Here is a 144179-nt window from a genome sequence, read left to right on the forward strand (position 1 = left end):
CTTATTCAATGTTTTCCTGTGTATGATGAAAAAAAAACTAAGCTTTTTCCCATCATCTCCTATATATCATATGAGCATGTAAATGTATTCATTGAAAATTATTTGAGTGTGTGATATGAGCTAATATGGGCTCATTTGAAATGCATGATCACGCAAGTCAAATGAGCCCTTACTTCTGTATGTTCTTAGTCCATTACTCTCCCTTTCTGCTGGACCCTTCTCTCTGCTGAAACCTCAGCATCTCATCCCCTAATCCTCACTCTCAGCTGATGGCATTGTTTCCTACATCACTTAAAAATTAGAATCAGTCAAAAGAAACTGCCACAGACTTTCACGACTGCATCTACCCAGGTAAGCAAATTCCATGTTCCGCTTTTATGCTTATCACCAGAGAAGAGTTACCCATGCTCCTATCCCAAACCAGTCTCCCAACTTGTACATTTGACCCCATCTCCTCTGACCTACTCCAAAACATTGCTACTGAAATCCTCTTCTACTCAAAGCATCATTTCTGTACTGTCTACCGGATAATTCTGGAGAGCATGCAACCATGATGTTATGTCTTCCATCATAAAATTAAAACTTTCTCGTTACCCTACTTCCCTGCCAAATGGTGACCCATTGCCCTGCTCCTCTTTGCAGCAAAACTCTTCAAAATGGTTGTCTTTACTGCCTCTGGTTTCTTGCCTCCAGTTTTCTCTTAGAGCCATTACAAGCAGGTATTTGCTCTCACCATTTCAATGAAACTACTTTAGTCAAGATCACTACTGACCTCCAGTTAGCTAAATCCAAAGGTTATTTTTCAGAACAATTCTAATTTACTTGTCAACAGTATTGGATACAATGAGTAAGTCTATCTTCCTGGATATATTTTCTTCATTTGACTTCCAATACCCTACATCCTCTTGTGCTTCCTTTTAGTTACAGTTTAGTTTAGCTTCATTTCCTTTTTGTCTCTCCTTATTAGTCTTCTGTGTGGGAGCATGCTCCTCTCCGCCACTTCCAGTGCTGGAGTTTCCCAGGGCTCACCACTTGCTCCCCTTTCCCATCAAGCTTAACTCCTTTAATGATCTCGTCTACTCTCAAGGCTTTAAATATCATCTGAACACTGATGAGGATTCCCAGTTTTATAACTCCAACCCAGAATACCTCCCAGATTCCAGAGATGAGTAACAAATTACCAACTTAATATCCCCCTTGAATTGCTAATAAATATCCCAAACTCAGTATCTCCAAAAGTACACAGGGATCAGGGAAAATATTAGAGTTCTTTTCCACTAGACCTGTTTTATCCACATCCTTTCCCCTCCTAGTTGATGTCAAACCCATCGTTCAGTTGTTAAGAGCAAAAAACTTGAAGCTAACCCAAATTTCTCTCTCTCTCTATGTGTGTGTGTGTGTGTGTGTGTGTGTGTGTATACACACACATTTTTAAAGAGAATTACTTAGGAATTTGTTTTAATCCTTGCCCTTCAAATTACTGAAAAAATGTAAACCCTTGCTAATTAAATGTTTTCCTGTGTATGAAAAAAATTAAACTATTTTGTATGTTCATTTACATAACCATATAAACACATAAAAGTCTATACATTTATTAACTGAAAAATGTGAGTGCCTGATATGAGAGCTGATATGGGCTCATTTGAAATACATGAAATACACGATATTTACATAACTGGAATATAAATATATGTATGCTTGTGTGTGTGTGTGTGTGTGTGTGTGTGTATATATATATATATATGTATATTCCAGTCCATCAGGAAGTTCTGTTGGCTCCACCTTCAGAATATTTCCCAAATCCAATCACCAACCACTTATCACTCTCCACCAGAAAATACTCTGGTCCAACTTACTGCTCTCATCCTTGGCCTGGATTATATAATTGCCTTCTAAACAGCTTCCTCCTTTCTATGCTTACTCTGCCCCTTATAGTCTATTCTCAACACAGCAATGGGAATGGTTAGATCATTCTTCGGTTCAAAACTCTGCAGGGGCTTCTAATCTCAGAGTAAAAGCCCAAGCCTTTAAAAGAAACCTAAAAGGCCCTGTGTGATCTGACCTCCCATCCTCATCTCTCTGATTTTAACTCTTATTATATCCTCCTATGCTTATAACATTCAATCAACACTGGCCTCCTTTCTGTCTCCTGGACACTCCAGGCACACTTCATCCCTGGGATCTTTGATCAGCCAACTCCTTCTTCCCAAAATGTGCCTTTGTGCCCTGTATCCATTTCCCTAGTTCCCTTACCTCTCTCAAATCCTGCTCAGATGTCTCCATCTCTGCTGGGTCTACCTTGAACACCCTATGTGAGATGTTGCAAGCTGTCCTGTCCCTGGAAACACACCAGATCTTTCCTGCTCTGCACCACTTGTATCTTATGCACTTATCACCTTTGAACATTTTATATAATTTACTTACGTATTTTGCTTATCATTTATGCTTTGTCTCCCTTCACTAGGCAATTAGCCATAAGACTATCAAGAAGTTTAGTTCACTGACAGTATAGACTTAGATCCAGGCAAGAGAAGTTCTTTCCGTGATGTCCTCACCATAAAGAACCTTGCCTTCTCTAGTTGTGAATCAGCAACACCCAAAGCCCTCATTCTAGACCACAGTCTAGGTACCTAAGGACCCTGGAACTTCCTGCCTGAACAGCCTTTGAAGGCCTTTTCTCTAGATCCATTCATCTGAAGTCAGACTCACCACCAATGGGAGCAATGCCTGGGCTCCAAGGATAACCAAGGCAAGGCTCCTTGCAGGGTATATGAATGTCACTGGAATGTGCCAGTTGATTGTTCACAGACATGTGCTTGAGGTGACCACAGAGCAGGACAGAGCCAGGGGCAGGAATAAATAGCAGGACATGAAGGAGGTAGAGGATAAGGACCAACTCTTTTCATTCCATCATAACTCAGTAGGGATCTCTAAGGTATCTCAAAAAAATCTCTAAGGGATCCCAAAAAGCTCATCCCTCCAGGTGTTTTTAAAAAGTATATTTATTATTGGAGGAGAATAAAACATATTTTCTTTGTTAGTTTGTTAGTTTTATGTGTAACTTTTAAATTTAGGCAGATGATATGTGAGTATTATGGACTAAATCATGTAGTCCCCAAAAGTGATATGTTGAAGTCCTAACCCCAGGTACCTCAGACTGTGAACTTATTTGGGAAAAAGAAGAAAAGGTTACTAAAGATGTAATTAGTTAAGATGAGGTCATATGGAGTAAGGTGGTCCCCTAATTCACCAGTCACATATAAGTATATGACTGATATACTTATGAAAGGGAGAAATGTGGTCACAGATCTGCACAGAAGGAAAATGTCATATAAACATGAAGGTGGAGATTAGAGTGATGCATCTACAAGTCAAGGAATGCTAAAGACTACCAGAAAACCACCGCGAACTGGGAAAGAGACATGGCAGAGATTCTCCCTCACAGCTCTCAAAAGGAGCCAACCATTGATCTTGGACTTACAGCCTCCAAAGCTGTGGGGGGAAAATATTGTTGTTTAAGCCACTTGGTGCATGATGCTTTGTGACAGCAGTCCTAGCTAACTAATATGTTAAGTCATCATCTGTTGTGTTGTCCCAGCCCCACAAAGACTTGGCACAATGTTTTTTAAAATGTGTGAATTATCACCTAGACAAATGATTAAATGGCACACCAGTAGAAGAAAAGCAAGGTCCCAGTCTTCACTCACATTCAACAATGTTGCAAAGTTCCTTTAGGCTTTATATATTTATATTTTATTTGTTCCCTACTAGAAACCTCATGAGGTAGGAAAGAAAGAATTGCTATGTCTCTAGAGAGTAATAACATTCAATTGTCTCATAGCAACATATCTTTCTACTCAAGTGAAATCTTACATTGAATATATATATATATATATATGTATGTATGTATGTTCAGAATGTACATATTCTGTCTCACACAGCGAGAGAGAGAAAGAAAGAGACTGATTTTAGGCTAAGTGAGGATGAGGGAGCTGGAAGCTTTGGACACACAGTCACCCCCTCAAACCCCTACCTATCATTCTCATCCTTAAAGTCTCCTGGAAACTTCTGCAAAAACTAAGACATCTCAAAAAGCACAGGTTAGAAAAAAATGAGGTTCTAGATCATTGCCTGGCTACTAATATCATACAACAAAGTGGTTGTAGTAGCAGAAACCCACTCCCAGCATTGGCAGCATGGTTTGAGTCAGGAGTTCATTCTCAGAGGAAATGGATTATTGAGAAGCCATCATTAGTCACATCCTACCCAAGTCAAAAGTGAAGATTTGATAGTACGCAGGAAAAATTCCAGCCACAAAAGCAATTTTTCAGCAACTTGAACTCTCACGATGTAACACAAATATTACAAATTTGTGTGTATATTATTTCCTAGCACAAAATCTTGAATACTCTCAATGCAATGGGCTTCTTGGCCAAGTCTCACCTGCTGGACCTGATATTTGAACAGTGACTGAATTCATAATGTGTCGCAAGCTCTAGTAAGGTTGTAGCTTAAAATTCTTAACTCCAGACACAGGTATGCCTGACTGCTACCTAAACTTCACCAAATTATGTTCCTTTGTATGTGCGCATGCTATTTTGAAGTGGCTTTAGGGTGACAGAGCACTGGAGGAGACAAAACTAAATGAGTTCAAGTGGTGTGTTTATATACTTCAGTCACCTCAACCACATGGCGTTAAGTAGACTCTGAGTTTAATAATTAAAGAAAAGACACTCATTATTAGAGTTCAGAGACTCAAACTACAGCTGCAATTACAGGAGGGAAGTGGATTTTATTAACATTTAAAGCAAAATATAGGAACTCTTTATATAAAGAGAAAATGCCCTCTTCCTAGGCTGAGGTTCAGAAATAAGTAACTGAGATTATTGCACGCCCCAAAATTGATAAAGCAATTTAAAAGACTATGCCTGTCAGCCTTCTGGCTCCATGATTCCGATTTACCCCAAGAATCAAGAAATAACTTGAATAGCTTAAAACAGAGCCTCATTTTCTGATAGTTTCTTACTATCAGAGCAATGGTAGTGGAAGAAGGAAACTAAAATAGAACGTGTCAAACTGAGTAGTCATGAGAAAGATACTGCCTTAAAAGAAATATTGGGATCTCAAAACACAGACTGGGCAGGTATGAAGGGGAAATGAAATGCTAAGAGCTGGAAAAGAGAACTATAAAGTTTAAAAGGTAATATACTCAGGTCCAACTTCTCTTGAAGAAGGTAATAGAAAAGAGCAATGCATTTTAGTTGTTGCCATTTCCAAAATAAAGACTAGTCCTTAAAAAAAATCCATCAGATAAAGAAAAGGAAAAGTCTTGGAGAGCAGATATAATGATGTCCTGGAAAGACTTAGAATGACACTTGTTTTTTAAAATTCTTCTTAATGTATCAGCGTTTTTGTAAGAACAACCAAATCACCTTTTCCTTCAAAACTGGGATAGATCTTTCAAGTGGTTAAGAAAATTTGGTGAGACTTCAGCCCGAAATCCCAGAAAGATCGGTATAAAGGATGAAAAGTCATCTGTGTCCACTGCAAAGGAACAAAATTATTGCCACAGGGTTCCCTGAGGAAAAATATTTGGAAAACTTGTATAACTGTTATTCTAGGTAAAAGTATAGCAAAGAGAGGACTTATTAAAGGGAAATCAGACAAGATGATTCCGGTTGCATACTTGGTCTGGATCAGCTCTTGATCTGATAAGATTATCTTTTACATGGGACTTTCCTTCTCAGAAGGATCAAGCTAATCAAGACTTGTTTGAACAATCAGTAAGTAGCAAACATCGAACTCACTGACTTCATGTCTCTTAATGTGGGACATTCTCAAGATAAAATTTTGAGAGTGGAAAGTTGGAAAAACAAATGTTTTGATCAGAGAGTGAAGGGAAAGGAAAAAGAAAAAAGACACTTAGTTCTGGGAAACAATGTTATCCCTATGTGAAATCAAGAAGTAAACAGACCTATATAAGAAGCTGAATAAAAAGTTATAAACCCAGCCCAACCAGTCTTAAAAGTAGACAGAAACAATAAAAGAAAAAAAAACCCCAGAGACTTTTGATATTTCTTGTTGTGAAAAAGACCATAACAGGAAAATACTGTTAAAGACTTGTGAAATTTAAAAACTAAGAAGAGAAAGTGTTTTAGAGATCACAGGGTGAAAATATTAATCACCATTAGACTCTAATGTATCAGAAACATCAACTGCAGCTTCAGGTAAAGAACCTGCTTCCAATGGTCCTCCAGTTGAAGGAAAAAAATATTCCCAAAGATACAGCAGCCAACTGAAAGAGTTCCCAATGACCAAAGCTAGGACCAGTTGGGTAAGTAACGTTAAAATATAACCTAAAGTATAAAATAGTTATCCATGAATCCACCCTGCTATAAATGAATAAACAAATAAATAGGGAGAAAGAAACAAAATCTATGCAGAATTCCAAATTATTTATAGAGATGTTGCACCTGATAAAAGGTAGAACATAGCTACCCATTCCTTACATATGAGCTATGCATAGTGACTTCATCCTGAAGAATATAGTATGGAAAAGAGGATTGAGGGATTAACTCTATAGTGGAGAAACCTGACAAATTCTGCCTCAAGCAAGTAGTGAAGGTCAATATCAACAGTAAAAGTCATGTTGACAGTATGTACCCTTGACAAGATGTAATAAAAGTGGCACTTTACCTCTGAGGTTTTCCTCCCAAAATCTCATAGCCCCAACCTTATCATGAAAAAAAAAAAAAAATCAAAATTGACAAATCCCAATTGACAACATTCTACCAAATACTTGACTAGTACTCCTGAAAACCGTCAACATCATCAAAAGCAAAGAATGCGTGAGAAACTGTCATAGCCAAGAGGAGTTTCAGGGGACATGACTACTCTATGTAATGTGGTACCCTGGATGGGATCCTGAAACAGAAAAACTAAGTAAATTTGAATTAGGTAAAAAGTAAGTAAATTTTAATTAAAATGAACTTTAGCTAATAACAATATATCAATATTGGTTCATCAGCTGTGACAAATTCTAATATAAGTTGTTAATACTAGTAAAGGAGAGTGACATCAGCAAAAATGGTGAAGTCGGGAAGTTTAAAGTTCTATTCTTCCACAAAAACAGCAAATGTGCTGGGCACAGTGGCTCACACCTGTAATCCCAGCACATTGCGAAGTTGAGGAGGAAGCATCATTTGAGCTCAGGAGTTTGAGACCAGCCTGGACAATGTAGCAAGACCCTGTCTGTACCAAAAAATCATTTTCAAAAAAATTAGTCAGGTGGCCACGTGCGGTGGGTCACGCCTGTAATCCCAGCACTTTGGGAGGCTGAGGCAAGTGGATCACGAGGTCAGGAGTTCAAGACCAGCCAGGCCAAGATAGTGAAACCCTGTCTTCACTAAAAATACAAAAATTAGCCGGGCATGGTGACAGGCACCTGTAATCCCAGCTACTTGGAAGGCTGAGGCAGAGAAGTGCTTGAACCCAGGAGACGGAGGTTGCAGTGAGACAAGATCACACCACTGCACTCCAGCCTGGGCGACACAGCGAGACTCTGTCCTGAAAAAAATAAAATAACCAGGCATGGTTACAGGCACCTGGTGTCCCAGCTACTTTGGAGGCTCAGGTGGAAGTATTGCTTGAGGCAGGAGTTCAAGGTATCAGTGAGCTATGATCATGCCACTACACTCCAGCCTGGGTAACAAAGCAAGACCCTGTCTCAAACAACAGCAACAACAACAAAAAAAACCACACAATTATACAGGCAAAAATGGTCAGAATCAACTTCATTGGAACAATTGAAACCAATCAAATTTTGCAACAACAAAATGAATGCTTAATCAAGAAAAGAGAGTTGAATTTCAGTAAGAAGTTGTGGTGTTAAATTTACTCTGGCCCCATCCCCTGCTCCCAGCTCAACTTTTTAAGGAAGCCCTAATGACAACAGCACATTTTTTGTACAGGGTCCTAATATGACAGAAAGTAAAATAGATCTCATTCTGACCACAAAGAATTGTGGTTGTTTTGACTTGGCTAGTGATCCCAAAAAAACAAGCCCAAAGGGTTTGTCTTTATTTTACCTAAGTCAAGTCTCTATCAGTGCTGAGGTGACTACCCAGGGAGAATTTGAAATATTTATAGGCAAATGTATTTGCCACTGCTACTGGGGGCAAGGAATAATAGTTGGTACAAACAATATACTAACTGAAAAACCTGGGGCAAAAGACTGGGAAATGAGATGTTTTGGGGAATAAGGGCTCTGAAAAGTTTCCACAAACACCTATGATGTAGGTGACCATATATGTGCCCAGGGATGGGATCATACTCAGAAAATACCTGAGAAGATCCAGAGCTCTTATCTCTGGCAGACCTTCAGGCTCTGTGAAAGCACAAATGAAGACTACAGCAGAGTAGTAAGCTTACAAGCTGAGTGTTGAAGGCATGCCTCAACATCCTCACAGAGCCCATATGCAAAGGATGAAAGATTTCTAATTTTTTGTTGTTGTTGGCGCCAGTAGTTTAAAGAAATCTCTGTAAAATCATTAGCTGACCACCACTAAGCTAACAGAAAAGAGAATCCAGACACAACAATGAATACATACTTTAAAAAATTAGTTCCGAGAAAGCACCAAACAAACAACTACTATAATAAGCAGCAACAACAAACTCCCAAGGAAGAAAGTGAATCTGATTTCTAAAGTTGCCACACTATAATATTCAAAATGTTCAGTCTTCAACAAAAAATGTTGAAGTGTGCAAATAATAAGAAAGTATAGCCCATACACAGAAAAAAAATGAAATAGAAATTATCCCTAAGGAAGCTCATCTATTGGACTTACTAGATAGACTTTAAATTCACTATTTAAATATGCTCAAAGCACTTAAGGAAACCACATACAAAGAACTAAAGAGAACCATTAGAATAATATCACTTCAAATAGAAAACATCAGTAAGGAGACAGATATTATGAAATAACCAAAAAAAAAAAATCCTGGATTTAAAAATTATAACAACTGAATTGAAAAATTCACAAAAGAAGTTCAGCAGTACACTTAAGCAGACAGGGGGAAGAATTAGCAAACTTGAAAGTAAGTTCATTGAGATTTCCTGATCTGAGGAACAAAAAGAGTAAAGAAAAATCAACAGATCCTAAAAGACCTATGAAATACCACCAAGTATATTAACATTTGCATATTAGGAATCCCAGAAGATAAGAGAGATAAAAAGATAAAAGGACAGAAAGAATATTTAAAGAAATAATGGTCCAAAACATCAATTCATTTGCTGAATTACATCCATGAGGCTCAACAAATTCTGAGTAGGATAAACACAATAAGATTCACAGTGAGACATGCTATAATCAAACTGTCAAAAGCAAAAGACAAAGAATCATGAAAGCAGCAGGAGAGAAGGAAGTCATTATGCACAAGAAATCCTCAATAAGATTAATGGCTGATTTCTTACCACAAACCATAGAGGCCAGACATATGATATATTCAAAAAGCTAAAAGAAAATACCGTCAACCAAGAAATCTATATCTAATAAAAACAGTTTTTGAAAAACAAAGGAGAAATTAAGACTCTCCCAGATAAACAAAAACTGAGAGAGTTAATTAATTGCTAGTTGACTTACTCTATGAGAAATGCTAAAGGGAGTCCTTTGGACTGAAATAAAGGAACTCAAGGCTAACTCAAATTTACATGGAGAAATAAAGAACACCAACTGAGGTAAATAAATGTAAAAAACAAATGTTGGAGAGAATTCTGGGAACGTGGCACAGTAAACAGCACCAAAAATGTATTTCCCCACCCAGAGAACAATTACACTGACATAATCTGTCTGATGTAAATATTTTGGAACCTTGAAGTTTATTGAAGTCTTGCTTGCACCTTCCAGGAGAGGGCCTGGATAGTAAATGTTAGTACATTTAGGTCAATTTCAGCTCTTAGCTCAGCAGTGGCTATCCATCCCCATTCTCCAGCCCAATGGCAAGCAGCTGTGCATGTTTCTGGATCAGCTTGCACACAGATTGCCGAAACCAGCAGGAGCCATAAGGATACTATCCATTAAATGTCAGGGATCTGTGTTCTGATATCTGATTGATGCTCTGATCACAAAGGCAGAGACACAGACAAAGGTGGGAAGTTTTGTTACAACTCCTCCCTTGTTGCAAGCCCTTCCCTCTCCAGCTGAAGTGAGATCTAGGGAGTTTAAAGGGCCAGCGCCTCAGCACCTTTTGTTTTTCTCCTTTTCCCCTTTTGAGAGCCAGACATTAAAGACTAGGACATTAAATTAAAAGCAACCACATATACAGAGGAAATTTGAAAGTAACTGTGCATGCCTAGAGAAAGGTATACACTCAGAAAGGACCAGAAAAGACCTTAGGTTTGTACCTCAGGCTGGTCCTTGGCACAGAGAAGCCTATATCAATCAAAACAGAACAGATACAGCAAGTTCTGGGAAAGGAGAAGAATCTGATTTCCAGAGACATGATATTATTAGATTCATATGTACAGTTTTCAACAACAACAACAAAAAACCACAAGGCATCCAACAAACAGGAAAGTATGGCTTATTCAAAGGAAAAAAATAAAGCAACAGAAACTGTCCTTCAGAAAGACCTAATGAAATATTTACTAGGCAAAGAGTTTAAAACAATTGATAGTCAAAGAAGTAAAGGAAGATGTAAAGAAAATCAAGAAAACAAAGTATAAACAAAATTAAAAGATCAATAAAGATATAGAAAACCTAAATGAAGCCAAAATGAAATTCTGGAGCTGAAAAGTACAACTGAAGACAAAAATTCACTAGAAGAATTGAAGGGTATATATATGAGCAGTCAGAAGAATTGGTGAACTTGAAGACAGAACAATGGAAATTACTGAGTCTGGGGAATAGCAATAAAGATTTAAGAAAAGTGAGCAGAGCCTAGCAAACCTGTAGGATATTAGAAAGCAGACCAACATATCCATTGTAAGAGTTCTACAAGAAGAGAAAGAGGCAAAGGGATTACTTGAAGAAATAGTACCCCAAATGTTTCCAAATGTGATGAGATGCAAGGATATAAACATCCAAGAAGTTTAATGAACTCCAAATGAGATAACTGAAAAAGACCCACACCAAGACACATTATAATCCTACTGCCAAAACTAAAAAAAATAAAAGAGAGAGAGAGAGAATCTTGAAAGCAGCAAGAGAGAAGTGACACATCACATAAAAAGGACCTTTCATAGGATTATATATTAAAAGTGCTAAAAGAAAAACAACTGTCAACCATGAATCCTATATTTAGCAAAACTGTCCTTCATATATGAGGGATAAACAAGAATATGAAACAATGTTCAACATTATTAATCAGAAAAATTCAAACCAAAACCATGATGAGAGACCATCTCACACCAGTCAGAATGCCTATTATTAAGAAGTCAAAAAACAACAGATGCTGGTGAGGCTGTGGAGAAAAGGGAATGCTTATACACTGCTGGTGGGAATGAAATTAGGTCAGCCATTGTGGAAAGCAGTTTGGTGATTTCTCAAAAAACTTAAAACAGAACTACCATTGACCCAGCAATCCCATTATTGCATATACAACCAAAAGAATATAAATTGTTTTACCATCGCAGAAATATTCACAATAGCAAAGAAAATAGGAATCAACCTAGGTGCCCGTCAACAGTAGTACTGGATTTTTTTTAAATGAAGTACACATACACCATGAAATACTACACATCCATTAAAAAAGAACAAGATCATATCATTTGCAGAAACATGAATGGCGCTGGGGGCCATTATCCCATTATACTAAGTGAACTAATGCAGAAATAGAAAACCAATACTGCGTGTTCTCCCGTATAAATAGGAGCTAAATCTTGAGTATACATGGACACAAAAAAGAGAACAATGGACACTGGGACTACTTGAAGATGGAAAGTGCAAGGAGGGTGAAGACTGAAAAACTACCCATTGGAGTTAAGTAGTTATGCTATGCTACCTAGATAGCATAGACACTATGCTCATCACCTGGCTGATGAAATAATCTGTACATCAAACCCCTGCAACATGCAACTTACCTATATAGCAAACCTGAATGTGTACCTCTAAACCTGAAATAAAGGTTTTTAAGGACAATTTTTAAAAAACACAAAATTGAGGGAGAAATTAAGAAATTAATAAATGAGGCAGAAATAAATTTTGTTTATCCCAGATAAACAAAAGCTGAGGAAATGTATGATCCTAGATCTACCCTGCAGGGAATACTAAAGGTAACCTCACACTTTGAGATGCATTACACAGTTTAAAAAAAAAAAAAAAGGGCTTTGTGAAGAAGTAAAGGTCCACAGTAAAGGTAAATACATGGACAATGATAAAAATTTGTATTACTGTAACTTTGGTCTGTAGCCATACATTTTGTTTTCCATATAATTTAAGATATTAATGCATTAAAAGTAATTATTAGTTTATATATTTGAACCCACAATGTGGAAAGATGTAATTTTGGAACATCAATAACTGAAAAATGAGGTCTGGGCTGTAAAGGAGCAGAATTTCATATGTTATTGGAGTTAAGCTGTTATAAAATCAAGTTAGAGAGTTATAACTTTAGCATGGTAAATGTAATTCCCATGGTAACCAAACAGAAAATGCATATAGAATAAAATCCAAAGGAAATGAGAAAATACTTAAAATATTTAACTACAAAAAATCAACTAAACACAAAAAGACAGTAATGCAAAGATAAAAATGAGGACTATAAAAGCTATAAGGAATGTAGAAAACAAATAGAAAACTGACAGAAGTGCCTCCATATCAGAAATTACTTTAAATATAAGGGGATCAAACTCTCTCCAGTCAAAAGACATAGAATGAAAACTACCTCAGCATAATAAAAGCCGTATGTGAAAAACCCACAATGAATGTTATACTCAATGTTGAAAGACTGAAAGCTTTTCTTGTAAGATCAGGAACAAGGCAAGGGTAAACAAGTTCATCACTTTTATTTAGTACTGGATATTCTATCCAGAGCAGTTAGGCAAGAAAAGGAAATAAAATACATCCAAATTTGAAAAGAAGAGGCAATATTATCTTTGTTCACAGATAGTACGATCTTGTTTTTTGAAAACCTTAATGAGTCCAAAAAAACTGTTAGAATTAATTAATTTAGCAATTTTTCCTAAACAACACAGTAAATAACTATTTACATAACATTTACGTTGCATCAAGTATAAGTAGTGTAAAGATGATTTAAACTGCATAGGAGGATACTGCATAGGTTATATGCAAATACTATGCTATTTTATATCGGAGATTTGAATTTCTGTGAATTTTTATATCCATGGGAGGTCCTGGAAACAATCCCACATTGATACCAAAGGATGACTATGTAAAAATTAACTTAAAATATATCCAGTACCTAAGCATAACAGCAAAAACTGTAAAACTCTTAGAAAAAAAAACGTAAGACAAAAGCTTCATGATGTTGGATTTGGCAATGATTTCTTAGACATGACACCAAAGACACAAACAACAAAAGAAAAAAGAAAGAAATTGAACTTCATGAAAATTGAAAAATGTTGTACATCTGAAAACACTATCAACGGAGCAAAAAGGCAATATACAAAATGGAAGAAAATATTTGTAAATCATATATCTTATAAGAAATTAATATCCAGAATACATAAAGAATTCCTAAAACACAACCACCAATAGCCAAACAACCTGGTTTAAGTAATGGGGTAAGGACTTGAATAGACATTTCTCCAAAGAAGATATACAAATGGCTAGTAAGCACATAAAAACATGCTCAACATCACTAATCACTGAAAATGCAAATCAAAACTACAATGATATAGCACTCACACTCATTAGGATGGCTACTATCAAAAACCAAACCAACCAAACAAACAAAAAAACACCAGAAAATAACAAGCGTTGGTCAGGATGTGGAAGAATTGGAGCCCTTGTGTACTGTTGGTAGGAACATAAAATGGTACAGCCACTGTGGAACACAGTTTGGTGGTTCCTCAAAAAATTAAACATAGAATTACTATATAATCCTACAATTCCACTTCTGAATATATACCGAAAAAAAGTGAAAGCAGGCTTCTGAAAATATATTGGTACATCCATGTTTATAGCAGCATTATTCTCAATAGCTTACAGAGCAACCCAAACATCCACTGATACATAAATGGGTAAGGAAACTGTAGTTTATATATACTGTGGAATATTGTTCAGCATTGAAAGGGAAGGAAATTCTGACATATGCTACAACTTGGATGAACTTTGAGGGCATTACGCTAAGTGAAATAAGAAAATCACAAAAAGACAAAGTATGATTCTATTTATATGATATACTTAAAGTGTTCAAAATCATGGACACAATGAGTAGAATAGTGGTTGCCAGGGACTGGTGGAAGGGGTAATTGAGGAGTTACCATTTAAAGGGTATATAGAGTTTCAGTTTTGCAAGATGGAAAGAGTTCTGGAGATGGATATTAGTAATAGTTGTAGAATGTGAATGTATTTAATACCACTGAACTGCAACTCTAAAAATGGCTACAATAGCATATTTTATATTATTTGTATTTCACCACAAGAAAAACAAATCGAGGAAAAGTCATTGGTAATGTATTTTAGGTTTGTAATTTCTCTATTTTGCGTGTATTATTTAAAAGATAATTATATGAAACAATAATTATTGCCGGGTGCAGTGGCTCACGCCTGTAATTCCAGCACTTTGGGAGGCCAAGGCAGGCGGATCACCTGAGGTCGGGAGTTCGAGAGCAGCCTGACCAACATAGTGAAACCTGGTGTCTACTGAAAATACAAAAATTAGCCTGGCGGGCCAGACACAGTGGCTCATACCTGTAATCCCAGCACTTTGGGAGGCCGAGGCGGGTGGCTCACCTGAGGTCAGGAGATCGAGACCATCCTGGCCAACATGGTGAAACCCCTTCCCTAGTAAAACACAAAAAATTAGCCCGGCATAGTGGCGCGCACCTGTAATCCCAGCTACTCCGGAGGCTGAGGCAGAGGAATGGCTTGAATCTGGGAGGCAGAGGTTGGAGTGAGCCGAGATCGCACCATTGCACTCCAGCCTGGGCGACAGAGTTTTCATCTCAAAAAAAAAAAAAGAAAGAAAGAAACTAGCCAGGCGTGGGGGTGCACGCCGGTAATCCCAGTCCCAGCTACTTGGAAGGTTGAGGCAGGAGAATCACTTGAACCCGGGAGGCGGAGGTTGCAGTAATCCAAGATGGCGCCATTGCACTCCAGCCTGGGCAACAAGAGTGAAACTCCATCTTGAAAAACACACACACACACACACACACAATTATAAGTATGTGTTGATAAGCATACAGGGTATAAAGATGTCATTTATGACAATAACAGCATAAAAAAGAGGTATGGAGCTATATGTGACCAAAGTCTTTGTATACTTTTAAATGTTAATTTAAACTAGATTATTATAAATTAAGATGTTAATGGTAATCTGCAGGTAAACCATTAAGAAAATAACTAAAAAGTGTATACAAAAACAAATGAAAGAGAAATCAAAAGTTACACTAGAAAATATCTACCACAAAAGAAAAAAATTATAGAGAAATTGATAATTAAAAGATATTGCCTATAGAAAACAAAGAGAAAATTGGCAAAAATCTTTTTATATCTTTAATTTCATTAAATATAAGTGGATTAAACTCTTCAATTAAAGGGAGTATTTGGCAAAATGCATTAAGAAACATGATCCAATTATATACTGTCTACAAGACACAAATATGTTGAAAATAGAAAAAGACATTTATGCAAATGTCTCAAAAAGAGCTGGGTTGGCTATACTAATTTTTAAAATGAACTTTAAGGTGATTGTTACAAGAGACAAAGAAGGACATTATATAATATAAAAGTATCAATCTATTAAGAAGATATAACAATTATAAATATATAAATGGAAAAACCCCAAAATATGTGAAGCAAAAACTGACAGAATTGAAGAAAGAAATAGATAGTTCAGCAACATTTGGAGATTTTAATATCCAACTTTCAATAGGAAATAGTACTAGACAAAAGACAAACAGAGAAATAGAATACTTGAACAACACTATAAACCAACTAAAACTACAGACATATATAGAACATATCACTCAACAACAGCAGAATACAAGTTCTTCACAAGTAGACATGAAACACTCTCCAGGATAGACCACATATTAGGTCACAGATAATAGTCTAAACTGGTTATATGGTATACGGAAACTTCATTTATTATTTTTGCAATTGTCCTATAAACCTAAAACTGTTAAGTAAAAGGTTATTTTTAAACAAATTCTCTAGGAGACAGGTTTCAGGGTCTTAACCACAATTCCTTAGCAAAAAGCAGAGAAAGTAGTAATCATGGCCTAGAACTAAAAATACCCTTTCTCAATAATGGTGTAGGCTCTATCATCAGACAGAGTGCATCCTCAATGCATCATAGTGGTGGGGAGCTGCCAGAAACACTAAGCTTAAGTGGAGAATGAAAATAAAAGCATTTCACTACATTGAAAGGGGTCCCAAATAAGGTGTCATGATGAAAGTTGCCACCATTATAAACTTGTAAGCTTTGCATGAAGGCAGGAATAGTTCAAATACATAAGTGAATGTATTGCTTCTTAGAGCTATGACAGCGTATGACCACCACTTAGAAATATGTGTAATATCTTAATTAAACCCTTGGTGGGAGAAACCTCCTACCAAGAAGTTAACAGTCATCAGCTTTTAACTGTTATAATCTAATGGGCACCTGGTGGGGCTAAAATCAAGATTACCTGTATGTATCTGCTCTTACTCAGGTCTCCGGAGTCAATATTATAGTCTTTGACAACACTAAGTACTATGTTTTGAGAATATAATTTTACTAAAATAACTGCTCTATAAGCTGGAGTTTGGCTTGTTTTTAAAACATATTGAAGACTTTTTTTCTTCTACTTTTACTTGAGTTCCTTTCTTAGTGATCCTTCTTGTCACCAATTTTCTGTAGTAGGAAAGGGGAAAGGAATTAGCATTTATTGAAGACCTAATTTCTATAAGACATTGTGCTAGTGCTTTACCCACAGCATTTGATTTAATTATCATAGAAGTCTATGAAATAAGCAATAGTATTTCTATTTTTAAAAGAAAATGAAACTCTATAAAGAAATGTCCTTGAGCCTGGCAGTCAAACCCAGTTCTGGTTTGACTTCAAACTCTGTGTCATTTCCACCACACCGTTCTGCCTTTTTAAGAGGAGAGATTCTGCCTGTTTCTAGCAGATTCTCTTCCCAATGAACAAAACAAGGTGAGGAGCGAGATGGAGAGCAGGGGAAAACTTTGAATCCTGAGGAGGAGCAACAACAACAACAAAAAAAGGCAAAAGATTTTCACCTAAGGTCTACCTTTAGGACACTACCTAATATAATCAGATTTCTGATATAGTCAAAGTTCGTCTCCACTTAGCATAATTATACTAAAAGAGTCTCCGTCTCTTTCTCAGCCCCAACTTGTATTATCTTAACCTCTCTGTCTCATAGGGACTAGCAGGTAGTGAAATTTAAAAAGAAAAAAAGTCCAGTCATACTTTCAATAACATCCTCTACAGAATATCACAGTAAGCCCATTATTTCTTAGGAAGAAACACACATCAAATTTTCATTCAATATTTACATGAACCTTCCCTGCTGATAATAATTCTTTGGAAAGTTAGAGAAACTAAGAACATATCTTTGCCACTTTACCAATTTACTAATTCCCTTTTGAGATGACTAAGAGAAAATGTGTAAAAGGAAAACCTTGCTCATCCATCAGAAACCAAGTGGAAACCAAACCTACACACATGGAGCACCAAGACGAGATAAGGACTGCGGGGTCACTAACCTGCCTGCCGTCTACTACAACTGAAGTGCCAGGACTGCAACCCTAGTGCCCTTTGCCTTCTTCAAGGAGATCGTGCCTGCTGGACCATCATCTTGTGGCACACTGAAGATAGGACCAACACCCTGGGGAAGCCCACAGATCATAGCACAACTCATCTCCCTAGAGCAAAGTGGTGTTCACGTCAGGCCAGCTTACCTCCAGCCCATAAAGGAAAAGACCATTTATCACTCTCTGGGTAGAAGTGCTCACAGCCCAAAGTTACATTTATTGCTTGGGAATGCTGCCTGCTGATACTGACCTCAGGCCTGCCCAGCTCTGACACATATCTACTCATTCATCAGAATACACGAGTGCAGAAGGAGCTCACACCAGACAAAAATTCTGATTGATTTTTTTAGACTTTCAATTGTAAATGTCAGCAGAGAAGAATAAATTATTAGATGTGTAAAAAAAATTCGTGAATAAGAGATTGAGAGAAGCTCCAGATGTGTCATTAATTTCCCCAGCTGAGCGAAAGCTAATGCAGAAAATAGTAATAATAATAATAGCTAATATTTATGTGACACTCTTGTCTCTGTTCTGCATTTTCATGGTACTGTTCCAAATTCTTTATAAACAACAGTTAATTTAATCCTTGTAAAAATGATTATTTTCTTGATTCCTCTGACAGGAAACGAAGGCACACCCACAAAAGAAGTTGAGTAATTTTTTCCAAGGTCCCACAGCTGGTAGATAGCAAAAGACATGAAGTCAGGCAATCAAGTGTCAGAATTCACTCTCTTAACCACTGCACTATATTCTCTTTCCATTGTATGTGTGGTCACTTGTATTTTTACTATGTAGCAGGCACTGCAGTAAACATTATTTCATTTAACCTTTCTAACAAATTGGTGTGTGGTGAGGATAATTATACTCACTTTAAAAAACCTAATTCATATTATCAGTGAGATTCTAAAAGATACTGTCTTAACGTGAACTGCTATAACAAAAATACCATAGACTGTGTGGCTTAAACACAGAAATTTATGGCCGGGCGCGGTGGCTCAAGCCTGTAATCCCAGCACTTTGGGAGGCCGAGACGGGCGGATCACGAGGTCAGGAGATCGAGACCATCCTGGCGAACACAGTGAAACCCCGTCTCTACTAAGAAATACAAAAAATAGCCGGGCGAGATGGCGGGCGCCTGTAGTCCCAGCTACTCGGGAGGCTGAGGCCGGAGAATGGCATGAACCCGGGAGGCGGAGCTTGCAGTGAGCTGAGATCCGGCCACTGCACTCCAGCCTGGGCTACAGAGCGAGACTCCGTCTCAAAAAAAAAAAAACACACAGAAATTTATTTCTCATGGTTCTAGAGGCTGGAAAGTCCAAGCCAGCAGATTCAGAGGGCCCCTATTCCTGGCTTGCAGACAGTTGCCTTCGCAGCTGTATCCTCACACGGCAGAGAGAGGAGGCAGTGGTGGCTCTGCTGCCTCTTCCTTTTTCTTTTCTTTTTTTTTTTTTTTTTTTGAGATGGATTCTCTCTCTGTTGCCCAGGCTGCTGGAGTCCAGTAGCGTAATCTCGGCTCACTGCAACCTCTGCCTCCCAGGGTTCAAGTGATTCTCCTGCCTCAGCCTCCTGAGTAGATGAGAGTACAGGCATGTGCCACCACGCCCGACTAATTTTTGTATTTTTTGTTGGTTTGTTTAGCAGAGACAGGATTTCACCATGTTGCTCAGGCTGGTCTCAAACTCCTGACTTCATGATCTGCCCACCTGGGCCTCCCAAAGTGCTGGGATTACAGATGTGAGCCAATGCACCCGGCCCTCTTTCTCTTCTTATAAGGGCATTAATTCTATCATGGTGGCTCAGTCCTTATGTCTTAATTTAAACCTAATTACCTCCCAAAGATCCTACCTCCTAGTATCATCCTATTGGTGGTTACGGCTTCAAAATATGAATTTGGAAATGTTTGCAGAGGACACAAACATTCAGTTCACAACAGATATCAGGTCATTAGATAGAAGAAGTATGCTGCTTTGAAACAAGATCAATATAAAAATGAAGTACTTTAGGAAATCACTTTTTTCAGAAAAGCTGTTTTATCAGATCACTACATTTCTCCACAACTGCAGAAATTATACACATAGGGGCGCGCACACACACACACACACAATATCAGAAAGCACACTGCCAAAAATCACATTATTGATTTAGATATTTCAATTGTCTGTGCCACAGAGAACTAGAACATAGATATTGTCTAATTCAGCAACCTGCTTTTTAAAGGGGAGCAAACAAACCATGAGAGTTGAAGGGCCTACCCAAGACAGCTTCAACTACCCAAGGTGTATTGGGTAACTTCAACACAGTTCTTAACCTCTTAAATCTTATTGTCTTCATCTGCAAAATCTCCAGGGATTGTTATGAGGGTTAAATTTGTTGCTGCATATGAAGCAGTTAGGATAAATGCTTGGAATATGGTAAGTGGGTAATACATGTCTCTATTACTATTATCATTATTGTTATTGCTATTATCAATCTCATGATAAGTGGCAGACACAGCTCTTCAGTGTTCTTTTTACATTATCATCCTGAACTATTTTAGATGCACTTTTCTCACCAATTCCGGAATAACCAATGTTTATATTGTCATGAAACATTCTTTCAAATGAGCTCCTTTACTTGATCAAATCAGTTAGGAAGCTTTCAATTGGGAAAATTATTTAAGAAAACACAGTTTGGGCCGGGCACGGTGGCTCACATCTGTAATCCCAGCAATTTGGGAGGCTGAGGCGGGCAGATCACGAGGTCAGGAGTTAGAGACCAGCCTGGCCAACATGATGAAAACCCATCTCTACTAAAATAACAAAAATTAGCCCGGTGTGATGGCATGCACCTGTAATCCCAGCTACTTGGGAGGCTGAGGCAGGAGAATTGCTTGAGCTCGGGAGGCGGAGGTGACAGTGAGCTGAGATTGGGCCATTGCACTCCAGCCTGGGCAATAGGATGAGACTCCATCTAAAAAACAGAAAAAGAAAAAGGAGCATCTACTTCCACTTATTATGAGGATCAAACTAAATAGCATATGTAAAAACATTTCATAAACTGCTATGCACCATAAAAGAAGATACTGGGATTTTTCTTTTTTTAATTGGACTGAATCCACAATAGAGTGAGGACAGTTGGGAAGAAATAGACACATGTCGGAAAAAGAACATGAGAGCCTGGCCCCTTTGTGTAATAAGGGACTGCATGTGACTGCATCAGCATAATGCAGAAAACCTGAACCTAAGAAGATCACACATGAGGCCAGCACTCCAGAGCTACAGCATTCACTATGGAGGTGCCACCCATGTGTGGCTACTCAATTAAAAATGAAACAAAACTACAAATTTGATTTCTCTGGTGTACTAGGCACATCACAAGTGGTGAGGAGGCACATGTGGCTAGTGGCTACCCTACTGGATATAAAAACATATCATTATTGTAGACAATTTATGGAAACGAAAGGCTCCAGAAAAATGATGAGGAAAAGGGAGATTTGAATTTTTTCCAAAATGCAAAAATACTGTCTTAGTTCATCCAAGCCACTATAACAAAAATGCCATCATCCATGAAGTGGCTACAAACAATAGAAATTGATTTCTCACAGTTCTGGAGCCTGAGAGGTTTAAGATCAAGGTGCCCGCAAATTCAGTGTCTGGTGAAGGTTCATCTCCCATATATAGCACCTTTTCAGGCCATCTTGACTTGGTGGAGTGGGCATATAAGTGCCCTAGGGCTCTTTTATAAGGACACAAATCCCATTCATGAGGGCTTCACCCTCATGACATAGTCAGCCACCAAAGTCCCCACCTACTAATACCATTACTTTGAGCATTAGGTTTCAGCATATGAATTTTGTGGGGACACATTCAGATCATAGCAAAGACAAACAGATTTAAAGAGGTTATTTTATTTTGCAGTGGATCATGATTTATGGCTTTATAGTTTCTGACATTTCTCAGTTTTGCAGAATTAGCTTATATTACTTCAGAAAAGTGTTCTGTTTTTACTGTTTTTAATGAGAAAATACAACTGTCTTATTCGAACTTCATTCTCAGCACCTCTATTACTCAGTCACCATTGCTCATCTAAAAGAAACCTTTCCTGAATTAAGAAAAGGGAAAAGCTTTTAATTGATTGTTTACTTTTACGCATTATGTTATGTGCTCATTTAATGTGTGATCTCTGATTATATAAGTTTCAAGATAGAGTCTGGAATTAAAGTCAAATGACTGGAAAAAAATGGTATAAATCTAGATTAAAACAGCTATATAAAAATAAATTCGTGTTATTTAATATACTCTTAACATTCCATATGCTGAAGGCTGATTTCTGCTCCCATTACTCATCACATTTGAATGAATATGAGAAAATCAGAACATGTAGTTTCATTCTTTGACCTTTTCTTTACTGACATTGAGTTTCTTATTGACCAGAACCCAGAAGGGTAGCAAGTCACATTGAGGAACATGACCACCCCAAGGTGACCTCACTGGGAGGAAAATTGAGGAATAGATGTCTTGAACTCTTCCCTCCCTTCAACCTCCTGGTGGGCTTCTCCCCATGGCCTAACGTAACAGGATCAAGAGGGCTTAAAAACGCTTCGTGTAGTCCATTCAGGTCTACTACTCAGGCAGGGGGCAAGGTGAGCAGGATGGAGGGTAGATCTGGAGGAGCTAAGAGAAAATGTCTGGCTCAGGTTAGAACAACCAAGAACAGCTTTCAGGAAGAAGTGAGATGTGAAGGCTAAATTGTGCACAGATTGGTACATGACACAAAAGATGGCACAAATTAAAATACAGAAATGTTTGCCAAAGTGGTACATAGAAGAGAATTAAAAAGCAGACTAATTTAGCTGACGCAGAAAAGTTCTAAAAATTAGTTCCAAAAGGTATGAAGAAGACAGGCTTAAGGAATAGGGGAATTTAGTCATGTTTTTAATGGTTAAATTGATTCATATACTGCCCCTCATAAAGGGTACAGGAAAGGATCCTTTTAAAAACAAATTTTAAAAATCTGTTCTTAGGCTATCCCCACTGTAATTCCTACAATATAATTTCAAATTTCACATTTGAAATAGTATATAAGTTATTGAAATGAAAATGTGATATATATGTCCCCACTGAGAAAATACTAGAATAGGAAAATTTGTTGTTATATGAAAATATCATAAACAGAGACATTTCACCAAGATATACTTTTTACATCCATTATGGAATTCTAAAACTATGAGGATTTGATGGCAAGGAAAAAGCCAAAAATGAACAAATGAACAAGACTAGAGAAGCCTTGTGATATCCACAATCCTTTCTCTCCCCACAAAGAAAAGATTGCCTATTCTACTAGTTATCTATTGTTATGTAACAATTTACTCCAAAACTTTGCAGCTTAAAAGAATACATATTAATTATCTCATAGTTTCTATATGTCAGAAATCCAGGCACAGCTGCTGGGCCCTCTGATTCACTGTCTTTCACAAGGCCGCAAGGGTCTGCAGTCTTATTTGAAGCCTCGTCAGGGGAAGGATCCACGGCCACACTCTTCAGTAGCTATTGGAAGCAGTTAGCTCCTCGGAAACTGTTGGACTCAGGGCCTCGGTTCCTCACTGGGTGTTCCACAGAAGCTGCCCTGAGCTCTTTGCCATGTGGCCCTCTTTAACATGGCAGCTAGGTACATCATAGTGTGCAAGCCAAGAAAACAATAGCCTACTAGCAAGATGGAAGTCACAATCAGAAGTGACATCATCTCAGTGTTGCTGTATTCTATTGTATAAAAGCAGGTTATTTAAAGGCAGTGGATTACACAAAGTTGTGAGTATCAGGAAGTGAAGATCACTGGTAGATATCTTAGAGACTGTCTACCACAGCTATGAAGAATAAAATCAAAAGACAAAGACTATTAGAGGGAAAAGCATATAGAAACACATGGATTCAAATACTTTCGGAACTACATTTTAAATGCTTTTCAATTTATTGCACCTTTTAACTATAAGCCACATATATTAAATTCAAACAATAGCTTAATATAATAATGACATTTAGAGAAGCTAAAGGATTTCTCTCATTTCCTGAACTTATTCTCTAAAGTAACACCTTCATGCTACCCTCTGGTAACTATGTAAAATTGTGTTTGTTTGTTTCGCATCTCTGCAATAGAATGTGAGATTTATGAGAGTAGGAAGCGTGTTGGTTTTGTTTACCACTTAATCCTCAGCTACTATGCCTGGCATATTATATTTTCTCACTCTATGAATTTTTTGGACAAATAAATAAATTGAGCATATACATGAATTTCCTCCTAAGCCTAGAATTTTAATTATCTCCAATCAATATTTAATCTAACATTTTCAGTCTGTCAACCATTATTCTTGATAGAGTAAACCTTCTACATTTTCTTGCTCTCATGCACTGTAGTAGATGAAACATGGTCACAAATTTTTTGCAACTACTCCCATCAAGAGGCAAAGCATAACGTTCCACAGCTTGAAGCTAGGCTGGTCTTTTGTTTGCTCTAACACGAAAGAATGAAAGTAATGTTGTATGACTTCTGTAATGAGCTGACAGTGGTATTGTATAACTTCCATGTTCAGGCCTCAACACACATTGCAGCCTCTGCTCTTGCCTGCTTGGAATGCTTCCACCAGCCTGTGAAGAACCCTGGATGAAAGGTAACCTGGAGACAGAGAGAAGACTAGCTGACCCAGCTATGTTAGCATTCAACTGAGGCTCCAGTCATGTAAGTGAAGCCATCTTGGAATATCCAGCCCCAGCCAACTCTCTAGATCAGCACTTTCCAACGGAATTGTCTGTAATGAGGGCAAAGGTCTATAACTACCCTATTCAATATGATAGCTACTAGCCACAGATGGCTATTGAGCACCGGAAATGTGACGAATAATGTGGCTAGAGAATGAAATTTTTAATTGTATTTAATTTTAATTTTTTTAAATATAAATAGTCAAATTGGACAGAGCTGGTCTAGATGGCTACAGTCACATGAGTAAACTCTCCTCCTCCCCCTCCCACCTGGTAAAACTAGCAAATCAGCTTAGTCCAGCCAAATTGTAGTCTCGTAAACAAATCAATGGCTGTTTCAAGCCACTGTGTTTTGGGGAAAGTTTTATGACCATTATAGAAGTCTAGGTACATTGAAACTATACCAACAGATCTTCGCATGGATGCAGATAAAAGAGAATATTGATACACTGCTGGTGGGAATGTAAATTAGTACAACCCCTATGGAAAAAAGTATGGGTATTTCTCACAGAACTAAAAGCAGAACCACCATTCAACTCTGCAATTCCACCACTAGCTATCCACCCAAAGGAAAAGAAATCATTATATCAAAAACATACTAGCCTCTGTATGTTTGTCACTGTACTATTCACAATAGCAAAGTCATAGAACCAAGCTAAGTGTTCATCAATGGTTGACTGGATAATGAAAATGTGATATATACACGTGGAATACTACCTAACCATGAAAAAGAATAAAATTATGTCTTTTGCAACAACATGGATGGAGCTAGAGGCCATTGTTCTAAGTGAAATAACTCAGAAGAATCAAATACCACATGTTCTTACTTATAAGAGGGAGCTAAACAACAAGTACAAAAGAACAGATAGGGAAATAATAGACACTAGGGACTCAAAAAGGGAAGGGTGGCAGGGAGGTGAGGTTTGAAATTCTACTTTTCGGGTACAATGTTAACTATTAGAATGACAGGCACATTAGAAACCCAGACCTCACCATTATATATCCATGTAACAAACCTGCACGTATACCTTCTGAATCTATAAAAAAAAAAAAAACTTTTTGAAAGAAAGGAAAAAAGTTGGCCGGACGCGGTGGCTCAAGCCTGTAATCCCAGCACTTTGGGAGGCCAAGACAGGTGGATCAGGAGGTCAGGAGATCGAGACCATCCTGGCTAACATGGTGAAACGCCGTCTCTACTAAAAAAAAAAAATACAAAAAACTAGCCAGGCGAGTTGGCGGGCACCTGTAGTCCCAGCTACTCGGGAGGCTGAGGCAGGAGAATGGCGTAAACCCGGGAGGCGGAGCTTGCAGTGAGCCGAGATCGCGGAGCTTGCAGTGAGCCGAGATCGCGCCACTGCCCTCCAGCCTGGGCGACAGAGCGAGACTCCGTCTCAAAAAAAAAAGAAAGGAAAAAAGTTACACCATCAACACGAGTCAATAGACCTGTGTCTTTCTCATTCTTCCTGCTTTGCCTGGGTATCCTTAGAAGCTGCCATCTTGGGACCATGAGGCAAAAGACAGCTAGAAAATGGACCCAAAACTGAATACATGGAACTGAAAAAACAAGAGAAAGAAACCAGGTCCTAATCATGTTGTTTGACCTTTGGGTTAAGCCTCTTTTGAAGCCAGATTTACTTGTTCTCTTTAGCAATACGAGCTAATAATGTCTATATTTGCTTAAACCACCAAGCCAGGTTCACTGTGCTTTGTAACTGAAAGAATCCAATATAATGCATGTTCCACAGTCAGCTTTTTTGCAGATGTCCCTTTAGCAACCTGAGCATCGATCTCAATATATCAACCCCTTGCTTCTTCAGTGAAAATGTCTGCATTTGCCTTGGTAGTATCCCGTTGAGTGCTCTCAACCACCTGAGGACCCTGTTTTCTCCTATTATTACTTATATATATGGTAGTTATGTTCATTTTATAGTTCGGTGTCTAAGAAGAGAGTGTATTTCTTACTCTCTGACTCTGATGTCGACTACAAAGAATAATCACGTTAGTAAGATTAAAGTAGAAAAACAAGCAGGACTATAGTACAAATGTAATAAATTATTACTAACTTGCCTGCCCTCTAACTATTCCTGATGTCTTACCTTTCTCTCTTCAGCAAAGTCCTAAAAGGTAACAGATGTTAGAGAAACTAGAAGGTCAGAAGGGAAAGATTATGCTAGGAAGAGGTCTAAAATGGAAACACACATGTAAGATTGATCACAGCCATGTAAAATAATAATAACAGGAAGATCTACGCATTAATCATTTGTATAAAACTTCAGATTCCCAAAGATTGTAAAAGCAAAACTGTTTTTCTTATTCCCCCAAACATCTGGTTCAAAACACTTTGTTGCTTATTGAACAGATATTTGTCATAAGTCATCATGAACAACATAAAGATGAATGAGAGTGATTCTTTCCCAAAAGGAAAATAAAAGGTACCAGGGAGGAAAGCTCTGTCTCTCCAGAAAGTTCGATGTAGAAAAGGGGAGTCTGTATCAGGGCTTTGGCTGAACACAAGATACTGTCATATTCCAACAGTAGATCCTGGTCAGGCTGCTTGCTACAACATGATGAACAAACATGTGAGCACTTTAAATCCAGAGAGCAAAATCTAAACCAGCATATGAATTGAGGAAAGATGGTGAGCAAGACAGTTTCTAGAAAGCTAAGCCAGGCACACAACATAGGCTGAATCAGCACTGTGCAATCAAACCGGCAATGAATAGAGGCAAGGCTAGTTGTTTTCAATCCTGACCACTGATTAGAACAGTGGTTCTCAAATTTGAGCATGCATCTGAATCACACAGAGGGCTGGTTAGAAGGCAGACTGCTTGGCCACACCTTCTGAGTTTCCAATTCAGGAGGTCTGGGGTGGAGCCTGTGAATTTTCATCTCTTAAAATGTCCCCTGATGCTGTTGTCACTGGCCTGAGGATCTAATGCAGTGCTTTAAGAGCACTGGTTTAGAATAGCCTAAAGAATTTTCAAAAATCACAATGCTCAAGCAGAATGCCACACCAATTTTGTCAGAGTCTCTTAAAAAGGAGCAAAGACATCAGTATTTTTAAAATGTTCTATATGATTCCAGTGTTCAGATAAGGTTAACAACAACCGGTCTACATTTAAAACAAAAATAATTATTTGTGTTTTCTAAACATGTAGATAGATCTAAAAAAAAAAACAAAGCATAAATCTATCCCTTCATTTTGGTTTTAAAATTGTACTTTAATAATTTGTCATAAAACGTGATATTTATGTGTGAGCATAAAACATGTGATATTTATGTGTGAGCATGTGTATCCATATGCATGTGTTCTTGTGTATGTGGTATGTGTATGTGTGCACAAATGTATTTCAGTCAAGAAAGTATGTCAATTTGCATAAAGAATATGAGAAATATAACTCTCATTGGTTAAATAAATGACATTGTGGATATGTGGATTTGCTATAAATGTTATGCAAACAACTCCATACAAGTTTCTAGCCAGCTCAGCTGTCCACAGAGTCTAGAGCAGTACTGCACACCTCACATTCATTCAATTCTGTGCCCCCACTTAAGGAGGCTTCTATCACCTGATCCAATTAGAGGTCTGGCTAATACTGCTGTTAGAACACATATCATCACATCTGAGTCAAATAAACTTTTTATGCATCATTGAAACAAGTTACTGGTCAGAATGCTCAATAGAAAGCCAGAATTATGATTTTTTCTTTTCAGGATTTGAATTTCTTCAACTTTTTTGAGATACAGTTGAAGTTCACAAAGCTTCACATGTTTGAAGTATATAATTTGATTCGTTTTGACATAGACATACCCCTATTCAACCATCATGATAATGGAGTAAACATTTCCATTAGTGCCAAAAATTTCTTGTGGCTCCTTTTAATCCATCCCACTTCCCATCCCTAACCTCATTCACTGATTTTCTTTCTGTTACTACAGAAATTTATTTTGCGTTTTTTGTTCTTTTAAATAAATGGAACCACATAGTACATACTACTTTTTGTCTACATTCTTTCGTTCATTTTAATAATTTTGATTCATTGGTATTAATGCATGTATCAATAGTCTATTCCTTTATTACATTAAATAATATTGGATATAACATCATTTGTTATCTATTCACCTGTTCATGAACATTTGGGTTGTTTCCAGTTTGGGGTTATTATAAATAAACCCTCTATAGACAGTCATGGAAAGCCTTAGTGTGTACATGTGATTTCATTTCCCTTGAGTAAATATCTAGGACCAAAAAGGCTGACTTATATGGCAGGGATGTGTTTGACTTTGTAAGAAATGGTCAAACTGTTTTCACAGTGATTGTCCCACTTTACATTCCCACTAGCAGTGTATGAGTTCAGTTCTCCACATCCACCCCAACATTTGGAATGATCATTTATGTTTTATTTTAGCAATACTAATGATAACTCATTATAGTGTTAAGTTGCCTTGCTCTGATGATGAATGGAATTGAGTCTCTTTTCATATGCTTATTGATCATTCACGTATTTCCTTTTGGCAAGTGCCTGTTCAAATATTTTGCCCATTTTTCTTATTAAGTTGTGAGTATTCTTCATATAGTCTGGATATAAGTCCTTTGATATGTATAGCTTACCTTATCATTTTCATTATGGTGTATTTCAAAAGGCAGAAGTTCTTTTTAAAAAAATTTTGATGAAATCAACTCTATCATTTATTTTATGCCTCATGCATTTAATGTTACAAGAAACCTTTGCTGATCCCAAGACTACAAAGATATTCTATCTGCTTTCTTCTAGAAGTTTCATAATTTTAGCTCTTTCATTTAGGTTTATGACCCATTTTTAGTTAATTTCTGTGTATTGTGCATTAAGTGACACCATTCATTTTTTCCAGATGGCTCTAGATTAATAACCCTGGTTCTGTCATTTACTGTAAACCATAGGCAATGTTTATAATACCCGTAAACATTGCCTCAATGTTTCTGGGCCTCTTTCATTAACAATACAATGTAAGATTGCTGAAATGATTAAGATTAATTTTTATTAGTATTAGGTACACATTAGGCCCTGGATAACATTGCAGATATTGTGATTAACACATTAGAAAAGAGACTGCCCTGTGAGAAGAATGGAAAAGATGACTGAAAGTGTGAAAGTTAAATTATGTACACATGGAAAGTAGAAAGAGGGCTCTTTTTCCTGAAAACAGGTACATTATTAAGGGGTTTAACACCAACTCCCAGGTGTGCTGAGCTGTTGTGTAAGCATAGAAGATACATAGAAGAAAATTGATCTCTTCATTGGTTCAAATCCACTTCAATTCAGCCCTTCAGTGTTTGGAATAAGAGTTTCCAGTGGCTGGTAAAATTCATAGCTTAACTATGAATCCTGTAGAATGCTCAAATTTTATGGCCTAAGATTTTAGAATGCATCATAGGAACCCTTTGTTGGTATACATATTTATAGTGTGTTATTACTTTGAAAGTAATGTAATTAAACAGATGTTTTTGCAGTACTGAGAATAAAGGGATCTTAAGAACTCTTGAAAAATGAAATCCAGTCCATATATTCCCCCAGTAAAATGTCCACTGTTCAATCCCATAAGCATTTCACTCAAAAGGGATTCCATTCTCTCTGCACTAACCAACAGAACAAGCTTCTTCCTAGTGTGGCTCCCAAATCTCCTGAGATTTGCACAAAGGTTTTGACTGGAACTCCTAGAGTCTCTGTATAAGGGACATGTTTTACAGCCCTCAAGACACTCCCTTATATCCAACATTTAAAATGAAGACCTTCTTTTTACAGCTAGGGCAACTTTACTCTTTAGCAACCAGCCTGTCATTTACCTCCAGTGACCATCATTTCCCAGACAAAAGTCCAGATAAGTCTGGGTGAAGAGACTGTACGCATGTTCTATTTGAGACCCTAACCAACCATGACCAGAAAAAAAATAAACCTTCAAAACTAACGACATAATTAAACTTTTCTGTAACACATAAAAATACAAGATAATGGAAGAAGTCAGAATTTGTCCAGCCAAAGACCACCAGGAACACACAGTTGCCTCTATTGCTCACTACAAAAGGAGACACAACATGGGAAGCCATGGGGCATCTTAGTAAGAGGGTATTAGAAAGGACTCACTATTGGATTTGGGCTTGTATTAAATGATTTGGGGGAGATTTCAAAAAAGTAGAGCTCTCCTCTGTATTTGGATGTTGTCAAGAACAGGGGTCAATTCTCTGATTGGAGTAAATCTTATCTGTAAGATGAGAGGAGTAAATCAAGGTGAAAGCGACACTTGGTACTAAATTAATAGTCATTTAGGTCAGCCAGAATAGGGGACTGTGTAGCATTGTTGTGTTTGGACGATATTCATGTTTTTGTTGTGCATTCAGTCATGATTCCGGAATGTTCTTGTCTTTGACTTGTTCCGTCACGGTACAGAGTGGCTGTGTCTGGGTTGATGCTCTGTGAAACTGTTTATGTTCAACAAGGAAACACCACAGTTTAGCTGTGAGCTCCATGGCAGCTCCTAGCAACACTAAAGTCTGGCTGATAGTACAAAGTTGGTTCCTAACTGTCATTATCAGATGTAAAGAAGCGAATATAACCTAATCTAGCAGAACACAGATGGCTTCCCTGAGGAACTGACATTTAAACTAAGACTTTAAAGTTTAAGAAGTCTTCTGTTGCCACAGTCTCAAGAGTTCATTTAGCCTTTTCCTATGTTTTCTTCCGTTTACCAACACAATTTTTTCTTGTAAATGAATTGTACCTAAAAAGCATGAGTCAAATCTGGCTTCTCACAACATTCCCAGCCTATTCTAAATGTGAGAACATTCCCTGACTCTGGAGTTTTACGTGAACAAAATCTGTTAATAGTTCTTGTGAGAAACTTCTAATGAAAATTCTAGTTCAATACATAAGGGGCATTAAATGTTAAATGATGCAAATTTTAAAATGGAACCAAAAATGTCTCAAGACATCACAAGATTCTTGAACAAGAAATAAAATAATTTAATATTTATATCAAAGTCCATATTCCTAATATAGAGTGGAATATTTCAAAATGAACAATTTGGTCTTCAAAATTAGAGAGATAAGTTTGGTACCTAAAGAAAAGGAGAAAAAATAAAATATATCCTTTTTCTCTCTTGTTTCAAAGCTTGATGGTATAAATGAGAAACAGAAGTTTATTCCACTGCAGAATTAATGAACTCTCTTGTAAAAATCAATTGATTAAAGCCTTTAAATTTCATGGAATTCCAGATCTTCAGAAGGTCTTAGGAGATTAGGGAAGGGTAAAGCTTTGGGTCAATGGGCTGAAACTCCCTCCTGCTGTCATGCTGAACAGCTGATTATTTAAATAAGATCCATCCATTATCTGGCAAAACAGAAGCATCTTTCTAAGAATTGGCTGTGCATCCCTACTGGGAAGGGTGTGCACTGATCTTAAATCCAGAGAGCCCTTGAGGTGGAAACTGGAAGATTGTGCACGTAGTAACCACACAATTTCTTACTACCTATGACTTGGGAATTTGAATTTAAACATTTAGTGCTGAGAGTAAACCATGATAATAGTAAAAACATGCTAGATGGTTTATATTTTCTCATCATAAAGATATAATGTGTTAATATACATCCCAAACAGTCATTTTGTTATTTTAGTTATTAGTTAGCATTCAATTGCAGAAGTACCTATTAAAGGTCCCCGCCTTTGTCAAGCTTTGTGTTGGTTGCTATCACATCACTACCATGCAACAATGTGGTAGAATTAGTATTAATATCCATGGTTCCATACTCTTCTACGTGACATTTAATAAAGCAAAGTTCTGCTGTTGGTAAGAAGTCCGGCAGATGAGATAGGACAGGAATCTCATCTTTGACCAAGAAATTAACTTGAAAGTATAGATTCAGTATAGATTACTACAGATTCAGAAATATTTCAAATCAATTTAAGATTCAAGCATGTAAGTCCACACAGTAGATCTCTTTTATAGATATGGAGTCTGAATACAGTTTGCATGCAAATCAATTTTAAACACACTCATAAAAATGGCTGTCTAATTACAGGGTACCAACTCCAGTGCACAGCATCTAAGAACTAGCGTAAGAATGCAGGGGCTAATTACTCTCCAGGATATGAAAAGGCTCAGAGGGCCTGGCAATCTAATTCCTTCCCAGGAAAATATGCAGTAGTGAGTGTCTAGAAGCTAAAACACTCTTAGATTTCACATTTCTTTTATACTGCTAAATATTTGCCAATTTATCTTTTATAATTAGATCTATTTCAAAAGCTTATAAGTTCTAGTAATTAAAAATGATACAAGCCAGTTGAAAAAAACTCAGCAGCAGAAGGGCAGGAGACCGTGCTGGGTCAGGACCCTCTGAAGTTTCTATTTTCTTTCTTCCACTGATTTATCTTTGTGTATTTTTAAGTGAATGGGCTCAATATTTCTAGTTTTATGAGTAATTATTTATGTTTAAAAAAGAAAACATATAGACATTCATTTTGGCTGTTTTATTGCGATGCATAGCTAATGATATGTCATTTATCATTAGCTGTTATCTGACGTACCAAACATAAACAAACAGTGAAGCAGGCTCAAGGCTCTCACCCATTCGGGAAAACAGAGGAACACGACGATAACCTGCAAAAAGAATTATATCTAATTAGACCAATAACCAATTAATCAGTGGTGGCCCCAACAGCCTCGCTGAGACACAAGAGCTCTTTACTAAGCATACATTAAAAACCATGACTATAGAGTTATATTCCCATCTGGTATATTAATCTTCCACAAAAATTAAATATTTGCATTTTCTATTCTGACTTCCTAACTGCCCAACACTGAGCACACAACTCATACTTCTCCTTCCACAAAGTGCCGCATGATCCAAAATTAGCCACCACCCTTCTGCTTCAGGAAGACCCTGTTTCCTAGGCACATCTCAGATGCTGTTAGAAAAGTAAGCATATTGAGACGAGGTAATTGGGAGCACAGTGTAAATCACCCTGGAAAGGTGACTCTGCAACATAAAGGCAGTCAGCCCTGAAAAGGGGTCAGGAAAGGATAGTCTCAGGCTCCCAATCTCTTCTCATCAGGCAGGAAGAATGAGTCACTGCTTCTCCCTTCTGGTTGCCACCCATCATCATTTCTTTATGGTAGTCATGACTACCCTTCACTGAAACAGAAGAACTATGATGCATGTAAAGAAATGCTTATACATGCCAAGTTTGTCTAATTAGCCTTCCTGTCAGTCCCACACCCCCACCCCACCTTCCACATGAGAATACATTTTTATAATTCCACAGAGAAAAAATATGTGTCAATAAATAAAATTTCCTTTACATCCTACTTTATGATAGAGCTATTTGGTGTGTCCAAATGTGTCTTTGATATACACAAGTTATATTTAAATGCTGGTACAATCATCTAACTTTTAGGGACATTACCTTTGTTCATGCATAGAAGTGGCAAAGTATATTGCCCAAGAAATTCATTTCCTGCTATTAAACCTTGACTTTCAACAACAAAACGTATCAATGCCAATTCTGGGACATGAATAATAAATGTAAATGTTTCATTCCATCTTGGACTAAAAGCTGAAATATAAAAAAAAGAATATACAAAGAATAATAGATACCATATCTAGGAAAAAATAGATAACACTTGTTCTCCAAACTTTTTCTTTTGAATCCTTTAACAATAATAATATCTTGTGTTTAGAGCACATAGGTTTTTAACACACTCAGTGTGAGAGGAATAATAACCAGACAATATTGAGTGTTCACTATTGCTGGGCAATGTTCTAAGAATGGATCAACTCAATTAATCCTGATAACCACCCTATCCTGATGGGATGGGAAAACTGAGCCACAAAGATATTACCTTATTTCCTAAAAGTTTCACATATGTGGTCATTAAGTGGCAGATCAGGAATTCAAAAACGGGGAGTCTGACTTCAGAGCAAAAGTTTTTAATCATTATGCAATATGACTGATGTACTTAGGCAATTCTTTAGCAAATAAATTGAGAAATGAAGAAAATTAAGTAACATCATTTTTCTATACTAACTCCTTGATATGGTTAAGCTTTGTGCCCTCACCCAAATCTCACCTTGAATTCTAATCCCCAGGTGTTTAGGAAGACACCTAGTGGAAAGTGATTGGATTTATAGGGGGTGGTTTCTCCCATGCTGTTCTCATGATAGAGAGTGAGTACTCATGAGATCTGATGGTTTCATAAGGCAGTATTCCCCACTCTTGCTAGCAATCTCCTGCTGCCACATGAAAAGATCCAAATTTATTTCCCCTTCACCTTCTGCCATGATTGTAAGTTTCCTGAGGCCTCCTCAGCCATAGGGAACCGTGAGTCAATTAAATCTCTTTCCTTTGTAAGTTATCCAGTCTCAGGTAGTATCTTTAGAGCAATGTCAAAATGGACTAATACAGTCAGTCTTATTATGGGAAGAGTTCCATACATAGTTGTTAGACTGAAAGCTAGATAATGAACTAAAGCCAGCTCTTGATCCTTCTTCAGACTAAGTGCTCCTTTCAAAGTCCAAAGTTGGTGAATTTCAATCTCTAGGAAAATAAATCATCCCAAACAACCAATTTCTTGCCAAGCAAGAAATCCACCTTGTGTCACAGTATGACCCAAATCATCCAAAAAGTAAAGCGTAATTTAACAGAATCAAGAAATTCACATTCAAATTAAATATAAATTCTACTTAATAAAGACTCAAAGGTTTGGAGAAGAATTATGTGTATTATTTTTCATTTACAAAGGCAGTGCTACACTTGCTGTGACAATAGCTTTTGTTCTTTGACTTACATTTCCAGAAGCATTGATGAATTTCTAATTATACTATATCTATGTTTTCTGTGGTCACAAGAGCACATTTACCACATAGCAACCCAGGGTGCAGCCTATGCCCACAGAAATAGTAAACTAATTGGCTCACGATGGAATAATGGTCACATTACCTTGACCTAAGAAAAGAAATAATTTCTCTTCTTAGGGGTACAGAGGCAGGTTTAGAGTCAATTCTTTATAGACACTGCAAAACATCTCGCAGAAGTGTTTATACTGATTTTTTCTTCCTCCAATCCTACTTCATTACACATGTGCCTCTGCCTCCCTTCCATCCTCCTCCTGTATCTATCTCTGTCACACACACACACACACACACACAAATATGGAATAATTATAAGAGAAAGCCCTCACTTTTAGTTGGCAACATAAAAAAACAGGAAACCAGGATACCAAATTTGATAGTGATGAAAATAGTTCTCCCAGACATGACCAAAACTGAAGAATTACTTCCACGTTTTATCCAAATGTTATCCTTTTCCTCCCAGACTCTCATGTCTAGCTAAATCGTCTTAAAATTCTTCTTGTCCAGCCATCTGGACGTTGACTTCTGCACAGCATTTCTCACTTACACCCCCCATTCCTTTCCTACTGCCATAGCCTCCTTTGCACCTTGACTTTTATATCCTCTAACCACTGAAATTTTATCCTGACTCTACTTTGTATTTCTCATTGCCCTCTCATATACTTCTTCTCAGATCTGTGGGAAAAAACCTAACACTCAACTCTGTCATAGCCCTATTTAAAAGTCTGAATTTTATCCATTTTCTAGAAAAAAGAAAGTTCCTGACACCTTAGCAAGGCTTTTGAGATTTTCCATGACCATTCCTAAATAACTTTCTCATTTTTTCTCTCACTAATCTTTCTTAAGCACCCTATATTCCACCTATTGTGAGTTTCTTGGCTTTTCTCTAGCATGTTTAAATTGTGTTTTCTTCATATTTTAGGACTCCTGTGTTCTGTCTGGTATGTTTAAATTGTATTTTCTTCATATTTTAGGACTTATATTATGGCTTCTGCCTTAAATGTCCTTTTCCCCAAATTCTAAAAAATTCTACTCATTCTCCAAGAACCATCTCCAAAAGTGCCCCCTTCCAGTACAAATCTTTGTACTCTCCTTGAAGTACTAATTACTCTAAATCATAATTATTTTACTTACAGCTCATCTTTCACACTGAACTATAAACTATCTATAGAATAGTTAATTGGTCCTTATATAAGAATTCGTTTAATAAACAGATTTTAAGTCTTTTACTACTTAGCACAAGGCTTTTAGCATAGCAGAGGCTTAGTAATGTTTGATGAACCAAATTGAATTTCTCCAAGGATATTCCCATAAAATCCAAGGATGTAATACAAATTCTAGAATCATAGTATTATAAGGGGTGCATTGAATAAATTAAGTTTCTAAGCATTTTGTGATGAAGATTCAAGTAGAGGATGGAGGGAACAAGAGATAGATTATTATAAGCTACATGACATCAGCAGTTACTATCTCTGGACACAGCCATAGCAATGTGCCTTCAACTCTAAAGGGTGTCAAATGAGGCAGGAAGTCATCATCAATATCCCTTCCCATTGATAACATAGGATAAGGCAATAAAATCTTCCCAAATCTTTTTCCATGACTTTCACTCTAGAAGCCACACTGAAAGTATTCAGGGGAGTGCCAAGGAGGCAGACTATGGGCATTGTTAGAAATTATTATCCAAGAAGAAAAAGAAAAAGAAAACTGTGCCTGCTCCTCTGTCAGTACCATTTGGCCGGAAGCATATTTCTAGACTCTGGAATGAAGTCCACTTTGCTTTGAGAATATCCCTTGAAGAAGATTCCAGACTCAAGAATCAGTTCCAATGTCTCCTTCAAGGTGACCCTGACCAGGGGTCAATCCTAGGAACCCATTCTTTTCTAATTTCCTTAGTCATTTCAACCTCAGAGAAGAAATGGCAATGCCAGTACTATACTGTGTAAGATGTCATAGCATGCCAGAATGACGAAAATCTTACCAAAGTTCTTTCCTTTCATTCTTCACTTCCCTTGTGGCAAAAATGACTGAATTATCCAAATATTCTATCAGTAGGTTTCTATGGCATCCTTAGCCTGATTCAGAAGCCATAGACTTTTAATCTAAAATAATTCAAATAATTCATTATAAAAATATATAATATGCTGTGTCAAAAATCACAAATTTTTGATTTAACACCAAGGCTAGAAGCTAAGTAGATCTGAGGCTGTCAAAATGCCTTCTTAATTCAGTAACATGAGGAAAAACAAAAACGAGGTAAATTTTTTTAAGCAATAATTTTGCAGGTCAGATACATTTCTGTATTCATAATTTGAAAATACAGCTAAACAACCTAATCATTATAAAAGTGCTCTTGCTGCATATAACATTTTGCTAATTTTGGACATAATGGAAAACCCTTGTCTTATGAATAATAGATATGTATCAAAACTCTATCAACATATAATTTGTAAGCTTTCCAACAAGAAGGCTAATGGAAGTTCAATACGGTATATTAGAAGCTCACCATTTTTTTTAATTACACGAGTCTGCTGCTTCATTTGATCATTTGGAACACCAAAAACTTCTATAATTACTAATGTATCACCTTTGTTAGATGATGAATGAGTAAGAGGCAACTGGATACCACTGATGAGCTGCACAAATATATATGAATATAAGAATTTAGCAAGATATTAAGTTGCATCACCATTTATTTCAAAATTTAATTATGTATTACAAAAAGTTGAAGGACTCTAAGTCAGTTCCCACAAAGATTGAAAGTGGAATATAATGAATATAATACAAATTTTAAAATGTAAGTCTTTTATCCTCAGTTATCAGTAAACACCAAGAATATGTACAAAATTATAGTGAAATCCACGATGTCCACAATTTTCAATTTATTAACATATTTTTGTTTTAAAATCATTTGTTATGATCACATTTTAAGGAATTCAGGTTGAGTTACTCTGATAACATGTACTATTTTTGAATTCATATATATATATATGCTGGAAAAATTAAAAGCTATATAAATATTACTTTTTAAAAAATGTACCATTTAACTTCCCATGATAGCATTTTCTGAGTTTGACAAAATCAATTATTTCATACGTATATTAGGGACTGGGTATCAAAAAAATCTTAATAAAGTAATTAATAATAATTGTATTTAAACTTTTATTGCCAAGCTAATTGTTGAAGCAAAAATTTGTTATAATTTAAGGAACAAAATGAGCACACAAGAAAACTATATTTGAAATGTACTAACTTAGGCTAAGAGATAGAAGATAAAAGCCTAAAAATGCAGTTATAAAAATTGAGGCATAATTCCAATTTCTGAAGGTTACATTAAGAGAAACAAATATATAATTAAGTTTGATTATAAAGGAATAAAGGGAAAAAAAGAGGGAAGGTAGGATGGAGAGAAGGAGGAGAAGAGAAAAGAAAGGAAAAGAAAAATGACTAATGTGTAATTTTCCTTTATAAAGGAATAAAGGAAGGAAAAGAGGGAAGGAAGGAGGGAGAGAAGGAGGAGAAGAGAAAAGAAAGGAAAAGAAAAACCACTAATGTGTAACTTTTCCTAATTCCACAGACTATGGCATTAGCTAGAAGCCAGTATGTCTGTGCAACTGTTTAGCAATCAGTATGGAATGGGCATCAGCATAATTAGACACCAAAGTAATTAGAAAGAACAATGACCATAAACATATAGTACACTGGTCCCAATACCACTACAGATCTGCTAAATATCATTCTGCAGGTAATAGACGCTTCCCAAAATGGAGTAGGTTCAGCTCGGTGTACCTCATTCCAGAAAGAAAAAAAAATTATCTAATTTTGAAAAACATCATTGAATATGAGAACTGAATGAGAATTTAGGGCAAGCTTGTCCAACCTGCGGGCCTCATGTGGCCCATGGTGGCTTTGAATGTGGCCCAACACAAATTCATAAACTTTCTTAAAACATAGTTTTTTTTTTTTTGCATTTTTTAAAGCTCATCAGCTATCATTAGTGTTAGTGTATTTTATGTGTGGCCCAAGATAACTCCTCTTCCTCCAACGTGGCCCAGGGAAGCCAAAAGATTGGACACCCCTGGTTTAGGGAGTATTGATCAAATAATTTATAAACAAATTTACAGATTTGTTTGTAGAGGAGCCAGTGTGGAGGAAGGAATGTCAAACAAAAAGCCCTCAATGGTCAACTCTGTTGTTATCCATTGGCCTTACCCATAAGATTTTGGATTTAGAAAGCAGTCCTGTAGTTTTTATAAACTTGAAAATAACTGCCCTAAACCAAAACTCTCAGATTGCAGATGACAAAGAGTAAAGCAGAAACGTTAAATGCCTTCATCAACATTTGGAAGCTTATAATAAAACTTAAGGAAGCTTATAATAAAACTAGGCCCTCTGATCCCCAAATCATGCCCTCTACTATCTGAGCAAATCATAATCACAAAACTCCCCAGAGTGATAGAGGTAACAGAGAAAGACCCACATGGCCATGGCAGCAGCTTCCTGGAGAATCATTAACTCTCCATGCCACTTACACCTCAACAAGAGACTCCTCAGAATACAAACATGGCATTTGTGAGCATTTGTGCACACTAGCTGCCTTCCGCCTTCACTTTCTCAATAAAAGAGCACCTATGTTCTCTTTACTATTCTTAACAGGAAAAATAATATATTTGTTCAACGAACCTAGATATATTGAAAATAAACTTTGTATCGCCGGGCACGGTGGCTCAAACCTGTAATCCCAGCACTTTGGGAGGCTGAGACAGGCGGATCATGTCTCAGGTCAGGAGATCGAGACCATCCTGGCTAACCCAGTGAAACCCCGTCTCTACTAAAAAATACAAAAAATTAGCCGGCATGGTGGCAGGCACCTGTAGTCCCAGCTACACGGGAGGCTGAGGCAGGAGAATGGCATGAACCCGGGAGGCGGAGGTTGCAGTGAGCTGAGATCCGGCCACTGCACTCCAGCCTGGGCGACAGAGCGAGACTCTGTCTCAAAAAAATAAATAAATAAAATAAAAAAATAAAAAATAAACTTTGTATCAGGCACAAATAAGAATGGAACAAAACACATCTCTTTTTGGTTTTGGTGGTTGTTGTTGTTGTTTTGAGATGAACTTTGGCTCTTGCTACCCAAACTGTAGTGCAATGGTGTGACCTTGGCTCACTGCAACCTCTGCTTCCTGGGCTCAAGCAATTCTTTTGCCTCAGCCTCCTGAGTAGCTGGGATTACAGTTGTACGCCGCCACACCTGGCTAACTTTTTGTATTTTTAGTAGAAACGGGGTTTCACCATGTTACCCAGGCTGCTCTTGAACTCCTAACTCAGGTGATCCACCCACCTCAGCCTCCCAAAGTGCTGAGATTACAGACGTGAGCCACCACGCCAGGCCCACATCTCTAATCCTTAAGGAATCCTCAGACAAATGGAGAAGACAAGTAACAAGTAAATAAACAATTACAAAACCTTGTGATAAATGCCATAATGTACGCATGAAGAGGGTGTTACGGAAAACAGCAAAGCTACAAAAAGAAGCACAGCTAACCTAGCCTAGGAAAATGCTTTCAAAAAGACATGATTCCTAAGTCTTGAAAAGTGAGTGAAAATGCAATAGGCAGGTAAGGCTAAAAGAATGTTCTAGTTACAGGAAGAGCATACGCAATTCGTGGAGGTGAGTCATGGTTCGAGAAGGATCCTAATTCCATATGGTTGTAGAACAGGGTGAAAGGCTAGAAGTGGTGAGAGATAGGACTATGCAAGTAGGCCAAGGCCTAACCAAGAAAGTAGTCAAGAGACACAAATAAATATTATGCATGCATGATAACATTAGCACTGTAGCAAAATCTCTCTGGTCAACTTGTGGAGAATAGATATGGAGGACTGAGACCGGCTACCTGAAACCATCAGGAAGCCAAAGAAATAGACCTGATGACAGGTAGTAAATTCCTGATACAGGTCAGCACCAAAGTAGGTCAGATCAAGAGAATGGAGAGGGAAAACATTTAGGAATAGAATCAGCAGAATTTAAAATTGGTCTGGATGTGGGACATGAAGGAGATGTGGAAGATGAGAATGACTCCCTATTTTCTTGTCTGAGCAGAGGGGAAGAATGGGGCCATTTGTTGACATTTAAATAAGAGTAGAAGTAGTTTGATTAGGAAGGGATATTCAAGCTTTTAATATTTTAAGTTTGACAGAATGGTGATTAAGGAGGTAAGGATGCTCAGTGAGCTAACATATGCCTTTAGATTCCCAAAATGAGGTCCAATTAAAGACTTGAGCATTGTTGGTGGTGAAACTGTGAATGTTTATGTAACAGAACCCAAGGAGAGTAGTTTGAGACAAGGTTTAAGGAAAGACTTTAATTAACATAAATGTCTTTAGGGAAAGCAGAAAAAGAGGAAGCCACATATAAAAATGGCAATCACTTGGAAGGTAGGGGGTAAAAGGAGAGTCCAGTCCCAGAGCACAGAAAAGCGATGTGTGTACAAATGGAAGGGATCTTCAAAGTGGCTGATTTGCCATTTCTTTTTACCAGATCACTACAAAAAGGATGCCAACATTATAATAGCATTGTAAAGTGAAGTCAGGGGTTAATACTTTGCCAGACCTTGAAGGAGTATTAACAATCCAGTGTTGTAGGCAATTGCTGCGTATCCACTAAATGCTTCCACATCAGAGTCACAAACTCCTTAACAGACAATGCAAAAGTCAGCTACATACTTCACAGGCACTGTTTCCTGCAATGGTCAGGATCTTTCTAGTCCTGTTCATCTTTGCTATACTTTCCACATTAATTTCTGGAAAAAGCTCTCAATCCTCCCATTCTCAGCTGAGATAAAGTGGCTAGGGCCTGAAGTAAATGTGGAGCATAGTTTCCAAATCCTGTGGTATTACGATGGTGGAAAAAGGAGCTGAGCTAGGAAGAAGAGTCGCAGGAGAAGCACATTCTGGAGGCCCCAGCATTTCCTGCACTCTAACAGCCAGGTAATGGGGAGCAGGGGAGCGCCCAGCAGCTGGCAGAGCTTCACTAAGTAATGACGTGCTGGCCAGGGACAGAAACACAAGTACTTACAAAATTCCTGTAGGATCTGAGATGATTTATACAGTTCTGGGAGTAACTAGTTAAATGGAAAGAGGGACCAATGAAACCGTACCCACTCTATTGATTTGCAAACAACAAGTACAGTTATAGCCTAAAACAGAATTGCTCATAAGTAAGTGGAGAGAAAAAGCAACTAGAGGTTTTTCAAAAGATTTGGTGACATTTTAAAAAGAAAATAAACATAGCACTTAGGTTGGAGAGGAATAAGAAAGACGTTTTGAAAAGTCTTTACTAATGGAAACAAATCTTAGACAACGGCTTTTATGCTCCGTAAGGTTTTACAGGATGTAATAAAATAAAAGATAAAATAATAAGACAAGAGTCTGGAGGAAGGGTGCTAGGTGGGATACAGACAGAAATAAAAAGGAAGCAATATGAAGTCAACCACAATGGGGCAGGAGGACTGATAATGCAGGATAAAAAAAATCATTTCTACATTAAAATCAGTAAAGAACAAAATCAAATGCAGACTTTGAATCATCAACATAAAGAAAAAATGTTAAAAGCTCTCCCAACATGCAGAGGAAAAGGGAGTATGTTAAAGTTGACACAAATTAATAGACACAGAAGACAGATACTGGAGAAAGACATATGGGTAATTTTTCTTTTTAAGTAATCAAATGATATTAACAGGCATATGGGGTGGGGGGGGAAATCCTGACCTACAAAAGCCTAATCGTGGAGACTGAGGAAAAGACAAGGGCTCCTAAAATTTCCAGGTAAAATTCATCAAAGGCAAGAAAAAGTAACATGCCCACAAGGTAATTAGTGGGCTGAACTGAGACCTGTATCTCGCAATATTAAATGCCTAAATACAACGAAATCATCTAAGTAGAACTTGGAGAGGGGAAGGTTTTAGCCTCAATATGTCTATTCACAGGCAGATAATCATTCATGTAAAATTGCAACAGGAAGACATTTTTCAGATATAGACGGATACTGAAATACTACCCACATATAGTACCTAAAAAGATTAACAGAAATATAAAAGAAATTAAAGCAAATCAGTGGAATTCAAAATACTAACGTACACTATCTAGTTTATATGATAACCAAAAAATATAGAAGAAAAGTTGTTAATCTTACCCTTACTGTAAGTGTAACTGGCATACTCTCTTTTATGTCACTTGGGTTAAAGTATGATTCACTCTCTCTTAAGAAATGTGGTTTCAAAACATATCCAGAACCACCATTATCCAAAAATTTCCCATTTTGCAGATCCATAGGCAGACCAGGGGTCTGGAAATTTAAAGCCACTATAAGAAAGAAGTTTTGACATTGTCAGGTAATAGAGAATACAAATAAAGGAACACAAACCATTTACTGAAATCTAATCATGGATTCTATATCCCTAAATGTTCTATGAGCAAGCATCATTAGCCTAATAATTCATGATTTTTAAAACTCTTTCTCCTGCCATGTCTATATTAAGGTATATTGATAAGTTCCAAAGTTTAATCTGTAAGTAAATTACTACACAGCTTTGAGTAAAGAAATCAAAATGGTATCCAGTATAGATTATAGAATAACAATGTTCATGTCAGGTAACACTTAAGAAATATCAGAATAAAGAGTATCAGTGCATTAAATGCAAGAGGTAAAGACACCAACTATGTCACACATTTTCAAGTCCATGAGATGCTGTTGTCACTTGAGGAGAAAGTGAGAAACAGGCAAAGCAATAATTGCCGTTAAAATATGGAAGCACCTCGATATAGGCTGGTAAATAGCTACCGTAGAGAGTACCACACTCTGCCCTCCACCCAGCCCCAATATCCCCACTTCTCCTCACACCTACAGGCCTTGCCACAATCCGGTAGAAGAAGGGTAACACCTGGTACTTTCTGATGGGTTAGTGCAGTGCTGTACTAGCTGTGCAGTTTGGAATAAGGGTCTGGTGAGGGCAAATAACCAGGTTATGCAATCTTATTCACTTTTCAAAACTGTGAATGTAGAAGCTCATGTAAAGTATAAATGATAGAGGTCACTTGATTTGAAGAGGCCATGAGCATATCTCAAGCAAAGGAATTTGATCTTCAATGTCCATTTGGGTTTCCTTGTTCCCTTCCTCCACTTCACATGCCTCATATTAACTCCTCATGAATTTAACCACCATTCCCCCGAACAATCACCGAGATTTACCCCACTTCAACCCAGATAGGAATGACTTCAACTCTTAAAACACATGACTCACCATTAGTGCCTGACCCCAAAACCCCCAGGCCAAAAAATATTTTACAGAAAGCCCTTTTCACGAGTTTTTCATACATTCATAAAATGAATTCATTTTATGTTACTTTTGCAGACAACTCAATATCCTATATAACATACCCATTTGACAACCTATATTCCAAAATTCTTGGGGATTAAAATTAGAAGAGTCTGCTCTTGTTGCTTTGGGATATATTCTGGTAATGAACTTCCTGGTGTGAAAAATAAACTCATGGGCTGAAAAAGAATTATTAAAACATTGTGAAAGAATTCAAATAAATTAAATAAGCCACTATTTCTTATATATATGTATATATATATCATATAATTCTATAATAGTTTCAACAATTTTGGTATGTATTGTCTTGGCAAAAATTTGCAATTCATGAATATCAAAATAAATCCATGCCTTTATGTTTACAGTATAATTCACTATTATTTAGATGTTAGTGACAATTTTATCATAAAATTTATATACACTGATCATTCAAGGAAAAAATTGGTTAATTTATATAATTTTTACATCCAAATTATTTCACTTTGTTATAAGAATACATAAAACTCCGAAATATAATCCATTCATTTTTCAAAACAAAAACAGCATTTTCCCTCATTATTTTTCCACTTTGATTTTCACAGTAGGACAGAATCACATCAAAGTCACACAAAGCTATATGATTCCAGCTAAATTAATCCTACTGAACATTTCACAGGTTCTCAGGATTTAAAGGCACCCCAAAGTTGTCCAGTTCAACTTCCAATCCCTTCACTCCAGCATCTTCCCCCAAAGTTTATTCAATCTGTGTTTACATCTCTCCACTGAAAAACTCTCAATGCTTTTAATTATTTCAAATGTCGTTCTCACTGGGATAATCTCTATGTACTTGAAGTATACACACAAACGAGAACATACACACACAGTCTGTACAGAATCTATACACAGTTTCTGTACATATTCTTTGTGTTTCTTCTTGTCTATATAATATTTAAGTCACTTGAGATTCAAACTAACTTAAACCCTTTACCATTTGGCACCTTCTTCAAATTTTTGAACACAGATTTCATGCTTCTCCAAAGTTTTTCTTTTTTCATTAAACAGATCCTGTTTCTGCAACCATTCCTGCTGATATAGAGACTCGTGATGGGAGAAAGCCTTTTGCTTATGGCTCACTTCATTTGCTAATCCAACTAGAATCACCTCTCCCCTCACCCTAAATACTATTATTTAGGAAGCACTGTCAAATTAAAAATTACAGTTAATTTTATCAATATTTATTTTCAAAAGTTATACATTCCTTGAGAGAAAGTTTATTTTGAAACCATGTGTGTATAAATGCAGCATAGGTGTCCAAGTTTCATGCTCCTTTATCTAGTCCTAACAGATGTCTGTCCTTAGGCAAAACACATACTCTTCTAAGTCTTAATGTTTCTCATTTACAAAGTAATAAATGTGAATGATGACTAAGGTCTCATAACATAATATGATTTTGCTATTTCTGAGATTATCCTTTAGAAATTAAACATGTTTGTTATTACAAATGCAGTTCGTGTTTACTGAAAAATAGGAGGACATCAAAGAACAAATAAAATCATATGTCATCATCCAATTGATAATCACTGATAACTCCTTGATATATATCTTCCCATTCTTTTGTATGTGTGTAATTTTAAGTTGAATGATAATGTTTGTTCCCTTTCACAAACCGCTATTTTTATTTAGTAAAATAATGTGAACATCATTTCATTTCAATAATATTCATCTACAACATTATTTTTAATTTTTATTATGTTTATAATAATAATTGACATCCTTGAAGTTAAACCTTTGCTGACATCATTGTTTACTATTAACATTGATTATTTACTATTAAACAAGAAAAATGCTCTATACCCGTTCAAAGAAATGGTAATGCTATACTTTGACTCTACTCAGAACTATCCAATTCCTTTCCAAAATGTTTGCAAGTATTTAATCCGATGAGAGTAATAAAATTATAATTTATTTATGCTGTGCCCACAGGTCCTGTCCTCATGAACAACAACAAAAATTCAATAATTTAAAGGAACAGAGACCAGTAAAGCATGTCATTCAAACTCTCTTAACCATACCTTACAGTAAGAAATACATTTTATAATCCAACACACATGCACCATGCGCAATTGCTTCATAAAACCATATTTATTATTATTGCTTGCAATACACTTCTATTCTATTCTATTCTACTCCATTCCATTCTATTCCATCCCATTCCATTCTACTCTACACTACCCTATACTATTCTATTCTATTATTTAACTATAGTCTAGACCTACTGAATTAATTTTTGGTTACAACACACAGGTTAAAAAAGGAAAAGAGCCTTTAAAAAATCCAGGATCTCTCTAATAGATAGTTAGAGAACATTAACTAAAGTATACTTCAAAATCTTTGGATATCTATGACCAGCCCAATAAGGTTAATCATTAAATCTATCAGAATCTGCAATCCCAAGTAGCCAGCAACTTTTCTCAAGTCAGTTGTGGGTGCTTATTTTCCTTCTGTGGTATTTCTACACAAGATGGTAGATTGCATTTTTTTAACTTTTAATTTTTGGGGGTACATAGATAAATATATTTATGGAGTACATGAGATATTTTGATACAGACATACAATGTCTAGTAGCACATCAGGGTAAGTGGTGTATCCATCACCCCAAGCATTTATCCTTTGTGTAACAAACAATCCAATTATACTCTTTTAGTTATTTTTAAATGTACTATAAACTATTGTTGACTGTGGTCACCTGTTGCACTATCAAATACTATGTCTTATTTATTCTATCCAACTATAGTTTTGTATCCATTATTGTCCCTACTTCCCCCATACCCCTACTACTAAAAACAATTGCCATTTTTTGAGAATTAGCAGAGTCACCTGGCTGTAAAGTTAGTTGCTCATTCCCTTTTAAGTTTGGGACATTCCCCACATAATGAGGCTTCTTCCCATTCTCTTTCTCAGGCCCCGTTTTACTTTGGGCACTGCCAAACCACCTCAGTTTTAGAATTAGGGGCAGTGAAAAGAAGATGCAGAGACAGATGGCACCTCTGAAGGTGTGCAGTGGGGCGTGCACTCTCTGCACAGCCATCTGGTAGTCCAGCCTGGGCGCCATTTCTTCCTCTTTCACCATAGACATAGAGCCTCCAAGTCTGATTAACCCTACCCTCTTCAATGCCTATTAAATCCACAAAGTTCATCCTGTCTCCGCTCTCACTGCCATAAATCTTTGTTACCACCTTCCTACCTGCAGTCTCACCCTTTGGCTGCTATCAGAGGTATCGTTTAGAAATACAGTGGATCATGCCGCTCCTGAGAGTTCAATTTTCTCCTGCTCACCTTCGCTTCCAGGACAAAGTTCAAGCCTTCTAATTTGGCTCTGCCTCCCTCTGCAGCCCTGCCACTGCTCTCCTATACAAACTGCTCACCACAGTCCCCCAGCCCTCAACAAATGTGGCCACATCGGACATTCTCAATCAAAATGTCTTGGCTTAGGAAAGTTAATTAATGGCTAAGTTCTGTGAAATAAAACTTAATGAGACCTGAGGTATGTAACCCCATTCTAAATTATGTTAAATATGTTGAAATTTTATGAGAATATACATTTTATAAATATCACTGAGCAATCTTAACACCCTAGCAGTGACTCTAACTCATTTAAACGTTTCATCTATTTGAGTCACAAAAATTTACCTCTCAATTTTGAAAGTTTTCGGGCTTGTGTCTCCCCAATAGAATTATTTTCATTAAATTGCTGATATAATCTTGAATGTTGAAAGCTTTTGAACTTCTCAGCTTTAGTATAAATGACAAGATCAGATAAGGCCAGAGCAATTTTTAGCTTCCTGGTCTAAAAATAAAATGCAGTAATTTTACATTTTTATGCTAATCATTGGGAAAAAAATCTTTTTCTAGTAAAGAAAATACACTTTCAAATAAATGATTTTCATCTTTTCATAAGATTATCTCCTCAAACACCATTTGGATTAACTCAATGTGATTATTTTTGGGAACAAAAATATTTAATGTGAATATAAGCTAGTTTAAATTTAAAAATCATGATCAATGTAATAAGTATTGAGGACCACAATTATTACTATTTATTTTTTCCTAAAGATCTCAGTGTATTCCCATAAATTTTATAAACTTAGGAATTTTCGTCATGAATAAATTTATACTGAAATGACTTCTATTACATAGCAAACATTTGCCATTTCACAACCCGGCGTCTATTTCTTTTACACTTCTTTTTAGCCATTTCCCAAGTTTTGTTTTGGGAAAACATTTCTTGCTCATGCTCAATCCAAGTATGAGTCACGCAGATTGGGCCAGCTAAACAGAGCTGTGCATTCCCCTAGCAACAGTAATTGGTTCAGGGATCTGCGCATAACCAGATCAGAGCCAACGTACAAAAAAAAAAATTGCTTGCTCTGCCAAGAGATAGGCATTCCACTGGATTTGAAGCTGAAATGATATAAAGCTGAATCCTTGCAATAGCCATGCACCAACACAGAGAAAGTGGGAGCAAAGCTGGAGAAAGAACTGAAGTTCTGCTGACTTTATGTGAGACACTATATCAAGTCATTTTTGAAATTAAAATCCCTTTCACTGAACTTTTCATCTATATAGGTCAATTAATTAATTATCATTTTATTTAAACCAGCTGGATTGGTTTTGTGTCACATGCAACCTAATATATTTTGTTTCATCATGTTAATGTGTGTACATATAACACTATGTATTATAAACACTGAATCTTGTCTTTGTCTTTACGTGAGACCAGTTGTGTATCTCTGCATCTGTTGCACTTTGCACATAGCCTGCTTCATAAGAGTGCATAATATTTATCAACTATAGAAAATTTTTTTTTTTTTTGGAAACAGGATCTCATTCTGTTGCTCAGGCTGGAGTGCAATGGCACCATCTTGGCTCACTGAAACCTCCGCCTCCCAGGTTCAAGCAATTCTCCTGCTTCAGCGTCCCAAGTAACTGGAACTACAGGCATGCGCCACCATGCCTGGCTAATTTTTGTATTTTTAGTAGAGAGGGGATTTCACCATGTTGGCCAGGCTGATCTCAAACTCCTGACCTCATATGGTCTGTGCACCTCGGCCTCCCAAAGTGCTGGGATTACAGGCATGAGCCAGCCACCGTGCTCAGCTTAGAGAAAAAAAAAAATTAAGTAGCTAACATAAGAAAAGAGACAATTTAAAAAATTCATCTTCCACCATCAATGTGCTCAGCCTAGAGAAAAAAAAAAATTAAGTAGCTAAAAAATTCATCTTCCACCATCAATGTTTTCAAAGTAAATTGTAAATGATAGACTAAAGTTACAAGAAGGAAAATTATTTTTCTCCAGAATTTAAAAAAATTCTCCACCAAGAATTTAATTAGAAAACTTTCCAATCATTTGTAAGATTTTCACAAAGCACCACCTCACCTTCTTTTTCTTGAAAAGCGTTACTCCAGATAACTTTTTTACCCCTGTTTCCTTGTCTTGATTGTCTCCTAAAACAGATTCGAATATTTCTGATTCTTTGAATTTCTCCTCCTCCTCCTCCTCCTCCTCCAGATCTGCCACTTCTTCTTCCCATTCCTCCACCTTACCACGCTTATCAGAACCTTTTCTTTCATGGGTTTCCTTTAAGGTTCCTATTTTCTTATTTTTAACTAATACTTTGAATTTTAGTGCCTAAGGAAACAATTTGAGAGATAACAATTACACATTTACAAGTCAATTTGCATTGTAACAGTCATTGAAAAGTGTTTCACTATATTTCCAATTAGCCTACAGTAAAAAGATATGTAAGAACTCCATTTTTTCCCATATCCCTATTCACACCTCAGTAAAGGAATGAATACAGTGATACAATGTTATTGATTGTAATTCACCAAAAAATAAGCCTGTTATGATTGAGACTTACCATATGCCATTTCTTTTATATTTCACAGGTTGGTGCTATTCCAAAAATTTGAAATATGTGAAAAGTATATATATAAATACTTACCATGATATTGCAATTAAAATGTTACAACTTCTGGTAGTAAGTGCTTCAGCTCATCATTTTCTTATCCAACATTAAAAAGTATTGAATGAAATCAGGTATATTAAAATGTCTATCATAAGTGTCTGGCATCTAGTATAGACTAAATTAAAGATTTGTAATAAAGACTCTTCAAATTTCTTCTGTATTACACATAAGCATCATTAACTTAATATTTTCTGTCCATCAAATTTAGAAGCATGGCAAAATTTACCATCAGTGTCACTTGTTCTAAAATCGAAGACTTCTGGTTCCATTCTTTCACTTGGCAATGATTCGGGTTTAATCTTTGATGCTATGTTTCCAGTACTTTGCAAAATTCTTTACTATTTCTTTTCCGCCACAATTGAACACATTGAGTCTGTGGGCATTCTTACGCAGCAAAAGAACTGTGCTCTTTCCAAATTTCCTTAATTTAACAAGTACATTCAAGTGCCAGCTCTGTTATATACAATGCTGAAATCTAGGGTATAAAGTCAAGTCCTTTTCTCCAGGGAGCTTTGATTTTCCTTTCCATTTTGTCATCCTCAGGTATCCATTCAAATTATTCCATCATCTCGGGTCTTCCCCCTTTCACAATGACCCTTATAATACTCTCTACTGCAGAGTTTACCAAATGCATTCTGCAATCCCGTGCATCAAGAATATTATCAGAAGTGCTTGGGAAAGAGACAAATTCCTAGGATCTGCTTCAAAATGAGGGAATCAGAATCTTGAATTGTGGGCTGGAATTGGGCCTTCTTAACAAGTCTCTAGGCAATTATTTTACACACAAAGACTGAATATTGTAGGATAAGGTAATTTTTTTTTTTTTTTTTTTGAGACGGAGTCTCATTCTGTCACCCAGGATGGAGTGCAGTGACATGATCTCAGCTCACTGCAACCTCCACCTCCCAGGTTCAAGAGATTCTCCTGCCTCAGCCTCCTGAGTAGCTGGGATTACATGGTAACTTTAATTCTTCATTTACTCGTTGAAAAGCACCTCCCTGCTTTAGTATGGAGCTAAAATTTGAATGAAAGCTATGTACGGGAATGCTAGAAAAATAGATTCATGTATGATAGGAAGTGGGATTCTCTTCCAAGAAAGTTTAAAATTATTGTAAGTTCCAGAATTGGGCTATAATTCGGGTTTAATCTTTGATGCTATGTTTCCAGCACTTTGCAAAATTCTTTACTATTTCTTTTCTGCCACAATTGAACACATTGAGTCTGTAAGCATTCTTATGCGGCAGAAGAACTGTGGTCTTTCCATTTATCACACAATTCATTTTTTTCTGTCTCAGTTCTATCATCAGCCCTATATTTCTTGTCACTGGTGTCACAACACTTCCACTTGAAAATTTTTCACTGATTTAAATAAAATGTTAAAAGAAGTAAAATTTGAGGATCTTCCAGATTTATTATGCCAAGGAGAAAAGTTCAGCCTGGAAACTTAGTCATGTAATACAGCTGTTTTTCTTCAATGGTGCATGACCATTGCTTTCTGACCTTTGTGTTGAGATGTTATACATTGACCAGACTCCCCATTCTTTATTCCAACCTAGACTAAATGACCTTAGAGATAAAGAACCTTGTGATTACCTCTTTACAATAGAATGTTAAGCAAACCCCTTAGAGTGTAATCAACAGTAGCCAATCAAATCTTAAATCTGTATGTTAGCCATTGCATGGAAAATACTGTACTTCTGTTCTGTGCATCTGTTTTTGTCTGTAAAAACCAGTTTTCACTGTTTTCCACACCAGGAGCAATGACTACCGTTCTTTGCTGTCTGTGTGTCCCAGAAAGTTACCCTCACACTTTGCACTGGAATAAATTCTTCTAACTGAATCCCGAGCCTTTTGATTATTTTAGGTTGGCAAAAATAATAATAATAAGGAAAATATAGAAGGAAATACTCAAATATTACAAAAATATTATGTCTAGCAAAAATGAAGACATGTCAGAACCAAACTATTTGCTGTTAGACAACACTATTCACCAAAAAGAAAGTTTATTTATAATCTGATAAAATTTGGGATAGGAAAAAAGGCCCAGCAAAGAAAACTAAGCAGGAGTGGTCAAAGAGGAGTGAGGGAAGGCTAAAGAATGTGGTGTTATAACAGAAAGTGTTTCAGGGAAAGGAAGGGGAGGTCCACAGCATTGAATGTTAATGAGAGGACAACCAGATGAAGACTAGAAGAGGATCATTAGAATTTATCAGTAAGAAAATATTTGATGAATGTGATGGGAACTTTCCTGTGAAGTAATTAGAAGAGAAAGAGGGACTGAATAGGTTGCAAGGAGACAAGAAAATGAAAATTTGGGCTGTGAGAGGGAGTAATTTCTTTCTTTTCTTTTCAACAAGACAGAGTTTCGCTCTTGTTGCCTAGGCTGGAGTACAATAGCTCAATCTTGGCTCACTGTAACCTCCGCCTCCCGGATTCAAGAGATTCTCCTGCCTCAGCCTTCCTAGTAGCTGGGATTACAGGTGGATGCTGCGACATCCAGCTAATTTTTGTATTTTTAGTAGAGACAGGGTTTCACCATGTTGCTCAAGGCTGGTTTCGAACTCCTGACCTCAGGGTATCTGCCTGCCTCGGCCTCCCAAGGTGCTGGGATTACAGGCATGAGCCGCCGCCATACCCGGCCATAGAAAGGGAGTAATAAAGAGACAGCCTGAGAGAGAAGTGAAGTCCTGATGGTAGATGTGGACGTGATTTTTCAAAGCAAATACTTCAGTATGCTCTAATTAAGATGGAAAGGGTCATAGAGACAGGGAAATTGAAAAGAGTAGATTTTTTAAAGGGGAACCTGCTACCCAGCTGTTAAGATATTGGGTACTGACTCTATTTATAGTCTAGAACTTTTGCCACTTTCTAGAACTTTTGCCTGTGAAACATACTAAATTTCTGGTCCCTAATACTATTTACTTTGATATTGTGGACCCATGGGGTAGGAGACACAATCAAAATGTGGGTTTTACACATATATATACACACACACACACACACATATATATATATATAATTTTTATTGAAATATATTCACCTAAATGTTCATGAGAACATTCCCTAGGCAACATTGCAAAGATAACCCTCTATACATGACCAAAACTAAGTATTTTCACTGGTCTCTAGCCCAGTTTCATGGGCCAATATAATAGTGACATGTTTTCATGGACTTTTTTCTTAACCTGAGTTACTCAGAAAAAAATGTTACCTCTGGTGATGGTAGAGTATCAGGAAAATCAGCAAGCATATCAGAAAGCAAGGACTCTCCAAAAGTCGTCTGCAAATTGTCTGCCATTATTTCTTGCTGGGCAGGGGAGCAGTGATTTTCTAAAGAGAGCACCACTGGGTAGTCAGATGTCTAAAAAAGTAACCATTACTATGGTTATTCATCAAAACTTCTAAATAATTGTAATGCAATTAATATAAGTGCCTAATGTATTTTAAAACTTACTTCTAACGTTTAGTACCTTTGCAAAATAAGTATTCTTTAAACTGAAAGTACTTTTGAGTTTGGCAAAACAGAGACCATTAAATCTGTATTAAAAGAAAAATGTATTACTATTTGCACCAAAAGAATAGGGACAACTGAAGCATCCATCAGTGAGTACTTATGTAAATAAATTATACTGGCTGGGCTCAGTGGCTCACACCTGTAATCCCTGCACTTTGGGAGGCTGAGGCGGGCAGATCACGAGGTCAGGAGATTGAGACCATCCTGGCTAACATGGTGAAACCCCATCTCTACTAAAATTATAAAAATTAGCCAGGTGTGGTGGTGCGTGCCTGTAATCCCAGCTACTCAGGAGGCTAAGGCAGGAGAATCACTTGAACCCAGGAGGTGGAGATTGCAATGAGCCAAGGTCACGCCATTCATTGCATTCCATCCTGGGTGACAGAGCAAGACTCCATCTCAAAAATAACAATAATAATAATAAATAAATTATACCATATCCATATAAAGGAATGATATAGACCAATAAAGAAGAAGGCAGGATGAGCACAGTGGCTCACACCTGTAATCCCAGCACTTTGGGAGACCGAGGCTGGTGGATCACCTGGGGTCAGGAGTTTGAGACCAGGCAGGCCAACACGGCAAAACCCTGTTTCTACTAAAAATGCCAAAAAAAAAAAAAAAAAAAATTAGCCTGGCATGATGGCAGGTGCCTGTAATCCCAGTTACCTGGGAGGCTGAAGCAGAATTGCTTGAACTGGGAGGTGGAGGTTGCAATGAGCCGAGATTGCACCACTGCACTCCAGCCTGGGTGATGGAACAAGACTCTGTCTCAAAAATAAAAAAATAAAAAAAGAAGAAGACAGAGCTATCTATACTGCTATAGAAAGTTATTTATGGATTTATGAAGAAAAGCAAGTTACCAAAAAGTAGCATGCTATATTTTTATTGTTAATATACAAATATTTTGAGATTTTAAAACGTGAAACAAAAACATTATTAACACTGATGAGTTGGGGGAAATGTTAATATTCTGCTTTTTCAGTTTTAAGTTCTGTAATCAAAACTCATTGTTTTAGAATTAGAAACAAAGATAAAGATATTTCCAGTTTCTAATAGCAAAGGAGTTTTTTTAAGTGAAGGTGGCTCTACAACGGTATTTTCTGCCCTTTCTCACTGCTGTAACTTCAAAACTTGCCATAAAATAGGGAACAAAACATCATTGGATCTTATTTAAGATTTTTTTCTTTGTTTTGATTTCATATATACTTATCAGGGCACAAATTTACCAATTTGTAAACAAGCCAGGGAATCACAAGTCTTGCTGCATTTTCACAGCACTCAGAACAGGGCAGATTATTACTATGTCTTTTGAATGTGTGAGTGTTTTGCTCTGTGGCTGCTGTGACAAAAATTACTACAAACCTTTGTGGCTTAAAACAACAACATTTATTCTCTCACCGTCTAGTCACCAGAAGTTTGAAATCAGTTTCTCTGGTCTGAAATCAAGGTGTTGGTAAAGCTGCACTCCCTTGGAAGGCACTGGTGAAGAATCCTCCTTGTCTCTTCCAGGTTTGGGTGGCTGCCCACATTCCTCGGCTTGTGGCCACATCTCCCTAATCTCTGTCCCTGTCTTCTCATTGCCTCCTCCTCTGTTGTATCAAATCTCTCTCTACTTCCTTCTTATAAAAGTGCATATGATGGTGTTTAGGGCCCACTCAGATAATCCAGAATAATCTCCCCATCTAGAGGTTTTTAACTTCATTACATCTACAAAGACACTTTTTCCAAATAAAACAACATTTACAAGTTACAGGAATTAAAACTTAATATTTTTGGAAGCCTTTATTTGACCTATACAATGACCTTCTCAACTAGAGTGAGTCCACTGACTCACTCTGATCCCAACAGAATAGTGTACAGTTTTTTCCAAATATAATAAGTAATTCTGAGACTGCGGCAAACTGATGGCCTAAAAGCTGGATTCTTCCATGAGGTCCTGATATCACTGATGTCATTTCTCTATCTTCTTGGATCCATCTTCTGGGAAAATCCGCTTTCTTTTATCTTCCTTGGCCACATTGAAAGTGGATGTTGAGGAGTTTGCTCTCTTGAAAGCCAAGCAATGTTTGCAGCCCATTTCCTTACCAAAGGCTGTTTTAAGGCTCACCTAAGAGTCATACTTATGGGTTTTTTGTTTTTTGTTTTTTGGCAATTTAAGTTCCTCAAAACTTAGATTTCTTATGTATTTATTCTCGTAAGTTCATGCAACTGGACCCCAGGTTTTTTCCTAGTCATAATTATCATCTATTTAATTTCATGTCCTCTTTTTCTAAATTAATAGTGACTACCTTGACTAGGAGGTCTAAACTTTAATCTGATCTATGCTGCAAAACTGAGTCACCTTGTTCAGCTGGGAAATCTCATTGCCTCTCCATTGCTCAAAGCCTTGTTTAAAATCTCACTTCTTGCTCCTTTGGGAGTTTTTAAATAAATTCTGTTGTGTATACTTAAGATATACAACATGATGTTATGGGACACACGTAGATAGTGGAAAGGTTATTATAGTGAATCAAATTAACATATCCATCTATCCATCATCTCACATTTACCCTTTTTTAAATTTTTATGGCAAGAGCAGCTAAAATCTACTCATTCAGCATGAATACCATATACAGTACAATTTTATTAACTATAATTCTCATAGGGTACATTAGATGTCTAGACTTTTTCATCCTACATATGTGCTACTTTGTGGCCTCAGACCTACCTGCCTCTATTTTCTTCTCCCTCCCCACACCTCGTTCCTGTCAACCACTGTTTTGTTCTCTATCTCTGTATATTTGAGAGTTTTTTTTTTAATCCCACATGTAACTGAGATGAGGCATTATTTCTTTCTGTGTCTGGCTTATTTCACTTAACACATAATGTCCTTACCCATGTTGTGGTAAATGGAAAGATCTCATTCTTTTTAAAGACTGAATCATATTCCATTGTATATATCCAATTTTCTTTATCCATTTGTCTGTCAATGAACACTTAACGTTGTTTCCGTATCATGGATATTGTGAACAATTCTACAGTGAACATTGCAGCACAAATATCTTTATGAGATGGTTATTTAATTCCCTTTGGGTATGTACCAAGAAGAGGGATTACTGGGTCATATGGTGGCTCTATTTTTTATTTCTTTAGAAACCTCCATGCTGTATTCCCATTGGTGGTACCAATCTACATTTCCATCATCAGTGTACAGAGTTCCCTTTTTGCCACACCCTCATCAACATTTGGTATCCTTTGACTTTCTGATGAGACCTTCTAACATGGTAAGACTGTGAGGTGGTATCTCATATGGTTTTGATTTGCATTTCCCTGGTAACTAATAATGTTGTGTGGCCATTTTTATGTCTTCTTTGGAGAAATGCATATTCAGGTTTTTTGTTCATTTTTTAATCAAGTTTTTTTTCCACTAATGAGTTGTATGAGTTCTTTATAAATTTTGGATATTAATCCTTTATCAGATACATGGTTTGCAAATATTTTTTCCCAATTCATAGGCTGCCCTTTCATTCTGTTGATTGTTTCCTTTGCTGTGCAAAAGCTTATTAGTTTGATGTAGTTCCAGTTACCTATTTTTGCTTTTGTGATCTGAGCTTTTGATGTAATATCAAAAAAATAATTGCCAAAGTCAGTGTCTAGGAGATTTTCCCCTATGTTCCCTTCTAGGATTTTCATAGTTTCTAGTCTTATATGTAAGTTTTTAAATCCATTTTAGCTTGATTTGTTGTGTATGGTGTAAGATAAGGGTCTAATTTCATTCTTTAGCATGCAGAAATTAAGTTTTTTCAGTACCATTTATTGAAGGTACTATCCTTTACCATTTTGTCTTCTTGGTCTCCTTGACAAAAATTAGGTTTACCATATATGCTTAGGTTGATCTCTAGGCTCTCTATTCTGTTCCACTGGTCTATATGTCTGTTTTTCTGCACAGGACCATGCTGTACTGATTCCTATAGTTTTGAAATATGATTTTAAATCAGAAAGTGTGACACCTCCAACTTTGTTTTTATTAGAATTATTCTGGCTATTTGAAGTCTTTTATAGTCCTTTACAAATTTTAGGACTTTTTTTTTTCTGTTTCTATGAATAATGCCATTGGAATTTTGATAAGGATTGCATTAAATCTGTATATTGTAGCCCAGTATAGTTGCTCACACCTGTAATCCCAGCACTTTGGAAGACCAAGGTGAGAGGATCTTCTGAGGCCGGGTCTTTGACACCAGCCTCAACAACATACCAATACCACACCCCAAGGGGAAAAAACCCTGTGTATTGTTTTAGATAGTATGAACATTTTAACAATATTATTTTATATCTTCTGATTCAGGAGCATAGGATATCTTTTCACTTATTTGTGTCTCCAATTTCTTTCATCCATGTTTTGTAGTTTTCAGTATACAGATCTTTCACTTCTTTGGTTAAATTTATTCCTAGATATGTCATTTTTATACTATTGTAAATGAGATTATTTTCTTAATTTCTTTCAATTAGGTCACTATTTGCGTATAAAAATACTACTGATTTAAATATGTTGATTTTGTATTCTGCAACTTTACTGAATTGATTTATGAGTTCTAACAGGGTTTTCGTGTGGAATCGTTGGGCTTTTTTACAGACAGGATTATGTCATCTGCAAATAAAAATAATGTTGCTTCTTTTCTTCCTATTGGAAAGAATAGGAAGTATTGCATTTTGTCTCTTTTTCTGATCTAGTTGTCCATTTCTTGCTTTTTGAAATCTTAGAAGCTGTAGGCTTTTCATCTTTGCAAGGCCTTTGAATTTTAAGACTGTCGCTATTTTTTTTAATTCATTTTTCCACTCTGAATTAGGTGAGGGAGTTAGCCACGCAAATATTTGGGAAGAGTATTTCACATAAAGGGGGAACAGCAAGTACAAAGGCCTTGAGATGTGTCTGAAAAAGACTAAGGAGTCCAGAATGGCCAAGTGAACAGGGATGGAGTAGCAGGAGAGTTAAAAGAGGTAATGAAAAACTGACCACTTAGGACCTTGTGAGTCATTGTACAAATTTTAGCTTTTATTTTGAGTGAGGTTGAAGGCTTTGAGAAGGGGAATGACATAGTCTGACTTACCAAAAATCACTCTGGCTGATATGTTGAGATGAGATTGCAGGGGAGTAAGAAAAGAAACAAGAATAGCAGAGAAGAGGGCACTGGGATCATTTAAGTGAAAGGTAATGTTGGTTGACTAGGACAGTGACAGTAAGAATGGGCAGAGATAGCTAAATTCAGGATACATTTTAAAAGTAAAGCCAAGATGATTTGCTGAAGAATTGATTGAGGGGCTTGAGAGAAGGAGAAGAAGGTTACAGTTGGCAAAAAAGGTTTTGGCTAGAGCATATGAAAGTTGTCATTAATGAGATGGGGAAGATCATGGTGAGAACAGGACTGGAGAAATATCAGGGAGCTCAATTTTAAACATGTTAAGTATGCCTATTCATGTCCAAGTGGTAATGTCAAATAGGCAGTTGTGTACATTGGTGTGAGTTCAAGAGAGAGACTGAAGTAGAGATAAATATATTTAGAAATAATAGAAACTACATGTTTAGGAGAATCAGTGCCATACTCTCAATGTTTTTATACTAAGATAGAAATTATTCATATATGACATTTGTATCTTTGGAATATTTATTGTGTACTGTCTTTTAATATATAGTAGATAAATTTATATAAATTTGTGATTTTAAGTTTATGTTGACAGATTATGTAATGTATTGACATAGGAGAATTTTAAGCATGTTACATTTGTAAATTTAATGTATTAGGTACACATTACATAGTTTTAGTACATAGTAAGAATTCTTTTAGTCATTTTGATTGTAGTTAAATTGTACTATAATTGAAGTACTTAAAAAATCAAGTGTGTTAAGTTTACAAAAACAACTTAAAATATCTGAAAGTGCAAAATTAGCCACGTTTATAAATGAAACCAGTGCTATTTAGAACTCCTTAACATTGAGGGATTGCAAAAACCTGCTCAATTTATAGGGTAGGATTCATATACTGAGCTTAAATTCTAGGAATAAATATATCTTTGAATCTATAATAAATTAAAAATTATTGAATCCAAAGTAAACTTCTGAACATTTCTTACCATATCAATAGCTGTCATTATAGTCATTAAAATGTTAACAATTGAAATGATGCATTGTTGACACATTTTATTTTGTCTTGAAAGTAAAATAGTTGAATATTGGTAAAATATCTACTTATTACCTAGACCAGTATTTCTCAAACTTTCCTGCCATCATCCACAATAATAAATATATTTTACATTGTGAAACAATACACACACACACACACACACACACACGAGTAAACAAAAATTTCCATGAAACACTTGTACCTTACCACCTGAACCTAACTTCGATAAATCTACCTTTAACTACATACAGCATGGATTTCACTGCCTACTAATGGATCATAACCCACAATTTGAAATATCATCTAAAGTAAGGCTAAGCATTATAGGATTTTGAAGCAAGTAAATTAGAATTGCTTCTGTTTAAATAGCTACAGTTGAACAAAGATATGTACATACCATGAATGCGTACTTGTGTATAGCTTGGATAACAGTTTTAAACAGAAGTTTGCTGGTGAGTGTGTAGCCATGATATACAACAGGTTCATTTTGTGCTCCATCCCAGCAATCAATCTCCAAACAACGGCATCCTTTCACAAGGGCACTAGCAAAATTTCCGCAAAATAAAATGTTACTCCTGGACCATTAAAAATATATACCAAAGTATTAAAACATTCCAAAGACTATTTGTGATTTTATAATAAATGCATAAATGAGTCCATAAAACTCTATAAAAACTCGTCTTTAGGACAAGCTTTGAGTCTCTAGAAATTTACATTATAAAGGAAGACACACACTGTCTGTGTAGTACAACGCTGTGTCTTTCTTTCTAGTCAAATGTTTTACTCTCGTGTGCTCTCCATACCATGCTTGGTTTTCAGTAAGCAATGAAGATACCTGCTCCATCGCTGTAGCTCTGAAACATCCCTGCTCCCAACCCATACAATTTACTTATGGTGGCGTTTACTGTTCAATGCCATACCAATGAAAAGCGATGATATTCAAAGCCCTCTCAGAATAGCAAAATCTATTAATAAAATCTTATCTAATTCTTTCCTCATGTCAGGCTTTGGGGAATGAGGTATATGGTAGAAAGGGAAGGATAAAGAAAAGATAAACTGTGATAATACTTGCTCCCTGGAAACAATGTTGGCTAGACGGTATGGAAACTAGAGGGCCTGGTGAATCAGCAAATACTCCTTTATCTCTCTAACCATTTTACATAAATCCAAGTAAGCACTAGAGAAAATTAAGGTTTATGCCAAGGAAGCGTGGATACCTGCTCATCTATGTCTATTCGACTCACAATTTCACTGGGAGAAAAGTATGACTTGCTTGCCTCAGAATATAAATTCACAGCTTTATCAAAACCGAGGAAAATCTATTTCTACTTCTACTGATATCTAAAACTGGGTCTGATTTTTCTACCTAAAAATATCAGTTTCCTGATTTAAACATAAATTCTATCTTAGGTTCATTAAATCTGTTGTACCCACTGGGTTTAAATTAATTTTCAGTGTTCATACTACAAGAGAGCAGAGACGGGATGCTTTATTAGCACATACACTTTTATTTACTCTGTGTCAGTTGAAGCTGATTGCATTCAGATTTTTCACTGACTTTATAATAATGAATATAAGCAAATAGGGATGTCTCAAAATATTCATACCTAGCCCAGAGTAGGCCACTGTATGTCATCATGAAATAGGTCATTTGCCCCAAATTATCAAGAGTTCACTCAAATTTATTGATTTATGTATAGATATTATTTTATTGATTCATGCAAATGTAGATATAGCATTAAGATAATTCTTTAAATTATTTCACAATTTCACAGACACATACACAGAGTTGTATAGTTGTTCCTATTATCTATGAACCTGGCCTGACATGGGTAGTAATATGTGCCAACCACAGACAGGGTCAGCAACAGTAACATGAGGCAATGGTTAGTGCTGGTTCTACAAGAGCAGGGATTGAAATTTCAGTCCATAAAGCATGTTTGACATAAACTGACTGTTAGTAAATATTTATTGTGTTTATACAGAAAAATGTGATCTTCTAAAATGCAATCTTGGAAGAGACAAAATTGAATCTGAGAGCTGACTTGAAACACCAGGATCTTAGAATTGATGCATATTAAGAATGAGGTTAAAAAAACTCCCTTGTCATACATACAGATATTTTTCCATAGAAAGCCAAGTTAACACTTCTTTTCCAATAAGTACATTAAATTACCCCTCTGTCTACAGCTACTGGTTTTCCACTGGGACGATTTTGCCTCAGGAGGGATTTGGCAATGTCTGGAGACATTTTCGGCTGCCACAACTGGAGGTGGGGGAGGTTTGTAACTGGCATCTAGCAGGTAACAGTCACAATGCCACTAAACATTCTGCAATGCACAGGACAGTCCCCAACAACAAAAAATTATCTGACTCAAAAACTGAAAAGTTTGAGAAACCCTGCCATAAGTCGTGACAACCTGGAGAAGGGAGTGTGGTCCCAGCAAAAAGTACTTATATAAAGTCAGTAGCTTTTCTAAACAGAAGCACAGAGCACCGAATGGGCCATATAAGAAAATGAACCTTTTAGATTTAGTTCTTCTTTGGAGATCACATTTAGTCCCTTTCTAGGGAGATGACCTTAGGAGTACTTAGGTAGGAGCATAGCTGAGAATAGATAAAACAATTATGACACTAAGTCAATGTACTGAATTCAGGACTGCCTAAAATATGAGAGAGAGAGAGAGAGAGAGAGAGAAACCTTATATATCCCCTTGAAAATAATAGAGATAAAAGACAGAAGAAACCTGATGAGGAAGTAAGAGGAAGTAAGGCATTAAAGAGGAAGAGAATTAGTGAATCTCATCTATCTTGGAGGCTTCACCAACCAGTCAAATTTTTATTAAGAAAAATTAAATTCTTAATAAATTATTTTGGGGTGTTTGGGGGGTTTTTTTGTTTTGTTTTGTTTTTGTTTGTTTGTTTTGTTTTGTTCTGAGACAGAGTCTCGCTCTGTCGCCCAGGCTGGAATGCAGTGACACGATCTCGGCTCACTGCAAGCTCCACCTCCCGGGTTCACGCCATTCTCCTGCCTCAGCCTCCCTAGTGGCTGGGACTACAGGTGCCTGACACCTCACCCGGCTAATTTTTTGTATTTTTAGTAGAGACAGGTTTCACCGTGTTAGCCAGCATAGGGGTGTTTTTTTTGTTTTTTTTTTTTTTTGAGACGGAGTCTCGCTCTGCCGCCCAGGCTGGAGTGCAGTGGTGCGATCTCAGCTCACTGCAAGCTCCGCCTCCTGGGTTTTTTACGCCATTCTCCTGCCTCAGCCTCCCGAGTAGCTGGGACTACAGGCACCCGCCACGTCGCCCGGCTAGTTTTTTGTGTTTTTTAGTAGAGACGGGGTTTCACCGTGTTAGCCAGGATGGTCTCGATCTCCTGACCTCGTGATCCGCCCGTCTCGGCCTCCCAAAGTGCTGGGATTACAGGCTTGAGCCACTGCACCCGGCCAGGATAGGGTTTTTTAATTTTGCTGGTTTTTGTTTTATGCATCTGGGGTTTTTCCGTTTTTGTTTTTGTTTTTGTTTTTAAGATGGGGTCTCTTTCTGTCACCCAGACTAAGGTGCAACCTCGAAGTCCTAGGCGCAAGTAATCATCCCACTTCAGCTTCCCAAGTAGCTGGGACTACAGACACATGCTACCACACTTGGGTAATTTGCTTTGTTTGTTTGTTTGTTTGTTTGTTTGTTTAAGTGCACAATGCTTTATTTAGGCATCTGGTAATGCACTATAATGTACAACTTCAGAGTTTTGTTAACTAATTGTCTCTGTATTGGAGAAATGGACCTAGAATATTTATAGAGAAATCTTGTCTGGCCCATGGATACTCTGGGCAAATAAGGTGGTCACCTAATCCTTGGCAGAAGTTCTAAATTCGGCTACATTTGTAGAATTGCAGATGAATATATTTCTTGGCTTATGGATTTATTTATGTATTTAGATTTTAGGTTGGAGAAGAAGCAATATTTATTTGTAAAGTTTCTTAATTTCTATGGAAGAATGTTTGCTTTCCTGACTCGTATTTGATTATGACAGTAAATTGTCTTGCCTATTTCATCAACACAGAGTATGAGTTCTCTGGAGTGCTGCCAGAGAACAATCTTCAGCTTTCTACTTGGGTGGTGTGGGGAAAAAACCACCAAGAACTATATTGTGAAAGAAAACTTTTCATAAATAATATTGGCTCTTGCTGCTTCTCTAGATAGTTTTAATTTTATCCATGGATCAGGCCAACCTTTACAAAACCGCATATTCAGACTAGATGGTTTGGTGCCCCGCAAAAATGTTTTCAGTGATTGTGCAATGTCATGCCAACCACTTACATGCGGAGGCACATAAGAGAAAGTTTTATCTTCTCTAACGGTGATGTTGAGGACACTCCACTATTTCACTTTGATCCTCCTTTTTGGAAACAAATGGAGAAAATTGCTCTCCCATTCACTACTGTTTTTTATGATCGTTGTAAACCTGATAACTAATCTTGTTTCTCTCTTGACTTTGACTGCTAGGAAACTTACAGGTGATATTCTCCAGGCATTCTAGAATTTGTACAGAACTACAGAACTTTGTGGTATGAAATTTCCACTCTTAACTTTATTTCATCTGTTTATCTTTAAATTTCCTTCAAATACTTCCTATAAACTATCAAGGTATAAAATATTATAATTTTTATTGTAATTTCTTTAGATCGTATAATGTTATTATTTTGTATTTGAAGTTGAATTTTAACTGGTAATAAAAATAAATTTAAGAATCTTTTGGTACATTAAAATATTGAATGCTATACAGCAGTAATATTACTTTTCCTTTTGTAAATGTGAGGAAATTGAGATACACAATGGTTATATCTGTCACAAAATCAACAGATGAGGGAAAGGGAAGAAATATGAGCAATAGAAACTTAAACATTGATATTTAAACACTATATTATGCCACTAGTCATAAGGAAAAATATTATGAAATACTTTCATTCTAAGCATGTATCTTCTAAAGGTGGATAAAGAAACAGAGAAAAGTACAATTGCATTTAAATGTAAATTTGCAGTTAGATGAAACTTTTTCTTGCAATGTAAAAGTAATTATATATATTTCTAAAGATAACTGCTTTAATATTTATATTTTCTTTCTTTAAATAATTAAAATAACAAAAAATGAACAGAAATTCCTGTAATTAAATTATATCTATAAATTGGACTATCTTTACAGAATTCTAAATGAATACATTTCCAAATTTGTGAATTTATGTCTTTACGTAGATTTGAAATTAGAGAAGCAGCAATATTTAGTTGTATGTTTGCTGCTATCTTGGAATTACAAGATGTCTTTCCTATTGATGGTTTTACCTTAAGTAATACTATCTAATCATTTGGTTTTAAATATCCCACATATGCTGATGACTTCCAATTCTGTTTTTCCAGTCTGATAACTTCTGAATTCCACACACATATACCCAACTGACTATCTGATCAGCCATTTGATAACCAATTGGTACCTCAAACTTAACATGGAAACCACAGAACCCTTGCATGTTGCCTCATACCCTACAATGGGCTTCTCTCTTGGGCTTCAATATCTCAGCCAATAGTATCACTGTAATTTGGTTATTGGGATGAAAATCTTGATTCCTCTCTTTCCCTCATATCTCTCTTCAAATCATCTGGTAAGTCATGTTGGCTCTGCCTCCTAAAATGGTCCCCAACTTTTCAACATTATGATAGTGCAAAGAAAATATGCACTCAGTGGAAATCACACTTCGAATTTTGAATATTGGTCATTTCCCAAGCTAGCAATATGCTATATGAGATACTCCGTCGCAAGATGCTGAGCAGCAGCTGTGAGCTACAGATCCTACTCAGCCACATGATCACAAGAGTAAGCAACCAAGACTCTACAGTGTCCTGTGTTGCCAGTTTTGAGGGGTGCTTTTAGAGAGGGGATATGATTTAGCCTCACTGTAAGCTAGTGTAAGTGTGTTAAAGTAAGCTAGGTTAAGCTACAATGTTTGGTAGGTTAGATGTACTAAATGCATTTTCAACTTAAGAGATTTTCAAGTATTGGGATGTTATCACATTGTAAGTCGAGAAGCATCTGTCTCTCAAATTCAACCACTTATCATCTCAGCTGCTGCCAATGAGTTCACCACCACCTATATCACCTGCACTGCTACATCATCTTCCCAAATCATATTCTACCTCCACTCTGGCCCCATCAGTCATTCCTCCACATTACTGAATAGATCAAATTATGACACTATCTTAAGGAAAATCCTTCCCAGTGCAGCTGGAATAAAATCTATTCTCCTCTCCATGCTCTACAAGATCCTCATTAACTGACTCTACCTACCTCCTCAAACTCACCTCCCTTCATTCATCATTGACTTGTCTCCAGCAGCATTTGCCATTTTTCTCTCAATTAAACATGCCAAGCACTTGCTCTGTTTAACATGACCTTCCTACTAATCTCTCTAAGGCTTCCTGTATCGTCACTCATGCCACAACTATTTCATTTCACCTCTTGAGAAGACTTTTCGGACAATTTTACCCTAAGTAACACCCTCCACCCCACAGTCACTTTCCATCACATTACCTTAGTTCATCTTCCCCGTATGATTCATTCATCCTTGAAAACATTTTTTTACCTGGTTATTATCTGTCTATCTGCTTGTACACAGATATATGTAGCAGCTTTGAAAATCTCGTTCACCACTGTATCTGAGCTGACTAAACTGAAGTCTGGTATTAACAGTATGATAGATACATTGTTAGGTATAAAATCAGCAATGCAATGCGGATTATTTTTAATCTATGTAAACTACTTAGCATGCAAGTCTATAAAAATCACTATCCATAAATGCGAAGTTATACAATGTACTGTATTTACGTGTTGGCTTTAGTTATAGTATGTGTTCTGATGTCTGAGAATTAATTTTAACCATGCTTATTGAAATCTAGGATCTTCTGACTAGCTAAGTAACAGTCTTCTTCATATGCTTTCCTTTGAGAAGTATCTATGTTATTCAGCAAACTTTGGAGGGGCCATAACCATGGAGAAGAGTTCAACATGTGGGATTATGTATGCAATACAATACTAATGCATAAAATAAATTATGTTACCTCTTCATCCAAATGTTGGATCTTCAAGATACATGCAAATAAAAATTCCTATTCCCTATGAGTTTGGATAACATGGGAGTCTTCTTTTTATTGTGCACTCTTGGCTACTGAGGTAGACACTGCCAGGCACTTCCACGTATTTTTAAATGTAATAGATTTAAAAATCAAATAAATACCTTACATATCCCCAAAGGTCACTTGGTCCCACTAATTGATCAGATACCAAATATGTGTTATGTGAAGATGAAATAAAATAATCATTTAATGGATGAGTCATATCTTGATAAACTTTTCTACATTCATTTTTAAATAGTTGACATTCACGTGAATCCATGTATCTTGTAAAACCTTCAAATGACATTTGGCGTGCTTTCCTAACTAAAAAATAAAATAAAATAAGTTAAAAGGATGCAAAAAAAAACCATTAGCAAGATAAAACACTACATCTCACTTGTAAACTTATTCAGTAGTAGAGCATATTTCTAAAATATTCCTTTAGAATTAATATTCATACTATATTTATGTTGTTTGGAAACAAATTTTTGTAGTAAAATCTTTAGTTCTTCCATATCAACATTCAAGTAAAGAATATATTATTTAATTATCTCTGATTTTTTTATGCTTTGAAAATACACACAAGAAAAGTAAATATATTATAGATCAATGAACTTCCGCAAGCTACACATCTGGATAACTGGCACACAGGTCGAAGAACAAAGCATTGCAGTGTTCCAGAAGCCTGCCTCCGACTAACTTTCCAGTTGCTCACCACACCCAAGTATATCCACTGATTTGACTTCTAAAAGAATAGATTAGTTTTCTTTGGTTGTTGTGCTTCATATGAATTGACTCAGACAGTATGTATCTTTTGTACCTGGTTTCTTTTACTCAACATTATATTTCAAAGATTTATTCTTGTAGTTGCCTGTAGTTATACATTGCTCATTCCCATTACTTTACAGTATTCCATTTTATGAGTATGCCACAATTTATTTATTCATTCTATCACTGATAGGCATTTAGATAATTTCCTGTTTGGGGCTGTTACAAATTGTGCTGCCAAAAATAACCAGTAAATGTCTTTTGGTGCAAATATACACACATTTATGTATGGTGCATGCCTAGGAATCGAATTGCTCGGTCATTTGCATATGATCACCTTTAGTAATTAATCTCTGCACTTTTTTACTCACTATAATGTGTACCAAAATATCAATTTAAGCAGAAGACTGGCTCTGGAAACAGACAGCCTGGACTCATATCCATTTAACTTGTTATATGACCTTGAGCATGTTAGCTAACCTCTCCCTATCTGTGGAATGGAGGTAATAATAGGATATACCCTTATATATTAACTCTATAATTTTTTGTTGCTATTATTGCTATTGATAGTTCATTTTAACCAAAAAGAAAAGGTGACATGAGCATTCATTTGATTAGAGTGTGATCTTTGACAGAGAATTTTATTTCCAGGAATTTATCCTATAGAAGTAGAGACTCAGTGATGTACAAGAATGCTCGCATTAGCATTATTTATGAAAGCAAGATAAAAGCGGGGGAATAAACAAATTAAAGCTCAAAATGTGATACAATACTAAGCAGCCATTAAGAATAATGTATCATAAAAATAGAGTGATGTAAGTAAACGTTTATGACATCGTAAAAATGAAGAAGACAGCATTCAAAATGCTATTACTATTTTGGTTTAAAATATAAAAGCTAAAAGAAAATAAATAAAATTTTTATAGGTATACAAACCCTCTATTTCAAAATCATATAAATTTAGGAAGATAGAAGTGTATGGAGCAAATGAATCATGCATTGTAACAGTAATGACTTGCATACATTTATTATTTTTCCCTGTTTAATTAGCAGTAATTGGCTTAGCCCTTTTGAACTACTGAATAATTAAATAAATATCTTCGGTAACGGAATAGAAAATAAACTCATTTTGTTCCCTTAAAAACTACCAGTTTGAAATGAGGATTAATCACATGGATTTTTAAAAACCTCATTTGGTACATGTCACATACCAATGAGGGATGAGGCTGAGGAACTTGGCAGCATTTGGAACTATAAGATCATAATTCAAATGGGCCTTAATAAGACACCAAAGTGATCAATAATCATGTAAATGAAATGCAGGTCTTGGCTGTGTTGGAGAGTATTGGAGGCAGGTGAAGGCTCAAAAGAGGAAATGGATGAACAGTATAATATTGTAGTTAAAATGCAAACACAATTCCAAAGTGTCACTGCCACCATCCCAATATCTCATTTGTATCTTTTAATTTACCACCTGAAGTTAACAGTGCCAAAGTAATTTTTTTGGTAATATTCTCTAGATCAGTGCTACTGAAAGTCCTCATCTGTAAACTGGTTGTTTCCAGTTGGCAATGACATAAAGAGCTTGAGCCAGAACATAAATCAATTCACTACTTCCTTAGAGAAAGTCTTGCTATGAAAAAAAAAAGTAAACTGAACTCATCAGTTCTGCTTAGTGATACAGTTGCTTAATATTCCGGTGCAAGCTCTTTACCTTGCTGCAAACCTGCAAAAGTTTAATGGTGCTGAGACCAAATTGTCACTAACACTGAACTCAATGACACCACTAAAATGTTGAGAACCCTCCAAAATCTTTGCATGGCACTGAGTCATGAAGCCAGAATTTTTATTGTGGCCCTCTGCCAGTCTCTCCAAACTCATCTCCCCCTCATTCTCAAAGTTCTAACCACACAGTCCTCCTGTTCCTTCAGTTCTTCAACTCAGGTTTAAAGTTTCCCTTTCTTGTACCTTAGACACTTCTCTCATTGTGTCACATAACTTGTCCGTTCTTTCCGTTTAAGTCTCAGCTCAAATCTCACACTCTCAGAGAGGGTTCTCCTAAACACCCAACCTGAACTAGGTAGGCCTCCCAGGTCATCTGCTCTCCATCACCTTCCCTGCTCTATGTTTCCATATCACATAGCACTTTCTTAAGTTATCCTTTTACGTGCTTCATTATTTACTGTCAACTTTCCTCCAATCCATCAGGAATTCAAGACCTAATTGCCTTGTTCTTCACTATATCTTCAGTCCCCAAAACCATACTTGATTAATGCAGATAAATGTTTGAATAAATTATGAATGTATGATCCAATGCAGAAATAAGTTTAGGTTTGTTAGTACCTACATTATCATGTGTCAAACATTGGTAGCCTAAACCAACTTAAAGAGGCAAAATTTGAACTTTCATACGCCCCTTCTAGGTGAATATTTTGAGTTATTCTATCAGTTAATTTCTGTAAGGTCAAACATTGTGCTTTAACAATGTTTTGGTACCATTATATGAATATTTTATTGTATTATGTGTTTATAATTTTATTTCAAAATGAACATAAATGAAAAACTGTGAAGTGTTTTTACCCATTGAAAGATGGAACAAAGATCACAAATTCTATGACAGATCATTAGACTAAATGGTCATTTAATTTAAACCAAATCACTGTGTTCAAAAATGAAGAAAAAGCAAAAAGTATATATATTTATATATTTATGAAATGTTGTAATTATATTTATAAACAAAGTAAAATTCATCATTTTATAATATTTTCTTCTTAGAATTTTTTTTCATTTAGCACATTTAATTTTCATACATATTTTCAATAATAGAATGCATTAAAATGGAAGACCACCTATAACTGGGGTTTTAGCTTATTCATGAGATCAAGATACTTTCTTCTAATAGGGTAAATGTAATAGAATCGTTGTCTTACTTTCACCTCCAAGCTCATTTCTGAATACTTGAGAGATACATGGAAGCAGTTGAAAGAAGGAGCTGAACAATGTATAGGAAAGGATGCCATGGTTGCACAGTATAGCATTCTAAAAGGTATCAATTCTATAAAATATATTTTCCCAAAGATATTTGACCCATCCAAAAACTGTAATTTGATAACCATAATTCATAAAAATAATTTGCTTTAAAATAATTTTTGGAAAAAGAAAAAAAATACTTCACATAAATATGCTGATAAAACTTTGAAATGCAAACATACCTTCTTCGATAGGTTCATATTTCTGAATGATCTCAAAAGCAATAGTTTTACTCATCTCAGCTGTATATTGTTCTTGTGTCAGAAATTGAACCAGATTATTTTCTAAAAGAATTTTCCGGTTTTCAGAATATGCGTTGAAAATCTCAACAATTTCTTCTCTGTGCGTGAGAATTCGATAAATTGCTCTAAATTCTTCTATGGTGATTCTTCCTTGTTTCAGCCTGTCATTGTCCTACTAAAAAAAATGACTGGTGGGCTCACATTGTGAGTATAAAAAATACATAAAATGAATAGTAGAGTATTTATGTAACACATAGTAATTTATACTTGAAAGAAGATGAAACTTACATTGGATTCTTCTTGAAGATAAAATATATAAAACTGCATGGAGTGATGTCAAAATTGGGAAAGGGTTAGTTAACTCTTGAAACCCAGTGGTTACAGGGATAAAGAAAGGAGTGTGGGAGAAAATGAGGGTTTCAAGTTGTCTTTCAATTTCACATTTCATTTTGTATTCCGCTTTACTTCGATACCTTCTTAAAACCATACCAGGCAGTGTGTAAACTCATGCCACTGGTGTGCAGCCTGGACTATATATGCCAGAGTGAGTCAGACACATTCTAGATCAATGTAAACTGCCGAAGCTGTAGTAGTTATGCAATACCTTGAGGAAGTGGAGTGTGAGTAATCACTGAAGAATTTGGGGCAGGTACAAACAAGATGAGTTCCAATAAGAAAGAGTGGATTCGAAAGGTCATATTTGAACTTTATGAGAAAAGGCAAGCTATTAAAAGTACCAGGACAACTGGGAGTTTCTGAATAGGACAATGAATACCAAAAATAGAAGACTGGTTTGATTAGTTGTGCATTTCCAATTGGAAGAGATAGAGAACTGCAGGTAAGAGAGCAGATAAGATGAAATTCAAGTGGGAGGTGGTGAACAGACACTAAAGAACAGACCTCAGTGAAATGACGAAGGGAGAATTCAGAAGGATTCGACACAGTGAAATTTAGAAAAATGAGAGAAATAATTCAGGAATGACCGGGGTCAGGGAGAGTCAGAAAAGCTAGTAGAATTATAGTATCACTAACAAATAAAAAAACTGGGAAATTGGAATTTCAGCTAAGAGGGAGATTTAATTTTTTAAAAAATGCTTTTTTATAACATCTTAACTCTCTTGTTACATTGTAAACAGCTCGAATGCAAGACGCATGTGTCGAAGGCGCATGGTGTCATGGTGGAGTCTGTAGTTGTCAAATCAGATGCCAGGTCTCCAGAGCTTATTAAACAATGATAGCACCTTAAAATTATATAATCTTAAAGTAACGCGTGCATATTGTTCATTACCTTACTTAACTAACATGCTTCAACTTACTGTTTTTAAATTCTGGATTTTGAGGTCCGTGGAAGTGGATGTTATAGAATTAATTCCATTTTAGCCTTATCCTACTCCTTATTTGTCATAAAATCTTAAGCAAGTCAATAAAAATTTATAAGATGCCTGTAATTCCTGACAATTTTGGTTATAGAAAGTTATATAAATAAAAAATTATGGTTCTACAGAATAGCAGCATAAAATAAAATATACATTATTCACTGAATAATGAAAGTTGTATTACTTTCAAACAGAGTATAAGCTTGGTCATCTGAAATGTTCTCTGATAATTTGTTTTGTCTCGTGTTCTTCTAAAAAGTCAAAATTGCCATCCGATACTAAAAAGAATTGGAAATATAAATCCAAACAAAATTCCACGAATCCAAAGAATCACTATAATTGATCAAAATCAAAGAAGAATTGAAAGTCAAATACAGAAAAATGAAAACCACACAAAATAGTGAGAGTTGTATCACTGAAGAGGGGAAGATCAATTTTAGTAGAAAGAGAATGGAAAGGGAAAGCAACAAGGAGCAAATAACAATGGGGAAGAAAAATAGGACATGGCAGCCTCATGATCAAGGCAAGCAGGGAGAAGAAAAGCAATAAGAAAGAAGGTGCAATTTGAGTGCTGAGGCACGTGATAGCAGCTCAGACTGCCAATGTACTAGACTCCCCTATAAGAGAAAACTGAAGTGCAAAAATCTTAGGTAAATTGTCCCCAGCCACACAGGTAGACCACGATTTTTAACTAACGATAAGACCACTCAGAGGAGCAGTTGGAAGAAAAAAAGTCCGTATACCATTATACAGATTAACAGTATATATGCAGAAATAAATTCTGTAACATGCAAATCTGACCATCTCAGCTCTCTCTTAAAGTTCTCACGGCACCTCCTTTGTGTTCAAGACAAAACCCCAACTGTATTGTGTAGCATCCAAGGCCATCTAAAATGTCATGGATGATTTCTGCTCTTATCTTTTTCCTCCTTGCACCTCATACTTCAGGTGCTCTGAATTAGTTTTAGCACAGATACCAAACCATCTCTTGCTATGGTACAGATATTTGTTTGTTTGTTTGTTTGTTTGTTTTTTCTTTCTGGAATATCCTTCTTTCGGTTTAAATTACCAATTTCTACTAATCCTTGAAAAAGTGTCACCCACTCTAGAAATCTTCCTAGGTCCTCTGTATCTCCTCCCCATGTTACATTAAAATATCCCTTCTCTGAGTTCTTAGAAGGTTCCACCTTCTTCTCTTACAGGCCTTATTAGATTGGAATGACAGCCCTTTTCTATATTCATTCTAGAATTGCCTCAGACAGTGAGTTTGTCATTTGTTTCTTGTATCCTCAGGACCTAAAAAAGTGCCCGCCTGACTGGAGATATTCAGAATGTGGCCTACCACCCAGTTTTATGAATCTGATGAAATAAGTACATTTAGACAATAATTAGATAAAGGAGTTAAGTATCTCCCTAGACTTAAGGAGGATAGGAAAAGAGATTTAAAAATGCATATTCCAGAAGATATGCAAAATCTCAGGTCCCACCTCAGGGTTCACTATCACCTTTAAAATGTTTCATATTAATCATTAAAAGTACAACATACAATAAGAGAAATCATTTTTCTCCTCTTTAAAAAATGTTCCTTAAGTGGTTATTCTTTGCAAAGCATTACAAAAAGCACTTTCCCAAACAATTCATTCAATGTCTTATATATTCAGAAATACACCATATACTTCAAGACCGTGCACATCATGAAGGTAGATATTTTATTCCTTTTATTCCCAATGCTTACTACTGGACCTACCTAGAGTAGGAGCTTAATTACTGTATGTTTAAATGAATGATTGAATAAACAAGGAAAAAAGAATACAAAATAATTCTATTGACTGTCATTCTGAGTGTACACTTTCAGAAAACAGAATGAAGGCTTTCCATGTTGTCACCATCTTCCAATGCTCAGTTTGCTAGTAAAATATGAAATGGTATTTAAAATAAATAATGTGATGAGAAAGCTGATTTATCAAGACAGGATTGACTTTTAATGTAAGATACAGCATTTTAAAGTTGGTTGTATCTAAAATTATACTAAAAATTAAACCTGAATACATTCAAATGATATTACAGGAAACGACATGACTTCCCACTTTCTTTTTTCCCAGACTCTGACACTAGTTTAAATTGTTTGACAATTTTGTCTTTTTCCTTTTCTTCTTCCCTTTCCTCCTTATCCAATATATGAGTCAGATAGTATACTGGGTAATAAGGATGCAAAAGTAACATATTGTCAGTGCCCTCTGGAAGCAGATAGTCTAGAAAAAGAAAGTAGGCATGGAAGTGTATAGGTGCCGAAATGTAAACTTTGTAGCTGAGCACACTGGCTCACACCTGTAATCTCCAAGCTTTGGGAAGTCAAGGTGGGAGGAGCACTTGCGGTCAAGAGTTTGAGACCACCCTGGGCAACATAGTGAGACCCTGTCTCTAAGTGTAAAAAAAAAAAAAAAATTAGCCAGGCGCATTGGTGCATGCCTGTAGTCCCAGCTCCTCTGGAGGCTGAGGCAGGAGGATCCCTTGAGCCCAGGAGTCCAGGGGTAGAGTGAGCTATAATCACACCACTGTACTCTGGCCTGGGTGACAGAGCAAGACTTTGTCTCTAATTTTTTTTTTAATTTTAAAAATAAAATAAATTTTATAGATAATAGACACAATAAGGAAAGTTGGACAATTCTTCCTGGAGTGTCAAAGGAGAATCTTTATAGAAAAAGTGATCCTGGAGCTAAGTCTTCAGAGATGAGAAGGAAGATATTTGCCTAAATTAGGGAGAAAGGGGGCTAATTCTATTTGTTAAGATCAGAGCAAATGAAGGTACAAAGTACAAAACAGAAGAGTGTAATTGGAGAGAATGTTAGTGAAGCTGCAGGAGCAGATAAGGCAGGAGGCACAGCTGAATCCCAGGGGTCCTCAGAAGCCGCAGTGAGAAACTTAGACTTCTTTGGAAAGAATAAAGAGTTATTGATTAATTTTAAGAGAGAAATCACATAGATTTTTGTTCTAGAAAGATTACTCTGGCAGCAGTGTAGAAGGTAGATGTTGGGATTTAAAACAAACCAATCTGTAGGGTTTTTCCAACTTTGATGTACATATGAGTCACCTTGGGACTTGTTGAAATGCAATCAGCTTCATTTCTGGTCTGACGACCACAATAAGTAGTAAGTAGTTCAAGACAATTGACATGGTGTAGCAAGTATATGAACCTAAAAAGATAGGGTCAGAAGAAGAATCTGAAAATCTCTTCAATTTCTGCTTAGATAACTGAGAGAACGGTGCTGCTATCACCAAGCAAAGAAATAGAGGAAGAAACACAGTTTAAAAGGGAAAGATGAGTTTCACTTTAAACCTATTAAATTTGAAGTACATCTGAGACAACATCTAAGCAGAGACAGCCAGTAGGCAAATGGTTGTGGGTTAGGGATAGAGGAAAACAATATGCTATAGAAGAAAGCACAATAATAACTTGGGAGTCAGACAGACCCAGACATGAGTTTCTATTGTTACGTGAGATATGAAGAAATTATATCAACATTCTTGTGCTCAATATCCTTATGTGTAAAAAGAAGATAACAATAACTTCCTTGTATGTTTTTAATAAAATGAGTGCCAAACCTAATCAGTGTCTACATTATGGCAGATGATGAATAAATGGTGCCATTTACATGTCTTTGAAGTTCAGGATAGAAAACCTGGAAATTATTCCTATTTAAGAAGTAACCATTGAGAGTCAATAAGATAGCTCAGGAAAAGTTTGTAATGTAAAAATAAAGGATATAAAGAGCTCAACTTTAAGAGGAGAGTAGAAGGAATGGTCACACGACAGAAGGAGAAGGACTGGTCACAAATTTTAAGAGAAAATTGGGAGAGAATGATGTCATAGAAGTTAGAACAAGGAAATTTTTTTAAAAGAGGGATAAGTGAAATGCACAGAGAAGCTAACCAGTGGATTTAACATTTTTGACCTAAAAAGATCTTCGAGATAGGTATGAAAGCAAAACGGATTGCAATGGATCATTGAACAAGTGCAGAAAGAAATGTAAAGGATTCTTTTGGTTTCTCTGTTAAAACAGAGAATGTAACATTAGAAGAGAATATGGTGCTATTTATTTTTTAGATGAGACTTTTTAAAAGTTTACATTGTGGAGGACCAACTAAGGTAAGAAACCATAAACTTGAGGTGGAACCAAACAGAATATAAGGGGCTGAGTTGATTCCAGGTAGGGCAGAATCAGTAGAGAAATAATTTCTCTCTCTCTGAACACTAGCTTCCAATCCATTCTAACTAGTGCCATGTTATTTATCCTAAAATATGTAATATTTCTTTACTCAAGAATTTTCAGTGAGTACCCCTTGCCTACAAAAGGAAGTATAATTTCCATGGTCTACTGTTCAAGGTTTCCATCGTCTGGCTATAACTGTCATTTGCAACTATTTCTTACCACTTCCTTTCATGCATCCTGTACTCCAGTCATATTTGATTACTTTTTATTCTCCATGCACTCTTTCCACATACTCCATACATACTGCTTCTTATTTAAGGTCCAGCAAGAATGCCACTTCCATCATGGCATCTTCTATAAAAGCCCAAATTAAATAGAGTCCCTTCTCAGATTCCCTGCTAGTATTACCCATGAGATATATTATAAGCTACTTATAAAACAGTAATTTCTGCATTCCTTTTTCTGCCCTTAAAAGAGAGATAACACTTTATTCACTTTTTACAATTCACAGTTTCCTACAGAGTGTCAGCACATACTATAGATTTAATAGTGGCTATTAATTCCTTAGAGAATTGGAAGACTCAGGGCAAATCCTATAAAAACATTCCTGAAATTACAAAGGATACTATTTCTTACTCAGCCAACAATCAAAAGTGTAATCCAACACTCATACTATGTATTGAAATAACATATTTCCTATAAAATATTTTAAATGCTATAAACACTATTGTATGATAAAAACGATAGTCTTTTTTAGTAAAGGGGTTTTAAAAATCTTAGAGAATTGCTGCTCAAACCATGAATCAATAATTAATCTTGTAGAAAGAAGTTTCGAATATATTGCCAGGATCATAAAGTTTTATTTTCTTTACTCAAATTTATAATAAAATGTCACCTTGTAAGAAAATAAACTCATGTCAGAATTTACGTCAGCTACTTAGAAAATGAACAAATGTAATTCAATTGTGTATACTTAACTGATGCAGTGTCTACATATATTTATTGAGCACTTACTTTGTTCATGCCTGGTACTAGGTACATTCATATATAATATCTTATTTAATATCCACAACAATCATGTGAGATAGCTATGTTAGTAGTCCCATTCTATGGATTAAGAAATTTGCACAGGGAGACTTTTAATTTGCCAAGCAGTAAACAACCAGGATGTCTTTGAGCCAAGAATCTCTCTTTTTTTTTTTTTTTTTTTTGAGACAGAGTCTCGCTTTGTCACCCAGGCTGGAGTGCAGTGGCCAGATCTCAGCTCACTGCAAGCTCTGCCTCCCAGGTTTACGCCATTCTCCTGCCTCAGCCTTCCGAGTAGCTGGGACTACAGGCGCCCGCCACCTCACCAGGCCAGTTTTTTGTATTTTTTTAGTAGAAACGGGGTTTCAACGTGTTAGCCAGGATGGTCTTGATCTCCTGACCTCGTGATCCACCCGTCTCGGCCTCCCAAAGTGCTGGGATTACAGGCTTGAGCCACCGCGCCCGGCCTGAGCCAAGAATCTCTAGTGCTCTGAGAGACTAGAAGATTTTGATCACCAAAGATTGATTAGGACTCATTTTATTTACTCTGGGAAAAGGTGCATCCATAAAGTGAGAAAAAATTAGCAACAAGAGTTGAAGTAAGTGAGCTGAATGTGTAAGAAGCTTAATCTTCAACTATCCATAAAATACAGTTAACCAATACACCTTCCCTAAGGATTCTACTTAATCAACATGTTAATGCATACATGGCAATTTAGCCTAAGGCGACAAAGTTTTAAATTAGTGGTTCTAGAATTATGTTAATAGATAAGAATAGTTTATCATGATTATCAGCCTTGTATATGTAATTTATGCTTCTAAAGTACTTACAGTTATTTTAAGGAGGTTTTTGAAGTATTCTTAGCAAACTCTGCCTCTCTAATTTTTATAATGAATATTATTTTCATAGCCACTCCAAAAAGGCTTTGCTAAACAATAGATCTTCAGGCCTGCTCATGTCTATAATCATACATTTCAATTAGTGAGCCATTTCTGTACTTTGACAATGGTCGAGCATCCTATGTAATGCTTTTAAATATGGCATGTATTTTACTAAATTTCACTTCAGATATCTCTGCCCTGAAGATAACATAAAGAAACCTGATAATCACTGAATAATATTTACAACATTTCACATGTGATACAGATTTCAATATACTACTATTTTTATTTTGTCTTTAATGCAAATTTTATTAAATCGGGAAGCAATAGCTTTTCTCCCTTTGGAAGATACTACCGGAGGAAAAATCCTGCAAGTAAAGATTTTCATAAAAACTTACGTTCTTTGAATGTGGTATTAGTCATGAATTGATTAAAATTCTGATACCTTATGGCCACACGCACTGCTTGGATTCAGAGAAACAGTTCTGCAACTTTTGTGTTCACTGGGGTGTCCTGAGAAGCACAGCTTTTCTTTTTTAACCTCCTCTTTGTGGTTTGTAAACTTGAGGGCTAAATCTTATTGAGAGAAGTGGTTGTTGGAAGACAATTCTCCATAGGTCTCTTGTGTTTCTATGTTTTTTCTGAGTAGAGGTATTGATTGCTTTTCTTCCATACTAGATTTTCAAGGACATTTGTATAGTGAACAGCTTTGGTAAAGATAGTGTCTCCTTCCAGAGAAAAAAAGCAGTTTTGTTTACTGTTCCCTATAATAATGACAATGACAACCTACAGGGCAAAGATCAAGTAGGCCTACTGCCCACCATAAAAGGCCCGAGTTCCTTAACCTTAAGGTAACTGTTCTGTAACTGTGCGTCACTTGTTCCTCTTCATACCACACCTCAAAAACTGGGGCTTGGGGAAATAACATCAAAATGCTAATACTCTGACAACTGTCATTTCTGTGAGTAATAAGCTGTCTTTTTTTTTTTTTTTTTTTTGACCCACAAGCCTGCTTCCACCAACTTCCATGGAGCTACATCAGGCCAATTTGTTAGCTTGCAAGTGGGGTAAAATGTCAGATCTTTCCCAGTTTGTGTAACCAATAACAACTTCAACACAGATTGTGTCATCTGAGTACTCACGTTCAAAAAACAAAATCATACTCAGGATTTTAATGTTCCTAATGATCTGGATTGGCCAGTCTAGATTTCTTGCCTGATTCTCCAAGAAATTTGACATCTTCCTAGTACAAAATTCAGCTAACGTGGCTTTTCCTAATTTTGTTAATGATCCTTCCTTCTGTCATCTAGTGACAGAATTGAGCCAGGTTTCCCTCCTACTAGTTCTTCAAACAAAGATAATTTTTGGATGATTTTCTCTTGGAGAATAAGTGAAATAACAGATGTTTTCAGATTATATATTCCTTCTTGATTTTTTAAATCAATTTATGGAGGTATAATTGACACACAGAAAGTATACATATTGAATGTATACAACTTGATGAGTGTGGAGATAAGTATACAGCCATGAATTTATCAACACAATCTATGCCACAAACATATCCATTCCTTCCAAAAGTTTCCTTCTGCCCTCTTTATTATTTTTTCCCCATAGGGTCTCGCTTTGTCATCCAGGCTAGAGTGCAGCGGCACCATCACAGCTCACTGCAGCCTCTATCTCCTGAGCTCAAAGGATCCCTCCACCTCAGCCTCCCAAGTAGCCCAAGTAGCTGGGCCACAGGCACACACCACCAGGTCCAGCTAATATTTGGTATTTTTTGTAGAGACAAGGTTTCACCATGTTGTACAGACTGGTCTCAAACTCGTGAGGTCAGGCGATCTGCCCACCTCAGCTTCCCGAAGTGCTGGAATTACAGGCGTGAGCCACCGCACCTGGACCCTCTTTATTACTTTTGTCTGTGATAAGAATACTCAATCTAAGATCTACCCTCTTACACTTTTAAATATGCAACACCGTGTTATTTATCACGGGTACAATGCTGTTCAGTAGCACACTGGGACAAACTATACCCTTTGACTAACACTCCCTTGTTTTCCCCTCCCTCAGCCCTGGTAACTATCATTCAACTCTCTCCTTCTATAAGTTTGACTGTTTTAGATTCCTCACATAAGTGGTGTCATGCACTATTTGTCCTTCTGTGTCTGGCTTATTTCCCTTAATATAATGTCTTCTAGTTTTATCCGTGTTGTCACAAACAACAAGATATTCTTTAGTTTTTCAGGATAAGTAATATTTCATTGTATGTACATACTATATTTTCTTTATTCATTCATAATGGACAGATTGCTTGCATGTCTTGGCTATTGTAAAATAATGCTGCAATATATATGGGAGTACAAATATCTCTTGATTTCAATTCCTTTGGGTATATACCCAGAAATGGGATTGCTGGATTATATGGCAGTTCTATTTTTAATTTTTGTGGAGCCTCCATATTGTTTTCCACAGTGGTTGTACCAGTTTGCATTCACCCCAACAGTATATAAGAGTTCCCTTTTCTCCACATTCCTGCCAACACTTTTCTATTATACTTTTTATAATAATCATTTTAACAGGTATGAGGTGATATCTCATGTGGTTTGATTTGCATTTCCCTGATGATTAGTGATGTTGAGCACCTATTTATATACCTGTTGGCCATTTGTATAGCTTCTTTAGGGAAATGTCTATACAATCTCTTTGCACGTTTTCTAATCAGGTTACTTGGGGTTTTTATTCTATTGAGTTGTGGGATTCAATTTTGGATACTATTCCTTTATCAGATAGATATGTGGTTTGCAAATATTTTCTTTTATTCTGTAAATTGCCTTTACATTTTTGTTGATTATTTCTTTTGTTGTGCAATAGCCACTTTGTTTCATGTAATCCCACTTTTCTATTTTTAGACAAGTTTTTGTTACCTGTCTTTGTTACTATCCCTTTGGAGTCATATCTAAGAAATTCTTGCCAAGCCCAATGTCAAAAAGCTTTTTTCCTATTTTCTTCTATGTGTTTCATAGTTTCAGGTCTTAAGTTTAAGTCTTTAATGGACTTTGAGTTGATTTTTGAGTATGGGATAAGGTCAGAGTCCAATTTCATTTTTTACATGTAAATATCCAGTTTTCCCAGTGCCATTTATTGAAAAGACTACCCTTTTCCTCACTGTGTATTTTAGTACCTTTGCAGAAGATCAGTTGACTATATATAAAGGGGTTTATTTCTGGGCCCTCTATTATGTTCCTTTGGTCTATATATTTGTTTTTATGCCCCTACCATACTGCCTCAATTACTACAGTATTTTAAATAGATTTGGAAACCAAAAATTGTGATGCCTCCACCTTTATATTTCTTTTTTAAAGATTGGTTTTGGTTATTCAGGGTCTTTTTTGGTTCCAATAGGAATTTTAGGATTGTTTCTTCTGTTCCTATAAAAACAAAACAAAAATGTCATTGGGATTTTAGTAGGGATTACATTGAATCTGTAGATCACCTTGGGTAGTATGGGTACATTAACATGGGATGTTTTTCTGTTTATTTGTAACTTTTAAAGTTTGTTTCATCAATGGTTTACAGTTTTGGTGTGCCAGTTTTTCACTTCCTTGGTTAAATTTATTCTTAAGCACTTTATATTTTTTAATGCTAATGTAAGTGAAAATGTTTTCTTGATTTCTTTTTGGATAGTTCAGAGTTAATGAATTGAAATGCAACAAATTTTTACATACTAATTTTGTATCTTGCAACTTTACTGAATTTAATAGTTCTAGCAGTTGTTTTTGTTGTTGTTTTGTTTTTTTGTTTTGAGGGCTCTCGCTCTGTTGCCCAGGCTGAAGTGCAGTGGCACGATCTCAGCTCACTGAAACCTCTGCCTCCCAGGTTCAAGTAATTCTCATGACTCAGGCTCCTGAGTAACTAGAATTACAGGCATGCACCACCAAGCCTGGCTAATTTTTGTATTTTTAGTAGAGATGGGGTTTCACCACATTGGCCAGGCTGGCCTTGAACTCCTGACCTCAGGTAATCCACCCACCTCAGCCTCCCAAAGTGCTATGATTACAGGCATGAGCCACAATGCCTGGCCTTCTGGTTGTTTGTTGACAAAATCTTCAGAAGTTTCTACATGTAAGATTGTGCCATCAGTGAATAGAGATAATTTTGCTTTTGCCATTCTAATGTAATTGCCTTTTATTTTCATTTCTTGACTAATTACTTTGGCTAGGATTTCCAGTACCATCCTGAGCAGAAGTGGTGAGAGTGGGCATCCTTGCCTTTTCCTAGATCTTAGAAAAATTTTTTTCAGTTTATTTTATATGCTATTAGCTGTAGGCTTTTCATATATGGACTTTATTATGTTAAGTTCCTTTTATACTCAATTTATTGAGAGTTATCATGAAAAGGAGTTAAATTTTGTCAAATGCTTTTTCTATATTTTTGAGATAATCATGTGATTTTTATACTCCATTGTGTTGAGGTGGTGTATCACATTGATTGATTTCTGTATGTTGAGCCATCCTTGCATGCCAGGGACACATACTATTTGGTCATGGAATATGATCCTTTTAAAGTGCTATAAATTTGGTTTGCTATTATTTTGTCGGGCAATTTTGCATCTATGTTCATCAGCAATATTGGCCTAAAGTTTTGTTTTCTTGTGGTGTCTTTGTTCAGCTTTGGTATCAGGATGATGTTGACCTTATAAATAAAACTGCAAGTGTTCCCTTTTCAATTTTTTAGAAGCATTTCAGAAGGATTGGTATTAATTCTTCTTGAAATCTTTGGTAGAATTCACCTGTGAAGTCATTTGGTCCTGGACTTTTCTTCATTGGGCAGTTTTTGATTACTAATTAAGTCTTCAAATAGGGTGTCACTATGTTACCCAGGCTGATCTCAAACTCCTAGCCCCAAGTGATCCTCCCACCTTGGCCTCTCAAAGCACTGGGATTACAGGCATGAATCACTGCACCCAGCCTCTCAGTCTCCTTTTTGCTATTGGTCTCTTTAACCTTTCTAGTTCTTCTTGGTTCAATCTTGATGGGTTGTATGTTTCTTCAAATTTCTCTTTTTTTCTAGATTGTCCAAATTTATGGTATATGATTGCTCATAACAGTCCCTATGTGTTTTTTCATTTTTGTGAGATCTGTTGTAATGTCTCCACTTTCATTTCTGATTTTATTTATTTGAGTCCTCTCTCTTTTTTTCATACTCTTACTAAGTATTTGTCAATTTTATTTAACTTTTCAAAAAAACAAGTCTCAATTTCCTCAATTTCTTCTAATTTTTTTCTTTTCTATTTTAGTTATTTCTGTGCTAATCTGTATTATTTCCTCCCTTCTGCTAAATTTGTGCTTATTCACCACTGATTCTATAAATCACTAACATCTAATACAGTTACAATTATTATTTTGATGTAGTTAGACATCCAATCCTAGGTTTAATGCTAGCATTTCTGTATTCTCACGAAATTATTCTAAACTGATTTCCTGGTGGTATTTCAGATTTTCTCAACAACTACTTTTACCTTCTACCGAAATGCTCTCCATCTTGATTGTAAATATAGTTAGTATAATTAATTGTTTTCTTCTTAAGAGACTAACCTTTATATGACATTTACTCACACTGGATTAAGTTCCTCCTAGGATAGGATAGGCAGGGGGTGGATATCATCTTACCTTAAATATCCGTTTCACATGAATATAACTGCACCGAATATCTAATTTTTCAAGTAACCTCTGAGTTTTTTCTAGATTAATTTTTCCACCTCTAAAGTCATCCTGAATCTTCGACAAAAACCATGTAGAAAGCACAAAAAGTTAAGGAAATTCTCATAGAAAGGCACTGAGTATTTAAAATTCCTAAAGAAACATTTGATTTACTGTACTTATTTGTATTTTTAAAGAATATGCTTAAATTATAGGATAATTGTATGATAAATAATATTTTTTTAAAAAAATTAAGTAGTTACTATGCTATAGTAAAGGTATGAAAGGGTATAGCACAATAAAAATACAAAAAAAGAATTAAAGTTAAAATTTGAGAATTAAAGTCATTACTTAGAAAATACATTAAAACATTATTACAATCTATTGCTTGAAGGCATGAAGTTGGGAGGCAACCAGACTTCAAGATCATCTCTCACCTGATCTCTCTGTTTTAGTTCTCTAATCCAGAAAGGTGATCAAATTAACCCTGAATCTTAAGGAAGGTGGAAGCATTAGATGAATTCCTAATATGTCACTGAACACAGTTTCTGCTACTTAGTGTTCAATAAATAGTAACCATGACTGATAAAGTTATTATTACTACATTAGTCAAATGCCCAGCTATACTATACACACTCAAGACAGTAACATCTTAAGTACCATCAAAAAGCATCAAAAATACCATGGTAAGTGTATATTTGGTATGAAAGAGAAAACAAAAAAAAATTTTAAAAGCTTACTTATCATAGATAAACTACAAAAGTTAGGACACTTCCATTTGAAAAACTAAGATCGAAATGAGATAATGACAATTATCACTAAAATTATAAAAGATATAGGTAAAAATTGTGCAAAACTACTCAGTTTCAGATTGTTAAAATGTATTGAGATCTCCTTAAATTTAATAGTTATGACTTAATAGAATAAATAAAGCTCATTTTCTTGTAAGAAAAAGATACCAGAATGTAAGGAAAGTTAGAAAAGCTCAGAACAGACATCGAACAAGCAGTTCAGCTTAAATGAAGAGGATTTAAATTCAGAACTCTTCGAAAAGAATAACAGCATCAAGTAAAGAGGATAATCAGGAGAAAGAAGAGGGGCAGAAAGAAGCTCTCAATGGATATTTCATTTCCATAGTTTCATGACCTGTAGAGCCGTTTCTCCTCACTTAGAAGTCTTTCCCCAGTAGGTGCTGTTACGGGTTCCAAATACAATTAACTCTGCCCCTTTGCAGAAAATAATTTCTTGATACTCCTCAGCTGTTACCACATTTCTAGGGAGAAAGCAGAGAACACACAGTGGTTTGTCGCCTTTGTTCTTTGAAGCTAGCTCACACTTCACTGTAGAAACAGTAAGCAAGATGTAGTACCTGCACTACCCTGCCCTTGAAACTGTTTGGCTTCTTACGTTCTGACCATCTCCAAACCCACAATATTTGAAAATGCAGCTTTCCCTGATGTCTGGCATTTGTCCATGAACTGCCATTGTATCTCATTTTATTTTTTACTATTTTGTTTAAACCCCTCAAACCTTTCATCACAATGTAATGTGCTTCCAGTGGGTTTGGGCAGCTACTCTGAGAGCCTGAGTATAAATCAACACCATTGTGATTCCTGAAGTTGCAAAGTGCTGTCACTCTTGAAATTTTGGGCTGCTTCTCTAGATCCCTGACAACATATAATGCACACAGAGACACACCACTTTCGAAGAAGACTGTTCAGGAGGCTAAGTTCTTAAAATCTTCAAAATAGGTATAGCTGGTTGGCTGGGCACCACACTGTCAGGTGACTGTCATTTTTTCCTTTTGGTCTGAATACCCATTGTGATATCATCAGAGGTTCCACACTTCACAAGGAAAGCTTCTTATGACCTCATCAGGAGGCTCAGACCTTGCTAGACTGCCTGCTTTCATGGGTAGACACAATAACCTTCAGCTTCAGTGTTAACACCTTGATGGGAAAGGTGTCTCATGGAATGTTTTCTTATCCTTTGAACACTCTTCATTTCAGAAGCTTTGCTTCTGTTGCAACCAAACATGACACTTAGCGTGCTGAGCAGGAAGGACAAGGAAAGAGTAATTCGCAGACTGTTATTACAGGCACCTCCAGGGGAATTTGTAAATGCCTTTGATGATCTCTGTCTGCTTATCCGTGATGAAAAACTTATGCACCATCAAGGTGAGTGTGCAGGCCACCAACACTGCCAAAAATATTCTGTACCACTCTGCATCGATGGAAATCCAGTACTCTTGTCTCACCACAATGTAATGGGCGACTACCGATTTTTTGACCATCAAAGCAAACTTTCTTTCAGATATGACCTGCTTCAAAATCAGCTGAAAGACATCCAAAGTCACGGTATCATTCGGAATGAGACAGAATATCTGAGAGTTGTTGTTCTGTGCGCCTTAAAACTGTATGTGAATGACCACTATCCAAAAGGAAATTGCAACGTGCTGAGGAAAACTGTCAAAAGTAAGGAGTACTTGATAGCTTGCATTGAAGATCACAACTATGAAACAGGAGAGTGCTGGAATGGACTTTGGAAATCTAAATGGATTTTCCAAGTTAACCCATTTCTAACCCAAGTAACAGGAAGAATATTTGTGCAAGCTCACTTCTTCAGGTGTGTCAACCTTCATATTGAAATATCCAAGGACCTGAAAGAAAGCTTGGAAATAGTTAACCAAGCTCAACTGGCTCTAAGTTTTGCAAGGCTTGTGGAAGAGCAAGAGAACAAATTTCAAGCTGCAGTCTTGGAAGAATTACAGGAGTTATCCAATGAAGCCCTGAGAAAAATTCTACGAAGGGATCTTCCAGTGACCCGCACTCTTATTGACTGGCAGAGGATACTCTCTGACTTGAATCTGGTGATGTATCCTAAATTAGGATATGTCATTTATTCAAGAAGTGTGTTGTGCAACTGGATAATATAAAGAATTGCTCCTGGTAACTATCTTGATTTGACTCGTTTGTGTTTCTGGGGAATGGTTATTTTCCTAAAATTGAGCAATCTGTAGAGATGTCTCTCACTTACCCAATGCAAATTTAAATGGGAAAAGTGTAACAAGTAATTCTACTTGGGGAATATTTATGAATAATGCAAGAAAGTGTGAAGTAACTGTGTTTCATGGTGGTGACCATCATAAAGACCAAGACATTTGTTAGAAACTAAAATAGTTTTATAGAATATGGGATTCCAGAAATAATAGAGAGGTGGCCAGGGTTAAGACTTTGTGTGTGTGTGTGTGTGTGTGTGTGTGAGAGAGAGAGAGAGAGAAAGAGAGAGAGAGACTTTTGACTTTGTTTTGAACTGAAAAGGTATACAAATGAATATCACTCCACAAATGATATTTTACATAACTCAGTTCAGTACTGGACCATCCATGAGAGGGTGAATTTCTTTTTTTTTTTTTTTTTTTTTTTTTTTTTTTGAGACGGAGTCTCACTGTGTCTCCCAGGCTGGAGTGCAGTGGCGCGATCTCGGCTCACTGCAAGCTCCGCCCCCCGGGTTCACGCCATTCTCCCGCCTCAGCCTCCCGAGTAGCTGGGACTACAGGCGCCCGCTACCGCGCCCGGCTAGGTTTTTGTATTTTTAGTAGAGACGGGGTTTCACCATGTTAGCCAGGATAGTCTCGATCTCCTGACCTTGTGATCCACCCGCCTCGGCCTCCCAAAGTGCTGGGATTACAGGCTTGAGCCACCGCGCCCGGCCAAGAGAGGGTGAATTTCAATAAATGACATTAAGTTTGGATTTTCCACAAAACCAACAGATATCAAAAATCTAGCTCACATGAAGGACTATTACTAATTTTGGATCCTCTTCCACTCTACTTCCTTCCCCTCAAGAATTGGGGTATCTCAAAATCCCTGGCTTGTCTGACAACTAACATGGTCTTCCAAGCCAACTAGAAAAACCTGACTTCCCAAACTTTTACAGCTAAGCTCTTGTGAAGTCGTCACTGTAAACACTTATAAGTACTTACTGCATAACATGGCTTGTGCTAAATATTTTGCATAACATTTTTCATCACTAATCTGGTACTAGTATTATCTCCATTGTACCTAAGAAAAACCTAAGTTCTCAAGTTGTTTACATCTTCCAGACACATAGTATCACAGTTCATTTGTGCTGCTATAACAAAATGCCATACATTGAGTCACTTATAAATAACACGAATTTATTGCTCACAGTTATGGAGGCTGCAAAGCCCAAGACCAAGGTGCTAGCAGATTCAGTGCCTAGTAAAGGCGTGTTTCCTTATAGATAGGATTTTCTAACTGTGACCTTACATGGTAAAAGGGACAAAGCAGCTCTTTAGAACTTCTTTTAATGGCACTAGTATCATTCATGAGGGCTCCACTCTCCTGGCCAATCACCTCCCAAAGTCCTCACCTCCTCATACCATCACCTTGGGCACTCAGTTTCAACATATAAACTTTGGGGGACACAAACAATCAGACCATACCACATAGTGGCAAGCGTATCTGACTTAACACTCATGCTTCAGGGTACAACAGTTCCCCATGGAAGCCTATTTCATTATGAGTTATGGACTCTGATGTACACTGATTTTGTCAAGGATTCCACCTTAAAGGATACCCCAGAAGAAATGGAACCTGTGACAGCTGTTTTCTAGCCAGAGCAAATCACCTATACACTCATCCTACCACTATTCCTAGCAATGTTACCGTCCATTGGTATCTGCTCTTTCAATAAATTCCAAATGTAAATCTCTATAACAAGATTACAGTAGAGCAGTAGGTAGGCCCCATCCTCCAATTCTGATTTATCTAAGAAGCAAAGTGATTCGTATTTTGGGTTTATGCAATCGAAAAACACTTCTAATTTTACTTATTAACATTGGAGCAACAGATCCCATACAAGAATTTCTAAACCTAACCTCCCCAGCTGGTGGTTCTTCAAGAATCTCAGGAGAATAACCTGGGGCTTATCTTTAAAAATACACATTACCAGGGCCCATCCTAGGATTCTGATTTAGTAGGCTGGGAAATCTGTATTTTAGCAAGTATCAGAGGTTACTCTGATGCAAAAGATTTCAGGGCCACATTTTAAGAAATGTTCCCTAATCTTAAAATAGCATGTCCTGTGCTTTCTCTCTACTTAATTAAAATCATTTCCCACAAAACCATAGCCGTATGAAGGCCATTGCTACCACTTCACTGCATTTGGTATGCACAGACCAAGGACGGGCCTTGCCATGTAAAAAAGGTAGAAACAAACTTTCCAAAGAAAAGCAGAAAAGAAAGTTGCTCTCATAGCACTAAAATACAGCCATCTGGTGAATCCATAAGCAAAAATTTGAATTGATATTATGGTTATATGTGTAAGGGTTGATTTTCCAGATCATTGCAGATTAGGACCAATGGTTTGTGGGATAATTACAGAGGCATTTAGCTCCTGCTTTAACATAGGGTTTTTAAAAAAAATAATATTTGTTGATAATTCTGAATATAAAAGTCACATGTATGAAACTGTGGAAAATGCTTAAAGCATAAAGCATTGTAGCCCGTTTTCTTCTGTCTAATTTTATAGAACTGCTTTAAATATTAAGAATAGACAAAATATAAAAATTTGTATCTTGTTCTTTTTTTATAACATATATATCATAAACATTGCCCCATGTCATTAAAAACTCCTTGAGCACATAATTTTAATTATCTACATAATATTCATACTGTAGATGTCCATAACAAGACAAATCATTTCTCTATTCATATATAATTTAAATTTTTAGCATTTTATCTCTGTTATTAATGATGCTATGATGAACATTTGTTTGTCCACATCATAGGTTATTCTCCTTGGCATAAATTCCTTAAAACTGCATATTAAAAAGACATGAACATATTAATAGTTAATATATATTGCCAAATTGCTTTCCATAAAGATTTTGGCAAATTTATCATCCCATTAATAGCATTAAGAGAGTATCTAGTTCAGCACAGTAATCTTGACCATATAAAATCATTTTCTTTTTTTTGATAAGCAACAAGGAAACCTTAGACAACACAAAACAGGAAACGTTATTTCATGAACTTATACTTCATTATGTCAAGAGTAGTCCCACAAGGATATTTAATTTGGTAGTTATTTTCCTTGTATGGAAATTGGCAGGGCCAAGGAAATGCACAGTCACTACCTGTTCCCTGTACCTCTCTCTCTCTCTCTCTGTCCTCTCTTCCTCTCTTTCTCTCTGACCTCTCTCTCTCTGTCCTCTCTTCCTCTCTTTCTCTCTGACCTCTCTCTCTCTTTCTCTTTTCTGTCTCTCTCACACACATGCACGCACACACACACTTAGGCCTACACTCAAAACACATACATACACACATGCCTAGGCATATACACACATAAAAAATATTTCAGATTGAGGAGTCACTGTGTTCTGTCCCTCAAATCCCACTCCCAACAGGAGTACAAGCTCCACCAGAATGATGATCTTGTCAATCTCGAGTACTTAGTCCATTATTGCCTGTCATATGGTAAGTACTCAAATGAATGAATGAATGAACAAATGAATAAGGGTAACAAAGATAGGAAGCACAGTAGGTTTATCTGGCCTTAAGGTTTTATAACCCACCAACACCTGCTGTCCCTTAGGAGGCGTGCAGCCCACCGCAGATTCCCAGTGCTGGTGTTGTTACCCCTTACTCCAAGGCAGTTCATTCCATTCAGAAACTGCCATTGGTCTTCTGCTATGATGAAAACCTTTGCTTTTTTCTGACTCCAAAAGGTAGGAAATTTCTCCTCTATCAAGTTTAAGAAAATCAAGTTCTTCAAAAGTCATACATTCCTTTTCATTTTGCATTGATTGCATTTTACATGATTCTCTGTCAAAGATTTTCTGCCCTTGAAGGCTGGTTCAGAGCGCTAAAGGAATGACCATTTCATGTTCTACTCAAGCAGAGGTCCATGAGGAGACTTACATCTTTCAACATGCCTGCATGTTAGGGTGCGGCCCTGCTGCTCTGGAACACGCCCTGGCTTCATGTGTGCCTTGGGATTAAAGCATGCTTCATTGTTTCCTCTTTGTTTGCACTTTTATCACGTTTTACAAGACCTAGCTACTCCCTTCCACGTATCACGCATTTCTGGGAATAATCAAATAGAGCTCCTATTCAACTCTTTGGATGTTCAAAAGCTTATAAAGGCCCTCTCCATCGTAGATTAAATTTTAGTGAGTCAATATGAAAAGTGATTTCAGTTCACTGCCACTCAGCCAATTTTTGGCCATGTTACTGATTTATCTCACCTTCTTCTCAATCTTCTCATCATGATGTACCTTAGATTCTGGCCCCTCTACTTGGATAACCGAAGCAGCTCCCTGGGATTCACTACTATTCTTAGAAAATGGGTTACCAGTCTACCTTTTCCTAAATTATCGTGAATTCTATCTTGACTCTACTTCCGTCACTTGTCTTTCATTCTTGATGAGCAATCTATTTATTCTTTTCTACTAACATCTGTAGTCTTTTTTATGATATGCTTTCAAATTTTTCTACTTGACTAAGCTCCACTTCTTCATCATTGCTTCACATAGCAAACAATTTTGTTCTTTCACCAAGAAGACACATCCTTTCAAAAGTGCTACTGCTTCCTTTCTAGGCACATAAAAATACGTTTATGCTCTTCTCCTTCCAAATAGTCACCAAAGAAGTGTATGTTCCTTTCTAAGACTAACTTTTCCTCCTGTGCATTGAATCTTAAATTCTTGATCTTTCGCCATCCAGGCTCTTTATCCATCAGGGTGTTAGTTTTGTTTTGTTTTGTTTTGTTTTGTTTGAGACAGCATCTCAAACACGGTAAAAATTATGTTTGTGTTACCCAGGCTGGAGTACAGTAGCACAATCATGGCTCACTACAATCTCCATCTCCCAGGCTCAAGAGATCCTCCTACCTCAGCCTCCCAAGCAGCTGGGACTACAGGCATGCACTGTCACACCTGGCTAATTTTTCTAATATTTTGTAGAGATGGGGTTTCACCATGTTGTCCAGGCTGGTCTCAAACTCCTATGGGGTCAGTGGTAATACCCTCTTTATCGTTTCTTAGGTAACATGGCCTAATTGACACAGCTGGTGAGTGGCAAAACTGAAATTCCAGCTCAGGCCTGTCGCACTTCAAAATTCATGCCCCCTATACCTTGCCATGTCTACCCTCTGACTTCTAGTCCATCAGCATAACTAACACCCATTCTCAAAAGTTTCAATATCAATTATTTGTTCCAATTACCTTTTCTCAGTTATCACAGGAATGTGGTTTTATCTTGAAAGCCTATTTCCTCAGTTGTGCCTGCATCTTAATCTCTTCTCTAATTTCTTCCATATCTCCTCATCCACTATTTCTTTCATATCTCCTCATCCACCCCTCAGCCAAACACAGGCTTCTTCCAACTTTAGTTCTTTGTCCTCTTGTTTTTTTAGCTTTATTTAGGTATAATTGAGATACAAAAATTTCACACATTTATGCATATATCTTGATGAATTTGGACATATGCATACACCCATGATACCATAACAACCAAGGTACTAAGCATATCCAACACCTCAAAAAATGTCCTTATGTTCATTTGTGGGGTTTTTTTGTAAGAACATTTGACATGAGATCTATCTTCTTAACATATTTTTAAAGCACACGATAAGGTATTGTTAACCATGTGTACTATGTTGTACAGCAGACATCTAGAACTTATTCATCTTGCATAACAGAAACTTTATACCCACTGAAGAACAATTTTCCATTTCCCCTATCTCCAGTTCCTGACAATGATTATACATTTCCAATATTGTCTACCGGTCCAAGCTAAACTATATCCAAAATCATCATTCCCAGATCCAAATCACTTATTTCTTTCCTGTCCCCCGCCCCTACTTCAAACAAATTATTCTCTTATTTTCTGCTCTTAGAAGCACTATCTTACCATTAACTCAAGGTCAAGACTTTAAGCATTCTTAACTTGTTTTCCAAAGGGAACACACAAAGGGAATGTAAATTAGTCCAGCCTTGTGGAAAGTCGTTTGGTGATTTCTGAAAGAACTTAAAATAGAAGTACCATTCAACCCCTCAATCCCATTATTGCATATATACTCAAATGAATATAAATTGTTCTACCTTAAAGACACATGTACACATATGTTCATTGCAGCACTATTCACAATAGCAAAGTCATAGAATCAACCTAAATGGCCATCAGCAGTAGACTGGATAAAGAAAATGTGGTACATACACACCATATGCAGCTATAGAAAAGAACAAGATTATGTCCTTTGCAGCAACATGGATGGAGCTGGAGGCCATAATCCTAAACACACTGACCCATAGAAATATAAACAAACTAAGCCATAGAATAGAAAACCAAATACATTTCTCCCATATAAGTGGGATCTAAACCTGGGGATGAAGAAAGGAACAACAGACACTGGGGCTTACTTGAGGGTGGAGGGTCAGAGGAGGGACAGAATTTAAACATTACCTATCGAGTATTATGCTTATTAGCAGAATGATTAAACAATCTGTATACCAAACGCCTATGCCACAAAACGCACCTGTGTAACAAACCTGCATGTGTACCCCGGAACCTACAATCAAAGATTTTAAAAAGCAAAATCATAAAATAAAACAACACAAAATAAAATAAAAACCCAATAAATCATTGGATTCCTTTGTTTCTATCCTTGAAAGTGTCATGCGCGTCCGTGTGAAGAGACCACCAAACAGGCTTTGTGTGAGCAACATGGCTGTTTATTTCACCTGGGTGCAGGCGGGCTGAGCCCGAAAAGAGAGTCAGCGAAGGGAGATAAGGCTGGGGCCGTTTTACAGGATTTGGGTAGGTAAAGGAAAATTACAGTCAAAGGGGGGTTGTTCTCTGGCGGGCAGGAGTGGGGGTCACAAGGTGCTCAGTGGGGGAGCTTTTTGAGTCAGGATGAGCCAGGAAAAGGAATTTCACAAGATAATATCATCGCTTAAGGCAAGGACCGGCCATTTTCACTTCTTTTGTGGTGGAATGTCATCAGTTAAGGCGAGGCAGGGCATTTGCACTTCTTTTGTGATTTTTCAGTTACTTCAGGCCATCTGGGAGTATACATGCAAGTCACAGGGGATGAGATGGCTTGGCTTGGGCTCAGAGGCCTGACAGAAAGCATTTTCCATATTTATTCCCTTTGTCACTTATTAATTATCCATTTATTAAAATTCAATTCATCATTGGGTCTATTTCTATTTTGCAATTTTTTAAATTTATTCTCTTAGTCCCCTTAATAATCCTTGTTATTTTTCACTTATCAAGCTGTCTAACCGGTTTGTTTTCATTTTTTTTTCTCTTAATCTCCAACCTATTCTATGAATTTTTTCCAAATTAAACTTTATAAACCTCAATTGCTTATTAACTGATGCTCCTCACAATCCTGATCACTTTTTAGAAATATCTAATAAGTAAGGGGTACATTTCAAATTCCCTAGCTTAGCAGTCTAATGTCCTCCATGACCTGAGTGCCCCTATGTTTTCCAGCATCTTTTCTTTTTTTTTTTTTTTTTTTTTTGAGACGGAGTCTCACTCTGTCGCCCAGGCTGGAGTGCTGTGGCGGGCTCTCGGCTCACTGCAACATCCGCCTCCCGGTTTCAAGCGATTCTCATGCCTCAGTCTCCCAAGTAGCTGAGATTACAGACATACACCACCAGGCCTGGTTATTTTTTCTATTTTTAGTAGAGATGGGGTTTCACCATGTTGGCCAGGTTGGTCTCGAACTCCTGACCTCAGGTGATCCACCCGCTTCGGCCTTGCAAAGTGCTAGGATTACAGGCGTGAGCCACCACGCCTGGACTCCAGCATCTTTTTTAAAAAGCCTGTTCTACTGGCCTCACCAGAGGTGCTCTAAATTCCCTAAAGGTGAACACATTGTATCTCTAATTCTGCCTTGGTACTTGTTCACCTTATTCTTTTGTTGTTGTTGTTTGTTTTTCAGAGATGGGAACTTGCAGTGTTTCCCAAGCTGGTCTTGAACTCCTGGCCTCAAGGGATCCTCTTGCTCTGGCCTCCCAAGTTGCTAGGATTACAGGTGTGAGCCACTGCGCTTGGCCTGTTCACCCTGACTATTAAACGTGTCTGCGCATGTCCTGCTTCTATTAAACATGTCTGTGCATGTCCTGCTTCTGTTAACGGACTAAAGGAAGAATTTTTTTTCATTCATAGGCAATATGTGGAAATCTGTGAAACACTGCACCAGACTACATAAGTTCAAGTCTTTAGTCTACCAATTACTATCTTTGTAATTTTAGGCATAGTTAAAACATACGATTTGTTTCATACTCAACTGTTCCATCTGTTAAATGGGGAGGATTTGTGCAACATTAAAATGAGACAATGAGTTAGTTGTATAGCACTTTGCAGCTGCAAATCTGCAGTACCTCGTACGGTGTTTATATATCTTGCATGAGCAGTAAATGATTGGTGAATGGATAAATGTCCAAAAGAAGATAACTTCCATCAGTCTCACAGATTGGCCAGAGCTGCACAGGCAGTATTTCCCAATGACAAGAGAAAGCTTCTGAGAGCATCATTCCCCAGTCCAGCCAAGCTCTCCACCTTTCCGAAATTCCAATTTACAGATACCTCTGGGTTGGATGTACAGATTTGTAATTTAAAAATGTTTCATGGTACCTGGCATGTAATGAGAATATTTAATTTCCTCACTCTGTTATTTCCCTGACAATTCACTCTTAATGTCTTATTATATGCCAAATAAAGGTGCCGGGGGCAAGATTTGTCTTCCAAATTCAGTAAATCTGGATCCCAAACGGAAACAGATGGACAAATACAAACCTAATAATTCAAAGAAGGTATCACGAAAGAATTATCAACAAAGATGTGGAAACACATGGAGTAGTAAAGTAACACGAAAGCAGTTCATATGTTTAGGCCCAGGTTAGGGAGTGGCCACTGGAGCTTAGAAGGAGAAGCCTATTTATTGGGTCACCATAAGAAGGGGTGTAAACTTCTGTGGAAGGACACTGACAGTATAAAGACATTGCTCAGGGAAAGAGCTAACAGCATAAATGTTCTCCTCCTTTCTCCAGGCTCTGACAGAGCTCTCCAGCTAACTCTGTCAACAGAGGACAAACAAGAGAGCCCGTGAGTACAATCCATACACATCGGCCTCCCCAGGTTCACAATATGGTGGTGAAGGGAAGAAAGTAAGACTGGAGGAGCAAATAGGAGATATCAAACATCCATTCATCCGAATGCTATTTCTGACACCGTACAGAGCTTCATTTTGATAAGATGAACATCTAGCATTCGCTAAAGATATTTTATCCTTTTGTTCATTTGGAAATGCCATTTGTTTAAGTAAATAAATATATTTTGTAGCACTACATAAAAGATGTGTTTGGAAGGTTTTCAAGTAACTGTTCTGTATATTTTAGTCCATTTTAATTCCCCTGAAAAGGACAACCTCTTCTAGGTTATAAATGCAACAGCTTTCCTGAATTAATTTTGTTACACAAATATAATTCTTACCATACTGTTCTTATCTCCCTAGTCACTTTTTATTCTTATTTTAGAATATGTAAAGTGCCCTTGCTTTGCAAACACCATGTTCAGACTCCAAACTCATGCAAATAAAGAAGAATTTATGGTGCGAATAGGATTCACTAATTGGACAGATTTATTTTTTTCATTCCCTGGGAATGTGATCTGTGACCCTAATGGCATGCAAATGTAGCCTCAGTTCAGAGGCAGTTGTGGCATGAGAGAGTGAGTTAACTCATTGGTATGTAAGACTGCTTTCTTATCAAACCTGGGAAAACCACTCAGCTAGGCAGCCAACAGACTGATCTCAACACTGTGACTTGCAAACACAGTGACACTGAAGTATCATATAAGGCTTACTACTGAATATACTGGAAAGTTCCATATACATTATATGTTTTTTAGCAGGGATACTGGAACAATTTCTCCATGTTTCCTAATAAATATTTTGCACATTCACCTCAGTATTTCATTTTATACCTCATTTTTGGATCAACAGTCTCCTTCTACAAAGAATTTTCCTTTTCTTTGGGAATTTCCTTATGACTAATTCCATTCTTGCCTTGGAAAAATTCATGTTGAAGGCTTCTGCTGATGAGCCACATATAAGCTTGAAAACAGTTTGAAGACTTTAGTAGTTTTGTTTTTCAGTTTTTGGTTTTTTTTTCTTTTTTAACCAAAAGACAATAGCGGCTGAGCGCAGGGGCTCACGCCTGTAATTCCAACACTTTGGGAGGCCGAGGAGGGCAGATCAGAGGTCAGGAGATCCATACCATCTTGAATAACACAGTGAAACCCCGCCTCTACTAAAAATACAAAAAAAATTAGCCGGGCGTGGTGGTGGGCGCCTGTAGTCCCAGCTACTCGGGAGGCTGAGGCAGGAGAATGGTGTGAACCCGGGAGGCGGAGCTTGCAGTGAGCCCACATTGCGCCACTGCACTCCAGCCTGGGCGACAGAGCGAGACTCCGTATCAAAAAAAAAAAAAAAAGACAATAGCCACCATACAGTTTTGTTTCTTCATTTATTGTTCGGGAAACTGAAACAAGGCCCAGATAATTTGAGTGCTTTTTTAAAACAATCCTTCAACTTTAATCAATACTATAGTCCTGGTCCAGCATTATTTTCACATTTTGTTCCATTTCCTCTGTTATTACTAAGCCCATCAGGCAGATCTTAGGAGAAATATATGTGAAAGTTTGGACACAAAAGATACGGTTGAACCAACACCTAATTTCAGAGAGGATGCTTGGAAAGAGCTTCTCACATTTCCATTACTAGGGGGCAGCCCAGCCGTGCATTATGACAGAGGTAGAATTGGATGTCATTTTTTCCCCCTTTACCCTCTGATAATTGGAGGAACTTGCCCTAAGAAAGAAAGTCTCAACAGCTCCATTTTCATTTCTATTTCTAAGTTGCCGATAAGTGGGTGGTATTTAAAAAGAAAATAATCTACAATTTCTTAGTAAATCAAGGTAACTCTAATGCTCTCATAAGTTGTAATAAATCTTTGAAAAATATCTTCATATGGCTGATGAATGGTAAAATTACTCAGGCCTTGAGTGGGAAGCTATAAAGAAGTAAATCTTACCCTTCTTTCTTCTAGCAGTATACACACACTTTGACACAAGAAACCGTTTAGCAATCTTAATAGAAAAATGGGTGAAGTATATAAAAACTTACAGAACGGAAAACCCAGAAGAACTAAGAAAAAAAGCATATGAAATCAACAAAGAAATGCAAATTAAAACTGCCATTACTTTTATATCACACTTCTAAAAAAGGCAAAAATTAGAAGCCAGTTTAGGTAAATTCTGGTTAGAGGGTGTATGTGTGTGTGTGTGTGTGTGTGTGTGTTTAGAACTCTCATACATTGCTCGCAGGAAGGTAGACAAGGGCTGCTGTCACCAATGCGGCACTATTTAGTCAAATTAATCGCGGGCATGTCCTATGACTTAGCAATTCCATTCCTGGGTCTATTTTTTCCCAAAATGCTCACACTACTCTGGAAGAAAACACGTACAAGGATGTTCACTGCAGTGGCAGGAAGTTAGTTACAACTTGGATGAAGGAAAAGGTAAAGGTGGCAGATACACACCAAGGAGTACCATGGACAGCTGGAAGTAATGGGGTAGACATACCCAGAGCAACATGAGTGGATCTTAAAAACACACTGCTGGGTAACAAAGAGTAAGACACAGTGCGACTTACATCACAATAACAAATGCAGAAATTGAAAAGAGATGCTTACAAATTACAATATATGCTTTTCAAGAATATATACTCTTTATAAAAAAATACACATTAAATGTATTAGAATGGTTGCCTGTGCAGAGAGGAGAAAAGAAATGAGCTATGGGGAATTAAAGAAAACAGGTGGATAAAAAGCTAGAACAAGGGAAACAAGAAAGCAAACCAAAAATAAACAACCAGAACCACAAAAGGAGGAAACTAAAGGGAAAACAAACAGAAGTAAAAAAATTGTTTTATTTATTCAGAAATAGCATGAAGTTAAAACTGCCAAAGCTAAACTGAAATAAGTCCCCACAATTTCCCTCTCCTCTGCTTGTGTCAGGGAGAGAGCATTACACGTCAACCCGACCTTATGTAACTGTGAGTGGTCTGTTGTAATCAGATGAGGCTGAGTGCTCGGCAAGGGTGTGCTTCGAACAAAGTAAGAAATGCCACTCATCTGGCTGGGGTTGAATTTCTCAAGACAAACACAAACTGGAATTCGAAAAAAGAGTCTATTTCTGTTTTCACCTAGGTGATCGGAAAAAGTGAGTTTGGCTTCATAGGCTGTCATAGTTATCAAAGGATTGTTTAGGAGAGATCAAAAGAGGCCAGGACCTACCTGTAAGCAGTGTCAAATTCTAACTGGGAAATTGAAAAAGTTGTGTATTTCTTCTTATCAGATCGGTAGATTCTGAAAACCCAACCATAAAGATATAGCATAACTTCACTGTGATTCACTCAAAATTCTAATAATTTTCTCTTCTATAAAACTACTTCAGAAAGGAGTACAGAAATATCCTGCCCCTCCAGTTGCCCTCTCTAATCCTCAACTTTGTTCGTGCCTATCTTGTTGCCTGGTCTAGTCTCCTGGTGGTGAAGAAAATTAACAAAAACAAGTTGCTGGACCATTCATTTTTTAAATTTTTACTTATTATAGTTCAATGAATATGTCAGAAAAAGCGAAACTATAAAGATAAAATTCATTTCTCTTTAAACAGAGTGTTAAATTAGAAAGAATTTGGCTGTAAAATTATTAGTGATATTTTCCTAGGAAATGACAGTATAACAGAAAATGAGTTGACACTTCTCAAAGAGGTACTGGAGATGGTTTGGTACCCTTGACACACAATCACATTGTATTCACAGGATGCCCTGGAGTTTCTGGCACAAAGGACAGACAGTCGAAGACTTAATATTGGACAGCCAATTTACATCTACCCCAAGATATATGATTCTGTGAAATAGAGTGCATGTCTACAGTTCATACTGTGGCAGTAGAAAATACTATAGGCATCATGATAGCCAAACTCAAAATATACATAATTAAATTTTAAGCATATAAAATACAGCTCATATGCACTGAAGTCAAAAGGTATTCGGAATGGCTACAGTGAGAAAATATGGAGTCAGTAGAATAGAACAGAGTCCCACCTGATCCCTGTTTCATTGCTGTCCATCTACATCCAGAGTTAGAAATCCAGGTATGCTGTCCGTCAAATTAAACAGTTCTCTTTTTCTGTATTCCCACTCTATTAGCTTTCTCTTGGCAAAGCGACCATGTAGAAACTTCAAATGATGCCAACAGTAAACTCTTCCCAAAAGTCTACAGAATGTGGAAATATATGAATAATATTTGAATATCTGAATATAAGTACAGTTGGTCTACTGTTGGTGGAGAAATGCATAAACTTTAACCCATACTGTGTTATAGTACTGGACTTATCACAAAGAATTTACTTCCCATCGATTAATTCTAAAAGTTATTGTCCTGAAAACACACTATAACAGGAACTGTAGACTTTGAAAAACAATATAAGTAATGATCTCTGCGTACCAGGAGCTGAAGATCTCTTTTTTTTTTTTTTTTTTTTTTTTTTGAGACCGAGTCTTGCTCTGTCGCCCAGGCTGGAGTGCAGTGACCGGATCTCGGCTCACTGCAAGCTCCGCCTCCCGGGTTCACGCCATTCTCCTGCCTCAGCGTCCCAAGTAGCTGGGACTACAGGCGCCCGCCACCTGCTAGTTTTTTGTATTTTTTAGTAGAGACGGGGTTTCACTGTGTTAGCCAGGATGGTCTCGATTTCCTGACCTCCTGATCCGCCCGTCTTGGCCTCCCAAAGTGCTGGGATTACAGGCTTGAGCCACCGCACCCGGCCTTTTTTTTTTTTTTTTTTTTGAGACAGTCTTGCTATGAACCTTTTAAAGAGTGATAGTTACTGAAAATTCACGTGTTATCTTTATGTTTCCTGCAATTCAGAGATGATAATTTTAACAGAGAGCACTATTGAGAAATTAGTCAGTACCTTGGCTTTTTGTTCCTATAGATTCAATCAATACAAAGAATAATAAAGTAATATTCCCCTTCATGGTAAGCAGGGTCTAGAATCCCTTGTCCTAGAATTAACAGCTTTTTCTGATTCAGGTCCAGAGGAAGCGAGTTAAGTTGGCTCATCTGAAGAGTGGCAGGAGATAGTGAGTTTTGTGTTTGGAAGGTGGAGATAAATGAAGCTGATGAAAGTCCAGCAGAGAAATCCATATTGTTCCTACCACATGCCAGGAAGTGTCAGGAACATTAATATGGCAGCTTGTGAAGCCAGGGGGAGAATTTCTCCCAAATCCAAGTGTGTGATTGAAATTGGACATTCTACTTTTCTTGTATTGAAGTGTCATACATCCATTCACATCCATTTCATGAGAATAAACAAAGGTCTGGTTTGCAAGATATCTGACTCTTAAAAAGCCTTTCCACTTATTCTATGAATGCCTAGACAGATTATTTTCCATATTTCAGTCTTATAAAAAGCGAGAATATTTCCTCATTTGGTCAATATCTTCTGAGCCCAATCTTTATGCCAGACTCTGCATTAGGCACTAGGAGCACAAAAGGAAATTGGACACCCTTTTTTGTTCCTGGTAGGTCCCAGCTGAGTGGAGGATACTGGCATGTAAAGGACTCATTAGGCCGAAACTTCACTCTGTGGGAGACCAAAGGAGAGCAACAAACTCTCCCTCAGGAAGTCAGGAAAGGCTCATATAGTGAATGCTGCCACCACCCTCTACCCTCCCTAGGAGGACTGAAGCACTCCTCCTCCAGCTGCCTCATCAAGGTAAGGCCCCATCCCAGGAGCAGATCACATGGGAAATCCTACCCTTTTGCCCCAGTTCAAGACAACGTTGCAGCATCATCCCAGCTTCCAGGTTCCCAGGACGATTGACTAAGGCCTTTGTTATGACTGCATCAACAGTTCACCATCCCCCTTCCAACCCAGAAGCAGGCAAATTTTTCTGAAAGGGCTAGAGAGTAAAATGTTTTAGGCTTTGCAGGCCACATAAAGTCAATTTCTGTCAGGTATTCTATTTTTTTTTTACACCCCATTAAAAATGTAAAAACCATTCTTACTTATCTCAGGGCCAAATACGATCAGGCCATGAACCGGATTTGGTTTGTGGAATTTTGTTCCACCCTAAACAGCTTTTCGTCTGCTCTCCACAGCTGTTAATCCCAAAAGGACTTCCCAGTAAACATCCAGGAAGCTAATCTCTGTCTCAATTCTACTTCTTGGGGAGCCTGAGGATTACAGTTTGACAAAGGAAGTACTTAGGACCCAAAGGTTTAACCAAGGTGGTGACATTGAACTTTACCTATGCCCTGTCGTTCTGAAAAGTAGCTTTCCAGAATTCCTCACCCTTTTTGTGTTCTGGGAAAGGGTTTACTGGAAAAACCTCCTTCCAGGTGACACATGAGACTCAAAATACACTCTTTTTCCTCACTCACATAAGACTCACAAATGTCTCTGTATAACAAAGCCAGACCCTGAAAAACTGTCTTTGTTTCATAAATAATTAGCTGAACTGTTTATCCTCCCAAAACTAGCTTGACACAGAGATAAACATTTCTTGTTCATCTTGTCAGAGGCATTCAAACCAGAGCAACTCGAATAGGGGCTGGATAAAATAAGGCTGAGACCTACTGAAGCAGGACATTTCCCTGACCCCTTTGTGGAACTCGCAACAGGGGTGCCCCGTTTACTCAGTCCACAGATCTCAACTCCTCGTAGGAGGAAGCGAGCAAGCCAACAAGGCGGGAATAGGAATACACAAGTGCTAGAATCAGCCGGCCACTTCATTGCCAGCAAGAGCGAACTCCACTCACTCAGACCCGCTGCCTTCCACCCTTCATGCAAGAGGGCACACAGGTGAGCGGGTGCAGGAGTCAGGGTGAGTGCTATTGGGTGCTGGCAGGAGCAAACTCTGTGCATGCTCAGCGGCAGCACTGTGGGGGTGCCCACGACCCTTGAAGCCCCAGAGGGAGTGTTACAGTGCTCTTTTAGCCCTGCCATCCATGGACAGCTTAAGCCTTAACAGCTCAGTGGACCCTCTGCCTTTTCATGTGAGGCAGCTGCCTTCTGCCAACAAAGGCAAAGGGTCAGTGTGACAGCCTTTTTGCATCCGCACTCACAGCTCCCGAGCTCTTGTCCAGTGTCCAGGAGAAAGGAGATCACATGAACAAATTGAAGGATGGTAAATGTGGGGGATATTATTGCTGATGAAAGTGGCTCTCAATGGGAAGGAGAGCTGAAAAGCAGATAAAGCGACAAGGTAACTTCCCCCGAAGTCCAGCTCTCTCCTGCCGGATTCGTCTCTGAAGTTACCACAGAAGCTGTCAATTTGTCCCTCTGAAGTCAGGCCGCTTCTCTCCAACATCCAGCCGTAGTAGCTAATGCCCAGCTGCTTCTCCTCTCTCTGCCTGCTGGGTTTGGGGTGTTTATAGGCACAGAATGGGGCAGGGTGGGGCTATGGGTTGTTTTGAAAAAGGCAACATTCAAGTAGGAAAACAGTGATGTAAATTCCCACTTTGGGCTGCAGTCTCTGGCATTTTGGCTTGAGGGTGGGGCCCTTGCCAGGGACCCTCCCTCTTCTGCCCAGAATTTCTCTGCTGCCTGTCCCTATCACTACTGGGCTGCATTCCCAGGAGATTAGGCATTCTAAGTCACAGGATGAGATAGGAGGTTGGCATAAAATACAGGTCATGAAGACCTTGCGGATAAAACAGGTTGCAGAAAAGAAGTCAGCCAAAACCCACCAAAACCAAGATGGTAACATGAGTGACCTCTGGTTGTCCTCACTGCTTATTATAATGCATTAGCATGCAAAAAGACACTCCCACCAGTGCCATGGCAGTTTACAAATGCCATGGCAATATCAGGAAGTTACCCTATATGGTCTAAAAAGGGGAGGAACCCTCAGTTTCCAGTATTGCCCACCCCTTTCCCGGAAAGCTCGTGAATAATCCATCCCTTGTTTAGCATATAATCAAGAAATAACTGTAAGTACCTTATTTGAGCAGCCCATGCTGCTGCTTTGCCTATGAAACAGTCATTCTTTTATTCCTATACGTTCTTAATAAACCTGCTTTCACTTTAGTCTATCGACTGGCTCTGGATTCTTTCTTGCACAAGATCCAAGAACCCTGTCTTGGAGTCTGGATCGGAACCCCTTTTCAGTAACAATCTGACAGACTGAGTCTCCCCCTGATTACAAAAAAAAAAAATCCTAACTGTGAAGTCATCCCACATATAGCTTAGACAAGCTCTTTGTTATAAAATCCAAGGCAAAACCGCCCTGCTGACACGCTCTGATCCTCAGATCGGGGGTGCTCTCGCTATTCCAAGATTCCAAATAAAATCAATCTCCCTACGTGTTCTGAGTTTTAGTTTTTGTCTTTGTTTTTGCCTTTAACAGTGAGAAGATGGCTGCAGGCAGAAGAAACATAAGGTTCAAAGCACCAAAGTACAAAAGGATCTGATATTGTCACAGACTGAGAGATTTGATGTGGAGAGTGTGGAGCTCTGGTGGCGGCCAGAGTGCAATGCTGGAGTAGTAAGTTAGAACAGGCTGAAGGGCCTTGCATTCAACCCCTAATGTGGTCATGTTCCTGAGGACCTTGGTGCAGTCCCTTCTTGAAGATAAAGAGTCTTGGCCACCATCCAGGCAAAAATAATTCCTGCAGTGAAGAAAAAGACAGACTTTAAAAGTGATCACCAAGAGAACATGGTCCCCTAAGATAGAGGACTTCAACTGACAAATCCCTAAAATTTTAGAAGAATTTTAGAAAAATAGGTATCTACTTGTACATTTTTCAGTTGATGTTTAAGATTTATCTTTTAAAAAGTAAAGAGTAACATGTAATTTCAGACATATTGTAAATATCAACATTTTCAAATAAAATCTTTTTATCAGATTTTTTAAGTATGCAGCAGAATCTAAACACACTAGATTTATTCATTTTTTTTAAAAAAAGACTAACACTTTTCTAATTTTATATCGTTTCTTTCTCTTTTTGAACTTTTCTATCTCATTTCACCAATACATTTTATACTAATGTAATACATTTTTATGCTGAAAAGTCTTTTGCTGATTATTCTGTTATACATCTTTGCTACAAAAATATGTATACAATTTTTTCCTGTGCCCACAAGAGTCTAAAAGGTTTAACAAATTTTTCTTCTGTAAACAACTATTCAAAACAACATAAAGATATTAACAAATGTAATGTAATTATTAAAGATAAAAAATTAAATTGATTGAAAACACAATTCATACTGACACGGATCAAGCTCATTTATTTTGGATTAATTTATTTATCTATCAGTGAATATTATTACTAGAAAGATAGAGTCTGTTTTTATTTTTACTTCATAGATATGAGCAATGAGTAACCTTGATCAGAAAAAAAGTGCATGGGAAAGAGTTTTCTTATGACAGTGTCACTCAGTTCTTTAAATTCTTCTGAATTTTATACCAAAAAAATCAAAGTAGTCTATCATCAAACATTATTTTTAATAATATGTCAATGGACAATTTGTTAGCCTGCCCTTCTGTTATATTGAAAGCAAACAATAAGAAACCAATATATTTGCAAATGGGCTTGTTATTCTATTATTAGAGCCACTGACATCCTCAATTTCTGAAAGGAAGAGGGCTAAGAGCACAAAGTCTTTACCATGAGTCCCCCAGAGACCAGCCTACACCAGTGACTCTTTCACTGAAAGGGGTTGTGTTTAATTCAATATATTCAGGAAGGGAGGGGGAAATTAAAATATTCAACTCAATGCATCTTTGAAACCTGTCAACATCCAGGAACAAAATGCAGTGTTATGCTCATTTAGTGGGAGATAGCCACCATATAACCTAATTAAGCAAGTCAACCCACATTTAATAATGTCAGCCATCAGCCACTCTTAAAAAAAAAAAAAAAAAAATCAGAATTCAAGTTTTAACTTCCAAAAAAAGGATAATACACATATTTTCAGAAACATAAAATTCACTGTGAAATAAATTAGAGGTCATATCTTGTAACACCAGTTACTAAAAGCAGCCAAAATTACAATTTTTCATATCTACATAATGTAACTTATCATTTTCTAATAAATTGACAACATGATCAAATGCCATTTTTATTTCTTAATTTGCAAGACTAAATTATGAGTTATTTATAAAGTGAGGAGTCTGATATATATATATATGAACTATGTGTAAAATATAGTAAACAAATCTCTAATTAAAATTCACTATGTATTTTATTTTTAAAATTATATGTACTACTAAAAATTACTTAATCCAGCAGTTAGTTTCAATTATATTTTCCTGGTTGGAAGTAGAAAATATTAAATATTTTAGAGATGAAACAAGATTAGGCTGACAGAAATCAGAATAATTACTTTATGAAATTATTTGAGAAAATAAGTTTAACTACTTTAGCATACGATAAACTCCAATCTGAAAAAAAAAAAAAATCATGTCACAGTTTTTATCTAGTATCTTAAGGAATTTGACAGTCCCAGAACACTTTGCAGTTACATGTAAATTTAGTCATTTGCCTCCTTACTTCAAGCTAACAACAGCTTGAAACTGACTGTGTCAAGCAGGCATATCAGTGCCATTTTTCCAATAGCCTGTGCTCACTTTATGTCTCTGTGACACATTTTGGTAATTCATGCAATATTTCAAATTTTGCGATATTATTACATCTTTTATGATGGTGTGTGTGTGTGTGTGTGTGGTTTTTTTTGTTTTTTTTTTTTTTGACAGACTCTCACTTTGTCTCTCAGGCTGGAGTGCAGTGGTGCAATCTCAGCTCACTGCAACCTCCATCTCCTGGATTCAAGAGACTCTTCCGCCTCTGCCTTTCCAGTAGCTGGGATTACGGGCATCCACCATGACATACGACTACTTTTTTTTTTTTTTTTTTTGAATTTTTAGTAGAGACAGGGTTTCACCAGGTTGGCCAGGCTCGTCTCAAACTCCTGGCCTCAGGTGATGCACCCACGGTGGCCTCCCAAAGTGCTGGGATTACAGGTGTGAGCCACCACGCCCTGCAATGATTTTTGATATTACTATTGACACTGTAATCACACATGCAAGACGGCAAATTTAATTGATAAATATTGTGTGTTCTGACTGCTTCACAGACCAGCAGTTGTCCCATGTTTCTCCCTGTCCTTGGGCCTTCCTATTCCCTGAGACACCACAATATTGAAAGTGGGCCAATTAATAAGCTACAAATAGCCTCTAAGTGTTCAAGTGAAAGGAAGAATCACATATCTCTTACTTTAAATCAAGAGCTAGAAATGATTAAGTTTATGAGGAAGACATGTTGAAAGTCAAGATGGGCTGAGAGTTAGGCCTCTTATGTCAAACAGTTAGCCAGATTGTGAATGCAAAGGAGAAGTTCTTGAAGGAAATTAAAAGTGCTACTCCAGTCAATATATGAATAATAAGAAAGCAAAAAGCCTTATTGCTGAAATGGGGAAAGTTTTAGTGGTCTGGAGAGAAGATCAAGCCAGCCACAACATTCCCTTAAGCCAAAGCCTAATCCAGAGCAAGGCTGTAAGTCTCCTCAATTCTATGAAGACTGAGAGAAGTAAGGAAGCTGCAGGCAAAAGGTTGGAAGCTAGCAGAGGTTGGTTCATGAGGCTTAAGGAAAGAAACCATCTTCATAACATAAAAGTACAAAGTGAAGCAGCAAGTTATGATGGAAAAGCTGCAGCAAGCTACCCAGAGGATCTAGCTAAGGTCATTGATGCAGGTAGCTACACTCAACAACAGTTTTTCAGTGTAGACAAAACAGCCTTCTATTGGAAGAAGATGCACGCTGAAACATTCACACCTAGAAAGAAGTCAATGTCTGACTTCAGAGTTTCAAACGCAGAGTTTCAATGCAGCTGGTGACTTTAAGTGAAAGCCAGTGCTCGTTGACCATTCCAAATATTGTAGAACCTTTAAGAATTATGTTAAATCAACTCTGCCTGGCTCTATAAGTGCATCAACAAAGCCTGGATGACAGTATATTTATTTACAACATAGTTTACTGAATATTTAAAGCCCTCTGCTGAGACTTAGCGCTCAGAAAAAAGGTTCCTTTCAAAGTACTACTACTCATTGACAATGCACCTAGTCACCCAAGAGCTCTGGGAGAGATGCACAAAGAGTTTTTATGCCTGCTAACACAACATCCATTCTGCAGTCCATGAATCAAGAGGTAATTTTGACTTTGTCCTATTATTTAAGAAGTATGTTTCATAAGGCTAATGTCTGGCTAATGTTTGTATTTTTCATAGAGATGGGTTTTCACAATGTCACCCCGGTTGGTCTCGAACCCCTGGGCTCAAGCAATCTGCCTGCCTCGGCCTCCCAAACTGTTGGGATTGCAGGCATGAGTCATGGTGCCTGGCCAATAGTTGTTTATCACTTAATATTTTTGGCAGGAAGATAAAAGGGACTTGAAAAATTCTTTAGGCTTATGTCTGTATCTTAGACTTCTGAGTATTTCACTCACTGCCGTGTAAAGGAACCCATACTCCTTTAGGGCCTATAAAGTAGAAGGGAATCTCTCTTTTGGTTAACACTTTACGTAAATTAGATGACATATAATTTTATATCTTTAAATTTTTATATATGATACACAAAATATATACAGATGCTCTTCTGCTTATAATGATGTTATGTCCTAAAAAGCCCATCATAGGTTGAAAGTATCATAAGTTGAAAATGCATTTAATACACCTAACCTACTGAACATCATAGTTTAGCCTAGCCTACCTTAAACATGTTCAGAATGCTTATGTTAGCCTAAAGTTGCGCAAAATTAACACAAAGCCTATTTCGTAATAAAGCATTGAATATCTCATGGAAATTATTGAATTTTCTACTGAAAGTGAAAAGCAGAATGGTTGTATGGGCACTTGAAGTTTCAGTTCGATACATTGCTTTCACACTATTGTAGAGTTGAAAAATATAAGTCAAACTGTCGTTAAGTTGGGGACTGTCCATATATGAAACATATAACAAACAAAAGAAAGGGATTTGGTTTTCAAAATTGGAATTCTCATATATTTTTTACATCTATTATGATAAAAAATGAAAAAAAGAAAGAAGGAAAATCTTTCTAGAGAAAACCTAGCAGAATCTCTACTTGAACACTTTAATTACCATTGAAAAAATTAATCTTGCAATATTTTATACAAAATCTTATAATTGGTTCTATAGTTAATTAAAATTTCATTACCGAGCCGATGTGAGAAGCACAGCTTATTTGAAGTATTTATTATTCCTTCTTGAATTGCTAATGAATTAAAGCCTCAAGTGCATCTGTATTAAAGTCACCTTCCTGCTCATCTATCTACATGCTCAGAAAGTAATATGTTAAAACCAAGAGTCTTCATATATTTGGTGCCATTATTTTCCTTGACTAACTAGTGAATGTAAATTTATTCCGTGGTACTTTCTGAAAAATTAACTACTGTTACTGTTAACATTGTCTTTTCCAGTCCAGTTGCTTTAGTAATTAAGATTCTATTTGAGGTTCATTTTCATTTAAGCATTTTGACGACATTTTTCTCATCATCAAAAGGTCAATGCAAAGTCATGTCAATAGCATTAACTGTTCTGATCTGTAGACTTCATGGAAGAAGATGCTACTTCACCCTCTGGATTTTAGTTTATATTCCTTAATCCATTTAAAACAGATTTAAAAGAATCTAATCTTTTATTTAAAAAAAAAATTAGTGGTGGCTGGCAAGATGGCTGAATAGGAACAGCTACGGTCTGCAGCTCCCAGCAAGATCAATGCAGAAGGCAGGTGATTTCTGCATTTCCAACTGCGGTACCCAGCTCATCTCATTGGGACCGGTTAGGTGGTGGGTGCAGCCAAGAGAGGGCAAGCCAAAGCAGGGTGGGTCATCGCCTCACCTGAGAAGTGCAAGGGGTAGGGGAACTCTCTCCCCTAGCCAAGGGAAACCATGAGGGACAGTGCCCTGAGGAACGGTGCATTCCAGCGCAGATACTACGCTTTTGCCATGGTCTTCACAACCCACAGACCAAGAGATTTGCTTGGGTGCCTACGCCACCAGGGCCCTGGGTTTCAAGCACAAAACTGGGCAGTCATTTGGGCAGACACCAAGTTGGCTGCAGGAGTTCTTTTTCATACCCCAGTGGCTCCTGGAATGCTAGAGAAACAGAACCATACACTCTCCTGGAAAGGGAGCTGAAGCCAGGGAGCCAAGTGGTCTAGCTCAGTGGATCCCACCCCCACGGATCCCAGCAAGCTAAGATCCACTGGCTTGAAATTGCTACCAGCAGAGCAGTCTGAAGTTGACCAGGGACGCTCGAGGTTGGTGTGGGAAGGGGCATCTGCCATTACTGAAGCTTGAGTAGGTAGTTTTCCCCATACAGTGTAAACAAATTTTCCAGGAATTTTGAACTGGGCGGAGCCCACCACAGCTCGACAAACCCACTGTAGACAGACTGCCTCTCTAGATTCCTCCTCTCTGGGCAGGGTATCTCTGAAAGAAAGGTAGCTGCCCCAGTCAGGGACTTACAGATAAAACTACCATCTCCCTGGGACAGAGCACCTGGGGGAAAGGGCTGCTGTGAACCCAGCTTCAGCAGACTTAAACTTTCCTGCATGCCAGCTCTGAAGAGAGCAGTGGATCTCCCAACATGGTGCTTGACCTGTGCTAAGGGACTTCTGTGCCTCTTGACTGGGAGACACCTCCCAGCAGGGGTAGACAAACAACTCATATAGGTGAGTTCCAGCTGGTATCTGGCAGATGCCCTCTGGGACAAAGTTTCCAGAGTAAGGAACAGGCAGTAATCTTTGCTATTCTGCAGACTGCCCTGGTGATACCCAGGCAAACAGGATCTGTAGTGGCTTTCCAGCAAACTCCAGCAGACCCGCAGCAGAGGGGCCTGACTGTTAGAAAGAAAACTAACAAACAGAAAGGAACAGCATCAACATCAACAAAAAGGATGTCCACACAGAAGCCTCATCTGAAGCTCACAAACATCAAAGATCAAAGCTAGATAAATCCACGAAGATGAGGAAAAACCGGCACAAAAAAGTTAAAAATTCCAATAACCAGAACGCCTCTTCCCCTCCACAGGATCACTACTCCTCACCAACAAGGGAACAAAACTGGATGGAGAATGAGTTTGAGGAATTGACAGAAGTAGGCTTCAGAAGGTAGGTAATAACAAACTCCTCCAAGCTAAAGGAACATGTTCTAACCCAATGCAAGGAAGCTAAGAACCTTGAAAAAAGGTTAGAGAAATTGCTAACTAGAATAGCCAGTTTAGAAAAGAACATAAATAACCTGATGGAGCTGAAAAACACAGCACAAGAACTTCGTGAAGCACACACAAGTATCAATAGCCAAATCGATCAAGCAGAAGAAAGGATATCAGAGATTGAAGATCAACTTAATGAAGTAAAGTATGAAGACAAGATTAGAGAAAAAAGAATAAAAAGGAATGAAAAAAGCCTCCAAGAAATACAGGACTATGTGAAAAGACCAAACCTATGTTTGATTGGTGTACCTGAAAGTGACGGGGAGAATAGAATCAAGTTGGAAAACACTTTTCAGGATATTATCCAGGAGATCTTCCCCAGCCTAGCAAGACAGGTCAACATTCAAATTCAGGAAATACAGAGAACACCACAAAGATGCTCCTCAAGAAAAGCAACCCCAAGACACATAATCGTCAGATTCACCAAGGTTGAAATGAAGGAAAAAATGTCAAGGGCAGCCAGAGAGAAAGGCTGGGTTACCCACAAATGGAAGCACATCAGACAAACAGCAGATCTCTCTGCAGAAATGCTAGAAGCCAGAAGAGAGTAGGAGCCAATATTCAGCATTTTTAAAGAAAAGAATTTTCAACCCAGAATTTCATATCTAGCCAAACTAAGCTTTGTAAGCAATAAGGAAAGGAAAAACTGATAGCAGCCACTGCAAAAACATACCAAATTGTAAAGACCATCCACACTATAAAGAAACTTTATCAACTAATGGGCAAAATAACCAGCTAGCATCATAATGACAGGATCAAATTCACACATAACAATATTAACCTTAAATGTAAATGGGCTAAATGCCCCAATTAAAAGACACAGACTGGCAAATTGGATAAAGAGTCAAGTTCCATCAGTGTGCTATATTCAGGATACCCATCTCACATGAAAAGACACACATAGGCTCGAAACAAAAAGATAGAGGAATATTTACCAAGAAAATAGAAAGCAAAATAAACCAAGGTTGTAATCCTAGTCTCTGATAAAACAGACTTTAAACAAGCAAAGATCAAAAAAGACAAAGAAGGGCATTACATAATATTAAAGGGATCAATGCAACAAGAAGAACTAATTATCCTAAATATATATGCACCCAATACAGGAGCACCCAGATTCATAAAGCAAGTTCTTAGAGACATACAAACAGACTTAGACTCCCACACAATAATACTGGGAGACTTTAACATCCCACTGTCAATATTAGACAAATCAATGAGACATAAAATTAACAAGGATATTCAGGACTTGAACTCAGCTCTAGACCAAGCAGACCTAATAGACATCTACAGAACTCTTCACCCCAGATCAACAGAATATACATTCTTCTCAGCACCACACTGCACTTATTCTAAAATTGACCATATAATTGGAAGTAAAACTCCTCAGCAAATGCAAAAGAACTGAAATTATAACAGTCTCTCAGACCACAGTGCAATCAAATTAGAACTCAGGATTAAGAAACTCACTCAAAACCACACAAATACATGGAAACTGAACAACCTGCTTCTGAATGACTACTGGGTAAATAATGACATTAAGACAGAAATAATGAAGTCCTTTGAAACCAATGAGAACAAAGACACAATGTACCAGAATCTCTGGGACACAGCTAAAGCAGTATTTAGGGGGAAATTTATAGCACTAAATGCCCACAGAAGAAAGGAGGAAAGATCTAAAATCAACACTTTAACATCACAATTAAAAGCTAGGAAAGCAAGAGCAAACAAATTCAAAATCTAGCAGAAGACAAGAAATAACTAAGATTAGAGCATAACTGAAAGAGATAGAGACATGAAAAATCCTTCAAAAAATCAATGATTCCAGGAGTTGGTTTTTTGAAAAGATTAATAAAATAGATAGACTGCTAGCCAGACTAATACAGAAAAGAGAGAAGAATCAAATAGACACAATAAAAAAATGATAAAAGGGATATCACCACTAATCCCACAGAAATACAAACTACCATCAGAGAATACTATAAACACCTCTACACAAATAAACTAGAAAATCTACAAGAAATGCATAAATTCCTGGACACATATACCCTACCAAGACTCAACCAGGAGGATGTCAAATCCCTGAATAGGCCAATAACAATTTCTGAAATTGAGGTAATAATTAATAGCATATCAACCAAAAAAAGCCCAGGATCAGATGGATTCACAGCTGAATTCTACCAGAGGTACAAAGAGGAGCAGGTACCCTTCCCTCTGAAACTATTCCAAACAATAGAATAAGAAGGACTCCTCCCTAACTCATTTGCTGAGGCTAGCATAATCCTGATAGCAAAATCTGGCAGAGACACAACAAAAAAAGAAAATTTCAGGACAATATCTATGATGAACATCGATGTGAAAATCCTCAATAAAATACTGGCAAACCAAATCTAGCAGCAAATCAAAAAGCTTATCCACCACGATCAAGTCAGCTTCATCCCTGGGATGCAAGGCTGGTTCAACATACACAAACCAATAAACTTAATGCATCACATAAACAGAACCAATGACAAAAACCACATGATTATATCAATAGATGCAGAAAGACCTTCAATAAAATTCAACACCCCTTCATGCTAAAAACTCTCAATAAACTAGGTATTGATGGAATATATCTCAAAATAATAGGAGCTATTTGTGACAAACCCACAGCCTATATCATACTGAATGGATAAAAGCTGGAAGCATGTCCTTTGAAAACCAGCACAAGACAAGGATGCCCTCTCTCACCACTCCTATTCAACATAGTTTTGGAAGTTCTGACCAGAGAAATCAGGCAAAAGAAAGAAATAAAGAGTATTCAAACAGGAAGAGAGGAAGTCAAATTGTCTCTGTTTGCAGACAACATGATTCTATATTTAGAAAACCCCATAATCTCAGCCTAGAATCTCCTTAAGCTGATAACCAACTTCAGCAAAGTCTCAGGATAGAAAATCAATGGGCAAAAATCACAAGCATTCCTATACACCAATAATAGACAAACCGAGAGCCAAATCATAAGTGAACTCCCATTCACAACTGTTAAAAAGAGAATAAAATGCCTAGGCATCCAACTTACAAGGGATGTGAAGGACCTCTTCAAGAAGAACCACAAACCACTACTCAAGGATATAAGAGAGGACACAAACAAATGGAAAAACATTCCATGCTCATGGATAGGAAGAATTAATATTGTGAAAATGACCATACTGCCCAAGGTAATTTATAGATTCAGTGCTATCCCCATCAAGCTACCAATGACTTTCTTCATAGAATTAGAAAAAAACACTACTTTAAATTTCATATGGAACAAAAAAAGAGTGTGCATAGCCAAGATAATCCTAAGCAAAAAGAACAAAGCTGGAGGCATCACGCTACCTGACTTCAAACTATACTACAAGGCTACAGTAACAAAAACAGCATGGTACAGGTACCAAAACAGATATATAGATTAATGGAGCAGAACAGAGGCCTCAGACATAACACCACACATCTACAACAACCTGATCTTTGACAAATCTGACAAAAACAAGCAATGGGGAAAGGATTCCCTATTTAATAAATGGTGTTGTGAAAACTGGCTAGCCATTTGTAGAAAACTAAAACTAGATGCCTTCCTTATACCTTATACAAAAATTAACTCAAGATAAATAAATACATCAATATAAGACCTAAAACCATAAAAACCCTAGAAGAAAACCTAGGCAATACCATTCAGGATATAGGCGTGGTCAAAAAGTTCATAACTAAAACACTAAAAGCAATGGCAACAAAAGCCAAAATTGACAAATGGGATCTAGTTAAACTAAAGAGCTTCTACACAGCAAAAAAAACTATCATCAGAGTGAACAGGCAACATACAGAATGGGAGAAAATTTTTGCAATCTATCCATCTGACAAAGGGCTAACATCCAGAATCTACAAAGAACTTAAACAAATTTACAAGGAAAAAAAACAACCCCATCAAAAAGTGGGCAAAGGATATGAGCAGACACTTCTCAAGAGAAGACATTTATGCAGCCAACAAACATAATAAAAGTTCATCATCACTGGTCATTAGAGAAATGCAAATCAAAACCACAATGAGATACCATCTCACACCAGTTAGAATGGCAATCATTAAAAAGTCAGGAAACAACACATGCTGGAGAGGATATGGAGAAATAGGAATGCTTTTACACCATTGGTGGTGTGTCTGGAATTGGTACGTTCTTGTTCTCACTGACTGCAAGAATGAAGCCGCGGACCCTTGCGGTGAGTGTTCCAGTTCTTAAAGATGGTGTGTCCGGAGTTCATTCCTTCAGACGTTCAGATGTGTCTGGAGCTTCTGCTTTCTGGTGAGTTCGTGGTCTCACTGTCAGGAGTGAAGCTGCAGACCTTCATGGTGAGTGTTACAGCTTATAAAGGCAGTGTGGACCTGAGTCAATAGCAGCAAGATTTATTGCAAAGAGCAAAAGAACAAAATTTCCACAGTGTGGAAGGGGACCCAAGCGGGTTGCCACTGCCGGCAGGGGCACAGCCTGCTTTTATTCCCTTATCTGACTCCACCCACATCCTGCTGATTGGTCCATTTTACAGAGAACTGATTGGTCTATTTTATAGAAAGCTGATTGGTCCATTTTGACAGAGCTGATTGGTGTGTTTACAATCCTTGAGCTAGACACAGAGTACTGATTGGTGTACTTACAAACCCTGAGCTAGACACAGAGTGCTGATTGGTGTGTTTACAATCCTTGAGCTAGACACAGAGTGCTAGAGGGAAAAGTTCTCCAAGTCCCCACTAGGTTAGCTAGACATAGAGTTAGCTAGACACAGAGTTAGCTAGACACAGAGTTAGCTAGATACAGAGTACCAATTGGTACATTTACAAACCTTGAGCTAGACACAGAGTACTGATTGGTGTATTTACAAACCTTGAGCTAGATACAGAGTGCTGACTGGTGTATTTATGATTCTCTAGCTAGACATAAATGTTCTCCAAGTCCCCACCAGATTAGCTAGATACAGAGTGCTGATTGGTGCATATAGAATCCTCCAGCTAGATACAAAAGTTCTCCAAGTCCCCATATGGCTCAGGAGCCCAGCTGACTTCACCTAGTGGATTCTGCACCAGGGCTGCAGGTGGAGCTGCCCGCCAGTCCCCAGCCACGCCTGCACTCCTCAGCCCTTGGGCTGTCCATGGGACTGGGCGCCAGGGAACTGGGGCAGTGCCCATCGGAGAGGCTTGGGCCATGTGGGAGCCCACCACAGCAGGGGAGCTCAGACATGGTGGGCTGCAGATCCCAACTCTGCCCCAAAGGGAGGCAGCTAAGGCCTGGGGAGAATTTGAGTGCAGCCCTGGCAGACCAGCACTGCTGTGGGACCCAGCGCAACCTCCCCCATTGCTGGCCGGGGTGCTAAGCCCCTCACTGCCCTGGGCTGGTGGCGCCAGCTGGCCGCTCCGTGTGCGGGGCCATGGAGCCTGCACCCATGCCTGCCGGAGCTCGCACTGGCCCACAAGCACTGCACACAGCTCCAGTTCCCACCCACATCTCTCCCTCCACACCTCTCCACAAGCAGAGGGAGGCAGCTCCGGCCTCAGCCAGCCCAGAGAGGGGCTCCCACAGTGCTGTGGCAGGCTGAAGGGCTCCTCAAGTGCCACCAGAGTGGACGCCAAGGCCGAGGAGGCGCTGAGAGTGAGGGCTGCTAGCACATTGTTGCCTACACCATTAGTGGGAATGTCAATTAGTCCAACCATTGTGGAAGACAGTGTGGTGATTCCTCAACGATCTAGAACCAAAAATACCATTTGACTCAGCAATCCCTGGGTATATACCCAAAGGAATATAAATCATTCTACTGTAAAGACTCATGCACATGTATGTTTATTGCAGCACTATTCACAATAGCAAAGACTTGGAACCAACCCGAATGCCCATCAATCATAGACTGGATAAAGAAAATGTGTCACAAATACAACATGGAATACTATGCCATAAAAAAAGATAAGTTCATGTCCTTTGTAGGGACATAGATAAAGCTGGAAACCATCATTCTGAGCAAACTATCGCAAGGACAGAAAGTCAAACACCACATGTGGTCACTCATAAAACCATAATGAGAGTGAAGTAGAGCACTCTGGTTAGAGAAGTTAACTAAACCATGGTAACAAAGCTCTGTAGGGAGTCCCAGTTATCCTACTATAAAGCAGTTGATCCAAGCAGCTTGCAAGATAGAAATAGCAGGTTATTTTCTTAAAGGAAGAAAATCCCTCTTGCTTACTACTTGTGAAATAACTTCTTTGTGGGGGAAAAAATATAATCTTTAACTAACTATCAGAATGGAACACAATCAGTTATAAAGTAAAACTACAAAGTCTGTGTGACATGGAAGTGGTAGACAAATCATCTGACTACAGAAACTCACCTCTTGGTGAGAACATACTTTGTAAGTCCTGATGTCAATATTCTAATGTAAGTCAAGGCCAGGAAGAATGAAGAAAATCATTCTAAAACATGAAATAATAATGACTTTACATATAACCATGCAGCTATTGTAGCAAGTTTGAAGACAAATGTATCCAAATCTTTAAAAAAAAAAAAAAAAAAAGATGCAATACCAAGAAGGGCCCGAGAAAGCAAATTTGCTCAAAAAAGATAGAAAAATATTATTTAAAGATTTAGAGAACCTGAATAACCTTTTAATAAGATCAAAGAACACTTAACAATATACAGCAAGATATATTTCAGTAAGGAATTTAATCAAATTACACACATTTTCCCCTGCAATTTGATAGTGTGATGATATATCCTTAAATTTTAACTATCTTGATGTTATTTTGCCAATTTGTGTAAAACTGAAATCAAACTGATTTTTTCTCCTCCACTAAGAATGCCAATGTCATCTGGGTGAATATCCTTGCCTATATCGTTATTGCATAGATTTTCCTTATGATATATATATGATAAATATACTTGTATCTGTTTCATTACATATGCTTGTGTTTCATTCCATTTTTAAATTTTCTTTCCTTAAATCTTTATCACACATTTTCAAACGTGTTGTGTTAGGACATTATAATAACTGCTTTCTTTTCAAAAAGTTCTTTACTATTTCTGTGTGCTTATTTTCCACTAGATTTACTTGAGAATTTTTGTCAAGTTCCCCCTAAAATACATATATATTTTTTTCAATTTGATCAGAATTGTGTTAAACCTGTCAATTTGAGGAAAATTGTTCATTCCAACATTTTTGAACCTTTATAATTATCAAGACATTGTGCTGAGAACTTTACCAAAACATGTGACAATGTATTCACAAGACCCGTGTGTATTCACAAGACCCGTGTGAAATATCAGTGTATCCCTAACATAGGGATAGTAAAATTGAGTCTTAGGAACTTTAAGCAGCTACTAAGTAGAGGAGCAAGAATCCTAGCCTGGGTCAGTTTGATTCCAAGCCCATGATCTTAATTATCACGATATACTACCTTCTCATCAATTACAATATATATTGTATATATATTGTATCCATCCATTCAAGAACCCCTTCATATGGATAACTAAAATGTTATAGGTTTTCTTATATTTCTTTACATTTCATGAGTTGATTCCTAAATATATTATGATTTTTTTCTGTAGTAATTGTGAATGAGATTCCCGTGTTGTTTTATCTAATTGGACACTACACTGATAATAATGGTCAATTTTGTATCATTTTCTTGAATTCAGCCAGTTTAATGAGGTTGCTTAATTCTAGGCTGTCTACATGTGAAAAATTACATTATCTGCAATGGTAATAGATTGTCTCATTTTTTTCAAAATACTCTAGCTTTTATTGTTCCATGTTTAATTACATTGACCTTCTGGAATACTATAACAGTAGTTAATACAGTACAATATATACACTGTATAATATAGTGTAAATAATAATTTAATGACAATGAAAGGTCTTTTAATAAATTTACCGTGTACAAAGAGGTATGCAGGGAGTGTAGATTAACCACCAGCTACACTACAGTATCTTAGGGTGGCTAGCACACCTAGGTCTGAAAGGGTAAAGGGAGAAATAGTTACCAAACTTGGAATGAGAGAATAATATTAAAATGGCCAACTTGCAAAAACCTATAATCTTTAGTAGCGGTCTCAAATAGCCTAAAGTAACTCCTCAGAAAAGGAGCTAAAGATATAAATACTGCAAGTTTACTTTCTTTCCTCCCTTAAACCTCCTTCTGGGTTTCCCATTTGGCTGAAACCAGTCCAAAACAGAGTGCAGGGAGTCCTTCAAAGTAGTACATCTGGGTAAGAGGGCAGTGAGGGGAAGGGTGGAGTGGATCTAGAGGGGAACACGAATGGTACAAGCACACACAGGTTTTTAATGTTCTAAGCAAAGTGTATACTGTTGAAATGAGCTATTTTTGGAATACTTAAATGCATAATTTTCAAGCACTTTGTGACTCTGGAGCATGTATTTTTAGATAACTGGCATGTTTTTAAATTTTTTCCCAATGAGTACATTAGAAAGGTTTTCTACCTCTTGAGTCAATTTTAATACTTTTTTCATCAGACAAGTTATTCATGTCATTGAAATGTTCAAGTTGTAGGCTTTAATGTGCATAAAATCTCTTATGAGTTTAATTTATTCTTTGTTCATTGTTAAATCCTTTCTCATTTCAAATGGTGTGTATGTTCTTTTTTAGATTTTCCATTAGTTTGGTTTTTTAAAAAAAAAATCTAATTCTTGTCTATATCAATCTGTGACTTTTTAAATTTTATGTCATTTTAATTCTAATTTACATATGTGTGTACATGTGTCGGTGTGTATGTGTTATTTCTTTTCACTCAGATTCCTTAACTTTAACATTTTTGTTTTATTTCTATCTTTTTACATTGAATGCTTGATTAATTCATTTTCTCTTTTATTAATGTACAAAGAATATAAAAATGTTTACTTATATTTAAATATTTGATTCATTTTAAGTTAATTTTTATATATGATGAAAGGTAGGGGTCCAGCTTCAGTCATCTGCATATGACTAGCCAGTTATCCCAATGCCATTTATTAAATAAGAAGTCTTCTCCCCATTGTTTGTTTGTGTTGGTCCTGTCAAAGGTCAGATGGTTGTTATGTGTGTGGCGATATTTCTGAGTTTTCTATTCTGTTCCATTGGTCTATGTGTCTAATTTTGTACCAGTACCATGCTGTTTTGATTACTGTATTTTTACAGTATTGTTTGAAGTTGGGTAGTGTTATGTCTCCAGCTTTTTTTTTTGGGGGGGGGTGTTTTCTTTTCTTCTTCTTTTTTTTTTTTTTTTTTTTTTTTTGCATAAGATTGCTTTAGCTATTTGCATTTTTTTCAGATTCCATATGAATTTTAAAATAACTTTTTCTAATTCTGTGAAGAATTATGTTGGTAGTTTGATAGGAATAGTAACAATCCTAGAAGACAACCTAGAAAATATTCTTCTTGACATTGACCTTGGCAAAGAATTTTTAGCTAAGTCCCCAAAAGCAATTGCAACAAAACAAAACTAGACAAGCAGGACCCAATTAAACTAAAGAGCTTCTGCACAGCAAAAGAAACTATCAACAGAGTAAACAGACAACCTACAGAATGGGAAAAGACATCACAAGCTACGTATCAGACAAAGGCCTAATACCCAGAATCTATAGGGAACTTAAATCAATGAGTGAAAAACAAATAACCCCATTAAAAGAAGAGCAAAGGGCATGAACAGACACTTCTCAAAAGAAAGCACACAAGCAGCCAACAAACATGAAAAAACGCTCACCATCACTAATCATCAAAGAAATGCAAATTGAAACCACAGTGAGATACCATTTCACACTAATCAGAATGGCTATTATAAAAAAGTCAAAAAAAACAACAGATGCTGGCCAAGCTGCACAGAAAAGTGAATGCTTATAAACTCTTGGTAGGAATGTAAATTAGTTCAGCCACTGTGGAAAGCAGTCTGGAGTTTTCTCAAACAACTTAAAACAGAGCTACCATTCAACCCAGCAATCCCATTACTGGGTGTATACCCAAAGGAAAATTAAATCATTCTACAAAAAACACATGTACTTGTATGTTCATCACTGTGCTATTCACAGTAGCAAAGATATGTAGCTAACTCAGGTGCCCATCAATGGCAGATTGGCTAAAGAAAATGTGGTACATTTAAACAACATGGAATTCTATGCAGCCTTAAAAAAAAAAAGAGCAAAATTATGTCCTTTGTAGCAACATGGATGGAGCTGGAGGTTATAATCCCAGGCAAACTAATGCAGGAACAAAAAACCAAATTTTACATTTTCTCCCTTATAAGTAGGAGCTAATCATTGTGTACACGTGGACACAAAGAAGAGACCAACAAACACCAGGGCCCACTTGAGGGTAGAGGGTGGAAAGAGGAAGAGGATCAAAAAACTACCTAACAGACACTGTGTATCACTGGGTGATGGGATCCATACCCCACACCTCATGAGACAGTATTTCCATGTAAAACACCTGTGTAAATGTATCCCCTGTATCTAAAATAAAAGTTAAAACTTAAAAAATACATATTTACTTGTGAATAAGTTTATCTTTGGCCAAATCACACAAGTTTTGATATACATATTTATTTTTTCTTTGGTAAATTGTTAACTGTTTTTTTATTTTTGATCCTATGGTAATTTGTGGGGATGTTTTAAGTATACAAATGATTGAAAAAATGTTATTAAACTTTTAAAATTAATTCTTGTTATGTTTTAGGTAACCAGGTAACCAAAGAATCTGACCTGTAGGGTTTCTAACTTACAAAGGTAAGTTCTGTATTGCACTTAGTAATTATTGTTTTCATTACTTAAAGTGGTATTGTTCCCATATATATCCATTAGCAAAATGTATTGTTGTATGTTTTTAGGTTTATATAAATAGAACCATACTGTATAATTTTAAAACTTGTTCTTTTTGGCTAAATTTTATATTTTTTAGATCCATCCACTGTTGCATATACTCATAGTTTATTCATTTGAACTGCTATAGGTTTTTAATTGCATGTATACTCCAAAATTCATGCTTCTATTCTTCTTTAGATAGACAGTTAAGGTCTCTCCTGCTTTCTGCAAGTATGAATGGTGGTGCAACAAACATTCTTGCATGATCTTCTTGTCCACATGAGGAAAAAATTCTATAGGGTACCTAGGATTGTAACCACCAGTGATGGGTTATCCACATCTTTAACTTGGCAAGATATTGCCAAAATGCATTTCACATTGATTGTAACAATCTCTGTATACTTGTGAAGTATATTGAAATTCTACTTGTGAAGTATATTGAAATTTTTTTGGCCTAGTCAAAGTTTCTTTTGAATAAATGTTCCTTTAACATTTAAAAATAAAGAATATTTTCTCTTTATGGATTACAAAGTCAGATACCAAACGATTAGTTCAATTATTAATCATATTATTCAAATATTATATATGTTTTGTCTTCTTTCTCTAACACGAATATATACGGGAGTGTTAAAATATCCCACTATATTATTTGTGTATTTCAATTTTTAATTCTAACATTATAATATTTTATTATTTCAAGATGTTTTTCATCTTAGTTGTGTATAGTAGTTATTAACATTATGAAATAACTGTCCTATTCTGAAGGTTTTGTCTTAATTTCTACCTGTATGATGTGAATAATGTCATTCTTGCTTTTTTAAATTTTTGAAACCTTTCCTAATATATCTCTTTTTTCCTGTTTTATTTTACAAAGGTGTACTTTCATGTGAAGAATATTCCTTTGTTTAAAAAAAAAAAAAAACTAGTCAGATGATGATTTATTTGTTCATATGGAGATTTGGCCTGTTTACATTAAATATCGCTAATTGTTGAGTTTGCTTTTGTTTCAGTCAGCTTTATTCTCTGCATTCTATTCTTGATTTTCTTTATTATTCTGCTATTATTCTCTGCAAAAATTGTGAAGAGAAAGAAACACATTTGTTCCTACTAGTGAATCTATTCAATAACTGAACAGTATTATTTACCTACCTTTTTGAAAAGTAGGGGTTCCTATTGGATCCGTGTTTCTCCTTCTTATCCTTGTAGATTTAATATTATAACAAGAATAGCCATAGTAATACCTAGTATTTATTGAGTACTTACCATGTGCCAGTCAGTTTTAAGCACTTTATATGTTAACTCATTTTACCCTCACTACAACCCTATGAAGCAACTGTTATTCTTGTTTCCAATTACAAGTAGGGAAATTGAGTTGCTGAGAGTTTAACACAACCATGGTCACAAAATTTAGTATATGGTAGAGCTGAACTTTAAACCCAGAAACTTTGGAGCCAGAGCTCATATATTTAACTTCTACACTAAAATCTTCCCTGAAATTTAACAATGTATAATTTCTATTTTATTGTACAACTTAAAATATAACTTTAAAAGAAAAAAAACTGTATACAATTTAGTGTATTTAAAAATTATTAAAATATCCCTTAGTTTAGCACCTCCTTCATACATTTACTCAGGTATTGTCTTCTCAGTCCTGACTATACTTTTTGAAATATAATATTCCATAAATTCCCATCATATCCCCCTCTTGGATTTAGTTATTTTAATCATATGTATCATCATCCAGCATAGTATATATTACATTTATTTATTTTGCTTTGTTGTCTTCTCCCCCACAAGAATTTAAACTTTATGGAGAAAATCTGCTTATAGCTGTATCCCCAGCACCTAGAACAGTGATCAAGGCATAAGAGTCATTAAATAAATATTTTTTGAGTAAATGAAGAAATGAATTGGGTTTAGTAATCACCACTATTTTTCTCCAATTGCTATTTTGTCATTACTGCATTCTTATCTTTGACTCATTTTTCCAGTTTTCTTTTATATCTAAGAAGGACTTTCTGTGTCCTCACAGAAAATATGTCTGGTTTCAGTCTTATTCTTTTCAAATAATTTCCCCTAGAACTCTGTCATTTCTGAATTATCTTATAATGTTCACTGGAAAAGAAAACAATTCTGAGGACAATTTAATTTTTATCTCCTTGTATGTAACCTGAGCTTTTCTCTTAATTATTTATTTCAATGGGAAATTTGGAAAGAGAGATGCATATTCTAAGAGAAACATCTAACTTTGAAATCCCTCATCATGACATAAACTGAATGCATTGTCTGGAAAGTTTAGCATGCATGGAGATATGATGTAAATGAAAAGGGAAAAGAATGGATGGCATTATCAAATTTTAACATATGAACAGAACCAATAATGAAAATGCAATTGGAGCAAGAAAGAAAAAGAACTATAAGTAAGGAGGCAAAACTTTTCTGTAAAAAGAAATTGTCCTTAATTAAATTTTAAAATAATTTTAACAAGCTGTTGCTTGTAAGAGTTACACTTAATATCCAGAAATATTAGCAACCTAAAAGTTAAGGCCTACTCTCTCTTCATTCGTTGGAGATCACAGAGCAGAGTTTATTATCACTTTACCTACAATGGGTGTTACAATGGAACAGTAAAGGACAGAAAGACCTCAAAAGGCACAGTTAACTTTATATCAAGTGCCTATAGTGGCAAATGTATTGAAACATTGACTGCACAGAGAAGGCTGCCAAAGTAGGAATAAGGCAGCACTCTCTGCCAGTTGGGAGTGCAGTTTCCTTAGCGTATTAGTTTCCTATTGCTGCTATAACAAAGTACCATAAACTCACTGCTTAAAACAATGTATAGGAGAGGTGGAGCAAGACGGCTGAATAGAAGGTTCCACCAGTTGTCCCCCTGGAAGGGACACCAATTTAACAACGTGCCTACATTTTTAAAAAACACCTTCATAAGAAACAAAAATCAGATGAGCACTCATAATACCTGGTTTTAACTTCATGTCACTGAATGATGCACTGAAGAGGGGAGAAAAGACAGTTTTGAATCTTCCACACCATCCCTGCTCCATCCCTGGCAGCAGCTGCCTGATACAGAAAGAGAATCTGTGCTTTTGGGAAAGGAAAATTGTAGCAATAGTGAGACACTGCATTGAATTCAGTGCTACTCTGTCACAGCAGTGAGCAAAACCAAGCTTAATTCAGCTGATGCCTGTTGATGGAGGAAGTATTTAAGCCAGCCCTATCCAGAGGGGAATTGCCCATCCCAGCAGTCAGAACTTGAGTTTCAGCAAGCCTTGCTGCCATGGACTAAAGGGCTCTGGGGTTCTAATAAACCTGAAAGGCAAAGGCTGCCTAGGTCACAAACACCAAAATTCCTAGGCAAGACCTAATGCTGTGCTGGGCTTGGTACCAGTGGACTTGGGGAGCACATGACCTAGTGAGACACCAGTCAGGGCAGCTAAGAGGGTGCTTGTGCCACCCCTCCCCCAACCCCAGGCTGCACAGCTCATGAATCCAAAGGACACCCTCCTTCCACTTGAGGAGAGGAAAGGGAAGAGTAAAGAGGACTCTGTCTTGAATACTAGCCCAGCCACAGTAGGATAAGGGCACCAGTCAGAGTAGTGAAGCTACCTCTCCAGGCCCTAGCTCCCAGATGACATCACTAAACATGCCCTGGGACAAAAGAGAACCTACTTCCTTGAAGGGAAGGAGCCAGTCTTGCAGGACCCATCATCTGCTGAGTAAAGAGCACTTGGGTTCAGAATAACGAGCAGCAATACCAAGGTAGCATGCCATGGAGCTTGGGTGAGACTCTGAAACTTGCTGGTTTCAGGTAAGACCCAGCACATTCCCAGCTATGGTGTCTATGGGGAGAGACTCCTTCTTCTTGAGAAAAGTGGACAAAAAAGCCAAGGGGACTTTGTCTTGCACCTTGGGTAGCAGCTTGGCCAGAGAGGGATAGAGAACTGAGTGAGATCCTGGGGTCTCTAATTCCAGGATTTGGCTCATGGAGGGCATTTCAGAACGTGCCCTGGGCCAGAGAGGAGCCCGCTTCCCTGAAGGGTGAGACCCAGGGCAGGCAACGTTCACCACAAGCTGACTGAAGAGCCCTTGGGCCTCAAGGGAACACTGACAACAGTCAGACAGTACTTCCCCAGGCCTGTAGTGGTGGTAGCCATGGAGTGAGGCTCCTTCACCTATGAAAAGGGGAAGGAAGAGTGCAAAGGATCATGGCTCATGGTTTGAGTGCCAGTTCAGTTGCAGTAAAATAGAACATCAGGTGGACTTCTAAGGTTTTTTACTCTAGTCCATGGCTCCCAGTTGGCATCTCTTGACCTGCCCAAGGCATAGGGGAACTCACCTTCCTGAAGGGGAGGATACAAGCTTGGATGGTTTTGCCACCTGCTAATTGTAGAGCCCCTAATACCTTAAGGGAACATAGGCAGTAGCCATGTAGTGGTTACAGCAGACCTTGGGTGAGACCCAGTGCCGTACTTTGCTGGCTTCAGATCTAGCCTAGCACAGTCCCACACTGATGATGGCCACAGAAGTGCTTATGTCATCCCACCTCCAGCTCCAGACAATGCAGAACTGAGAAACTCCATTCCTTTGGGAGAAAGTAAGGGAAGAGAACAAGAGTCTCTGCCTTATAATCCAGATTTTATCCAAGACCATCAAGGTGATACCTCCATGAGTCTACAAAGACCATGGTGTTACTGGCTTGGAGTAGCCCCTAATGCAGATACAGCTAAAATTACAACAACCAAGTCCTTTTAAAAAAAAAAGAAAAAACTGGAAAGCCTTCCCAAGAAGGATGCATAAAAACAAGCCTAGATAGTGAAAACTACAATAAATACCTAACTCCTCCATGCCCAGACAAAGACAAACATCTGTAAGCATCAAGATCACCCAGGAAAACATGACCTCACCAAATGAACTAAATAAGGCACCAGAACAATTCTGGAGAAATAGAGATATGTGACCTTTCAAATAGATAACTGAAAATAGGTGTTTTGAAGAAACTCAAAGAAATTAAAAATAACAGAGAAGGAATTCAGAATTCTACCAGATAATTCAATGAAGAGATTGAAATAATTAAAATCAAGCAGAAGTTCTGGAGTTGGAAAATGCAATTAACATACTGAATAATGCATCAAAGACTTTTAATAGCAGAATTAATTAAGCAGAAGAAAGAATTAGTGAGGTTTAAGACAAGCTATTTAAAAATACACAGTCAAGGGTGGAGCCAACATGGCCAACTAGAAGCAGCGCTGTTCAGAGGCTCCCATCAGAGAAAACCATAAGTGTGTGAATCTTTCACTGTCAACTAAGGTATCCAGGTTCTTTCATCAAAATTGACTAGAAAGCTAGGCATAGTGGCTCACGCCTGTAATCCTAGCACTTTGGGAGGCCAAGGCAGGTGGATCACCTGAGATCAGGAGTCCGAGACCAGCCTGGCCAACATGGTGAAACCCTCTCTCCACTAAAAATATAAAAATTAGCCGGGTGCCATCGTGCATGCCTGTAATCCCAGGAGGGAGGCTGCGGCAGGAGAATCACTTAAACCCAGAAGGCAGAGGTCGCAGTGAGCCGAGATCATACCACTGAACTCCAGCCTGAGCAACAGAGTAAGACTCTGTCTAAAAAAAAAAGAAAACAAAATTGACTAGAATGCTGGTGTGACTCATGGAGAGAAGAAAGAGAAGTGTGGTGTGGCAGCCCACCTGAGACCCACACGAGGAAGGGGAATCCCCCTCCCACCAGCCAAGGGAGGTGGTGATTGAGTGTGCTACTCAGCCAGGGAAACGGTGCTTTTTCCACGGAACTGTGCAACCCATGAATTGGAAGGTCCCACTCATAAATCCATTTCACTGGTGCTTAGCATGTCAACCCCAGAACACAGAGATTCTTACAGCCTCTCAGCTCAAATCTGCTTAAGTCTACCAAACTCTTAGAGGGAGAGGCAACCAGCATCAGCTGCCACAGCCTGCTGTCTAAGCCATTTGAGCTCTTTGGAGGAGAGGCAGCAGCCAGCACTGGGGCTCACAACTGCCTAACATGCTAAGCTCCCTGGGTGGGGGAAGGGTGGCATCCATTTCTATAGCTCCAGGCTGTGCTTTATCCCTGCTGGAGCCAGGAAGGCAGGAAGGCTTGGTCCCAAGACTTGTCCCCACGGCCGAACAACACACCAGCTGTGGCAGTCTGTGGCCAGACTGCCTCTTTAGGACTAACCCAGACCCATCCTTCATTAGTGGGCAGGGCTTCCCTACAGGATCTCGAATAACTCCATCCAGAGGCTCAGGGACAGAATTTGGATCTCCCGGGGCCTGGGCCCCTAGGGGGAGGAGTGACCACAGTCTTTGCAGACCAGCAGACTTAGCCTTTCCTCCTGGTAGTTCTGAGGAATCCAGGCAGCCCAGATGAGTGGGTTTTCCCCCAGCAAAAACACCCTCTCCATCAAGGGACAAAGTGCTTCATTAAATGGGTCCTGCTCCCTGTGCCACTCAACTGGGTGAGACCCTCAAACAGGGGTTGACAGATACCCTATACAGGAGCAAACCTACTGGTATCAGGTTTGTTGTCTCTCCAGGTCAGAGGTCCCAGAAGAGGAAACAGGTACCCATCTTCGCTGCGTTCCAGCCTCCTTGAGTGACATGCCCAGGCAAAGGAGTGAATCAGATGAATAAGGCCTGAAGTGAACCCCCAGCAAATGGCAACAGCCCTACAGAAGAGGGAACTGACTATTGAAAGAAAAACAAGCAGAAAGTGACAACAACAGCATCAACAACAACCACCAAAAAAAGGCCCCCCAAAAAACCTCTTCCAAGAGTCAGCAGCCTCAAAGACCGAAACTAGACAAACTCACAAAGATGAGAAAGAATCAATGAAAAAATGCTGAAAACACAAAAGGCCAGAGTGCCTCTTCTCCAAATGATCACAACACCTCTCCATCAAGCGTGCAGAGTTGGACAGAGGATCAGATAGATGAATTGGCAGAAGTAGGCTTCAGAAGATGGGTAATAAAAAACTACAATGAGCTAAAGAAGCATGTTCTAATCAAATGCAAAGCTAAGAACCTTGATAAAAAGGTTAGAGGAAATGCTAACTAGAATAACCAGGTTAGAGAGGAACATAAACAACCTGATGGGGCTGAAAAACACAGCACGAGAACCTCATAAAGCATACACAAGCATCAACAGCTGAACTGACCAAGCGGAAGAAAGGATACCAGAGTTTGAAAACCGCCTTACTGAAATAAGACATGCAGACAAGAATAGAGAAAAAAAAATGAAAAGGAATGAGCAAAACCTCCAAGAAATATGTGACTTCATAAAAAGACCGAATCTTGATTGGAGTATCAGAAGGAGACGGGGCGAATGGAAACAAGCTGGAAAACACAATTCAGGATATTATCCAGAAGAACTTCCCCAACCTAGTGAAACAGGCCAGCATTCAAATTCAGGAAATACAGAGAACACCATTAAGACACTCCACAAGAAGATCAACCCCAGGACACATAATCATCAGATTCTCCAAGGTTGAAATGAAGGAAAAACTGTTAAGGGCAGCCAGAGGGAAAGACCAGGGCACCTACAAAGGGAAGCCCATCAGACTAACAGTGGATCTCTCAACAGAAACTCTACAAGCCAGAAGAGATTGGGGGCCAATATTCAACATTCTTAAAGAAAAGAATTTTCAACCCCAAATTTCACATCCAGCCAAACTGAGCTTCATAAGTGAAGGAGAAATAAAATCCTTTCCAGAAAAGCAAATGCTGAGGGATTTTGTCACCACCAGACCTGCCCTGCAAGAGCTCCTGAAACAAGCGCTAAATATGGACAGGAAAAACCATTACCAGCCACTGCAAAAACACACCAAAATATAAAGACTAACAACACTACAAAGAAACTATATCAAATAGTGTTCAAAATAACCAAATAGCATCATGAAGACAGGATCAAATTCACACATAACAATACTAACCTGAAATGTTAATGAGCTAAATGCCCCAGTTAAAAGACACAGACTGGCAAATTGGATAAGGAGTCAAGACCCATAGGTGTGCTGTATTCAGGAGACCCATATTACATGCAAAGATACATACAGGCTCGAAATAAAGGGATGGAGGAAAATTTATCAAGCAAATGGGAAGCAAAAAAGCAGGGGTTGCAATCCTAGTCTCTAACAAAACAGACTTAAAACCAAAAAAGATCAAAAAAAGACAAAGAAGGGCATTACAAAATGGTAAAGGGAACAGTTTAACCAGAAGAGCTAACTATTCTGAATACATATGCACCCAATACAGGAGCACCCAGGTTCTTAAAGTTTCTCTTTTGTAAAAGATCTCCTTTCATAGAGATCTATGAAAAGATGTAGACTTCCACACAATAATAGTAGGATACTTTAACACCCCATTGTCAGTATTAGACAGATCAATGAGACAGAAAATTAACAAGGATATTCAGGACTTGAACTCAGCTCTGGATCAAGTGGACCTAGTAGACATCTACCAAAGTCTCTTCTCCAAATCAACAGAATGTACATTCTTCCCAGTGCCACATGGCACTTATTCTAAAATCAACCACATAATTGGAAGTAAAATACTCCTCAGCAAATGAAAAAGAACTGAAATTATAACAAACAGTCTCTCAGACCACAGTGCAATCAAATTAGAACTCAGGATTAAGAAACTCACTAAAAACCACACAATTATACAGAAACTGAACAGCCTGCTCCTGGATGACTCCTGGGCAAATAAAGAAATTAAGGCAGAAATAAGGAAGTTATTTGAAACCAATGAGAACAACAAGATAGTGTACCAGAATCTCTGGAACACAGCTAAAGCAGTGTTAAGAGGGAAATTTATAGCACTAAATGGCCATATCAGAAAGCTAGAAAGATCTCAAATCAACACCCTAACAACACAATTAAAAGCATTAGGGAAGCAGGAGAAAACTAATCCAAAATCCAGCAGAAGACAAGAAATAACTAAGATCAGAGCAGTACTGAAGGAAATAGAGACATGAAAACCCTCCAAAAAAAAAAAAAAAAAATCAATGAATCCAGGAGCTGGTTTTTTGAAAAAATTAACAAAATGGAGCACTAGCTAGACTAATAAAGAAGAAAAGAGCTAAAACTCAAATAGACACAATAAAAAAGAAGAAAGGGGATATCACCACTGACCCCATAGAAATACAAGCTACCATCATAGAATACTATAAAGACCTCTATGCAAATAAACTAGAAAATCTAGAAGAAATTGATAAATTCTTGGACATATACACCCTCCCAAGACTAAAGCAAGAATAAGTCAAATCCCTGAATAGACCAATAACAAGCTCTGAAATTGAAGCAGAAATTAATAAATTTCTGGATGCATACACCCTATGAAGACTAAGCCAGGAATAAGTTGGATCCCTGAACAGACCAATAACAAGCTCTGAAATTCAGGCAGTAATTAAAACCTTCACAAAAAAAAGTCCAGGACCAGATGGATTCACAGCTGAATTCTACTAGAAATACAAAGAGGAGCTGGTATCATTCCTTCTGAAACTATTCCAAACAATTGAAAAGGAAGGACTCCTGCCTGACTCATTTTATGAAGCCAGCATCAACCTGATACCAAAACAAGGATAAGACAAAACAGAAAAAAGAAAACTTCAGGCCAATATCCCTAATGAATATCAATGCAAAAATCTTCACTAAAATACTGGCAAAACAAATCCAGCAGCACATCAAAAAATTTATCCACCACAATCAAGTCGGCTTTATCCCTGGGATGAAAAGCTGGTTTAACATATGCAAATCAATAAACATAGTCCATTACATAAAAAGAACCAAAGACAAAAACTACATGATTATCTCAATAGATGCAGAAAAGTCCTTTAATAAAATTCAACATCACTTCGTGTTAAAAACTCAATAAACTAGGTATTGATGGAACGTATCTCATAATAATAAGAGCTATTTATGACAAACCCACAACCAATATCATACTGAATGGGCAAAAGCTGGAAGTATTCCCTTTGAGAACCAGTTTAAGACAAGGATGCCCTCTCTCACCACTCCCATTCAACATAGAATTGAAAGTTCTGGCCAGGGCAATCAGGCAAAAGAAAGAAATAAAGCATATTCAAATAAGAAGAGAGAAAGTCAAGATGTCTCTGTTTGCAGATGACATGATTTTACATTTAGAAAAGTCCATCATCTCAGCCCAAAAACTTCTTGAACTGATAAGCAACTTCAGCAGTCTCAGGACACAAAATCAGCATGCAAAAATCACAAGCATTCTTTTACCCCAACAGTAGGCAAGCAGAGAGCCAAATCATGAATGAACTCCCATTCACAATCACTACAAAGAGGATAAAATAACTAGGAATATAGCTAACAAGGGATGTGAAGGACCTCTTCAAGGAGAATTACAAACCACCGCTCAAGGAAATAAGAGAGGACACAAACAAATGGAAAAATATTCTATGCTCATGGATAGGAAGAATCAATACTGCAAAAATGGCCACACTGCCCAAAGTAATTTATACGTTCAGTGCTATTCCCATCAAACTACCATTGACATTTCTTACAGAATTAGAAAAAACTATTTTAAATTTCATATGGAATCAAAGAAGACCCTGTATAGTCAAGACAATCCTAAGCAAAAACAACAAAGCCGGAGACATCATGCTACCTTACTTCAAACTATATTACAAGGCTACAGCAAATAAAACAGCATAGTACTGGTACCAAAACAGATATATAGACCAGTGGAGCAGAACAGAAACCTCAGAAATAACGCCAAACATCTACAACCATCTGATCTTCAACAAACCTGACAAAAACAAGCAATGGGGAAAGGATCTCCTATTCAGTAAATGGTTCTGGGAAAACTGGCTAGCCATATGCAGAAAATTGAAACTGGACCCCTTCCTTACACGTTATACAAAAATTAACTCAATATGGATTAAAGACTTAAAATGTAAAACCCAAAACCATAAAAACCCTAGAAGAAAACCTAGGCAATACCATAATTCAGGGCATAGGCATGGGCAAAGTCTTCATGAGGAAAATGCCAAAAGCAATTGCAACAAAAGTCAAAATTGACAAATGAGATCTAATTAAACTAAAGAGCTTCTGTACAGCAAAAGAAGACATCATCAGAGTGAACAGGCAACCTACAGAATGGGAGAAAATTTTTGAAATCTACCCATCTTACAAAAGTCTAATGTCCAGAATTTGCAAGGAACTTAAACATATTTACAAGAAAAAGACAAACAACCCTATCAAAAAGTGGCCAAAGGATATGAACAGATACTTCTCAAAAGAAGACATTTACACAGCCAACAAATATATAACAAAAAGCCCAAGTCACTGATCATCAGAGAAATGCGAATCAAAACCACAATCAGATACCATCTCACACCAATCAGAATGGCAATTGTCAAAAAGTCAGGAAACAATAGATATTGGCAAGGCTGTGGAGAAATAGGAATGCTTCTACACTGTGGTTGGGAATGTAAATTAGTACAACCATTGTGGAAGACAGTATGGTGATTCCTCAAGGATCTAGAACCAGAAATACCATTTGACCAAGCAATCTCATTACTGGGTATATACCCAAATGATTGTAGATCATTCTACTATAAAGACACATACACACATATGTTTATTGCAGTCCTATTTACAATAGCAAAGACATGGAACCAACCCAAATGCCCATCAATGATAGATTGGATAAAGAAAATGTGGTACCTATACACCATGGAATACTACACAGCCATAAAAAGGAATGATATCATGTACTCTGCAGGGACATGGATGAAGCTGGAACCTATCATCCTCAACAAACTAACACAGAAACAGAAAACCAAACACCACATATTCTCACTCATAAGTGGGAGTTGAATGTTCAGAACACATAGACACAGAAAGGAAAACAACACACATCAGGGCCTTTTGAGGTGTGGGGGGTGAGAGGAAGAAACTTAGAGGACAGGTCAATAGGTGCAGCAAACCACCATGGCACACATATACCTATATAACAAACCTGCACATTCTGCACATGTATCCTGGTTTTATTTTAGAAGAAATAAAGAAAATACATATATAAACAAAAATACACAGAGGAGACAAAAGAAAAAAGAATAAAAAGCAAGGAAGCATGCCAACAGGGTCTAGAAAATAGCCCCAAAAGGGCAAATCTAAGAGTTATTGGCCTTAAAGAGGAGGTAGAGAGAGAAAAAGAGTTAGAAAGTTTGTTCAAAGGGATAATAACGAGAACTTCTCAAACCTAGAGAAAGGTATCAGTATGCAAATATAAAGAGGGTATGGAACGCCAAACAGATTTAACCCAAAGAAGACTATCTCAAGGCATTTAATGATCAAACTCCCAAAAGTCAAATAAATAAAGGATTTGAAAAGCATCAAGAGAAAAGAAACAAATAACATACAATGGAACCCAATATATCTGGCAGCAGACTTTTCAGTGGAAACCTTACAGGCCAAGAGAGGTGAGCATTTAAAGTGCTCAAGGAAAAAAAAAAAATTTTACCCTAGAATAGTACATTTGGTGGAAATACCCTTCATATATCAAGAAAATAAAGACTTTCATAGACAAACAAAAGTTGAGGGATTTTATCAACACTAGACCTGTCCTACAAGAAATGTTCCAGAGGGTACTTCAATCAGAAAGAAAAGGATGTTAAAGAGCACTAATAAATTACCTGAAGGTACAAAACTCACTGTTAATAGTATATACACATGTAAGCACCGAATATTATAAAACTGTAACTGTGGTGTGTAAACTAGTCTTATATTAAGTAGAAACACAAAATGATGAACCCATCAAAAATAATAACTACAAAAACTTTTCAAGATATAGACAGTACAAAAAGGTATAAATAGAAACAACAAAAAATTAAAAATCAAGGATACCAGGTTATGGTGTAGAGTTTTTATTAATTTTCTTTTTGCTTGCTTGTTTATTTATGCAAAGAATGTTAAGTGGTTATCAGCTTAAAATAATGGGTTGTAAGATAAGATTTATAAGCCTCATGGTAACCTCAAATCAAAAAAATGCATTGGATACATTAAAAATAAAAAGCAAGAAAGTGAATCATACCACCAGAGAAAATCACCTTCACTAAAAGGAAGACAGGAAGAAAAAAAAAAAAAGAAGGAAGAGAAGACCACAAAACAACCAGAAAACAAATAATAAATGGCAGGAGTAAGTCCTGTAAATGGAAAATAAATCTTGGGACCCCAAAATCATTAAGCCAAAGGGAAAATTTAAGCTGGGAACTATGTCAGGCAAGCATGCCTCCCATTTTATTCCTAAATAAGAAAGCTACAAATGTAAAAAATATACATACCTCTCATGATTTGCCCAGAAGAAAATTCCTTGTGGACCTCAAGATCGGCACTCTAAAACAATTCTGCTGAATTTTATCTTGGCAATGTAAATTGATAGCTTATCTTCACAGGTTCAGGACAAAGGACAGTACTGATAGTCATCCCTCTGCTTACCTGAGACAAAGGCATATTTGATTTCTTCCTCTGTCCAATTGTTTATGTAAAAAAAGGAGAGTCTCTGAGGCAGATTAAGGCAGAAGTGACTATCCCCTACTCCCACCCCTCACATATAAATTATATATTCAGTGAAAACCTGATCAAAGACTCCAAAGAATGCAACCATTTGTGTTTTAACTACCTATGACCTGGCAGCCCCCATTTCAAATTGTCCCTCCTACCGGACTGAACCAATGTACATATTACACATATTAATTGATGACTCACGTCTCCCAAAATGTATAAAATCGAGCTGTACCACAACCACCTTGGGCATATGTTGTCAGGACCTCCTGAGGCTGTGTCACGGGCGTGTCTTTAACCTTGACAAAATAAACTTTATAAATTGATTGAGACCTGTCTCAAATACTTTTGGGTTTGCAGTCCTTACTTATCAGTAATAACATTGAATGTAAATGGACTAAACTCTTCAGTCAAAAGACATAGAGTGGCTAAATGTTTTTGTTTGTTTGTTTGTTTGTTTTGTTGAGACAGAGTCTCGCTTTGTCGCCCAGGCTGGAGTGCAGTGGCCAGATCTCAGCTCACTGCAAGCTCCGCCTCCCGGGTTTACGCCATTCTCCTGCCTCAGCCTCCCAAGTAGCTGGGACTACAGGCGCCCGCCACCTCGCCCAGCTAGTTTTTGTATTTTTTAGTAGAGACAGGGTTTCACCATGTTAGCCAGGATGGTCTAGATCTTCTGACCTCGTGATCCACCCGTCTTGGCCTCCCAAAGTGCTGGGATTACAGGCTTGAGCCACGGCGCCTGGCCTAAATGTTTTTTTAAAAAAGACCCAATGATCTATTGCCTACAAGAAACACGCTTTACCTATAAAGACACACATAAACTGAAAATGAAGGGATGGAAAAAAATATTCCATGCCAAGGAAAACCAGAGAAGAGAGATAGTTATAATCCTATCAGACCAAATAAATTTCAAGATAAAAACTATAAGAAGAGGTAAAGGTCACTATATAATGATAAAGGAGTCAATTCAGCAAAAGGATAAAACAATTGTAAATATATATACACCCAACAGTGGAGCACTCAGATGTATAAAGCAAATATTATTAGAGCTAAAGAGAAAAATAGACCCCAATACAATAATAGCTGGAGACTTCAGTATACCACTTTCAGTACTAAGCAGATCTTCCAGAGAGAAAATCAACGAAGAAGCATCAGACTTAATCTGCACTATAGACCAAGTGGGTCTAATAGATACTTACAGAACATTTCACTCAGTGGCTGCTGACTACACATTTTTTCCTTAGCACATGAATTATTATCTAGGATAAACCGTATATTAGAACATAAAATAAGTCTTAAACATTTTTTAAAAATTGAAATAACATCAAGCATCTTTTTTAAGGGGTGTGTGGGGGTGTGTGTGTGTGTGTGTGTGTTTTGTAGAGACAGGGTTTCTCCATGTTACCCAGGCTGGTCTCAAACTCCTGGGCTCAAGTGATCCACCCTCCTCACCCTCCCAAAGAGCTTGGATTACAGGTGTGAGCCACTATGCCCAGCCTAATATTAAGTATCTTCACTGACCACAATGGAATATAACTAGAAATCATTAAGAAGAGAAATGTTGGAAACTGTATAAAACTCATGGAAATTAACCAATATGCTCCTGAATGACCAGTGGGTCCATGAAGAAATTAAGAAGAAAATTTAAAAATTTCTTGAAACAAATAATAGTGGAAACACAACATAACAAAACCTATGGGATAAAGCAAAAACAGTACTATGAAGGAAGTTTATAGCTATAAGCACCCACATCAAAAAAAAAAAGAGGAAAAACTTCAAATAAACAACATAACAATGCATCACAGAGCTAGAAAAGCAAGAGCAAACCACACCCAAAATTAGTAGAAGAAAAGAAATAATAAAGATCAGCGCAGAAATAAAATTGAAATGAAGAAAACAATACAAAAGATCAGTGAAACAAAAATTGTTTTTTTGAAAAGATAAACAAAATTTACAAACCGTTAGCCAAACTCACTAAGAAAAAAAGAGAGGAGGCTCAAGTGAATAAAATTAGAGTTGAAAAAGGGGACATCACGACTGATACTGCAGAAATTCAAAGGATAATTAGGTGCTACTGTGAACAACTATAGGCTAATCAACTAGAAAATCTAAAAGAAATGGATAAATCCTTAGAAGTGTACAACCTACCAAGATTGAGCCATGAAGAAGTCCAAAACCTGAACAGATCTATAGCAAGTAATGAGATCAAAGCTGTAATAAAATGTCTTCCAGTAAAGAAAAGCAAGAAACCCCATGGCTTCACTGCTGAATTCTACCAAACATTTAAAGAAGAACTTATACCAATCCTACTCACACTATTCCAAAAAATGAGGAGTGAGTACTTCCAAACTCTTTCTATGAGGCCAGTATTACCCTGATATGAAAACTGGACAAAGACACACAAAAAAAGAAAACCACAGGCCAATTATCACTGATTAATATTGATGCAAAAATCCTTGACAAAATACTAGCAGACTGAATTCAAGAGCATACTTAAAAGACCATTCATCATGACCAAGTGGGATTTATCCCAGGGATTCAAGGATGGTTCAATATGTACAAACCAATTAATGCAATATATCATATCAATAGAATAAAAGACAAAATCCATATGATCATTTTAATTGATGTTGAAAAAGCATTTGATAAAATTCAACAACCCTTTACGATAAAAACCCTCAAAACACTGGGTTTCGAAGGAACATACCTCAACATAATAAAAGGCATATATAACAGTCTCATAGCTAGTATCATATTAAATGGAAAAAACTGAAATCCTTTCCTCTAATATTGGGAACATAACAAGGATGCCCACTTTTACCACTGTTATTTAACAGAGTGCTGGAATTCCTAGTCAGAGCAATAAGACAAGAGAAATAAATAGAGGGCATCCAGATTGAAAAAGAAGTCAAATTATCCTTGTTTTCAAATGATATGATCTTATACTTGGAAAAAACTAAAAATTCCATTAAAAAACTATTGGAACTGATCAAATTCAGTAAAGTTGGAGGATACAAAATTAACATATGAAGCCACCTGCATCCCTTGGTTCATGGCCTCTCTTCACTCCAAAGCCTCTGCTTCTCTAATCACAGTTTCTTCTCTGGCCCTGAACCTCCTGCCTTCCTCTTAAAAGGACCCTTTTGATTGTGTTGTGCTCACCAGAATAATCCAGGATAATCTCTTCATCTTAAGATCTTCAACCAAGTCACATCTTTAAAGACCCTTTTGTCAAGTAAGGTAACAGATTCACAGGTTTGGGGATTAGGAAACATACTGAGTCTCCCCAAATTTTCCCATCCCATTTAATATGAGAGATACTGGGGTATGCTAGTTAGAATAATTTAGTAGAAAGGATAATACAGTGATGCCAGCATAAGAAAATATGACCACAAAATCTTTAAGAAATGAGAGAAAAGAGGATTCAGAGACACTTCTTCCATTCCAGTGATACTTCATTTTAGGTGCTTGATAAATGTTTACAGACACCATAAATTCATGATACTTTGAAACTCAAACATTTGCTTAGAAGGTATCAAAAAGCAGAACTTGATATGCTACATTCACAGCATTCATTGTCATATTAGACAAAATGAAAGTGATCTAATAATTTAAAAATTAAAAATAGCACTTCAAAATCTTATTTAAGGAAGAAATAAGATATCAAAATATTTGAATGGTAAAAATATAAGTAAAATGTATGAAAATTCATAAGATATTGCCAAAGTAATATCTAAAAACAAATGTACTTTTCTGAATATGTGTACTAACTGACACCACCCTAAGACTTGGGAAAGAAGCAATTAGGCCAAATAAAGTTGGAAAAAAGAAATGATACAACAAAGAGCAAAAACAAGCTTGCTTGGGAAAGGGGAGACAAAAATAAGTAAAAATTGATCACCAGAAACACTAATTAACTGGTAGGAAAAGGTCGAAGCAGATGGCCTTCAATTGATTCACTCTCTTCATGGGGTGGGGGTACTATATCCTCATAACCCACTCCCTGGCAGAAGGCAGGTGACCTCCTCCTTGTCAACTAGACCTCTGGGTAAATATACCACAGAAATTTATTAGGAAGAGGAGAACTTATTTCTGAATTACCTTTAACGGGAAGTCTCTGGCTACAGATTACCTATAGTAAATAGAATCCAGGATCTATGGGGCATGATCCCTTGGAGAATGCCTCATGGCTATTCAACTCCCTTGGAGTGTCTCCCACTGTGGGAGATATTCCCATAACCTCACATGCAAACCAGCCTATCCTGAGCCAGAGGGACACAGCCAACATGGAAAGTACTTCTCACTGCGTCTGAACCTACTGAGTGCCTGTTCCTTAACTTCCTTTGGATAATATAAGGTAAGCTCTCTGATTCATGTGGGGCTGACTTTCCAATCCAATCCTGTGCATCGGTATTCTCACTATACCATTGATTCAAACTGAAGAATCAAGTAGCACTGATAACTAGTTACTATATATAAAAAACTATACATATACTATATATACTTTTCATTATATAGTATATTTCTTTTTTTTTTTTTTTTGAGACGGAGTCTTGCTCTGTGGCCCAGGCTGGAGTGCAGTGGCCGGATCTCAGCTCACTGCAAGCTCCGCCTCCCGGGTTACGCCATTCTCCTGCCTCAGCCTCCCGAGTAGCTGGGACTACAGGCGCCCGCCACCTCGCCCGGCTAGTTTTTTGTATTTTTATTAGAGACGGGGTTTCACCGTGTTAGCCAGGATGGTCTCGATCTCCTGACCTTGTGATCCGCCCATCTCGGCCTCCCAAAGTGCTGGGATTACAGGCTTGAGCCACCGCGCCCGGCCATTATATAGTATATTTCATATACACTATATATACTTCTCATTATATAGTATATTTCATATATACTATATGTTTTCATTATATAGTATATTTCATATATACTATATATGTTTTCATTATGTATTTCATATATACTATATATGTTTTCATTATATAGTATATTTCATATATACTATATACGTTTTCATTATATAGTATATTCATATATACTATATACGTTTTCATTATATAGTATATTTCATATATAGTATATATAAAACTATAGTATATATAAAACTATATAAAACTATACAGTATATATAAAACTATATATGAAATATATAGTATATATGAAATATACTATATAATGAAAAATATATAGTATATGTAGTTTTATACATGCTATATATAACTGTATATATATATTCCATTGTCATAAATTCATTGCAAAGCTTTGTAAAAATATTTTTAAATAATACATACATAAAATTATCCAAATTTATTTAAAATGAAAAAGTACCCCAAATTTCTCTATGAGGCAAAAACTGTTTTGATTTCAAAACCTAAAAGAGAAATACCAACAAAGTTTTACTCGGCCAACCTCAATTATAAATAATAATTACAATCATTTATAAGTTATATATATATTATAATACTTGAATACTCAAGCATTATAAAATGTATTCAAGAATTATAAAAAGTGCCAATGATTTACCCTGGGATTTCAAATTGATGTAGCACAAAGAAAGTAATCAACATGACTCATCATATTAACAAGGTGAGAAAAAGCTAAAGTCTTCTAAGCTTCTCAGTAAACACCAAGAGCACATTTGACAAAAATCCAATATCTATTCCAAGTTTTAAGTCTAAAACTAGAGTCACCGAGAATTCCTTAACTCACCATCAAAGAGTATATATATTTCAAGTTGCATGTTAATATATTTAATATACATTCATTGAAGTTATCTCTACAAAAAAAAAGACAACAAATGCTCCTTTTTAGTACTTCTACTTAATATGTTAATAATCCTGGCAATTTGTATGTTAAAATCATTGGAAATATTATTCAAGCAAAAAGAGAAATAGGCACACAAACATAAAAATGAAAATATAAATGAGTCATATTTGCAGATGGCATGAATATGTATCTGGAAAGCCAGAAGCAAAAAAATAATAATAATAAAATTATCACTAGAGACAATAATCCACTGAGGTCCAAACTGTAAGATGAATCCACCAAACTTAATTGCATCTCTTTATAAAATGATACCTGACTAGAATAATTGAGAAGAAGAATTAATTTCACTGATAATATAGGTCAACATATTTAAATGCTAGAATACTCATTTAATTTAGGTCATTAGGGTTTGAATTTTTTTAATAGCATAACAGAAAAGACATGAATAGTTGTAGCAATATATTATATTTCTGATTGGGTATATTAAACGGTAGATGTCAATATCTATGGTTGCTATAAATAACACATTAATGGTAAAAAACAGATAGCATTTATTACTTAGTATGACACCGTTATTATGAAAAGGGCTCTAGTTGCCTTTTCTGCTTAATCACTAGTCTTAGGACACAAATTATATTCTAATGCTCACTCTACAGACAAGGAAATTGAGGATAAAAGAGGTTGTTTGTGTATAATCAATAAGTAGTAAGTGACAGAGGCTGGACTTAAATGACTACCCCCTGGCTACTTAATAAAAATCAAAAAATTGGTAGGTGGAGCTTAATAAAAAGAATAGGCAACAAGTTTTAGCACTTCTTTTTCCCTAAAAAGGTAACAATGGTGAACACATTGTACCAGATTTATAAATGCCTCAAGGTGATATATATTTGCATTTTTTGAACCTGGCTGCAAGTCACATAGGCATGGCCTGTAATAAAAGCCTTGCTTATTTACTACTATTTTGCTGTCTAATTCTCAAATTAGTATATTATACTCTACTAATATAAATTAGTATATTATACTCATATAAAATTTCGCCTTTCAGTGGAAGGAGAGTCAAAGAATTTGTGGCTATTTTAAATCACCAGGTCATTTCTTTTGCCATGCCCCACGCCTGGAACCTTCTCAAGGTATTTGACTTCAACTGGAGTTGAAGATCCCCCACCTGCAATACCGCTGCACCCCCACCTCCAGCCTCAGCTGATTGAGCTCCAGGTGGATTCCTGATTCAGGCAATCCACAGGCTCATGTCTCTCTAAGGAATGTTAATTAAAAGTCACAGAGACCCCAGTCAGTTTTAAGGAGGTGTGCCGCCAGAAACCAGGGTCAGCACCATACCAAACCAAAGTTATGGAGGAGCAAAAACCAAAAGTCTTGCAGAAGAAGCAGATTTGGAGAGAAAAAAAGCAGAACCCACATGCAGAAAGAAGAGAAGAGAGGCACCACACGACCCTTGAGACAAAGTGATAGACATTCCAATGCTGCCAGACAGATTTCCAGTTTCCGTGAGGTCCTGCTGTGCACCAGAGAAGAGCGTTCTGGGGAAAACCCCTGCTGTGGGTTGAATTGTATTCCCCAGAAATTCATATGTTGAA

General features: G+C 37.1%; 2 protein-coding genes across 4 annotated transcripts; one reads left to right on the plus strand and one right to left on the minus strand.

Moving 5' to 3' along the window:
- Nucleotides 1–33161: 33161 nt before the first annotated feature.
- Nucleotides 33162–86837, minus strand: PLCZ1 (phospholipase C zeta 1). Of its 3 annotated transcripts, none has more exons than XM_025402345.1 (15): nucleotides 86710–86837; nucleotides 86136–86284; nucleotides 84982–85105; nucleotides 71761–71995; nucleotides 67903–68104; nucleotides 61014–61158; nucleotides 54153–54302; nucleotides 50517–50601; nucleotides 50350–50417; nucleotides 48603–48759; nucleotides 44996–45112; nucleotides 43751–43920; nucleotides 38066–38195; nucleotides 34115–34264; nucleotides 33162–33308 (listed from the first exon to the last, which is right to left on the minus strand). In XM_025402345.1, the coding sequence occupies exons 4-15, from the start codon at nucleotides 71813–71815 to the stop codon at nucleotides 33223–33225; spliced, it is 1515 nt and encodes a 504-aa protein (XP_025258130.1). In that variant the 5' UTR covers nucleotides 71816–71995; nucleotides 84982–85105; nucleotides 86136–86284; nucleotides 86710–86837; the 3' UTR covers nucleotides 33162–33222. The 3 variants fall into 3 exon arrangements, with proteins under 3 accessions (XP_025258130.1, XP_025258129.1, XP_025258131.1); XM_025402344.1 differs by having other exon boundaries at nucleotides 33164–33308; nucleotides 71761–71992; XM_025402346.1 differs by lacking the exons at nucleotides 61014–61158; nucleotides 67903–68104; nucleotides 71761–71995; nucleotides 86710–86837 and having other exon boundaries at nucleotides 33164–33308.
- Nucleotides 86838–86890: 53 nt separating this feature from the next.
- On the plus strand, nucleotides 86891–87966 carry CAPZA3 (capping actin protein of muscle Z-line subunit alpha 3). Its single transcript, XM_025403125.1, has one exon. The coding sequence runs from the start codon at nucleotides 87047–87049 to the stop codon at nucleotides 87944–87946; it is 900 nt and encodes a 299-aa protein (XP_025258910.1). The 5' UTR covers nucleotides 86891–87046; the 3' UTR covers nucleotides 87947–87966.
- The last annotated feature ends 56213 nt before the right edge of the window (nucleotides 87967–144179 follow it).

This window comes from Theropithecus gelada, chromosome 11 (genome assembly GCF_003255815.1).
Source record: "Theropithecus gelada isolate Dixy chromosome 11, Tgel_1.0, whole genome shotgun sequence".
In the NCBI taxonomy this organism is placed as follows: Eukaryota; Metazoa; Chordata; class Mammalia; order Primates; family Cercopithecidae; genus Theropithecus; species Theropithecus gelada.

What these genes read in the sequence shown, in the direction of transcription:
- CAPZA3 (XM_025403125.1), top strand. Translation starts at nt 87,047, where the DNA reads ATGACACTTAGCGTGCTGAGCAGGAAGGACAAGGAAAGAGTAATTCGC.
- PLCZ1 (XM_025402344.1), bottom strand. An exon ending in ATACTCTACCATCACCAGAG is followed by an intron (nt 50,602 to 54,152) that starts GTAACATTTTTT and finishes TTGTTTCCTTAG; the next exon opens with GCACTAAAATTCAAAGTATT. An exon ending in CGCTTTTCAAGAAAAAGAAG is followed by an intron (nt 48,760 to 50,349) that starts GTGAGGTGGTGC and finishes TTTTATTTTTAG; the next exon opens with ACCAGGAAGCTAAAAATTGC.